At 37.9% G+C, this 144,179-nt stretch overlaps 1 protein-coding gene across 7 annotated transcripts; it reads right to left on the bottom strand.

Moving 5' to 3' along the window:
* Positions 1-34,774: 34,774 nt before the first annotated feature.
* On the bottom strand, positions 34,775-119,542 carry OTOL1 (otolin 1). Of its 7 annotated transcripts, none has more exons than XM_064378882.1 (10): positions 119,253-119,542; positions 105,267-106,074; positions 101,567-101,619; positions 100,820-100,980; positions 91,108-91,199; positions 51,182-51,233; positions 43,038-43,409; positions 40,947-41,036; positions 37,746-37,808; positions 34,775-37,097 (listed from the first exon to the last, which is right to left on the bottom strand). In XM_064378882.1, exons 7-10 carry the CDS (start codon positions 43,399-43,401, stop codon positions 36,199-36,201), a joined length of 1,416 nt encoding a protein of 471 aa, XP_064234952.1. In that variant the 5' UTR covers positions 43,402-43,409; positions 51,182-51,233; positions 91,108-91,199; positions 100,820-100,980; positions 101,567-101,619; positions 105,267-106,074; positions 119,253-119,542; the 3' UTR covers positions 34,775-36,198. The 7 variants fall into 7 exon arrangements, with proteins under 7 accessions (XP_064234952.1, XP_012302823.2, XP_064234950.1 ...); XM_012447400.3 differs by lacking the exon at positions 51,182-51,233 and having other exon boundaries at positions 105,267-105,331; positions 106,050-106,074; XM_064378880.1 differs by lacking the exon at positions 51,182-51,233.
* Positions 119,543-144,179: the final 24,637 nt, after the last annotated feature.

The raw sequence follows: 144,179 nt of genomic DNA, 5'->3' as shown, positions 1-144,179 counted from the left end.
TGCTTAGTACCAGGGATAGTGAGAAAGAATAGCAGTCCACCAACCTAGGTGTGTGAGAAATGTAATTTTATTTTTCTATAACTGAGCTCAATTTCTATTAAAATTTCTGATCCCCCAAAGGAAGAGAGAAGAGAATTCAGAGATCATCCCCATTTTCCTTGTGATTGCATTTTATTAGCAGATTGCATATATTGTTTGCAACAAGGTACTGGAATAGTCACTGTGTTTGAGTCATCATCTATACTCTTTGGCATCCCCTAAGACATTGTCCTCCCTATTGTGTGTCATGGCGGTCACTGTTGAGTTGTCTCTTGTTCCCTCAGGCATTGCTCTGTGCATCAGGTATTGCCATTCCCTCTCTGAAGTATGAAAATTACGTTACTATTACAGGCATTTCAATTGGGCTGTCTGAGGCCATTCACCTCTTCCGGGCTTCTTTTAGGAAGAAGAAAATTATTCTATGCTTCTCCGTCACTGAGGCATGAGGGAAAACTCTTCTCAGGATTCCCCAATCCTACCTGAGTTGCTGTTCTCTACTCTACCCTGGGTTTAAGGAGGGATGGCAAAGAGCACAGATCTCATCTTTCATAAATACACTGAATCTAACCTCTTTTTACTTACTCTCCACTTCTCTGACTCTCTCTTTAATTCAGGAAAATGTCCTCTGGGTTTAGGAAGAAGAAAACTTTCAACCGGATTTCTTTTCACACTCAGAGCCCCTTCAGAGCCTGAAGTCCTTTTATTTCTGTCATAATGTTTCTAACAGAGGTTATGGGTGGTTCCTAGTTCAGATAAGAAGAAACAAGGACCCCCAGAAACCATATGAGTTAATATTTAAACACCCTCATTTAGGTGTCAAGTTTATTGGTTTTACCCTGAGTGTACTCAAGGAGCGTTTGTGTATTTCTTTCCTTTCTCAATCCTGCCAAGTGAAAAGATTCACATTAATATCTGCCTGATTTCCATCCATCCAACCACTGGAAAGGCTCACTCATTATGTAAATATTCACACTGTTCGGTACTGGTTAGTAAACGGTGGTTATTCAAGAGCACAAGTATTAGCATTGCTATTCTGTCAGCCCCTGAACCTCCTAATGAATAAAACCTGGCGCACTGCGAGGCTACAGGATTCTTCCCTCAAACTACATCCAGCATCCACTCTTATTGGCCAGTCTCTGTGCCTTACTAGTTGTTGAACATTCTGAATGTCACTCCTGGCTGCGTTCCTGAGACTTAGAGGGAGCCAAGTCTAGGTGAGTGCTGCTGAGGTGGTCCTGGCACTTGAAAGTGCGTATTCACCCTTCAGGAAGGGTTGCCTGGGCTGGTGAGCTACTGCTGAGCTTCCTGATAGGAACCACTAATGATAAAACTGGAGGATCTTGTTTAGATATTGTGGTTAATCCTAACTTAAAAGACACTGGAGGTGATAGCTAGAACAACCTAAGTTTATCTTGAGCTCCCACTGACTACTGGTTCTACAGATTTGAGCAAAGGCTTAATCTCTATGAGAGGTGGTAATAACTCCTGTATCTTAGGAATCAAATATATAAATATCAAAAGGATGTAATAGCTGCCTGTGTGCCTGCTTGCCTTCCTGCCTTCCTGCCTGCCTTCCTTCTTTCCTTCCTTCCTTCCTTCCTGAAAATTTTAATTCAAAAACAACTAGATGGGGCAGAACAGGGGTGCAGTGGGAGACAAGAATGGTGGAGTGGGGATAGGCACAGCTCTACTCATCTACTAAGAGGGTCATAGACTGTGTGGTTAGGTAGGCAATCATGTGCCCTGGTAGAGGGTGGGTGAATGCCCCAGTAGGTGAATGCAGAGTTCCACTAAGAGATTTGAAGTCTGAATGGAGTTAGAAATATATTTATGCAGTGGCAGTGAGTCAGGGGAGCAATTATATACAGGAGGATTGACCAAATAAAAAACATACATTGAGAATAATGGAAACCAAGTTTTTCACTGTTGGAGAAAAGAGTTACAAATATAGAAAGAGGCAAAACTAGAATATACGTTGTAAAGTGAGATTAGAATTGTAAAGGTTAGTATAACTCATAGTTTTCAATTCTATTGATAAATACCAAAGTAAATATACATGTACATATGTCTGTATGTATTCTCTGTCACACACAAATACACATCCCATAGCTCTACACATTGAGAAGGTCTGTGAGCAGGAACACCTCAAAAGCAATGAGTGTACCTGGCACCAGATCTTGGTTTCTAAATACCATTCTCCTCTAAAAGGAAACAGCATCCCTTGGAGAAATAGCTGAAGCAGTGAAAGTACAAGATAATTCTGAAATCCTATGCCAAGAAATGAAAAAGGGCTAAAAATGACAGAGACGTTAAAGGAAGAGAGAAGCCAACTTGAAGGAGTTTCACTGGCCAATCTGAGTCAGGGTGCACATCATAATACATAATGATAGAAATAGATTATAACCCATTAAATAACAGGAATCCAGGAGTCCATACTAATGTAAGTAAATAAATAATTTAATTAATTAATAAGGGAACACTTTTTATTACAATAGAATATCAACTAATAAACAGAAGAAATAATAGAATTAGAAAAATCATCATTTAGCAACTATCATACTAATCAGGTTAATGATTAAACATCAGTGAATGCTAAACTAGTGGGTGAAATTTAATAAGGAATGGGATATTTACGAAGTCTCAAAGTACCACAAAATACATAGTAATTATAAAGAAAAAAAGAGCAACTCTTCAGTGGATAAACTGGACAATTAACGTCATCAATATAGGAGCAAACATAAGTTTTGTCACTTCTGACAGGATGCAATAAAAATAACACAGAAGCACTTCTACAATATTTCTACCAAAAATGCATAAACTGAATCATTTCATAAATATCAGAAAAGTCTAAATGAGGGATAGTCTAAAAGACAACCTACATGTAATCTTGCAAAGTGTCAAGGTCAGGGAAGGACTGAGGATTCCAGATGAAAGGAGGCAAAAATCATGACAACTAAATGCAATATAGGATTCTAAACTAAATCCTCTGTCATAAAGGACATTATTAGGACAATTGGCAAAAGCTTGAATGGGGTCAGAGGATCAGATGGGAGTAATATATCAATGTCAATTTCCTGACTTTGATGATTATATTATGGTCATGTTGCAGAATATCCTTTTTGTAGGGAATACAAACTAAAGTGTATTAGAATGGTGAAGCATTGTGTCAGCAACTTACTCTAAAAGGGTTCAGGAAAAAAGTTATTTTATTATTGCAGTTTTTATTATGAGTTTAAAATTGTTTTAAAAGATTTTAAGTAAAAGAGAAGAGAAAGAGGAAAATACAACACACGTAGCTAAGAGAAATTCCCTTTGCATAGAAAAAGGAATGGAAGAAACTACAACTGGCTGAAGCATGTATGAAAGCAGCATGTATGGCCAAGCACGTGTGTGATGAGTCATGTGTCTCATTGCTCTGTCAGGATGAAAGAGCTGCTTGAGAATATTGCCTTACCCAAACACACATTTTAAAGAGAAAGAGATCTGAAGAACCAAGGACCAAAAACATAGGTTATTTGTAGCACTTATAGGATGTATAGGATTATTTTAAATGGTTCTAATGGAATTGAGCAGCATTGTGTAATAGAAACGTAAAGCATGGGAAAGTATCTTCATGCCGGGTACGGTGGCTCACACCTGTAATTTCAGCACTTTGGGAGGCCGAGGTGGGTGGATCACTGGAGGTCAGGAGTTCGAGACCAGCCTGGCCAACACTGTGAAACCCTATCTTGACTAAAAATAAAAAATAAATTAGCCAGGCATGGTGATGCATACCTGTAATCCCAGCTACTTGGGAGGCTGAGGCAGGAGAATCGCTTGAACTGGGGAGGCGGAGGTTGCAGTGAGCTGAGATTATGCCACTGCACTCCGGCCTGGGCAACAGAATGAGATTCCTTTTTTTTTAAAGTATATTTAATAGAATATTAAAATGTGCTCCAATAATGGCTCAAAATGTTATCACTGTTAGTTCTTGACCAGAAACAAAATCAATTAAAATTGTTTTAATATCTCGCATTCTTCTAGCAAAATAAAAGCGGCAAAACTAGTTATAATGGAGTTCATTGTGTTTTCACTGAAGTACTGGCAATGGCAATCTGAATTCTACTTACTTGTAGAGCCCCTATATCTGAACGATTCCTTAATTACACACGTAGCTTATACAAGGCAAAATCCAGCCGAATCTTCACATCTATTGCCATAGAAAGAACTTCAAATTACTTTCCATGGCTGAATAGGAAAACTGCCTGAAAATGCTGACCAAAAAGTTTCTTCGCTAATGGTAAACAAATTGAAACAGATCCGGTAAAGTTGTCAAGGAGACAGGAAAATAAATTAACAAAAAAAAGTATAGTGTAGTGGTTAAGAGCACAAAGCCTAGAGCCAGACTCCCTGCCTACAAATCCTAGTTCTACTGCTGTAGAGCTGTGTGGTCTTCAGGACATTACTTAACCTCTCTGTGCTTCAGGTTTCCCAGCTGTAAAATGAGGATAAGAATTGTATCTACTCCATAAAGCTGTTGCAAGATTTAATGGGTTGTTTTACAGCAAGTGTTTTAAATAGTAATTAATTATGATAAGTGATCAATGAGTGCCAGCTATTATTTAAATTTTTATTATTTATCACTTTTGCATATGGTAGAGCTGTTGCTCCCAAAACAGTCCTAAAGCTGTTTCTCTAGGGAGAGCACATAAACCACCACCCTACATTCTAATGTATTTTTGTTAGTCTTTTGAAATGCTAAGTCCTGATAACCTCAAATGTATTATTTTACGTAAAAAATGTTAAAAATGAATTATAATTTGGGATAAATGCAAGAGGAACTAAAGCCAACATATTTTAAATATTTGTGCAGAAAATGCACTTAAATAATTCAGAAAACTCAAATAAGATTCTTGTAAATATTCTTTATAAAGAAATCTTGTATTTCATTTTCCATTGTGTATTTATATCAACTCTATAAGACAGGGTAGGCAGATCAAGTAATAACATTTTTAAAAAAGCTGAAGAAACTGAGGCAAAAAACAGTTAAGTGAATTTCCCACAACTACAAGGAACAGAATGTAATCCAGTATTGTCTGTAATTTGAATCAGAATCTAAATCCAAAGCAAAGCACTGTAAAGTGGAAAATGTATGTCTTAAAGATTTGATGTTTAACACACAACTTAGCATAGTTTAAGTCTCTCTCTAGACCACTGTTTATTCAAGAGACATTTTTATCTTAACAGAGGCATCATCCAATCCGAGAGATAGTACCCTCTTTAGAAAGACACCAACCAGCCAGACAGGGTGGCTCACGCCTGTAATCCCAGCACTGTAGGAGGCTGAGGTGGGCAGATCATGAGGTCAGGAGTTCAAGACCAGCCTGGCCAATATGGTGAAACCCCATCTCTACTAAAAATACAAAAAATTAGCCCGGTGTGGTGATGCATACCTGTAGTCCCAGCTACTCTGGAGCTTGAGGCAGGAGAATCGCGTGAACCCAGGAAGCAGAGGTTGCAGTGAGCCAAGACGGCACCACTGCACTCCAACCTGGGCAAGAGTGAGATTCCATCTCACCAAAAGAAAAGAGAGAAAGACACCAACCAAGGTTTTCATTAAAGAGTTATCCAGATTCGTATCCCAACAGATATAGTAAAACCAAATTTGACTCAAAGCAAGTCAATTTCATTGCTCCAAATGATTTGACTAGTTGTGTCAAAGCAAAGAAACCAAGTTAGTTTAGTGAAAAAGTTATACCAATAGTTAGACTGAACTGATCAATTTATGTTGTGTGTTTGTAGCTAGTCTGACTAGCATCTGACTAGTTTGACTAATAAAGCCACTAAAAATGGATGATTCTATTTGTACATAAAGAAAAATAGCAATAGTCATAAGTTTCCCAGAATACTTTAACATTGATCTCAGACACTTGTGGGAACAACCATTTAAAATCAGATGTACTCTCTCACAACTATAAAACCTGAATAGAACATTGAGAGAGACTGAAAATAATTAAAGAAGCTTTACTGTTCATATTAACAAAAGATTTCTCTAATAGCAATGTTGTCCCTACTTTTTTATAACTAAGAATGATCCTTAATATAAATAAAGTTGTGTGTGGTGGCTCATGCCTGTAATTCCAGTGCTTTGGAAGGCTGAAGTGGGAGAATCACTTGAGACCAGGAGTTTGAAACCAGCTTGGACATCACAGTAAGACCCCATTTCTACAAAAAAAAAAAAACTTTGTCAAGCATGATGATGAGAGCCTATAATCCTAGCTACTTTGGAGGCTGAGGCAGGAGGATAACTTCAACCCAAGAGTTAGAGGTTCCGGTGTGTTAGGATCATGCCACTGCACTAATGTGGGCAACAGAGCAAGATCCTCTCTGGGAAAAAAGAAAAAGATAGATGGATTTCTTCTACATCAAAATAAAAATGAAGCAGGAGACCAAAAATTTGTAAAGAAAAAATATGCATTTTTGATTATATAAAAATTTAAATAATTTCTAGAAAAACCATCAAAAATGGTATTAGGAGAAATATTCAGAAAAAAAATTTGCAACCCATATAATACATTAAGGGTTATCTATGAGGTTCAAAGAATTTCTACCAGTTTATAAGAAAAGGATAACTTAGCAAAAAAATGCAAATGGGCAAACATTAGGAATAGTCAAATAGAGAAAATTCATATGAACTTTAAACATTGGAAAATATGCTCAATTTCACTAGCCATCAAAGATATATTCAAATTAAAACTAAGTTGAGGTACTACTTTTCATCTGTCAGACCAGAAAAATTTAAGAAAATATTAATATTTAATGCCTGTGCATGGCATTTTAGTGGAAGTACGAATTGCTGTATCAATTTTGGAAAGTGATTTGGAAATATTAATTAACATTATAAATATACACTTTCTTTGCTCCAGAGATTTTACCTCTATAAAAATAAAAGCACCAATGAGTAGATAAATAGATAGATAAGGCATTCGTTTTTTCTTCCTGTAACAAATTACCAAAAACCTAGTTGCTTAGAACAATACAAATTTATTAGAAAAACACAAATACAATTCTGGAGATCAAAAGTCCTAAAATCAAGATGTCAGCAAAGGCGCATTCCTTCCGGAGGGTCCCTTCCGACTTCCAGAGTCAGTTTCTTTATCTTTCTTAGCTTCTGGAGACCACCTGCATTTCCTGGCTCATGACCAGTTCCCTCTGTCAATATGACCTCTGCTTCTGTCCTGACAGCTACCTTCTACGTTCCTCTTATGAGAACCCCTGTGATTACCCTTAGCCTACCTGGATAGTATCTCCATCTCAAGGCCCTTAACTTAATCATGTCTGCAAAGTTCATTTTGCCATATAAGATAAAATAAGGTTTAAAGGTTCCAAGCGTTAGGATATGAATTCTCCCTACTATAATTATATGCCCACACCCACATACACACACGCACATTTACTATTGAAAAAGCATATTGGAGCATTCAGCTTTCCATGACAAAGATATTAAAGTTAGATCCCCACCATACACTATCACTTAAATTCTGAAGACATTGACTGCTGGAATGAGAAAACAAAACTCTAAATCTGTTAGGGAAAAAAGAAGAAATGTCTTAACAAAAACTTTAACCCGAGTGTATTGACACATGCCTACAGTCCCAGCTACTTGAGGTGAGAGGATTGCTTGAGCCCAGGAGTTCAAGGACAGCCAAGGCAACGTAGTGGGACCCTGTCTCTTAAAAAATATGTGTACATTTTAAAAATTTATATCCTTCACCCACTTTTTGATGGGATTGTTTGTTTTTTCTTGTAAATTTGTTTTAGTTCTTTGTAGATTCTGGATATTAGCCCTTTGTCACATGGGTAGATTGCAAAAATTTTTTCCTATTCTGTTGGTTACTGGCTCACTCTAATGATTGTTTCTTTTGCTGTGCAGAAGCTCTTAAGTTAAATTAGATCCCATTTGTCTATTTTGGCTTTTGTTTCCATTGCTTTTGGTGTTTTAGTCATGAAGTTCTTGCCTATGCCTATGTCCTGAATGGTATTGCCTAGATTTTCTTCTAGGGTTTTTACAGTGTTAGGTATCATGTTTAAATCTTTAGTCCATCTTGAGTTAATTTTTGTATAACGTATAAGGAGGGGGTCCAGTTTCAGTTTTCTGCACATGGCTATCCAGTTTTCCCAACATTTATGCAGCCAACAACTGTATGAAATAATGCTCGTCATCACTGGTCATTAGATAAATGCAAATCAAAACCACATTGAGATACCATCCCACACCAGTTAGAATGGTGATCATTAAAAAATCTGGAGACAACAGATGCTGGAGAGGATATGGAGAAATAGGAATGCTTTTACACTGTTGGTGGGAGTGTAAGTTAGTTCAACCATTGTGGAAGACAGTGTGTTGATTCCTCAAGGATCTAGAAATAGAAATACCATTTGACTTAGCAATCCCATTACTGGGTATATACCAAAAGGATTATAAATTGTCCTATTATAAAGACAGAGGCACATGTATGTTCATTGTGGCACTGTTTACAATAGCAAAGACTTGGAACCAACCCAAATGCCCATCGATGATAGACTGGATAAAGAAAATGTGACATATAGACACCATGGAATACTATGCAGCCATAAAAAAGGTTGAGTTCATGTTCTTTGCAGGCCATGGATGAATCTGGAAACCATCATTCTCAGCAAACTGACATAAGAACAGAAAACCGAACACCACATGTTCTCACTCATAGTGGGTGTTGAACAATGAAAACTCATGGACACAGGGAGGGGAACATCACACACTGGGGCCTGTTGAGGGGTGGGTGGGGGGACTGGGGAGGGATAACATTAGGAGAAATACCTAATATAGGTAGCAGGGGGAATGGATGCAGCAAACCAGCATCGCATGTGTAAACCTATGTAAAATCCTGCACGACCTACACATGTACCCCTAGAGCTTAAAGTATAATAAAAAAAATAAATTTAGAAAAGTGATCCTTAAAACAGATACAAAATGACCCAGCATTTGCACTTTTGAGACTATATCTTAGAGGAACTCTGACATGTTTGTGAGGAGATATGTACCATTGTTTTATCAGCAAGATCCATAGTGGCCAAAAATTAAAAAGTATAAATATCCATTAGGGCTGTAGATGAACCAAATGTGATATATTATATTATGAAATATTCTGCAGCAATTAAATAGAAAAAACTTTTTATAACTAGTTCTTTATAACAGTTTTGAATAAAAAAACATTATTCTTGTGTTTAAAACCCAGAAAATCCTGTTTTACTCGAAACAGCAAAAGACCCTGAACGGCCTGGAGTCCCTGTGTGAATGGATATCATTACTTCTCTGACTTTACTCATTACGCAGTATGCACCAGCCACACTGTCCTCCTGCATGCCCCTAATACACCAGGCACACTTCCACCTGGCAGCTTTTGCATTGGCTGTTCCCTCTGCCTGGAATGCTCTTCCCAGCAAGTTCCCTCATCTTCCTCAAATCTTTACTCAAATTCCTCCTAATCAATAAGGCCTGTCCTAACCACTCAAATTAAAATTGCAACTCAATCCAATCTCTGAGCATCTCAAATTCCGTTCCTTATTTCATTTTTTTTCATAGTACTTATTTCAAACGCATTCTATAATCCCATTTTTTGGTTGTGTTTACTGTTTGCTGGCCGTTTCCTCTGGCTACAGCATAAACCTCACGAGGTCTAGGATTTCGTTTCATCCACAGATGTTTCCTAAAAGCTAAAATAGTAGCTGACACATAGTAGGTCATGGAACATACAGAGCATATAGGAGAGAAACAGTGAATGTCAACACTAGGGAAGTGATAGAATACATTCCTCATTACAGAATATCGTGAAGGTATTTTAAAAGCATGAATAAAATCTGTATCCGGTGATTTCCAGAGGTTCATGATGGAGAAAGGATAAAATGATATGTATCAGGCTGCTAACACTAGTTGCCTTGAGGAAGAGAAGAAAAAGTAAAAATAATAAAAGACTATAAATTGGAAAAAACTTATAGTACAATATCAAGTAAAAATTATGGACTACAAAATATATATATATTTATACATATATTTTATTACTATAGTATGTAAAAGTTTTAAATGGATATCACCAATGATTAGTAAAACAACTTGGACATAAAAATACTGATCAGGGTTCCGTGGGCAAGTTTTGCCTCAGATTTCTTATTGTTCTAATGGGCTTTGTAATAAAGTAACATTTATAAAAGAAAGAAAATAGAGAAACTTGACCTTTTATATTTTCACAAATGTCTTCTAAAAGGAGTAATTTTATTAATTTTTGAAGTAAAAAAGACTTACTGTTTAATGAATCTTTTTACACAACAAACACACTCATTTCTAGAACATATCTCCTTGTCCTTCCTGAGCATTATTAAAGAAATGAGTATTTCCCAAAATAAACTTCTAATGTACAGTACACATCTGCCACTTGAGCTTATTAAGCATTGGTAACAGTAAAGGCAGATTCACTGAGTTTTCCTCTCAATGATATTATTCTACTATATTTTATATAAGTAAGATACTTTATAATTAATTTTCAAGTAAATTTCTATAGCTTTTTTTAAAAAAAATTATTTCAGTGGGTTTTGGGGGAACAGGTAGTGTTTGGTTGCCTGAATACATTCTTTGTGGTGATCTCTGAGTGCAGCTTTTTCTTATGATTTTTTTGTAAAACAAAATCTTAAGACACTAGTAAAGCAAGTATTTTTAGCCTCATCTTATAGATGAAAAAGAGAGAAAGTTTGAATGACTACCCAAGGTCACTCAGCTAGTTAAATAGGAACTATGCCTAGTTACTCTGACTTCTACTTCACTTCTTCCATTTTTGTCTGTCAAAATCTGGCAGTCACATTCTTATAGCAGCTTTAAAAAGTACTAATGAAATATTTTATCAAGACTCTCCTGTCTTCAGCTGAAGAGATCATTCATCAATTGCTTTTCCTCTGGGTTAGAAGAAAAATTGGAGTTTATAACCATCAGATTATAGTCACCTCTAACAGTCATCAATGATACTAAATACCAGTGCTACAGACTATGCTCTTCCAAAATTCATTTGTCAAAATCCTAACCCCCAATATGATGGTATTAGGAGATAGGGACTTTAGGAGATGATTAGGTGATAAGAGTAGAGCCCTCATGAATGAGATTAGTGCCCTTCTAATAAAAAGGTCCAAGAAAGCATTTTTGCCCCTTTACTAGGGGAAGTTATATCCAAAAGACAGCAGTCTATGAACCAGGAAGTGGGCCCCCACCACTGAAAATGCTGGCATCTTGATCTTGGACTTCCCAAATTCCAGAACAGTGAGAATTAAATATTTGTTGCTTAAGCAACTCAATCTATGGAATTCTTGTTATAGTAGCCTGAACTAGGACAATCAGGTTATTTTAAAGGCATCTACATCACTGGTTATAATTCATAACCACCAGTAGAATAAAGGTTGATAGCAAACTAAGTTGATAACACAATAAATGTTATCAGTAAGTGGACCAAAATTGTTCTTACGGTATTCAGTAAAAGTTTTCACCAATTTATGTCAAAGATACCCAATTGCTTTTTCATTTATTTTCTGTTTAAATTAATAAATATAAACATAAAATTTTCTTTTTTTTTTTTTTTCAGAAGAAACTTACAGAGAGAACAGGTCACTGTGAAAGGTTAGAAATAAAAGAACAAGAAAACACAAAACGAATGAGAACGTGTGATTAGAAAAGTTGTACTCATGGTGTTGTGTTGTCTTTAGTAAGAAACTGATCCATCTAACCTAGTCATTTTGTTACTTTTCCCTTTAGATGTGCTGGACTTGTGCTAATTCTTTATATTCTCATTTTCTACCGGTGAGAGCAGCCTACATTTTTCAGATGCATGACGTGTCATAGTCACTATCTGTGGCCATGTAAAGAATGAAGAAGTTTCTTCCTTCAGTGATAAAACTGTCACTACCAATTGACTGCATTACTACCATATGCACCTGTGCTCCACAAACTAAAAAGGAGAACAGAGATAGAGAAGCAATGGATTAAAGGTAAGATGAGAGCCATGGAATGCAGTTTTATGACATAGTCAACAAACGGTACCCAGGATTTCTCTTATAATCTAACACCAGAGAGAAATGTAACACATTTCCCAATGTATCTAACTGACTTTTTATGCTTTGACAGCTAGATCACATTTCCAGGAGTTACCTACAGCACCACACTCTCACCAAAAAACAGAAAACTTTTCTTTCTGGGTAGTTAGGTTAAGGGAGTTTGTGCTAATCCTATGAAATAAAAGACGTGAAAGCAAGAGGCCTGAGGGCTCCTGCAAATCAAGAACGATGAAGTGTCAGCTTTTAGCCCCAAGAAAATGTCATAGAAAGAACTTCTACCAAACTTAGACTTTCCAAAATGGCTGTAAAATTGCACTTTCTTGCCTACTTAACAACTCCCCTTGTACCACCCCCAGATGCATGCATTCTGAAAAGTTGGCAGCTGCTGTGGGTGGTGGTGGTGATCCTAGTGGTTGTTTTAGTGGAGTTGGTTTGTCCTGGTTTTGCTTTCATTTTATATCAAAAGCCGGACCTTTAAAATACTTTGACATTGCCCCTTACATTTTTAGGAACAAGATATGTAAGTATATATGTTATAAAATTATACATTTAGTGGCCCTTAAAAATGAAATCTGTGGATTATTGGGATGTACACTGATAGCAATAAATAATTTAACATTAACTATTTTATGCATGACACATGGACACAGGGAGGAGAAAATCACACAGCGAGTCCTGCCGAGGCATTGGGGAAAGGGAAAGGAAAGCATTAGGACAAATGCCTACTGCATGTGGGGCTTAAAACCTAGTGAGGTGTTGATAGGTGCAGCGAACCACCATGGCACATGTATATATGTGCAACAAACCTGCATATTCTACACATGTATCCAATAACTTAAATTAAAATTAAAAAATCATTCTGCATGAAGAAAACAAATCTCAAAATGACTCTTATGGCAAGATTCCATCTCTGTAACAATCATGAAATAGCACAATTACAGAAATGGAGAACAGATGAATGGCTGTCAGTGGTTAGAAATAGGAAAGGAGATGGGTATGGCCATAAAGAGGGGACACGACACAAGGGAGTCATGTAGTGATGGCTCTGCTGAGTATCTTGATTGTGGTGATGGTTACACAAAGTTATACATGTGACAAAACTGCATAGAGCTACACACACACCTTCAGCGATGATGCATGTATAACTGGTGAACTCTGAATAAACTCTGGATTGTGCCAATGTCCTGTTCTTAATGTTGATATTGCCCTTTGGTTGTGTGGAATGTTGGCAGGATGTCTTTATACATTTCTTTGTAACTGACTATGAATCCATAATTATTTCAAATTAAAACTTTTTAAAAACTAATAAAACACCTTTGTTTCTAAATTATTAATATGAACTAGACTATTCAGAATAAATTCTTCATTCTACAGTTTTCTCAATAAATACATATTTTTCTTGATCCATTTTATGACCAATTCTTTGTCCATTTAATTTGCCAACAATTCATTTCTCAAACAGTAAATGCCTGTGTAGTGAAATAAAATTATCAGGAGGAAAATTTACATCCATAATGACTGTTTACAGGTTTCTGAAATGTAGCTACACAAAAGTTATCAAGCCTAATGAACATAATAGTCATTCCACTCATACAAATAATGCGATTCTATTATTTTAACAGTTTATAGCCCCCTTAAAGGAACCAAGCATTGAGATTAAGAATGCCACAGACCATTCCACCGGCAGACATTTTTATCGACTAGGTTGGTGCCCTTTCAATATCAAATTGATGAGCAATCATGGTAGACAATCTTATTAAGCTAGTTTGCATATTTATGAAGACTCTGTAGCTTAATAAACTGTTATAGGGCAATCAAAGTTTATGGAGATCACTAGAAATGTCCGAATAGTACTCCAAAGACACAATAAAACAGTAATTCTCATTTAAATCCCAACCCATCTAAGATAAAAAACCAGGGGATTTTTTTTAGTATCCTTGGCTCACTCATAACAAAATCGAATTTTCTAATGTAGCATCCTGTTTACCTAATATTGAGTTGACTATATTGAAGTCTTGCTATGGGCAAGGTATAGATAACAGGTTTAAGGGATTTAAGTTTAATTTCATGAAAGTTGACTTCTACTCTCTTTAACTATAACATATAAAAGTCGATGAATAGCTAGGCATAGAGAGAAAGGGGAAATAGTAGCTAAGATTATAAGCAATACACTATACCAATAAAACTGTAACAATACTACTCCTAAAACTAAAATATTATCACACTGTGGTTTGGAACTAGATAATAAATCAGATCCTCTTGTTTTAAGTAGATCATTTGTCAGCTTACAGTTTATCTCTACAGTAATGACTATTATCGCTCCAACAAAAATTATAGTAAAACTTTTAAATATATATCAACTAAAAGCAACTGATACATTTATAATGGTAATAGCCTTTAAAAGCAAAATTCTGTGAGGTACTTATGGGGCTCCAGTTACAGGCTAAACTGGAGTTTCAGCTTCCAGTGATGGCATCCACCAACTTTTCCCCATTTCTGATTATGTTAGTCTCCTCCCTCTGCGAAGCATGGAATGCTGGGGCAACCTGGGCACGTTTTTATAGCAGAGAAATGATGGAAAAGATAAATACCTAAAGCTATACTGTAATTTCAGCCCATCACAGCATATACAGTTATTAAAATGATTTCTGCTAAAAGCAAATTTTAAAATGTTTCCAAAATGTATTTTTTGTCCTTTTAAGTAACTAACAGAGGTTGCCTTTAAGAAAATTACAGTGCAATTAAAATCCTTGACTAGCCAACAAGTTTAGATAAATAAATTTTCTATGTTTTTTTAAATTTAGCTACTGTTTTTAATTTTATTATTTTTATTTATTTATTTATTTTGAGATGGAGTCACTCTGCTGCTCAGGCTGGAGTCCAGTGGTGCGATCTCGGCTCACTGCAACCTCTGCCTCCTAGGCTCAAGGGATACTCCTGCCTCAGCCTCCCGAGTAGCTGGGACTACAGGCACGTGCCACCACACCCGGCTAATTTTTTTATGTTTTTAGTAGAGACAGGGTTTCACCATGTTGGCCAGGATGATCTCGGTCTCCTGAGATCTCCTGACTTAGAGATCCACCTGCCTGGGCCTCCCATAGTGCTGGGATTACAGGCGTAAGCCAAAGTGCCTGGCCTTAGTCTATTTTTTTTTTTTTTTTTTTTTTTTTTTGAGATGAAGTCTTACTCTTGTCGCCCAGGTTGGAGTGCAGTGGCGCAATCTTGGCTCACTGCAACCTCCGCCTCAGTTCAAGCAATTCTCCTGCCTCAGCCTCTTGGGTAGCTGGGACTACAGGTGTATGCCACCACACCCAGCTAATTTTTTGTATTTTTTTTTTTGTCTTAGTAGTAGAGACGGGGTCTCACCATGTTGGCCAGGCTGGTCTCCAACTCCTGACATTGTGATCCACCCACCTTGGCCTCCCAAACTGTTGGGATTACAGGCGTGAGCCACTGCACCCGGCCTAAGTGTTTTTTAAAGAGTATTTTCTGTATAGACCCAGACAAAACTATTTACACTTAAAATTCAAGGGGAGGGATAGCAGGGGGTCGGGGGATTGGGGAGAGATAACATTAGGATAAATACCTAACGCAGATAGCAGGGGGAGTGGATGCAGTAAACCAGCATGGCACGTGTATACCTATGTAACGATCCTGCACGTTCTGCACATGTACCCCAGAATTTAAAGTCTTATAAAAAAAAATTCAAGCTGCCTCAATCATATCTTTTTTTTTACATATTTGTATCTACCAATCAATGAGTAATGTCTGAGATAGCTAAAGACAGAAAGAGAAAATTGGAGGTCTAAACCAGACAGAAAATAGGCTGTAGATTTTATGTCCTTTACCTTAGTGCCAAATAATTTTTGAAATTAAATATTTTTTGAAATGACTCGGCTTACAGTTACTATTAGAGAAGAACCTTTTCTCTTCTATAACAAGCTTTCTTCACCAAATCATGCCATCATGCCGTATTGACCTTTCAATGTATCAGCTACAGAAGGATCTATACTTCACTTTACATTCTTGTTTTTTAACTTGAATCAAAGTATTTATTTCTTCTTTAATCATTTAAAATCAAGTAAGCAAATTTAACACCTATAAAGTTAAATGTATTGTAACAATAATGCTTTCCATTTGGAGCCTATTTAAAATATTTAGGCCCTTTGGACTTCATTAAATCCCTTAAAAATTATTATTATAACACCCTTATAAGCTATACAATCCCAATATTATTGTCTCCATTTTACATAGGAAGAAACAGAGGCTCATAGAAATTAAGTTGTTTCCCAAAATAACACAACTTATTAGTGAACACTCACAACAAAAGCTTAGTATACAGATTTTTACATCTTCAGAGTGCTTATTGAGACATACAGTTTATAAATGCAATGGTAAATAAAGGCTACCCTAATTTGAAAAAAGCTTTTAAATTAAAACACAAAAGTCAATGGCATACATTACTTGTTTCCCTTTAAAACTCAGTTTGATAACCCTATATGCTGTTATTAATGTCAGTAACTGCAGTATACTCTTAAATTTATCTTTAGTTAATTCAAAGTAGGAAATCTTTGAACAGACACCTTTTTAATGACTCTAATTGATTCGGAAGCCAATTATGTCTTATTTTTAGTCTCCCACAGAACCCAATTCTTAATAATCTTTTTGTGCAACTTAATCATTTGCATGAGTCTTCTCTGACTTTTTAGAAACCAAATGTGTATGCTCTGTGAAGGAAGTTTACACAGATAAACTCAGAGGACACATCTACAGAGATACCATCCATATACAAAAATTGTAGAGTTGTGAATTTATTAGGAAATATTTCTAAAAGATGGTAGTCAAGTGGTTTGCTCTAACAAAATCATTAAGATTTGACAATTTTCTAACATATGGAAATATAATGTCTCATGGAAGAGATGGCTTTTTCTGTTCCATACAAAGGAGTCTTACGGACTAGCAGCAGTTCTCTAGAAACCAACTCTCTGTGGAATAACTAGCCAAACAAGGAAACTGTATACAAAATTTTAAATATCTCTAAGATGAGAACTTCCAAAACTAAAAGGAAAAAGTGAAACAGGCAACAGATGTGACAAAGAGTTAATATCTTTTTAAAGAACTTTTTTCAAGTGCAGAAGAACATAATTTAAAAAGAAAAAGAATATAAATGGAAATATTTCAGGAAAAATTATTAAGGAGCATGTGGAAAATGTTCAACCTCATTGATAGTCAAAGAATTCTGTTGAATCTGTGGTAAAGTATGATAAAGGTGTACTGCTAATGGCATTATGAACTGGAAAAATCCTTTTGAAAAAGAACATGTACCTGGACCTGATCAGCTCACTCTTGGACTGTATCTTAGATGTGGCAGACCTGTGAGGTCATTGGCTTATCCCCCAGCCCAACCCTTTCCTCCAGTGCTATCTTCTGGTCAGGTGTGGTTATATGTCATAGTCTGGTCAAGAAATGAAAGAGTAAGTCTGCTAGGTGTATCTTTCATTCTTCCTTTTTCCTGCTTTGAATGGAAAAATGAACATAAGAGAAAACAGAAAAACATTGTAGAGATATTGGTCTTGAAATCAGCGAACCACCAAATCAATGCCAATGGCCACCACGTAACCTCCAAACTTGCTATGTATGAAAAACAGTCTCTGGCAGGTTTGAGCCATGTACTGAAATGAGAAAGAATACGAGAAGAAAAGTGATGTGCTTAGGGCTACTTATAGCAGAAATAATTTTTCAAAATGAAAAAAGTAAAGTAATCCTACTAATTGGAAAATGTTTAGGAAATAATAGTGGACACAAATCTGGGGGGTGTGTTGGCTCACACCTGTAATCCCAGCACTTTGGGAGGTCGACGTGGGTGGATAGTTTGAGGCCAGGAGTTCGAGACCACCCTGACCAACATGGCAAATATCCGTCTCCATTAAAAATACAAAAATTAGCCACAGGTGGTGGCAAGCACCATTCCAGCTACTCAAGAGGCTGAGGCATGAGAATCACTTGAACCCAGGAGGTAGGAGGCAGAAGTTGCAGTGAGCTGAGATTGTGCACTCCATCCTGGGTGACAGAGCAAGACTCTGTCTCAAAAACAAACAAAAACAAACAAACAAAAAAGAAATAATAATGGACACAAATCAGATTTAAATGATCAATCTGAAGATCATGTGTATAGTAACTCGATTGTATTCATGATCCTAATATTTTTAATCCTTTCCTGTATTCACTTTTGTTTCCATAAGACTTTGCAGTTACTCTCAACAGAGAGGCAAGTCGATTTCCCTGCCCCTTGATTCTGAGTTCAGACATGGGCCTCATCTTGGACTATGAGATGTCAGTTAGCATGATGCAAGAAGTCCTGAAAAGTATTTTCCCAATTGCACTTTTTTTCTCATTAACATCTTGGCCAATCCTTGAGAATTATTCCAGGCCAGCCTGCTGGAGCTAAGACATGCAGAGTGGAGTCAAGTCTTCCCAGTTGTTTGAGCTGAGGTCATTCTAAACCACCTGACAACCAGGCAATCCCCAGATGCATGAAGCAGCCCAGGCAAGATCAGCAGAGCTGCCTAGGTGGCCCAAGGCTAACACCAGAGAAAACCCAGATGAGACCAATTGAGCCCACTTCAGGGTAGCTCCTCTATGGACTTGTAAGGTTTACTGTTGCATGTCCCAGAGGTTTTATCGTTGTTTGCTGCACAGTACTTATGTGGCTATAGATAGCTGGTATAATGCAAAAAAAAATTTTTTAACATATGCATTTATCTATTTAATATTCACTGAGTACTCACAATGTACTAGGTATTACAGTCAGTGAAAAAAGGCAGGATACAAAATCACTGAGTGCAAGTTGTAAATAATATACGTGTATATAGGGAAAGGCTTGGAAGGGTGCAAAGGCCATTGGTTATTGTTATTTGTTTGGTTTTGCTTTCCTTTAAAATAAACTCTCAAATGCACGTTTGTAGGTTGGTGGTATGCAAAGGAAGGAAAGGTCAATATGAACTGGAGTGAAAAGACTGAATTACAAGAATGGTGTCAAAGTGGGTAGGGAGATGTGACGATGACTCCTTTTTTGTATGAAGAATACAAGGCCATGTTTTTAGGCTGCAGCAAAAACAGAGGAAAACATGGAGCATTCAGGAATTTGAGAGGTGGGAAAAGTGAGGTGTGAAGTCGGCAAGGAGAAGCAGGAGGAGGCAGCATGCCAAGAACAAGTGAACTGGAAGGCAAAGAGGCCACCTCCCCACCAAAACAGGGGGAAAGGATCGGGACAGCTTTTGCGTTTTTAACTGTAGAAGGGAAGAAAGGTAATAAAGCAGCTTCCGGAAGGTTTCTATTCCCTTAAGCCCCATTGTAGCAAAATTATCTACTAAGAGTGACGAAAACGAAGTGAGGAGGGGGCAAACGAGTTTGAAAGAAATAATAAAGGTCTGTGAAAGGAAACAGTATGGCTAACCCAAAGGATTACTGGGTTGTGCTGAAACTTGCTTTATCAAAGGAGAAGTTATGTTTGAGGAGAATTTTGAATAGCACTTTGAAGTAACAGCCAGCACAGAAAGACCTACATGAAAGTAATTCCTTCATTATTATCTTGATTATGGTATTTCTAAAAAGCTTCATTTTTAAAACTCCTTGTTAATTTATTTAGGGTTTGGCATAGATTCATCAAGGCATGGAAATTTAAGCATCAGGTACAATGAAATAAAATACAGATCAAAAAATGCCTAGATGAGAAAAATTTTAAGTTATCTTCATGCACTCAATTTACAATTATAACTTTAATTAGAATATCTTAACTGCTCCATTACTTGATTTGGGCTTTTTTTTTCCTAATTCCATTTTTGCTGCCTTAACAGTTTCTGCTCCAAACTGCATTAAAAGATTCTATAGTTGTAAATTCTTTAGTGGCACTTTGGGAACAAAATAACCAAAAGAAGAGAGCTAACCAGTTTTATAGAAAGAGAGAGAGAGAAGAGATTATGGCACTTTGGATCAAAAATATGATTTAACTCCCTTACCTACCAGTAACGTCTTGTCTGTGGAACTACACAGGATTTGTTCTAAGTGTACTGAGAATGAAGCTTATATAAATAATTTAAGAACTAGTTTAACTTTGACAATCAGAGAATTAAGTCTTAAGTTTTGAGAAAAACAACGGGTAAGGTCCAAATTTATGAAATCCACAGTTTCCCTGACTTGTTTTTATGCTCATGCATGGCTGTATCCTCAACATTTTAGAGGCTGCAAACTCTCGTCATGCATGTCTGATAGGGCTGGGAGATAAGTTTGTTTAGCTGCCAAATGGTTTTTGTTTATTTAATTTGAATAATTTTAGGCAAAATATGCATCCTCTAGTTCAACCTCTATATGACTTATATTCTGTGCTACCTACCTCTGAAAGTCATGCATTGACATTGCTGCCTAGTTGTGAAGGTATCTGAGGTTGAGGAGGGAAGGCCTCCACCTCACAGTAACAGAGATGGATTCTATTGTATTCAAGAAACTCTAAGCCAAAATCCTCGCTCCAGTGTATACCTGCTTAGTGCCCATGGACAAGATATGTAATATTTCTGAACCTCAGAAAGGTATTATCTCTAAAATATATTAAATGTCTATCACACCAGGTTACTTAGAAGTTAAATGAGATTCTGTGTACAGGACACCTAGCACAGAGTGATGGTCCAGTGAATATTAGCTTCCTTCCTCCCTTTTATTTTTTATTGCTTAGCTCATTAGATGAGAAAATAAAGTTGTATAAATAACTATTCATTGCATATAGTGCTTGCTTTTCTTTTAGGTGTTTTGGAGGCTCTAGCAAAATTACATTAAGGGAAAATTCTACCTAATTATAAATAATAACTAATTAGTGAGTTGGCCTCAATTAAAACAATTTCATCCAAGACTCTTCAAAACATTAAAGTTAAAATATGTGGCAACAGTATAATTAAAAAGTCAGAAATATTGTAATTGCCTTGTTTTTGCAGTGAGTAAAGGTAAATGCATGAATTTTTTAAATTCTCTCCAAAGGACTGTGTTTACCTTTCACTCGGCCTCATCAATTTTTATTTGCTTTTTGTTTTGTTTTGTTTTGTTTTTTATGGCCATGTTAGGGTTCTTTTCAATGATTTCTTCAATAACTGTAGTTTGAGAGCAATTAAGCTTTGTCCTTGAATGGGTAGTTCTAATGACTGGCCTTTCCAAGGAACCACACATTCTGACTGGCATTGACAATTCACCAAGTGAAGAGTTACAATGCTTTATTATGGTTTATTAATAGATCAAATATCAAATGAAGGTCCTGTTTATGTTGACAAGAGTAGGAATAGTAGTTAAAGACACAGTCAAAACATCTCAGAAGTAGACGTAAGATAAGCAATATAATAAACCTCCATGACCTGTGTAACACACCTTTACCTAGGTAACAAACCTGAACATCCTGCACATGTACCCCCAAACTTAAAATAAAATTTGAAAAAAGAAGAAAGCCTGAAATGTAGGCTGGCTTTATTTTACTCCCATTAGCAAGGATACAGGTTTAGGAATCTTACAAAAATTTGAAATTAAAACGTAGTTTATTACTCTCTTGTATAAATTCAAGCTGGCAAGGTAGTTCTGCTGTCCCAGCTCCTTTCACATTATTGCTCATGCTTTTCCTTACCAGATTTCCATCTCAAGGACTATTTCAACAACATCCATTGAAAAGGGAAAAGTGGAAGACATTCTCCTTCCATTTCAGGATATAACCAAAATTTGAACCCACTGAGTCTCCTGGCTATAACCAAATAGAACAGAGGCTGGAAAATTGCCACCTTCAGTTGGAAAGCCATGCTTCCAGCTAAATCTTCTATTAGTATGTAACAAAGAAGAATGAATATGGAGTAACAACTAACATCTCTGAAACACTGGGGAAGAATTATCTTCTGGACAGGATCAAGGAAGCATCTTTCCTTGGCTATTGCTAGCAGCCATCTTAATACAATGAGATAAGTCAGCCTGAGAATAAAGAGAAAACAGATATAAGCAGAGAACCAAGAGAACAGCAGAGAACTAGAGCTAGACCCTTTCTATCTTCATGACAGGCCCCTCCATCCCACCTCTTGACCACCTGTTACAGGAGATAATAAATTTTCCTCCTGGCTGAATTAGGTTTCTCACTAATTGCAGCTGAAAGGACTCAACTACTACAAAAAGCCAAAACCCAAACGAGGATGGAAAAAGAAATGCAGCTGGATCCCAAAGACTTCTTAATAACTTCTTAATGAGGGCTTTAATTTCCCTCATTAGATAGAAGATCAAACTTATTCTCTTTTTTATTCGATCCCCTCACCAACTTCATGGTCACTCCAAGAAAACTGAAAAGTGGTTTTCTCCAGGAATGTTTTACATCATCTGTATTTAAAAACAGAATTAATCTAACCCCATAACAGGATGAGCTGCCTTGTGCTGAACTGCAGGTCTGTCTAAGCATGGTACACAGTAATACTTCTTAATTAGAGAAGTATATTGTGATCTCGAAGTCTATTGAAATTGCTCAATGGCTTGGTTTTAAGTAGTGCTCACTGAAGCTGCAGAAGTGTGAATAATAATATGAAATAATCATCATTGCACACTACAAGCAACATCTAATATCAGCATAAAGCATAAAAGTACAAAAAGGAACAGAAAACGTGATGCTTTCATCATGCCATGTAATGTCCTACAGCCACTTAAATATCCACACAAAATACACTGCCTTTAAATTGTTCTCAGTTTAACTCATAATTCTATAACCAAGTTTAACTTAGATGTTCATGTATCAGACAGTCCCATTGCAAGGACTGATTTATGCTTTTCACACACACAGGGAAAATGACTACTTCTGTCATTTGTTGGAGTATAAATCACAGCAATATACCACCTGAATTTGCAGGGGAAAGCACTTGTAAGAAACACACACTGTTCAATCAAACAAACATAAAGATTGTGTCAGTAACATAGCAATTAGATGTATCTACATTATAAAACATTCGCCATCTCTCCCACACCATCCCAGCTCCCCCCGCCCCGAAAAACTTGTATTTCCATGTGTAAAGATCCATGGGTCACTCTAATACCTGAGTGACTAATATTGTCACATCATTTCTAAATTAATGAATAACTGCAAAAATAGTTCTTATAAATAGATATCCCTAAATTTTCATAGCCCGAATTTGACTTTCATCCCATAGCAATCTTACCCCAAGTCAAGTATTTTATATCGTTATTAGGTATCAACTTCTATCAATTCTTCTAGTGTAACATGAAAAACAATCTTAGAACATTTTCTTTGAAATGTAGTGTTCTCTAATAGCTTTTGATCACAACATTTCTGAGAGATATTTTAGTTTATTTGTAGAAGTTATTTTACAAACAAGTGCATAAATACACACTTCATGGTAGATTGTACTGATTGGCAAACATTTATGCTACTTTCTCTTGCCCTTGACCCATGAAAAGAGACATACTTTTCAGCTCAGTTATGGATTTGGTCACAAGACTTGTTTTAGAAATGGAATATGAGTGAATATGGCTTATATTATGACCAAGCAGAAACTTTCAGAGGCTTTGCAAGTTTCTGCTATTTGCTTAAGCTTCAGCCCTCTGCCACCTAGATCTTCCACCTAGGTCCCAGAATTAAAGGATACATGGAACAGACCTGACCCCACTTCACATCCCAGAGCCCAGTCCAGGAGAGCCAAGCAGAGCTGAGCAAAACTATAACCAACTTGTAAGCAAATGAGTGAGAATGTCTCTCATTGTCAGCCATTGCAATTTGAAGGTTGTTTGTTACTACAGAAAGAGTTAGTATATACCCAATGCTTCTGAAAGGCATTTAAGAGGGTATAATAAATGTAACCCTACATTGGCCCTTTTGAACCTAACACATAAAGGTTATTTGACCAAAAAACAGTCCATTGGAAACCCAAAGAGCCATTTTGTTCTTGACATCTTACCAGGCTTGTCTTTTTTTCTGTTCTGACACTTCTTGGTAGAGCTGAACAGCCCAAAACTGTTGAACACCTGAGAGTTAACGGAAGGGAAATCTCTATTAAAAGTCCAAAATCCTATTTCATAATGTCATAGAGCCAAATTGAACCCTGAACCTAGCTCCTTTCATTTTAATCCATCTCTCAGCTTCTCTCACCCTAATGATACCATTTGAGTATGAGGTTTCTATATTCTACTATATGTACTTTTAAGGATAGAGGCCCTGCCACATTCCTCTCTCTATGAATTCCCCCAGTGCTTTTCAGTATCATGCACAGAACAGGTGAGACAGATGACAGATAGATGATAGATAGATAGGTAGGTAGGCAGGCAGGCAGGCAGGCAGGCAGGCAGGCAGGCAGGCAGGCAGGCAGGCAGGCAGGCAGATAGATAGATAGATAGATAGATAGATAGATAGATAGATAGATAGATAGATAGATAGATAAGCAGGCAGGCAGGCAGGCAGGCAGACAGATAGACAGACAGATAGCTCTAGTTAGCTAGCCAGTGGTATATTTTAAATGCAACATTTTGGGAAGAATCTACTCTACTTGTTCTTTGTCGTGATTCCAGCCATATCCCACCGTTTGTAGTTTCTTTAAAAGTATCAACCTCTTCCCAAATTCCGTAATTTTTCCTATAGGAACCTCTACTGGCAATGACACTCCTTGCTTTTTCACATGATAAGGACTTAATGGATCCTTCAAGATCTCCTTTAATGTCATCTCCTCTCTTTCTCACTGAAACTGTAGCTCCATTAAGGCAAAGACATATCTGTCTTGTTCAAAGCAGTGTCTTCAGCATCTGGCATGATTGGCATGAGGTAGGCACTCAATAAATATTTAATATATGGATAAATAAATACAAAAGCTCCCCTAATACTCCTAGACTGACTTCAACCTCTCTTATGTTCTCATATTATAATTAACAAATACCTCAATTGATGATTTTACAAAATTGTATGACCTTTCATAACACCTGCCAGAAATTGACCAATAAATATTGGAGAAGTAAAATATTTGTGGCAAAAACAGACTGAGATTAACAAATTTGAGAGCTGCTTTTAGAGTGAGGACTAATACCCTGTTTGCTTAGGCTGGACTCAGAACCATGTTTTATTTTCAAGCATAGTCTCAGCTTGAAGATGAGCAGAAACTACTTGGATTTGGCCAATCCATGTGACCAATTAGATGTCCAACATCTTAAGTACTGAGGATCTACACAACGACATGGAAGTTCTCTCAAACAGAATGTTAAGGAAAGAGGCCAGACATGAAAGCAACTGCATGATTCCATTTACAAAAAATTCAAGAATGTCGAAAATTAATCTATGGTAATAGAAATCAGAGTGGTGGCTATGTTTGTGGGGTGAAGTAATTTAACCAGAAGTGAGCACAAGAAGCCTTCCAGGTACTTACGGAAGCACCTGGAAGGTACTGGAAATTTTCCCTTTTTTTCCCCACTAATTTAACTCTCTCTTATCACATAAATTGCTTCACTGATGTTTTTTCTTATTCTTTCCGGGGTTTTTTACCCTCATTTTCAAGGGCATCTTAAATAATTTTCCTGCCCAAAAGATATTAGGCTCCACTTCCCAATTTAATATTATTTGCTAACTTCTTAGGCATGCTTTGTAATTTTCCAGAAAATCATTATTGCAATATTAGAACCTGTTTCTAAGATAACAAATCTTCCTAGAATATTGCACCATGAGATTCTCAGACTGGTGGTAAGACACTAATGGTCAGTCATTTGAAATAGTCCTGAAACCAGTGATGCAGGAACAGCTATAGAAGCCTTAATCTTTTCTTTTTTACTGAAGCAATCTTTCATTGATGAATAAATTTTTTTTCTTTGTTCAACATCCCATCTCTTATAGCTAATTATCCAAAATTTAAAAAAAAATTAAGAAATGACAGTATAGTTGGATTTCAGAGGCACAAAAATGTACCTTTGATTGGCCATTCTTGTTTCCTGATCTCCCTAAAAAAAAAAAAATCCACCAGTTTTCTAACTCCTGAAATTCCATCATCAGATATTCTATCTATTGCCTTTATTTCTTTTTAAAAGATAAATATTAGAGGATAAAATTTAAAAAGAATTTTCAGTCAATTACATCTAATTCACTTTTTTGGATCCAAATTTGGGGTCTACAAAGGTAGAAAGCCAGCAGAGAAGCTTAAGTTCGAAAGTTTTGGAAACTTAAGGAGAATGAATGAAAGGGAGAAGATGATTCAGGGAAAAAACTTAAGCTATTTGGAGAAAACAAGAGAAGTAAATTAAAACACAAGAGTCTTGTATGGAGGTAATCTAAAGAACTCCTATACGTCAAAAAGAAAGGGACTGACAATCCAATAAAATTGGGCCAAAATGTTGAGCTGCCACTTCATAAAAGAAGATACACAAATGGCCAGTCAGCATGACCAATCAGATGTTCAACATCTTAAATACTATTGATCTACATACACAATACCATGGATGATCTCCCAGACAGAATGTTGAAGAAAGAAGCCGGATGTGAAAGAGCATGATTTCATTTATAAAAAGTTCAGAAACATGCAAGATTGACCTATGGTAATAGAAATCAGAGTAGTGGCTATGTTTCTAGGGTGGGAAATTTAACTGGAAATGGGCACAAGAAGCCTTCTAGGTACTGGAAAATTGCCATATAATGATATGGTCATGGTTTAATGGGCATAGTCATATGCTTAGACTCATCGAGCTGTACATTTAATACTTGTGTTTTTTCTGTTGATATATCACGTTCCCAAAAATTTATTTCATTTTTAAAATCAGAAGTCTTTGGTGGAAATGTGAATGGTATAGTCTGTGGGTCCTTGGGCCACATACTTTGAGTTACAGAATACAAACTTTAGATTCTCTTCCCTCAAAAGGAGCTGGTGAGGTAATTATTGAGATTTTTCTAGGCTCAGGTGAGAGCTACAATAATGCCTCTGCCTACTTTGGTCCTTGACTCTGCCAGGTTTCAACTTCTAATTTCCCCATAGAGTTCTTTAGTCTTCTCTCTCCTTATCAATCCTAGGTCTTAGAAACAAGATTTAGAGTCCCACATGGTAGCACCCAGTTGTGAAAATGTTGTTCTTAGAATTTTTATTCAACATTTTTCTTCTGCTGAGGCAGAACATTTTGAAATAAATTCTTGCTTAATACTCCTTGGAGTTGTTAAAATAAGAACATCCATCAACCAACTTGCTAGATCAAGTGTTTTCTCAATTTCTCCTCTAATTGCCTGGCATTTAGGTCCTCGTACATCCATGAGACAAAAAAGATGGAACAACCATTGCTGTTACTTAGTTGCCTCTTTCATTCAACTGTGACTTCCTTGAAGACAAGAAATTATCTCATTTATCTTCGTATCCCTGGCATTAAGCCTAGTGCCTGGTACATAGTAGGTGCTCATTAATTTTTCTTGAATTAAAATGAATGAGGAAGGCCTTCACGAAACCTTTTGCCAGAGGCAATTTTAACTTGCATTCAATATCTGAGGAGAGTAGGCGTGCTGCTTTGGCAATAGCTCTGACATTGAATAATCTGGATGTTCCAAATTTCTTGTTGCTCATTTATTTAAAAAAAAAAAAAGGTTGGGGGAAGCAGGGGAAGATTGTGTTTGCAGGCCAGGCAGACACATCTCAGACTCATCACCCTGTGAGATGGATCAGATGAGACAGCAGCAAGACCAAGGCCACCTGCCCTGCTGCTGTCTTCTGACTGCTGATGTTGCCTTGATCACTGAGCCAATGCAATTTCCTGCTGCTAACCCTCGCTATGGTCCACTGGGAGGTCTCATTTGTCACTGTCATTACCTTTAAGAACAGCAGAATATCCATCTTTAGGTGGGCCCTCTCTCAGTGTCTTGTTTAGGTGTCTAAAAAGCATGTGGTCAGCGTGACAATTCAAGACAGTGACCCTGGGTGCCTAAATATGAAGGCAAATCTATGCACTTTGGTATATAAACTCTACAAATAGTGATTCTGAAGAGCAAGTAAATATCAATTTCATTTTGAGTATGAGGTTTCTACATTCTACTATATGTACTTTTAAGGATAGAAGCCCTGCCACATTCCTCTCTATATGAATTCCCCCAGTGCTTTTACATATACATAGTCCTTCTTTCAAAAAAGTGACACTTTATTTTAATGTATCCTTTATAAACCACACTAGTTTTATGTCTATATAATTTACATGTTCTATGGGAAGGTCTTGATTAAATGAAAAGCTACAATTCAATCAACACTATCACCTTTGATCCTACACTGAGCCCAAACCAGTCCTGATTTTGCCTCCCCCGACAATCAGAAATCCATCAGCTGAAAAACTCATACATATCTGCCTCTGAAAAGGAGTTCAACAAATGCCATATACAAAATGCCTCCTTTCTGACATTTGACTTGAATAAAGCTAGCTTTCTTATTTATTAAACAAATACCTGTCTTGCACTTACTATGTGCCAGACATATTCTAAGAGTTTTGTAATCATGAACTCCTTTATTGTATTAAAATCTTATTTTATAGGTGAAGAAACTGAGGTGCAGAAACTCAGTGTCTTGCCCAACTTGTATCACCAGTAAATGAAATTCTAGCTAGGTACATCTTGTTCTTGAGTCTGTGGTGTCAACCACTACAGTCAGACAACAGAGGTTCTTTGGAACCAAACATCAGGCCAAAATTTTCCAACAGGATTCCAACAAAATGAATGTGTTCATTTATTCTTTCAGCTCTGGTGCAGAGCAAAGGAGAGGTCAGGGAGAAGGGAACAAACAAGCAGTCCACAAAATTGTACCTTCGACCACTTTCTCTTACATTTTACATCTCATCGTCACCAGTTGCATCTCCAGAAGCAGATGTGGAGATAGCGTTTGAAGTTCAAGATGTTCACAGATTCCCTGTGAAAGGAAAGAAGAGGAAGCAGAATTGGGTAGTATCAGGCAGGGAAGAAGTTGAGCTGCAGTAAGGCCCAGCAGAGCATTGGCCAACCAGCAGAGAGCAAATATGGCCTGTAAAAGTGACCGTGAAGAGCCGAACTGGCCAGACCTTATATACCCAACTTGCCGAGTTACCAGGTTTGGACTGTCCTGGGAAGGGCATAACTTCAAATGAGGCAGCTCTGCAGCTGAGACAGCTCTTAAAGGCACTAACTCCTGGAGCCTGCTGCCAACCACATTCCCACAATGGGGCATTTAGTCTTTCCTTGAGAGGGATCTGGTCATCTCCACATCTACCAAACTCAGAGTAACAGCCCAAGTCCTTATAGTTACCTAAAAGTCCTACACAGTCTGATCCCATTACCCCTTGGACCTCACCCTCACGTCCTGTGCCTTTGCTCACACTGACAATAACGCACTGGCCTCCTTGCCAGGCAACCTCCTACCTTGGTCTTCTGTTCTCTTTTTTCAGATATTCATTTGACTTGATCTTTGCTTTCTTCATATCTTGGCTCAAATATTACATTCTCAATGAGGCTTGTGGTGATCCTCATTTTAAACTTTCTCACTTCCCCCTACTCTCAATGCTCCACCACCACCTCCTCCACTTCATATTTTTTCATTGTATTTTTTCATCTTCTGATCTACTATATAATCAGTCCTACAAGCTCAGGACAAGGGAGATGCCACCCAGTCCATTTCCTACTGCAGAAAGAAGGACTATGTATATGTAAATATCTCATGCCATCTCTGTAAGACTCAACATGATTATTATACCTCAAACGAAAGAAATGTGCTTTCATTCTAGTTCTCAGAACAATCAAGTACTACTATTAAATTTTTCCACCAAATTCACAGGGATGGTACACTAGGCTGATGAAAGCATCCACCTAATGTCTTCCTTACTGGCAAAGCCCATTGGTTTCATCTGCAGTTTTACATGAGATGCACTCTGGCGTCTGGTGCTGAGATAATCAGTGGATTCTTTTCCCCTTTCTGATTCCTTTTCCCACTTGGAGGACTAGCCATGAAAAAGTAGGTGGTTATCATTTTGCCAGTCTTTCACCAGTCAAGCTTTTTAGTAAACTCTGCCCTACTACATTGGTTAAGAAGGTGATCACCAGATTCAGACTGTCTGGGCCCATGGTCCCACCACCTCCCAGATGGGTTTTCGTTGGCACATTGTGAACAGATCCATGCTTCAGTCTCCCCGTGTGCTACATATCACTTAGAGCATCTCAAACACATATTGCCCTGCCTGAAACAGGAAATAGCACTTATTACTGCTCCATAGTCTCCAATGTCTCTTTCTCCTACCTACCCCGCCCACCTCTGTCACTGAGAGCTGTATTGCTCTTAGTTTTCCTTCTCCTTGAGTCCTCTTTCCAAGCATTACAGCATTCTTAAACACTACTAGGTTTCTTGTCTCATTTAAAAACCCTTTTGTAAGTGGCTTACAATTACAGAATATATTCTATACCAGGACTCAGGATGACCCATTTTATACTGGGGAAGGAAAAAAATGGACTGGGACTCCATTCAAGAGCATCTTATCCAGATGACAGGAGACATGGTCTTCCAAAGTTGTAGGTTTCTCAGAGCAACTATATAAAACTGCCCAATAGCCCTATGTCCCAACAAGAAAAAAAAAGTGTAGCTCTCTGAAACACTGAAACATAAAACATGGTATTTTATGAAATCAGGTTCTTAATTTTGAAATCTAAGTCACCAAACTTTATTTACTTTGTAACAAATGAGGGCTTTAGGGCTTGTTTTTATTATTAACTAAAATGGAAACCAAAAGCAAAAATAATCTGTGAGCACCACCTTGTGGAGGTATCTACAACCTTCACATCTGTTTGGACCCTATCAATCTGGATTCATTGAACACATATTTAATATGCCAGCCCTGGGGATGGAAAAATAAACAGGCAAAACTCCCTGGCCTGGTGGAACTTACTTTCTAGTGAGAAGACAGAAAATTAACAAGAACAATACATGAAATACAAAACATAATAGACAGTGATGAGTGCTACAGAGAAATAATAAAGCAGGGACAAGGGTCAGGGAAGGGGAATTGCAATTTAAAATCAAATGGTCCAAGAAGGCCTCACCCTAAAAGGTATTTGAATAAAGGTTTGAAAGAGGAAAAGCCAGATACGCCATTGCCTGGAGTCAGAGTCATCTAGATAGAATGGCACATATGAAGTACCGAGTAGAAAAATGCCTGGTGAATTTGAAAAGGGTTGAGACCAATGTCCAGAGCAAGGGTGGAGGAGAAGGCAGGAGGCAAAGACAGAGAGGATGCATGGGGCCAGATCACACAGAGCCTTTCTGGCCACAATGAGGATTTAACATCTACTTTGGATGAGATGCGAGCTTCAGGAGGCTCTGCACAGAGGGGTAAGAGGAGCCACTTTTTTTTTTAACAGGATTGCTTTGATCAAAGGGGTCAAAAGCGGAAATAAACCTGGAGTGGTGGGAGGAATCTTTATTCCCAGCTACTCAGGAGGCTGAAGCAGAAGGATCATTTGAGCCTAGTGGGTGAGGCTGCAGTGAGCCGGGTGAGCGCCACTGCACTCCAGCCTGGTTGACAGAGCGGGAACCCACCTCAAAATAAAAATTAATAATTTTTTTTCAGGCATAAATGGGCAATACTGCCTTTAGATGTATGCCAGAGGGACCCTGCCGTACACCCATGTTTTAAAGAGTTCTTCGTAAAACAAGCGCACAATGTGTAAATTTATTATAGTACTCAGAGCACCTTGATTAGAGATAAGGGTTTATTTCTGGCTCAGTACAATCTGTAATCTTAAATATGTGTTCCTCTGACTAACACCCTTCAGGAACCCTGAGAAACTCATCTCCGTGCCTCTTACCCTCTGCACATCAGACAAAAGGTGACCGCCTCCAAACACCATCAGATTTACTGGGTTGTACTGCTGCAATCATGTACCCATGACATGGGAAGAATTGAGCAATGGGTAGGCTTGATTAAGAGAAATGCATCTTAACTTATCAAGTCCTTCCTTTTGGGGACCACAGATACCATAGATAACAGTGACAAGGGTCGCTGTTATATATCAGTTGTGCTGGGCATTTATTTTCTTGCTTTCTCTTTGTGTCTCATTTTACTATTTTGAGATACTCGTGAATTACATGGCATCTGCAAAAGTTGCACATTTAATGGCTAAAAGATAAGAATTCATATCACCCAAATTTGTTTTAATGCAAGTCTAGACGGAAAATTTATAATGAATATAGGTTCTAAAACAGTGTTTTAAGAGATGATGAAATGGCAATATAAGTGATCGTTGGTTTATATAATAAAATTTTAGTATTTTGCAATATTGTCTTCAATAATAATAATGCATCTTATGCAACCCACCTTACACTTTGAACCAAACTGAATCATAAAGTTACTACTGCATTTTCAAGTCTTATTGCCAATGCAGCTGAGAAAACTCTCTAAACAGAAATTAACTAAGAAATACAATGACTCAACAAAGGTGCTCAAATTTGACAAAACTGTCAACAGAACATGTATGGTATGGAAAGCTTGATTACAAAACATATCATATTCTTTTCTGAAATTAAGTTTTAAAAATAACATCTATGGGATAAATATAGAGTAATTTATGAATGAATGTTTTTGTCTTATTACTCACTCAAATATTACCTGCCTATCACTAGGACACCTAGACATACACCAGAGTAATTAAGACACCTTTGATATTTTGTTTACTGTAAGTCAAAAAAAAGCCATAATTTTATTTTTTATTTTTTTCAATACAAAGGCTTATATTTCAAAGTAGAAGGATAGAAGATATTTTAAATAAACGTTTGTTAGCTTCATTTATAAGCTTTAAATATTTCATATTTCAACATGTGGTATGTTGGGCTCCACTTGCATTTGAGCCTTGAATCTCTTGTATGTTAGAGGAATGCAGTTACAAAGTTATTGTTACAGTTGGCCGTAGTTTGACCCAGGACGTGGCAGTGAAGCAGTACTATTCCTCAAACTCTGTGCACATTCTGAAGAAAGCTCCAAAAGGATTACCTGACAGATTAAATTTAAGCATAAAAGAGACAAATAAAATGTCACAAGGTTTTTGGCCTGAGCAGATGAACAGAACTTGTATTATGTGAGTTAAGGTAGGATGCGGGAGGAGCAGCTTGACTTTGCCATGTTAAGCTTGGAATGTCCATTTCACTCTCAGCAGTTTAAGCAGTTTAGTACTCAGGGCTGGCATTCAGGTGTGTTTATTTGGTAGTCATGAGGGTAGAAAAAGGGTAGGGAGTGTGTTCAAATCCTTGCGATAGGATTTGAATTTTCTGCTTTTCTTCTACTTTTCTTGATTTTTCTACTTTTGACAAGATGGGAGATATGTTATTGTTGAAAGAAGGGAACACTCAGTTGTCCAGTTCTCCACCTTCATAGCAGAAATGGCATGAAGAACCTTGAACCTCCCTCCCAAAGCCACTACCAGAGAATAACAACTTTCAGGATGCCCTGAAAAGAACTCATAATCAACTACTACTCCTGGATCCTAACCCTGAGCTCTTAACTCCAGATTTCCTATAAAATGTCTACCACAAACACTGGTGTAAGATGCTAACAGATACCCTAAATCTTACACACGAATTGTTGTACTCCTACTGGTGCTCTGCCTGGTTCTCTTTTGTATCACATCCTGTGGTATGGTTTTTTCTTCTCTCTTCCTAGGCTGCTTGTCTCTCAGCTTCCCCAAATTGCTCCAATCCACTCATAGAGATGACATAAAGAAAAAAATAAACATAAGAACATATGAATAAGAGACAAAACTGTTCCCGAATTTCATTATTATTCAATGCTAATTGGAAAAACAAAAAATTTTAAGTGTAAGCATCACTTTTTAAATCACTCGCAAATTATTTTATTCTCCCTCTGACAAATATAAGCACAGCCACAACTAAAGCAATATTTCATTCTAAACAGGGAAGAACTGGTGAAGAAAGGGAGAAATGTCAGGAGTTAACTTTATCCCCACTGGATCCTTAAATGAGAAACGAATGCAACATTTCCAAAGTGCATATACTACAAAATGCCCCTTCACAGGATGTTACTTGATCAGTTCTAGATCCAAAATAAACAGAATCATTGGATAAACAAAATTAAACAAACTTATTTTCCGCGGGAACATCCGAGACTACACTAACGTGCTTTATAAATCTTCAACAGGAAGATAGAATATAGTACTTCCAATATTTGTTTGATGCAGAAACCACTCTTTTCCAACACTTTATAACAACTTTCAGAAATGCTATTCCTCCGAATTTGAGAAACATATATATAAACATCATTCACTTTTGAGGCTATCACTCATATATACATATACATACATACATCTATGTATATATGAGTGATACATGTATGTATCATACATGTATATATTTATACTCATGCATACATATGTACTCATATATACATACATGTATGTGTGTGTGATACATATATGTCTATGTGTGTATGTATATATGAGTACATTTATACATGCATGTATGTATAAATATATACCTATATGTATCATACATATATCATATACACATATTATGTATCATATATATATCATACACATGGTATCATATACATTATATATGTATGATACATATAGGTATATATTTATATATATACATATGTATAATGTGTGTGTGTGTATTTATATGAGTGAGAGCCTCAAAAGTGAATGGTGTTTGCCAAAGTAGGCAGTGCAACAAAGTAGGCAAAGACTAGAAAGTTTTCTATCACCCACTCCCTGTCTTGATGCACCAAGATTTGCAAATCTGCATAACTATGCCTTCATGGAACCAAATTCAATTTGGATTCAATAAATTTGCTTTTTAAAAAATGAAACCAGCCAGGTGCAGTGGCTCACACCTATAATCCCAACACTTTTGGAGAACGAGGCAGAAGGATTGCTTGACACCAGGAGTTTAAGACCAGCCTGGGTAACATAGGGAGATTCCATCTATATAAAAACAAAATAATAAAAATAAATTAGCCAAGCACGGTGACAAAGGCCTGTGGTCCCAGGTACTTGAGAGGCTAATGTGGGAGGAATGCTTGGACATAGGAGGTTGAGGATGCAGTAAGCAAGAATCACTCCACTGCACTCTAGCTTGGGTGACAGAGCAAGATCACATCTCAAAAAAAAAGAAAAGAAACAACAAAAATGAAACCACTGAATTATCAAAAAATATTCACACAATTATTATACATTTGCATTGCAAATTAACTCCCAAATCCCCACCTGCTCCAGCAATGTTATCACTGAATAACTAGACTTAATTATTACAGAGATGATAATAATGATGCCAAAGAATTTATCCTAATTAAATGTTCTATCTTGAAGAAAAGGCAAAAATTCAGATCAATAATGATTTCGTTTTATTCTTGATTCTTTTGGGGACATTCAGTTCTTCTAAGCACAATAATTTGATTAATGATTTCATCTTCACTATGATTATCAACTTTTTCTTACATTTTACCCAACACACAAGTCCATATAATACAAGTTTTGTGAGCAAACCTTTACACACTGATAAATTTTAAATATCCTTTAGCTAGTCTTTGCCACTCTTTCTGTGTCATCTCCATGAATTAAACTAACATGAGAAGAGTTCCATTTTGTCAGAAGGCAACCCACCCAAGAGAGTCAAAAACCTGCTGTCATACTATGCAATTTACACAAAAAGAAGTGACATACATTTATCTGAGATATAGAAGATATTTAGTAGGAACACATTTATTAACTATAAATCTCATTCATATTTTGTATACAAATATTATTATACTTAAATGGCATGAATAATGCTAATATTATAATGCTAAATTTTAAAGCCTAGCTACAAAGTTAATAGACATATGTTCTGAAATGCATATAAATATTTTTAAAGGTGGTACCTTAAAATAGAAATAACAATTGACTCTAAGTGACATTTAAAAAAAATTTCTGTATTATTTTTATAGTCTTGAAAAAATTGAAGTTATTTTTTAATAGCACTGGTCTATGTTAATTGACTTATTCCACTAAATCTAAACTACGGGATTCAAGACACAAACTTATGGTGAAATTCCAGAAGTTTCCTTTGGGTACAAAAGGAACCCAGTAAAAATGCTGTCATCCTCAGCACTGACATACACCCCATTCCAATCTTTTGACACTTCAAGCCAGACTTGGTCTCCTGCACTTAATTTCAAGATAATGAGGAGAGATGCCTGATCTATTTCCTGACCATACAAAGTTTCTCTGGACTTGAACTGCTTCTTATTCTGGGCCACCAGACTGATTCGAGCAGGTCGGCCTCTTACAGTAACATGGTAGGAAAAAACATATGTCCCAGGAATAGAGCAGTTAAACTTCCCAGTGACAGGACTATAACTCCCTTGGTCATTATAGAGAACCTTGTCAAATTTGATGGGGATGTTTGGAGGAGGGAAAGGCTTTGACAAAGCAGCACTGAAAGCTGACTGGGGCACTCTAGCCACCTCACCCTTGGAGCCTTTAAAGCCCCGAGAGCCCTTCTTCCCAATGGGACCTCGGACCCCTTTACTGCCAGTGTCACCCTTTGCCCCAGTAGGTCCCAGGAGACCAGGAGGACCTAACTCTCCCTTTTCTCCTTTAACCCCTGGATCACCTTTGGCCCCAGGCAGACCACTGTGACCACTTTTGCCTTCCATTCCACTGTCCCCTTTGCTACCTTTTTCTCCTTTTATACCTGCCACACCTTTCTGTCCTTTTCCTCCTCTCTCCTCAGAATCTCCACAGCAGCCTTTCTCCCCCATCTCCCCCTTCTCTCCCTTGGCGCCGGGCCCTCCGTGCAGGCCCGGTGAGCCCATAGCCCCTTGGTCTCCTTTTTCTCCTTTGGTACAATTCCCACATGTGTCTCCCTTGGAGCCTTTTTGTCCTTTCACTCCTGCCAAACCAATGTCTCCTTTATCTCCCTTAGGGCCAAGTTCACCTGAAATGGAAAATTAAAATAATGTTTAAGGATCACATAGGCTATAAACAGCATGCTATTACCACAGAGCTCAAAAAAGTAGAAACAAGACTACTAATTAGGACCTGGAAACCTGGTTCTTGCCTCAGTAATACCTGTGCCTAGGAGGCTGTGACAATGAACAGTTATATCATGCTCTTAGAAGGGGAATCGTTAATGCTTCTAAGAAATAGTAGCTTGTATTCAGATGACATATATCTAGTTCTTTTTGTTTTTCACTTTTAAGATAATAAAGAATATTAGGACTGTAGTTGTTCATTGTATTCCATTATCCTTTGCATTTTGGCCTAACCCAGGTATTCTCCTAAATCCCCACACTGTCCATTCAAGCCTAAATTCTTATTGGCAAGCAAACAGACCCAGAACGAGTCAGGGATTTTTATTTTCCATTGGCAGCTAGAGAAAGAAGCAGAGCACAGATACTATTACCTGGTCTCCAAATTCCTAGACCAGTGCTCCTTCATCGAGTCAGTACACTGAATTCTTAGAAGGATAACAGCAATTTGTATTTTCAGCTTACCTCTCTGATAATTTTAAATACAAACAGCAGAGAATGAAGGGCTACACTGCACATATGACTGTTCACAGTAGGTATATTTCATGCTCTACCTTGTGCTCCGGGTTTTCCTGGGTATCCTGGAATTCCCTGGTCCCCACGCTCTCCTTTGAGCCCTAAAATGATACCAAGATTAACTTATCAACTACATCATTTATGATATATCTAATATTCTTCTCACAATCGTGTCACATTCCAGTGTTTTCCTTAACCAAAATGGGTTAAACGTAAAATAGTGTGGAAAAAGAACTTAGGCTGGGTGCAGGGGCTTATGCCTGTAATCCCAACACTGTGAGAGGCCGAGGCAGGTGGATCACCTGAGGCCAGAAGTTCGAGACCAGCCTGACCAACATGATGAAATCCCATCTCTACTAAAAATACAAAAAATTAGCAGGGTGTGGTGGCGTGCACCTGTAATCCCAGCTATTTGGGAGGCTGAGGCATAAGAATCACTTGAGCTCGGGAGTTGGAGGTTGCAGTGAGCCAAGATCATGCCACTGCACTTCAGCCTGGATGATGGAGACTCTGTCTTAGAAAGAAAGAAAAAGAAAGAAAGAGAGAGAGAGAAAGAAAGGAAAAGAAAGAAGGAAGGAAGGAGAAAGAAAGAAAAAATTGAGCGTCATCAGGAATAATTAATTTCAACTGATGGTGAACTATTTAAAAGAGATCTGGAGGCAGTGATCCCTTCAAATGGAATTCATCTTTGCCCTCAGCATTTCCATGGCTCTTCAAACCTCTCATAAAACTCATGACATTCTGCTTGTATTATATTTGTATGTATTTGTGTTTTTCCCAATATGAATTTTGAATAACAGTTAGAATACCTTCTTTATAAGGCCACAATGCCTGAGAAATAATGTCATGCTCCCTACAAGTTTAAACACAGGGCACACAGGGCACTACATCCTGCTAAAACTAATGATAACCAAAAAAAAAGTCCAGGAAAAAAATGTTCTTTATACAGAGCATCAAGAAAAAGTCAATTTCCATTTTGTGTTGAAATATTTTTATATACATTTTGGACAAAGTATAGAAATGTAGGAATTCATAGGTGAAAAAAATGGAAAATATCTGGGTTTTCAGATATTTGTCATATTAACATAAAATATATTTTTATATTGGGCCTTACTAAAAGCCCATCCTATTATAGTTCAGTCACACTGAATTGATTTCAACTGTAAATGATTGTAACAATAATAATAGTATTAATAATATCTCACTTTTATTAGACATTTACTTTGCACGGATATTGTTGGAAGCTCTTACCTTTTTTTTAATTCAACCCAATCTTTAATTTAATATAATTTTACTTGACATTAACACATTAACACTCTTCTGTAACACAGGTTCATATAGCATAACACATTCAATCAATTGAAAAATTCCAAATTTACAAAAATTTATAGCACCTGCCCTTCAAGAAAAGGAAGGCAGATACTTTAATAATTATTTTATCAATAAAAGAAATTGAGATATGAAAAAAATTAAAAATTTGGACAGAGTCAAATACAATTACATATGACACTGGTTGGTATCAATTTGCAATCTCTATTGCTTATGATATAACTAACATCTTTTGTTTTATTTTTGTCAGGGAAAAAAATAAATCTTAAGCCAAATTAAAAGTCATGAGAATAGACTCCTCCCAGTTTCACAAGACCAACTAGAGAAATCCCACCATAGGTCATTCAGCAGAGTTTTCTAAGTTCCTACTCTGCATAAAATACAAAATTTGGAAATAAAACCATAGGCCATCAAGAAAATAACTGAATGCATTTTGAGAGAACCCAGCCCTAAATGGAAGTGAAGAGCCAATTCTACTCCTAGTTTTTGCCAATAACTCAAATACCAACCTTCGCCACACAGAGCCGTACCGGGTCTAGAGTTCCTTTAAAGAGCTTAATTGCTTCCCCTAATTTACTCGACCAGGTAGTGATTAACTAGAATGCAACTGTTCAACTCATTTTTTTTTTCTAACTTTCTATCTTAACCAAGAGTGCAAGCTAAGTCTGGAAGTGAAAGGAAAGCAGAGTTGCTACTTTATAAAGACCGGCCAAAGAATTTCTACTTTTGATCCTTCATCAAAGTATATTCTTAAGAAACTTATTTTATTGCACTTCCCTATTTTTTCTTCTATTTCCAGAAGTCTAGCTTCCCAATGTATGAATCACTGGGGAGATTCATCACTCATCTTTATTTCACAAGGTTTTCTGCTAACATAATTCAGGCACAAAAGGATTAAATGTTTCCAAGAATGAAAATCACGTAACTGACAAGTGTGAAGTAGCTCTCTCTTTCCTTAGCATCTTTTTTGAGTAATTACTTCACTGAATGTTCTACCAGAAATGAGTTAGGCAGTTCCTGAGCCATGTGGAGGGTGATGTATAGACGGCATTAGGTCTTTTGACATGTGACACTAAGGTTAAAACATTTAACTTGATGGATAGATGGTATTTCTACAGGCTGCTGGTATTCACCGAGGAATTTCTAAATATCCCAGTGAATCTGTAGCCTTCCTTCGGTACCTTTAAGCACTTGCAGAACCAGGGATTTCCTGGGACAGAAAGCCTTCTTTATGGATACACCCATGGAATTACAGAATTTCTGAGCTGGAAAAGAACTATAAAGGCACTTATAACTGCAAATCTTCTTTGCTAGTAAACAAGGTATAAATAAATATCTAGTTCATCTCCCTCAAGTTCCAAGTGAAAGAAAATGACTGACCCAATGTCACCATTGTAAGCTTGATTACTTCTGTTTTAATTAAGTTGTCTTTCCACCACTGACAGTGCCTCTAATTTCAGAGTGAGCCAAGGGATATGTTAAATTCTCCTGCACAGGCATACTATCCACCTAACCTGAATATTTAGGGAGCTGCCTGCTTTAGTTTGTTCCATCTAATACAAAATTATTTGCATCCAGAGGAAGTAGGCTCACATGCACATGTACAGGAAGGGTATCTCTGTAGCCTTCCCCAGAGACTGTACTCTGTGGCTGCTGGTCACTAGGTCGGCCAGGTGGTGAATGAGAGATGGAAAAGCTGTATGACAATCTGTGTGTGTGCATGCATGTGTGCAATGTTCCCAGGTAAGTTTAAAATATCTCAATAGGCTATTTACAAAGTTAACATGTTTATATCAAATATAATGTGCTTTATCAAGTATTTACGTTTTTAAAAATTACTCACCTTCAAGAATCTAGTATTTACTTAGCAAGTTGCTCTCCCGATAAATGACGCAGAATGAATTACCTACCTTTCTCTCCTTTGTAGCCTTTAGGGCCTTGGGGCCCAACAACTCCTGGTGGCCCTGGGATCCCCAAATTCCCAGCCTCTCCTTTAGGACCTAGAAATGGGATTTTAAACACATCAGAACATAAAATTCCTCTTTTGAAGTTTATTAGTTCCGGGGGGAAAAAACGCATTTTATTGCAATCAATAAGTGGCAATGACCTAATGATAAAATCTGAGTGAGAATAAACCATCACAGAGTTCTAAGGGCAATATTTTGTCTCATTTGCAATTTTGTACTACCTGAATAGCACATTAGTACTTGTCACTGTATTCATGGCAGTGATCAAATGATTCAGGGAAGCAGCATTATATCAAACAAGAACAAAATGATAATCTGACACTTAACCTCATGTGGACCACACTTTCAGATTGGAAGTAAAAACACACCTAGAACATTTGGATTTCCCTTTCATTCACTTACTCATTCATTCATTAACTATTTCTGAGGACTTCTATACACCAAACACCCTGCAAGATGTTAGGAATGTAGCCATCAACATTCCAGCAGTCCCTACTCTCATGAAACTGAGAGTCTATGAAACATAAACACTGAATCAATAGCCACACGAATAAATAGAAATTGTCACATTGTAGTTAATAACAGAAAGAAAAATAGGAAGGTCTTATTGTAGGTTATGGTAAAAGGACTTAATTGATGAGATCAGAGACTTCCTTGAGAAAATGGCATTAAGCTAAGACCCAAAGAATGGACTAAGATTTCCCAAAGCAGAAGAGCTTCCTTAAGTAGGACTAAGATAGCCTCTGCATTCTGAGCTCTTAAGCACTATGCTCTGTGGCAGAACCAGTCAGACTAAGACATATTAGCTCCCCAGGCAGGGTAATAACTTGGCACACCTCGAAATTATTTGTCAAATATATTTAGAGGAGAGAACAAACCCTGAGAACAGCCCAGCTAAATCCACCACTGGGTAAAACAAAAGCCCTAATGTTACAGAACTCACAGCCTTAGCAAATAGTTTAGCAACCAGCTGTGTCTACTTGACCATGCCCTTGGGATTTTCACCCCCAAGCAGCTTGCCAACCAAATAGAATACTAAGACTTCTGTTAAATATAATTTTCTCAGTCTCGTTAAATTTTCAATAATGTTTTAGCAATCTTGACATCTTGGTGTCCAAGCTACAGCCCATCTCGTTTACTCCTTAATGCAGCTCTACATAAATACTAACCACATTTCCTGAAACATCCCTACAATGGGATGAAATGAATGAAAAGATTGGAAGATGTATAATTGCTAAGTTTATAACATTAAATTCTTCAGGGAATGATGAACTTGAAATTGACAATCTGACCTTAACTTTACCTTGAATTCTCTTTTATATGACATGGAAAAGCTGAAATGTATTAGAATAAAGCTGAGAGTATATTCATTATGTATATATTATAGACATCTGAAATCTTGACATACATAACCATGGCGTTCAATGGAGAAAATTGCTGGGCAAGGACACAGTACTGCCTCAGAAATTCAATGAGAAGCAAACAGAATCCTAAGCCTTATTCTCTACCTCACAGCCATTCCATTTCTAATCCTAACTACAAATAGCACTCAGAAAATCCATCAGTCAGCACACGTTCTTACCAGGCAACAGAAGCTTCATTTACTCTTTTCAAATCAGCCACTAATGAAACAATGGTGCTGGTAATGAACCTGTGCATCTTGAAGAACCACAGCGCGCCACGCTGGGGTCGGTAATCCCTGACTTTGCTCTCGCCAGCACTGTCCAGTAGAATGGTTTGCAATAATGGAGATGCTATCTATGCTGCCCAATACAGCGGCTGTTGAGCACCTGAACTGTGGCTAATGTGATTGATGAACCGAAATTTTTACCTCATTCAATTTTAATTTTAATATTTATTAATTACTGCATTGGGCAACCCAGCACCCAGTTGCATTTGTAACAATGTGATACCTACACCTGTCTCCATTTGCATGACAAAGCAGAAACTCTTGGGGCAATTTCACCCCACAACCTACCTCTCAACTCTACCAATGTACAAGTGAGAAACATGACTTCCTGTATTTTCAAATACCTGGCTTTCCAGTATCTCCAGGTTCTCCTTTCTGCCCGGGTACAGGTGAACAACAATCACAACAATTCAAAAAGAAATCAGCTGTGTCAAGAGTGAAGTTTTCAAAGGGAAAGAGAGTGGCAGTGCCAAAGACAGAATCCAAGGCTGAGGGTTTGGTGATTGGTTCTGCCATTTCAGCCATTTCTGTGAAGAGGGTTTCTTCTTCTTGTGGAGGTGGGCCACTGGATGGCTTTAGACCCTTTGGCATCTCTCTTTCCTCAGATTTCTTCGTAAATTTGGTATATGGTGTGGTCTTTGCTATTGTGTTCATACCAGCAATAGCCAAAATAATTAAAATAGCACAAAGCCAAGAAAACATCCACATATTTGAGGCTGGAAGAAAGATATAATAGGAAAACATATACATATTACATGAGGTCCAAATTAAAAGACTAAGTAATATAAATATTACTTATATAAAAGAAATATATATGTTTATGAACCATACAAATGAACAGAATGCATAATACAGAATGATATATTTTCAATATATTTTATATGTAAATGTGTGCTTGAATCACAACAGAATATTTTATGTACTTATTTATCATAAAGAACACTTTACTTCAATTTGTCTTTCTGGTTGTTTTCTTAGTATTATATATTGTTCTCAACAATTCAAACTATCCTGCCAAATAGCAAACATGATCTATAATAAATACAACATGACTCAATAGTTCATATACCCTGTGGAAGATAAATGCATGTAATTTCCTGACTGATCTCACTCAGATTTATAGAAATCAAATACATTTGTATTAGAGGGAGATGAAAAATATTGAGCTGAATAGTTTATTCCAGCAAACTCAATTATTTCAAGAAAACATACTGGTGAAACAGTCCTTAAATCTACTAAGGAGAATGGTCCTGTTGTGAGAGCAATTTTTTAAAATCTACTTTAATAAGTAAAGATAGAGACAATTAAATATAATAAATTTGAATATATGCTGCATCCTTAGATTCTTCATATGGCATTTATCTCTCCACCTCTTTGCTTTGGGGAGTTTTTCTAGAAACTCACATTTATTCTTGTATTATTTTAATGGGGCAAAATGTGGTTATTCTTAAAAGGTCTTTGTCAGTGTCCAAAGTGATATGATGTAGGGTTTCTAATGAGGTGAAATTTTGATAGTTCAGAATATTCTATTCCCCATCGGCTCCCAGCAGTCTAGTGGGGAGACTAGACTAACAGATAGCCAGGGTTATAAATGCACATTTCCTGATAGGAGAAGGAGGGCATAATTAGGATAAATAGTAACAGCGTAAAGAGAATGGAAACAGAGACAGTTAAAATGCCTTCTGTTTATACAGCCCCTATTCTGAGTAGATGCCTTACATTATTCAATTTAATCAGGTCTCACAAAGCTCTCCATTCCCCTTAAGAACTGGAACAAGACAAGGATTGCTCTCTCTCACCACTCCTATTTAACATAGTATTGGAAGTGCTAGCCAGAGCAATCAGGCAAGAGAAAGAAATAAATGTCATTCAAATAGGAAAAGAAGAAGTCAAATTATCTCTTTTTGCAGAAATATGATTCTACATCTAGAAAACCCTAAAAAAAAAGGCTTCTGTGACCAATATATGACTTCAGCAAAGTTTCAAGATACAAGATCAATGTACAAAAATCAGCAGCATTTCTATACACCAATAACATTCAGGCTGAGAGTCAAATCAAGAATGTAATTCAATTTATAATGGCCATAAAAAAAAATACCTAAGAGTACATCTAAGCAAGGAAGTAAAAGATCTGGAGAACTACAAGGAGAACTACAAAATACTGCTCAAAGAAATCAGACATGACACAAATAAATGAAAAAACATTCCATTCTCATGGATTAGAAGAATCAATATTGTTAAAGTGGTCATACTTCCCAAAGGAATCTACATATTTAACACTATTCCTATCAATCTATCAATGCCACTTCTCACATAACTAGAAAAAACTACTATAAAATTCACATGGGACCAAAAAAAGAAGCCTTATAGCCAAAGTAATTCTAAGCAAAAAGAACAATGCCAAAGGCATCACATTACCTGGTTTCAAACTATACTGTAAGGCTACAATAACCAAAGCAGCATGGTACTGGTACAAAAACAGACACATAGACCAATAGAACAGGATAGAGTATCCAGAAATAAAGCCACACACCTATGGCCATCTGACCTTTGATAAAGTCAACAAATATAAGCAATGCAGAAGGACTCCCTATTCAGTGAATTGTGCTGCAATAGCTGGCTGGCTATATGAAGTTAATAAAACTGGACCCCTACCTTGCACTCTATGAAAAAGTTAACTCATGATGGATTACAGAATTAAATGTAAGACCTCAAACTATAAGAATCCACCCCCCAACACACACAAAAAAAAACCTAGAAAATGTCATTTGAACAACAGCCTTGGGGAAAAAAAATTATGACTAAGTCCTTAAAAGCAACTGCAACAAAAAGAAAAATTGACAAGTGGGACCTAATTAAACTAAAGAGCTTCAGCACAGCAAAAGAAACTTCCAACAGAGTAAACAGACAACCTACAGAATGGAAGAAAATATTCTCAAACTATCATCTGAAAAGATCTAATAGTCAATCTATAAGGAACTTAAACAGTTCGACAAGCAAAAAAAATAATAATTCCGTTAAAAATGGGCAAGTGACATTAGCAGACACTTCTCAAAAGAAGACATGCAAGCAGACAACAAACATAAAAAAATGCACAGCATCACTAATCAAAAGACAAATGCAAATCAAAACCACAATGAGATACTATTTCACAGCAGTCAAAATGACTACTATTAAAAAGTCAACAAATTACAGATTTCAGTGAGGATGAGGAGTAAAGGGAATGCTTTACACTGTCGATGGGAGTGTAAATTAATTCAGCCACTATAGAAAGCAGTTTGAAGATTTCGCAAAGAACTTAAACCAGAACTATTATTTGACCCAGCAACCCTATTACTGGATATATATCCAAAAGAAAACAAATTGTTCTTGCAAAAAGACACATGCACTAGCATGTCTGTTGCAGCATTATTCACAATAGCAAAGACATGGAATCAGTCTAGGTACCTATCAACAGTGGACTGGATGAAGAATATGTGGTATATACACACCATGGAATACTATGCAGCCATAAAAAAGAATGGGATTATGTCCTTTGAAGTAACATAGATGCAGGTGGAGGACATTATCCCATGCAAATTAATGCAGGAACAGAAAACCAAATACCACATGTTCTCACTTATAAGTAGAAGATAAACATTGGGTAGTCGTGGACGTAAAGATGGCAACAGTAAAAACTGGAGACCACTAGAGGGGTTAGAGAGAGATGGAGGCAAGTTTTTAATAACTAACTATTGGGTACTATGCTCAGTACCTGGGGATGGGATGATTTGTACCTCAGACCTCAGCATCACACAATATACCAGGTAAAAAATCTGCACACATACCCCCTGAACCTAAAATAAAAGTCGGAAAATATCCTTAACTTAAGGGGAAACAAAACCAGCTCCAGCAGGTAGGTGACACTATTGTTCACCTTCACAGATGAGGTAACAGGCACCAAGAAGTTATGTGCCTTGCCCAGAGTCACACAACCTGTAAGTTATAGATACAGGTCTGTTTAATTTCAGAGTCTAAACTTTTTTCCACAAATCATGTGGCATTTATAAGGATGAGGTGAAAGAACAATAAATCCAAAGGTTAACCAGACAGTGTTAACCAGCCCTAAAATATTATATATGGTAACAACAAATATAAGGCATGGTCACTGTCCTCAAAGACTTCACAGTCTAGTAATGAGAGATAAAACACAACAAAGGAAATGGAAGAAAATGTGAAAAGCAGCTTATTACATTGCATGTCCCCAAATATAGGCCTTTCTGTCCCCAAATGCAGACCCCCACACATACATATGCACTCTCTATTCCACAAGAGTGAGGACATCAAACACAGATACAATGCATCAGCCAGCCAAATCCAGCCCCAGCAAAAATTAAAACACAGAAATATTCTGTCTGGATATAAAATAATTAAATTTTCATTAGTTTACACAATTACATTCAATAAAATATTCATTTGTTCAAAAAACATTTATTTGAGCATCTGTGAAGTCTGTGTGGGATCGTGGAATATAAAGAAAAGTAAAACCTAGCCCCAGCCCTAGGGATCCTTTTTGCCATAAATATTCAAATACAAGAAGGCCCACATATTTGGGCAACAGAGAAATCACAGATTTGACAGAAGGCTAGAAGGGAAATATTGGTGACTTTTAATTCTCTCACCATTTTAAGAAGAATTAAGGTTTGCAAAATGCTGAGCGCTAATACTCTAAGATATTTCTTATATTGTCTTAGACAAGTGAGGTCATGTGAGAAAATAACCTTTCTTTTTCCCTGATAAATGTATCTGTGCCCATATAATAGATTATAAAACTGAGGCGCAGAGAGATTAAGTAGCCTACACAAAATCTTAGGGGGCTGGGATTGAAATCTAGGTCTTGACCCCAAAGTCATCCCATGTGCTTCCCACTGTGCCAGGGGATTAATGAGTGACCAAAGATGTTGCAGAAGTGAACTGAGTTGGACCCTTTGTGAAGCTCAACTCTGGGTCTTTCAGTAGAAGAAAGTGACTTTCTGCAGACAGGAAATGGGAACTTAATAAGAGCAATGAGGAAGGAGAGAGATGAGAAGTCTGACTCTGAAAGTAGAACCTATTGGTGTGAGGCAAACATAGTTACAGACCGTATATCTGCGAAGAGGCCAAAGAGCTACAGAAAGTAATGAACAGAGCTCATCAGTACGAGGAAGGTGCTCAGTTTCCCTATTGAAGGACATGGATTGTCTTCATATATGTTTCCTTTGCATTGAGGGTTCCTGCTTCCCAATTTAGATACAGATATTAAATGATAATGCTAGCAACACTTTGACTGTGATAAGGCTCCCTAAGAATTTGAAGATGAGGAAAACATAAAGTTCTTTGAAAGACAGTGGAGCAAGTGTTGGTAGTAACTTGACTGATGATGCAGATATGTCATTTGTTGTAACCAGAATTTTTCGTGATTGTGTAAAAACATAAAATTCCAGCCAAACAAAATTTCCACAATGAGTGAAGCAAGTAAGGACTCCTGACCAAATTTTAAGTCACTAAAACAATAAAGCATAACTTAAATGCTAAATCTAAAGTAAGTGTAAATCTTAACAGAAGGGTTACAAGTAAAAGTCAAAATAGGAGGTTGGGATCCTTAATTAGAAAACTGAAGTACAGGAAACCCTCTTATTTATCCTGAAGAATGCCTAGACTGGCAACATTTCTCGTGCCAAAAGTTAAGTCTCTTGTTTCCATGTTCCCAAAAACTAGTACAATGTTTGGCAAATAATAGGTGTTCCGTAGATGTTTCTCTGAACTGAAATGAAGTAAACATTGTAGATTGCATTATTGTCCCCAATCTTTTACCCCTCCTTGTACTCACACCCTTTGCTAAATGGATTTTGCACTGCTCCACACAAAAGAAATGGCTCCAATCCCTTGACTCTGAGTTCAGCCACGTGACTTCAGCCAACAGAATGAAGTCGAAATGACAGGGTATTAGGTCTCAAGGGCCCTTAGGTGTTTCCACTTGCTCTCTTGCACTTTTGCCATTGCCATCAAAAGGATATGAATGACCCAGCTTGCTAGTCACAGGAGGAAAATGAGAAAAACACAGAGTGGAGCTGTCCCAGATAGGATGTCCTAGCCAAATATGACCTAGAGCACAGTCTCCAACTGACCTGAAGACACGTGAGTGACCCCAGGTAAGACCAGCTGAGGCCAGTCAGTATCAGACAACCCTCACCAATCCCACAGTTATGTTCCAGTTATCTACTGTTGTGTTGCAAAGTACTTCAAACTTGGTGGTCTAAAAACAACCATTTTATTCTAGCTAACAATTTTGTGGGTCAGAAATTCAGGTCTGGATCAACTAGGTGATTCCTCTGCTCTATAGGGAATGAACTCAGGGCACTCAGAGTGTCCAGCTAGTGGGTTGGCTGGTCTCTCTAGACTTAATTACAAGTCTGATACCTTGTTAGAAATGGAAGATACTGGGGCCCAGTTAGGACTTTCAATCACATAATCTCTTTGGCATGCCAATCTCAAGATATTTAAATTTCCACCATAGCTCAGGGCTCCCAAACATATTTTTCCAGGAACATGGAAGCTGCTAATTTATTAAGGCCAGGTGACACAGTGACACTAGCACTAAGTTTTTAGTTAAACCAATCTCAGAAGCCAGCCATACTCAAATGAAAGGGGCATGGACCTCATTTCTTAATGTGAAGCATGTCAATTTTGACCATCTTGAATCTACCATAGATACACAAGCTATACTTTGTAAGCCATGGAGTTTTAGCAAGATTTGGCCACAAAAGCTAACTGACACCAAGAGTTCCAGCCTCTAGCCTAACATTATTTTTATCATTGAAATCAAACTGACTAAGCAGACTCCAGACAACGTCATCTTACCTTTCCCTGACAGAAGACATCCTTTGAGCTCCTCACTCTTATCAATCAGCCCCCATAACCCTGGAAGCTTCTCCCATTGAAAGTGTTCAAGCAGAATTTGGGCCACCTCTTGTTGAGATGCTTGCTATTAGAAGGGCTCTTGCAGATGCTATGATCTTGAATTTACCTTCCCTGAGATTCTGTGACGAGGTTTTATAACAGTGACCACTCTATTAATGCATAAAATTTAGCTGATTCTATAAAGTTTTATTCTAAATGTAGGAGGCATTATGTTTCTTCTAATGGTGTACTCTTCACTCCCATTAAAAAGATGGTGCCCAAGATTGGGAGAACATTCTTTGAAGATTCGTTAGTTTTTTCCCCAGTAGAAGTAAGATGTTCACACTGACCTAATAGTGCACATTTGGAAGATGATTGACAAGTTTTATGTTACGGCTAAAGCCACAGATTATAAATAAATTTTAATAACTATTAAGTAGTATAGTATAAGGACTAAAAGCCATTCACTTTGTAGAAAATCAGTCCTGAGATCAAGTTTCAAATCTTCCACTTTTTAAGTGATTTGGAGCAAGATACTGTACCCCTCTAAGTCTTGGCTCTTCCTTTCTAAAATGAGATAATAATAGTAGTTTCATCTTGTAAGGTTGTGAAACTTAATGAGATCATACATGAAAAGCTCCTATCATAGTGCCCTCAGTAATTATTGACTATTTTTTAAATGAAGATTAGATCTAATGAAATCAGCCAGAAATATTTTAAAGCAGTGACAAGTTTTTCTTATTCTCAAATTGTGCCAGACTGAGATTGCATTTGGGCATTTGATGTTATTCCCATCCTGCTTTATCTGCTCCCCCAGATCTCAGGGCCTCAAAGTCTGGGAACTAAATTTTCCAGAATCTCTGGACATGAGGGTTCCAGTTTAGTATTTTCCAGTGAGAGACACCTACATGGACTGGGAGAGACAGAAAGAAAATAGAAGCCCTCATTCTTCTGCAGACAGCAGACAGCAAATGCATGGCAGATGTGATGTTTTAGAATGGCTTCTGGCGCACCAATGTAAATACCTGCCTTGGTTCTTATAGGCGTATGTGACTAACGGTAACTGTATCTGCAATTCCTGCCATGGACAGCAGTAGCAATTTCCTGATTCTCTGAAGGCTCAAGGCAAACCTGACAGCTAGTGACAGCCATCCTTGCCTTTTGCTTCTTCCCCCTTCAATGATTAAATAAGCACCTAGTTATCTATATTAAATTCCTTTCTGCCTAACATGCCTATAGTGGCCTGAGAGCAAATCTTGTTATCATATCTTCTTCTCCATTTAATTTTTTTGTTTGTTTTTTTTCCATTTAATTTTATGTCCATTTCTTTTACTATAAAATCCCATCCTGCCTCCCTTGTTCTGTCCTATATTGAATTCTACATTCTCTTTCTTCTTACCACAATCATTCCTCATCAATCCACAATATCTTTATCTATTAGAAGCTGCCTGGATCAAATTATGTCCCAAAAGTTTTTCAAACAATTCTTCCTGTTTTAGTCTATTTTGTGTTGCTATAATAGAATGTTACAAACTGGGTAATTTATAAAGAAAAGAAATATATTTCTCACAGTTCTGGAAGCTGGGAAGTCCAATATCAGGGAATCAGAATCTGGTCCAGGCCTTCTTCCCATGGAGAAAGAAAGAAAGGCAAGACAGCTCAAGAGAGGACTGAACTCACTTTTACAACAACCACCCCAAAAATAGTGACATTAATGTTGACAAGTGATTACCTAGTCACTTCTCAACACTGTTGCATTGAGAATTAAGTTTTTATCACATGAACCTTGGGGGATACATTCAAACCATAGCACTCCCACAGTGTTCTGAGCCTTCAAATGTATTGCCCATGCTAATACTGTATTCCAGTTGCATTCTTAAATGCTAATTCTAATATAAATATAAATACTGTTGAAATAGTTTTAGGCAAACGGATATGTATGCATATATTGTTTGTGCTACAAAACTGGTGACCTTTTCTTCTTAACCTTATATAAAGCATTCTTCCCCTCTGACCCTGTATATTCTATGGAATTATAAAATGAGCCATTATGTCTATAGCATTTCTTTACTATTTGAATAGCTACTTTTAATTTCTCACATTCTTTTATTTGCAGCAATATTTTATGCTGTGTTTCTTCTCATACTCATGCTTCTCTTTCTTCTTTTCACTATTCCTTAAATTCAGTCAACAAATGTTTATTAAAACCTACTCTGTGTCAAGCACCAAATTATATTCAGGAGTTATAGGATAAAATATATACTCTCATAGAGATTACCTTTCAATGAGAGTCATAAATATCTTGTGGTAAACAAATAAACATTTCAGACTATAATTAGGTGCTACACAGAAAATAAATAGGAGTATTCGATAAAGAGTGACAAGGAAAGGTTATTTCAGACAAGAGAATATTACACAAGAATATCAGGAAAAGGAAAATGGGTAGAGGCAGTTGCTGCCACTATTTACATCTCCTTCCTCAGAGCTTCATTCATGGCACAATCCAATTTTCCTTTTTAAGATGCCTAGCATTGCACCTTCCATGCTATGCAGCCATGAAGATAAATTAGGGAGAATTTCTGATAAGTTATATCCTCTTGCCCCAGTTCTTCTAGTAAACTCATACAGGTAGGTCTTTAGAGCTCAAATCTTGAGTTCATTCACAAATTGCCGTATCAAAAGGAAGAAGGAGAAACTTAATGACTACAGCTTTCTATTTCCCACTTTATTTTTTAAGAGCAATTCCAGAGTGATTGTAGTCAGCTCTGATAGACCCATCCCTTTGTGTTGATAGAGGCAACAAGAGCATCATAATTTCTATTGTGCAGTACAAGGTTGTTTCTTCCCGAGTGTCTAAATAAGTGAATCCATTACAATTTTATCAAGGACATTGAATATAACATTACATCCTACCAAGCTAAATGCTTCTTGTATTTAACAAGTATGAAGAAAAGTAAGATATTCTCAGCATTTTTCTGTCAGATGGAAAGGGTTTGGCTTTGGTCCAGAATATAATACCATAAAAAGAGTCCAGCCGCAAATGTGGAAACTCTTGCCTCTATGGATGCCACCACTTTTTCAGTTCCTCCTCTTCTCCTCTCATCCTGCCTTAAATAAAAGCTGTAGGACAGGGAGCAGAACATTACAAGTGACAGTTGAGATTTGTGTATGCCATAACCAACCCTATATGGGTTGGTTATGGAGAAGGAACTCCACTTCCCAGAGCAATCAAGCTAGGGCAGGACCAAGTAATAACTCAGTGACTAGTTGATAGAAAAGTGAAGTCACCTGCATGGGTGAGAAGACAGGTAAAAATGTAGCCTAAATTTGGGCACAACAAAGCTCCATGTCTCCATAACCTTTAAAAAAACGTTTAAGGATTGGATTAGGCAAAAGTAAGAACAAAATTATTACTACTCAGTTTCACCGTTTTTATTTCCCTCACAGTGATTCTGACTATATCTGCTATAGTAGTTTTCTTATTTTATGAAAAAAGAGAACTAAAGGAGGTGAGGGAAGGGGACAGTGTGCATCTGTGGGTGTGTGACTGGATAACGGGCCTGAATTAAATTTTGCAAGATGATGTATTCCACTGATTAAAAAAGCAATGGGGAGCTGGGTGTTAAGAGTGAGGGAGGGCGGTATATGGGAACTCTCTGCTCTTTCTGCTTAATTTTTTAGTAAACCTAAAACTGCTTAAAAAATAAAGTCCATTAATTTTTTAAAAGATAAAGCAATGGGGTCCAAACATGTTGATTGATTTGTTCACTTGCCAGTTAATAAACTGGTCCTGGCAGCAGTTAATAATCTATCAAAGTTGTTATGCACTCCTGAATTGAAAACTTATGTATGTCCATAATACATTTTCATTAAATTGTGTTATGTGAACAAAAACCCATGATGGAGACAAACTGGTTCCATGTTAGAAACTCTCCATGAAGTAAAATTTCACTGAGACTTTTCTATTTATTTGATATGAAGAATTTATCTATCCATTAAAATAAGTAAGCAAACCTCTTCACCTCTTCACCTTTTTAGAGACCAAGCAGAATGCCTGTGGTGGGGTGTTCCTCAGGAGGGAATTATTATGTAAAACAAATGGAAGCTCATTCCTGCTCCATCCAGTCTATCCAGAAGTAACCAGAGTTGTCCTAAAGGGGAGGCTCTGAGGAAGCTTCAGAATACAGAACCTATCAGATGAGTGGGCTTTACATAAAAGGAATCTGTCTTTGAAGCAAAAGATGTTTTTCAGATACGGTGATAGATATGGAATTTTCATTACTAACAGCTTACTTTCTGTTGACAGCCTGGCTTCTCAGTGTTGAAAGCCTGTGTTGATCCTTTTATAAGTTCACTTGAATGCTCGAATGTAAGGCACTCAAATATGAAATATAAAAATATAACTACTAAAGATATAGCGTTAAATAAATGCTTTATTATGAAACTAGTTTCAATTACCCAACTCCCATATGTCTTTCATTTCCACAATGTCTAAGATCTTTTTTTTTTCAATCCAGAGAGTTCTAAACCTATTCTAGGGCTCAGAAATATCTTATAAACAAACTTCAGAAAAATCAGAAGTTCAAAGATGTCAACAGACATTACATATTCCAAAAGATATTCATTTTTCTCCTGTCATTGAAATCTGAACTAGTTTCAGAACCATTTAGCATCCTGGGTCAAGGAAAGGGCAGGCTCTGTTATATTTTAATTAGAAATTTCCAAGAATAGTCATTTTAGAGTCAATCTAGCTTATAGGTACAAAAGTTGGTTCTTACTGTGTCTCTAGTTCTCAAAAAGTCCTAGAAAATTCCCTTAATTACCCTTCACTACTCATAATGCCATTGTCACTGACTGGTATCAACATCGAAGATAGGTAGAAAACATGAGAGGATTATAGGCTACACAGCAGTTTTTTGGGGTGTGTTGGCACGGTGACCCTAGCACTTTCCTGCTTTGTTCAAACTCCATAATTTGGCATCAGGCTTCAAGACTTCATCTTGGATCTGGGCTCATAAAAAGGAGCCCTAAGCCTTGGTCACTAACACCTTGCTGAGGATAAGGTAAGTCCCTTTATCAGGAGGAAAGTAGTGTCCTTACATCAAAAACAATGAATTCAGACTACAAGAGCCAGCTCTAACCCCTTTTCTACTTCTAATGTATTAAGATTCTTTTTCCAACAAATTCTGCCTAATCATAGTCAGTGCTGAAGAATTAAATACCATTACATTCTCATTTTGTCACTTGGTCCAGGGTCCATTCCATGCTGGGAGTCAGCTCATGGAAAACTCTGCCTGTGGCAGTGGCTCTGTTAGACCCTTGAGAAGTCAAGGGCTCTCCTGGAGAGTTGAAAATAAGACATCTCTGATAAGCATTAGGATTGGGATCCACCCAGAGAAGAACAGAAGGGAGTCTGTCCCTGACAAAGCTACCAAGAGGTTAATGCATCACATGAAAAACAGCAGTAACTTCCTCTTTCAGGACAGCCTTGCTATTTAATACCCCAAAAGACCAAGGACAAAGAATGGCATTGTATAAGCACTGTAACTCAAGCAATTAGCCAGGTAATGGTGTGTGGGGTTCATCATAGCAGAATGTTAATTAAAACACTTGGAAGGAGATTACACAAAGCACTTAGATTTCAAATCTTATAAGCTACCAGTAGGACTAAATTATAGTAAAAGTCATATTACTACAGTAGGTATCACATAAATGAAAATAAAGCTTCTTTTCTAATACAGACTCTTGCTTGATATCTCATAAATCCCAGAAATTGAAAAAAGCAGCCAAGTATCTAGTCTTTATTCAACAATAAAGGAAATGGGATAAAGGATGTCATGTTTTAATTAAATATCTTCTTTGTTACCTTTGGCCTAATTGATACCTTGTATATCTGTACTTAATTGGTTTCTAAAGATTCAAAATTATACCTCTTAGTTTTAGTTTGGGATTCTGCCAATGAACTTAAGGGGAGAGAAGAGAATAGGAATTGATAAAATGTGAATTTCAGGAGAAAAATTGTTTTTTAGGGAGATCTTTGGATGAAATTCTTCTGTTTAATGACTTGTCTGACTTCATTCTCATAGAAGCATAGCATTTTCTTCTTTTTTCCTTTTAGTGCAGATATATCATTAGAAAAACTGACTTTTCAAAATGGAAAATAAATGACAGAGTTCTTTATGAAATTTAAATGCAAATAGCATTTAGCATCTAAATAGATGGCCATAATGATTTTCCCTGAATACCGGTAGAAAAAACATAATATATAAGCCTTAGTTTCTTTCCTAAAAATCTACAAGTCAGGTTTAAGCCAGCAGTTAATTTTTATTCATGAATTATAAATCTTTTACAAGAGGGAGTGAAAATAAAATGAAAATAAAATATATGTAGAAATGTAACATTCCATTAATTCTATCACAGAAAACTAAATGCATATTAAATTTTTATTATTATAATTGTTCTGTAAAATACCAGAGGCATAATATGTCTTTAAAAGCAAAATATATTTTTCTCTTACTAGATCATTGTTATGAGAGGAAATATATTTTTATGCAACTACCTATATTATCTTAATAGAAGATACACCACACTGTTAAAATCTAAACAAAATCTGATTTTTAAGATGTTTGTTGTACATTATCTCCGAAAGATATTAATTATTGCATAATACCAAAAATATGTCGTTCTACCTCAGTAATGCCAATATGTCATATTATCTCTTCGGCATTTGTTTATTCTACTTATCTCGCAGATATTCACAAATTTAGTAACTTTAAAATTAAGAATGATTCTATGCTCCACACCACAACTTCCATACTCCAAAAATCAATACAAAAAAATAGATTTAATACCAGAGAGGAAAAACTACCCGTTATCAATTGCATAGTTTTATCATTTCTATTCATATTCTTATTTCCTAGAGGCAAATTATATCAACATGACCTTTTTCAGCCTGGGATCTTATTGCAAAAAGTGCGGAAGATAAATCAATGTTTGTAATCATCTCCTACCTTATGGATGTTTCCTTGTCAGCAATTCCTCTCCCAGATGGCACATTGGAAAATTCAATCTCATTTACCATTAGACAGTAGTCTGTTTTATTTCTTTCAAGGTTTGCCCCTACCCAATGAGAAGTGAGTGCCTTGTGATAAAGGGAGTGGCAACCTTTTCAAAGTCTAAAGAAAAGCTCTGAAATCTGATGAAATGCAAATGCCTTGGGAATACTGAAGCCTTAGCTCTTCAATGGCCTGACTTTATCCACCATCGCCATTGGTTTATAGGACTTTCGTCCCAATACATTAAATTCATAGCACCATAATGTCAAACAACTCTCCTGTTTAGTAAATACTATAGCTTTCTGAAGTGTGTCCACTGTAATCTGTGATCTGGGCAGCATGTAGGCATTCAGAAGCATCTGCTTCCATTGCTGAGTAAGCCCTCACTGCAGAATAGACACCTAGGTGACTTTTCTGAACCACACACTCTTCCCCTCCATTCACAGTCTTTACTGAATTAGCTGCCACCCATTGAGAACTGACCAAGATATATAGATTCTTGGCCAGGTTTATTTTTAAAAAGATATCTTTGTCTTTATTGGAGGATACAATGTACAAACTTGTAAATTACAAAAGGGCTATGGGCTTCCTGATTTATTCATTCAACAGTTGTCATGAAAACCTTCCAAGTGCCACATTCTGTTCTAGGTGCTGAGCAAAGAGCAGGAGAAAGATTGACAAAGACCTGCTTTCATGAAGGTTATATCCTGCTGGGAAATACAACCAAAAATTAAGACACACACGTGTAAACAGTAAATATCAGATATTAACAAGCGAATAAACATCACATACAAACTAAAATAAAGTAATAGGATGAATGAGTGGTTTTTTTAGATTGGGTGCTGAGAAAAGCTGTTCTAACAAGCTGACCTTTAAACTGCTACAATGACAAAGGAATCTGAATGACAAAGGAATCATCTAGATAGAGGAAATCAGAGGGATAAGAGCACCCCAATTGCGGAGATGCAGAGATGGCAAGTACATTGAACTGTAAGAACACAAAGAGCAGAGATACAAAGATAACCCAATTAAATCCTGGAGCAGAAAAATGGTGATATGATTTAATATATTAACATATATAATATACAACTATCAAAATATAGAGAAAAGAGGGTATATGGCATAAACAGAATTACCATCCACCCAGACAGTCCCAAGGAACATAAGCCAATGAGACTTAAATATTTCACTCCCATTAATAAGTAGATATCCATTATGAGCTGAATGCGGCTGATTAATTTAGCCAGATGCCATGAAATATTTTGATTACTATCAATCCTCTCCTTCAGATTCTACACTCACCAAGTGCTCTCTGATTTTTTCCTCTGAGAGAATGCATTGATCATAAGACTTCAAATAATTTTATATAGTGATTGCTCATGTAAGTTACGAAGTGGATTTCTAATTATCACTTGGCTTTCTCCTTAGCGGTCCACTTCAATAGAATGTTATGGTCTTGCTGATATAACTACAGTAGCCCATGCAGTTATATTTCTCACTGTAAATTGATGGGCATGGTGGAAGCTATCTATCCCCTCCTCATTTTAGTGTTTCTGGGGAACTGATCACTGCTGGACACTGACAAGCTCAAGTTTATTCAAGCCACTACCTAGCATATCCCTATCCAGCCCCAGCTGCCCTTTTCTTAACATTCATTGCCTCCTCCTGATGCTGAGGATATGGCTATGGCTACTGCATCCTCATCTAAAATGCCTAATTAGCTCAACTGAGCATGCTGAAGAAAGCTACTGCACTGGCTACAAGCAATTATAAGCAATCAAGCACAAGAAGTGTATCTTTGAGTTTACCACATTGTCCAAGACATTTGGCAGACAAATATCAGTTTCTTCGTTTTAATAAAATGAAAGAGTTGACCTAGGTCTTTATTCATAGAATTTTTAAATTACACAAGTAATATATGAATACATTTTTCCTGTAAACATATAGAACATTACAGAGAACAACACCTCAATTGCTGTCTCCTGCTTCTGCTGTCTTAAGATGAACAGTTATTATGTATCAACCCTTTCAAACCCTTTCAAGTATTTATATCATATATCCATAAGTGTATGTGTATATCTATATATACACACACACACACAAAATCGGTAGTATTGTTCACTCTGTGTTTAATAGTTTCACATTGTACATCTTGTTCTGTAACTTGCTTTAACTAAGCAATATATGTCTTACAGACTTTTCCACATCAGAAAATACACATCTCCCTTAGTCTCTTTTAATTATTGCATAGCATTGCATTATATGAATGCAGTACACTTTTGTTAACTGTCCATCAGTTGAGGGCTAGTTAGACTCTTTCCAGTTTTTAACCCCTAAAAATGTTGAAGTAACTATTCTTATGTATGTTTTATTGTGCCTACAAAGAGAGTTTCTCTAGAAAAGCTCCAGGAAGGGAAATTAAAAATAGAAGCATCTGAATCTAGGCTCAAGCTATAGTTCACAGACCACCTGAATCAGAATCATAGAAGTGTTTATTAAGAATAAAGCAATAAATAAATAAAAAAAAAGAAAAGGGAAGCTTCTGTCTCACCTCAGACCAAAACCAGAACCCATGGATGTGGGAGCCAGAAGCCATGATATATACAAGCATCTTCAGTGGTTTTCACAGTGAAAGTTGGAGCACCACTGGCTAGGTGGCTCTAAGATGCTTACCGTCTCTAAACATGTACTAAAATGCCCGTCTACCAACCACTTCCATGTGCAAGACACTGCCTTAAGACTGTACACATGTTTTCTGTTAAATTATAACTTTCATAGTCCAGAACATGGGGTGGTTTGCAATTAAATCCAGATTCCAATCCAGACCTATATCTACTAAAATATATGAGGGCTCATGGACACAGTGCTTCCCTTCTAACTGAGCTGTGCCCCAGAAGAGTCTTTTTTCACCCCCCAGCCACATCCCACCCCTGTGATCATCCTCCCAATGAGTTCTGTCCCCCTAATGAATGCTGCCTCCTGCAGGGGCATGATCACCATGCTGCTCTGACACTGATTTTTCTCTTATTTTTCCTCTGTTATTACCAAAGCAGCCTGAAAAACCTTTGTCTTTTAGACATGGGGAAAGGAAGGCAAACTAAATGAGCAAAGGCTCATGTCTATTGCAGACCAGGAAGGTTACAGAGAATGCTGTAAATATGAACACATTAATAATTGTATTTAATTAATAATTTACTACTAAATGAAACCTACTGAGGTATTATTCCCATTTTATAGATGAGAAAAACAAGCATACAGAAGTTTAAAAATTGGCCCATTGTTGGATGCAGTGGCTCACACCTGTAATCCCAGCACTTTGTGAGGCCAAGACAGGCAGATCACCTGAGGTCAAGAGGTGAGACTAGCCTGGCCAACATGGTAAAACCCTGTCTCTAATAAAAATACAAAAATTAGCCAGAAGTAGTGTCAGGTACCTGTAATCCCAGTTGCCTGGAGGGCAAGGCAGAAGAATCCATTAAACCCAGGATGGGGAGGTTGTAGTGAGCTGAGACTGCACCATTGCACTCCAGCCAGGACAACAAGAGCAAAACTCTATCTAAAAAAAAAAAAAAGCTGCCAAAGATAACTAGGAAAGGAAGGATAGACCTAGATAGACCCAGCATTAAAACCCAGTTCCATCTGGTGCCAAAGTCCAGCTCAGAAGTTTGTTCTACGCTATTTTACCTTTCTAAACCACACATGTCTGTGATTTCTTTTCCTTCCTCCTTTCTGGGTATTTATTCAGGTCTTTATTGCTAACGTACAAGAAACAACCTTGAGCATGAAGTTTAAAGGAGTGTGGCCCATGGAAATCTTCATCAATTCATTTGAAAGTGTTCAGCAGGCAACACACATTATGCTGAGTCACATTAGGAATTCATGCCAGCCTATAATTCTCTACACTTCCTAGCATGCTGGCACTGGATGGATTTATGTGCCACTAAACTTAGATAGCTTAAAACACTTCATTGCCTGAGCCCTCGGTAATGCTGATAAAATATATGTGGCTGCACTTATAAATCATTATCTTTACTTACATTTAATAAAATTGAAAATAATGTTTTCCAAGAAGTTGTTGGACAGTTTCAACTCACTATGGGTTGGCTGTGGTTGTTTTTTATACACCATGTCCCTACGCTATTATTACCTTTTCTATAGTAGTAGATTACCTTGTTTCGATCATTTTTATGCATTTCTTTTAAGATAAAATTAAGATAATTTCTAATCATTTATAAACTACATTAAGTTGAACTAATGAAAAGTAAAGAACACTATGCTGTGGACTCAATCTTTGTGTTCTCTCAAAATTCTTATGTCCAAACTCTAATTCCCGTGGTAATTGTATTAAGCTAGTGTCTTTGAGGGGTAATTAGGTCCTTCATAAGGGCATTAGTGCCCTTATAAAAATAGATACAAGAAAGATGACACCTCTCTCTCTCCACCATGTGAGGAACAGGGCCCTCACCAGGAACCAAATTGGCCATCACCTTGATCTTGGACTTCTCAGCCTTCAGAACTGGAAGAAATAAATTTCTGTTGTCTAAACCACCACTCTATGGTATTTTTATTATAGCCGACTATACTGTCTAAGACAGTTCTTATTCTTAGACATTCTATAAATTAAAGTATTTCTATGAAAGTATCAGATGCCTACAATTTTTCAGTGGTCTCCCAAAAATAAGAGATAGATGGAATAAAAATGACACAATGTTAACAACGGTTGAATTAAGTAAAGAGCATAGAGATACTCATTCTATTATTCTTTCATTTGTCTATGGAGTGCAGATTTTGAAGAAGTAAAAGTTGAGGACATATTAGTCAGATTCTCCTCTGATATTGCTGCATAACAAACGTGTCTAAAATCTTAGTGGCTTGCAACAAAAAGCATTCATTTATTTCCCAAAATTTTACAAGGTGGCCAGGTAATTCTACTTCAAGCTGTAGATCTTTTTATTTCCGATCTATATGTCTATCATATTGGAACTAAAAGCTTTGCAGTGCATACACAACTTGTAGCAGATGGCAGAATGCAAGAGGGTGAGAGAATATACAATGTCTCTTAGAGTAGAATTTGTATAGTCATTTTTTCCATATTCCATTAGCCCAAGCAAGACATGTGGTCAATCCCAAGATCAATAGTATACCCACAGTGAACCATAGCAAGTGTGGGAGAAAAAGAATGATTGACAAATACAATCCGTGTCAGGGAAAACATTTCTTAAATATCAAAAAGATGAAAGAGGACATATTCCAGAGTAAAAGAAAGAAAGTATTTACACTAAATACAACACAAAGGTTTTTTTGAAAAAAAATCAGTTTTAAAAAATCAAAGGAAGCCACACTGAAGAAATCATGTAACAAAGCACAATCTAATGGAGGTATAAAGGTGTGAAAACGCTCTTAATTACTTTGCTTGATGAAAGGGTGTGTGTTGTCAGGTAAGTGATTTAAACAAAGAGATGCTTCTTTGAATACCACCAGGTTTCCAGTCATTCAAGATCCTAGAAAACTTGGAACCAATTGCAGCTGCCCTAATTTATCATTCCTGCTGGGAGATACAGATCAGGAACTCTGGAATAAAATTCAACCCTAAGCTGTGCCTCTGATTTCTGATTTATTTTGCAATAAACTGCACTATCCCTATGACTGGGCATCTTAACCTGAAAATTGGTATTTTTGCACTAATACAGCCTCTAAATACTACCTTTTATTCAATGGCCATCATTTCATGTATTAAAATTGAGAAAACAAAGTGTGTCAAGGTTAAATTCAAATTATTAGTACTGGAATATCATTCATGTATATACATATGCGTATATATATCATATGTGTGTGTGTGTGTGTATATATATATACATACACAAATATCCTCCAAAATGACTTCGTAAAGTGTTTTGTGCTCTTCAAGATAGCATTTGTACTCAAAGTAATTTATTAGGAAGATAACAATGAAGGCCCAGAATAAAGCTCCTTTCATAAAACAGCTGCATCACCAAGTAGATCATGTTCCTGACTCCTCTGAATTGAAGAAGCTTGTCGGCTTTCATTCTTTCCAAGTAAATCAGTCCTGTTGGGCTTCAGTCCAGAAAGCCTCTCTACCTTAGCTCACTTTATCTTTCACTGACCTTTACTCCCCAGATGTGTATCTCATGTAACAGTTCTGTACACTTGACCCTGACTACTTTGATCAAACACAATAAATAAAGGAATTAAAGGAGAAAGCTTCCATTACAACAGACAATCTTGCTCTTTTAGAGCCTTTTGTTTTTAAGAATATAATTTTTTCCTTAAAGTTACCTATTTAAAAATTAAAGTTTCATTGGTAACATGGAGTTCTGAAAGTTCCAAGCAGTTTGAAATTAATTTTATTCTTTATAAGAGTTTAATTGCTGTGAAGTTTTTGCTTCATCCTCTCCCTTATTGAAAATCTTATTTCAAAAATATTCATTTGTTTTCAGCTCTGGTAAAGTTATAAACCTCACAGTGGAAAATTTAAATGGCAAAGAGCTTCCTTCTATTTTTATAATTTAATGTGTAAATAAAGTCAAAATTTAACAACTAGTCATTTCACTATACTTGTTCGTCATTTAAGTTGACTGCCAGAAGAAAAGAAAGATTATCTTTTTGGTTGCTTCAAACCTTTTTTAAAACCATTTAGCTTTTTCCCCATTGATTCAAGCAATAAGAGACCTAATGTTCCTTGAACAACTTATATTTGAAAATGCCTTTTGCTTCCTGAAAATATTCAAGTTTTATAACATTGAGGGTTTTTTTCCAATAAAGTAAAGTTCCAGAATATAAGCAAATCTCCCACAAGGGACCTTTGAAATATTGCAATATGCCAGCAATTCAATTTAATCACTAAAAATAGTTCCTTTTATATCATATATTTGCTTTAAGTCTTACAGATGTATACTTTTCCTCTATAAAACCAATTAATATCTGCTAATATGCATCCATCACTAATATACATTAATATCTAAGTGTTTATTTTAAATACATGGTAAGGTTCCATTTAAAATGAAAACCTTTTGCAGTTATTTGAATTCAATCTGAATAGTGACTTTGAGTATCTGAAAATAGTCCTATTTAGCAGCAAAACAATCCCAAGAAAATAGTCATAGATCAAAAATAAAATACACGTATAAACTGATTTTTCTCCAGGTTCTAAGTCACCTTAAGAGTGATTTTGTAAAATTTTCCTTGCTTTTATATGCATGTCCTAAGACCACCCCCAATTATGTCTAGGATTCCTGGTGGCTGTCTTGTCAGGTGACTGCATGGGCCCCACATGGCTACCACATCTCATCCTTCCCTGAGTCTGTCTTGGACACCATCTGTGCTCCTACAGCAATGGAGGATGATGGTGCATTGTGAAGCTGGAAATGTACTTTCCTCCCTTGTGTTAGGCCCTTTTGGAGAAGCCTGAGAGTAAAGTGCTTGTTTGCTTGATGTCTTCAAAAGATTTAAGTTGTTAAATTAAGTTTGACCTAAAGCTGCCTCCTTACTTATTTAAGTTCAGCCTAAAGGTTATTCTGTACATAATGAACTATAACCTAACTTGATGTGTAAACAGACTGTAACCTACTCCTTAGATATTTACATATTTATTTAAGTTCATATTTACATATTTAAGTTCAGCCTAAAGGTTTACATATTTAGATTCAGACTAAAGGTTTCCCCATAATGAACTGTAATGTAATTTGATGTGTAAATAGACTGTAACCTACTCCTAATAAAAAGTAGCTGAGTCTCAGCCAATCACAGCAAGTTCAAGTAAGGCAAAGACCCAGCTGCACCCAATCCAGCTGTTTCTGTATCTCACTTTTGTTTTCTATACCTCACTTCCCTTTTCCTGTCCATAAACGTTATCTGGTCATGTGACAGCCTTGGAATTTCTCTGAACCTATTCTGGTTCTGCAAGCTGCCTGATTGATTAATCAGTCTTTGCTCAAACTCTGTTAAATTTAATGTTTCTAAAGGTTTTCTTTTAACAAAGTAAAAAACATTTTCCATTTCTCTCTCTTGTACCACATATAAGTCCAATGAGACTAGCCTGGGGGATGAATTTAAATAACATGAACATATTAAAATTACCCTTTCTAAGGGGCAATTTACACCCTAAGAATGAATTCCTCTCTCAGGAGGGTTCTTAGTCCTTATGCATGTTAGCTTCACTTTCCTCAATGTTAACCCATCAGTTTCTACATAAGGGAGCCCAGGACATGCCATCCCAAAATATGACTGTTGGAGATCAGAATATACCATCCCCAAATATGCCTTTCTAGAATATAATTATTCTGAGTTGGTTACTTTGAGGAACTGCAGACACAGGAATGGTTCTGAAAAGTTGCCCTTCTGTAAGAGAAATTTACATCTAATAGAAACCTCCATTTGTAAGGATATCTCCCCCTCTATACCCAGAAGAAAATGATGACTAAATCCCCAGAACTCTTAATCATTGGAGAAAGCATTGACTCAAATATGCAGAGCAACCTTTAGCTTTGTTCCTTTCTCAGCCTTCTCATCTTAACCAGGCCTTTCCATCCTTCTTTCTGTTTCAGAGAATGATGGTATTTAAGCCTGAAGCTTAAACCACCCCTTTGAGATCTACTTTAGAGATTCACTCCTTTCTCTGAGTTATCTCTCATATATATAGGATTTGTGCACGTGCTACGGTCTGAATCTGTGTTTCTACAAAATTCATCTTGAAACCTAATCTGCACTGTGATGGGTATTAAGTGGTGGACCCTGATGAATGATATTAGTTCCCTTACAAAAGAGATTGAAAGGAGGACACAGTATTCACCCTTTCCACCATGGGAGCACACAGAAGAAGGACCATCCACAGGAAACAGGCCCTCACCAGACACCAGATCTGCTGATGCCTTGATCTTGGGCTTCCTGGCCTCCAGAATTGTGAGAAATAAATTTCTGTTGTTTATAAATAGCCCAGTCTAAGGTATTTTTGTTGTATTCCCCCAGTCAGAATAAGACATGTTTTTAAAATTTGCTTGTTTTTCTCTTGTTAATTTGCTTTTTATTGCAGGAATCTGTTTCAGCTAAGAACTATGGAGGATATAGGCAAAATAATTTTTCCTCCCCTACACAGTAACACTATAAATGTCTGGATCCTACTTAGATGTAAGATTCCTGTTCTAGGTGATTATCCACAACAAAAGTAATAGGTACATACAACTAGTAACAGGTAGATATAACTAAGACATTTTCAAAACTATTTATATCTGCATATTAAATAGGAACTTCTGAGGAGAGAAAAGATCACCTGGTGACCATCAAGCGGGCCATCCAGAAGCAAAACTCCTTATCTGGGGAATTTAGAAGTAATTAGACTTCCTTATTATTTAAAGCCAGCATCTGGTACCAGCTTTCTTTCCTAAAAACGTTTAAGTAACTGGAATTTCTACACATCTCCAGAATGCATGCATGTTGAAACTCATTGTGCAATGCTTGCTGACATTAAGGCACCAAATGTCTACACATGCACACATGTAATCATTTATCATGACCTATGTGGCTAATGTGGTCCAAATGACCCTTAAGCTCCCTTTTTTTTTTTTTTTTTTTTTTAATATGGAGTCTCTCTCTGTTGCCAGGCTGGAGTGCAGTGGCACAATCTCAGCTCACTGCAACCTCTGCCTCCCAGTTTCAGGGGATTCTCCTGCCTCAGCCTCCCAAGTAGCTGGGACTACAGGCACACACCACCACACCCAGCTAATTTTCGTATTTTTAGTAGAGGCAGGGTTATGTTAAGGACCATAAATGTTCCCAAGAAAATATCCACTCCAGTGACCTCAGTCCTCTGTTGCTGAGGCACCCCGCTGCACTTTCCTTTTCAAACCTATACTGGTGTTGGTAAATTCTTACTAACCTATGACTCACAAGACACCCACATCCGAGGCTGGCTCTTTGATACCTCGCCCCACAACTTCAAACACTTGCAGCTTAACTTCAGAGGTACACGTTGTTGTAGACATTTGCAGATGTCCTGACTGACAAGTTTTCTCTTTTTGTTTGGTAAATGTTTAAGCTTAAGAGTCCTGCATCGTCAAGGCAGAACCCGGGAAACAGCCTCCCTTGCAGCTAGGACTCAGGCAAGTGACCCAGTCTCTACCAATAATGTGTACTCAATGAGGCTTCAGTGCGGAAGTGAGCATCTTTAGGAAGAAGTCTCTGCACTGATTTCATCATGTTGGTGATGCTTACAGTAGAACTGTCTGGCTTTCTCAGACTTAACCTACGCAAAGCAGAAGAGAAACGGTCTCCTCTTAGCGTTTGCTTTTGTTAGCAGGATTCCAAAGCTGCTGGAGTGACCTCAATATTTTACAAACTTTCCCTGAAACAGACCTTCCTGTTTCCTATAGCTTTTCTGAATGACATGGGACTCAAACAGGAGCCCAATAACAACTACACTCTATTCTGAGTATGCCACCTTTACTGATGACTAAGTCTTTTTCACTAAAGACTGTTGGCGTTTTCAGCAAACTGACTCATTCTTCCCTATATAATATTCCTTAAGCCTCCCCTGCAAATAGACATCTGTTGGCTCAACCCACACTTTTACTCTAGCCAGGTCCAAATCCCACTTAGATTCAAGCAGGAGTCCTGACTTTATCAATGTCTTTAGTGGTTAAATTACTAAAGGATGAGAATGTTTAAACAAATCTAAACATGTTTAAATAAACAGTCATAATGTTCAATTTTAACACTGTAGAGTACCAAAAAAGGTCTTCTCACTATCAGTGTAATTCCAAGTCCCTTTCTACAATACAAAAAGACTCCATCTTTTTCTCATGGCTCTTCCCCTGAGATATTCCTAAGGACCTCCAGCATAGTTTAATTAATTTAAAATGTTAATTCCTGGTGACTACTATCTGAGCCTCCTCAGACAGCCAACCACCCCTTTGGTTTCTGCCCATGGTCATCAGAGCTATTCAGACCAATTTGCTATTGCAATTCTCCTCCTGGGGCTGGGCCAGGGAACTCAAGCAAGAGGCACACTCTGTGCCCAAAACCAGCCTTCCTTATGAATGACTCTAAGCCTGTCTAAACTATACCTCTTTGACTTCCCAAAGCACAACTACAAGCAAGCACTACACTCCTGACAAGACCATCTCAAATTCTTAATCATTCAGTCTTAAACAAACCCAGTACAGGGCACTAGTAGTCCCTATTGAATATCTTTGAGGGAAACTACTTCTGTTTCCTCTTTTAGAAGTAAAATATGTATATCCAGTTGACATCATTAAACAGAGCACAATGCATGCGTTCCAATTCAAGATAACCTTACACTTTTATCCAAGAGCTTTGGGTGGGTACTTACTTATCTCACATACTTAGAATGAAAGAGCCTATTCTGGAGAATTTTCTTAACAAAGGTAGTCAGTTTCAAAGGTAAAGATGTCTTTACCTCCATAAAACCAAACTGCCAGAAACTCTGAAAAGAAGTGTCCTCAGTAAATCTTTTAAAAAAGATATATTTCTGTTATATAATTTTTTAATCTAAAAATATTAGTGTTTCTTTACTTTAAAGGTCATTTAAAGGTTGTTTTAAATTAAATTATATATGTTTTTAAAATAAATCTAGCTGCAGATGGTACAAAATTTAAAATACTCAAAGTAGCGTTCTCTCTCCCACCCCATTCTCCTCCTTCTCAGAAACAACCACTCTCTGTAGTATTTTGTTAGTCCTTCCAGAGATTGATGAAGAAGCGATACCAGCATAATGGCACAATATTTCTTTGAAATCTTCCCAAATCAACTTCTCCTTAAGATTACAGTTAACTTCTCACATGTTTGAATTCTATTGTCTTCCAATGTCTATGTTTTCTTCTCATTTCTATAATTGCTTTGGCCTTCTACCTTTTTCACTTCTCTTATTCTTCCCAACTGCAAGATGGTTTCTATTTTTCCTCAGTAAAAGGTAAGACAGTAGCTTTGTTCTGCACAGTTAGGGAAGTAATTTTTGTTAGATTTTGATCAACTATTTTGCTACTTATTCTGACTTTTTAAGCTTTTCTGAGATTATGCAAACTAGTGCAAAAGCATGTATAAAGAATTAAAAACCGTGAAGGATCTGAGGCTTTAACCTACTTACAAATTAACACATTAGCCTTTCACAGTCTAATGGATCCAGGTAGGAAAAAATGAAACTTCTGGATCAGAGGCAGATAGTTTACTGCTCAGAGCAATGCCTATAACAGAATATCAACATTCATGCCACTTCCTCAAGGCTTAAATTCTACAATGTAAAATCAAGAGGGCCAAATGATACCTTCTGTGTAGTATAGTACATTACAGGTGAGAAACCCTCAGCATAACATCCCAAATCTTCTATAATGAGGTAAACTTGTCTGACTTTTGCTCCTAAAGAAGATGTATTTGTTATATTTGGAAGTAAGCAAGTCTTCCCCCTGCTCTGGAGAAGACACTATCACTACCTTCCAAGCCAGTTTACTACACATTTTTGAAGAAATAGTTCATAACAAGGAAGTCAGTTCCTCTGCTCACTATGCAGAAATGTAAGACACAAATGGAGAATTGTCTCCAAACATAGAGTGACTACCATGTGCTGGACACTGGTAAGAATTCTAATTCCTCCATTCAGCAAGCTTTTATTGCATACCTATTTTTTTTCAGGGACTATAACAAGTATCCATTAAAGGAGATAATGTATGTGAAGAAATTATTTAAACTATGGAAAAACAAGTGTTAGCTATTTTTTCTACTACCATAGTTCATTTATCTTTTTGGTATTTTCCTATTTTGGTAGTTATTGCATTCATTTCCAGTCCTGGTTATCTTCCAGTATTGATCTTTTACATCTACAATTAAAATTTAGTTGAAGAGTCAGAATACTAAAGCTTCAGAACCTGGTTTCCTTTGCACAAAACAGGCTGATTTCTCTGTGCCCATAGCCAGCCATCCTGGGCCTTCAATCCTTTCCTTTCAGAAAGGGATGAAGTCTGGAACATAAAAATGCCAAATTCTCAGTTGTGAAATTAAACAATACTTAAACACATTAAAAAATGTTTCCCATGCGAAGCAGTAGTAGGATCATGCCTGTGAATAGTCACTGCACTATAGCCTGGGCACCATCGCGAGACCCCCATCTCTAGAAAATGAAAAATTCCGCAATCAAAAGAAATGGACCAGCTGAAAGAATAAAAATAACAAGATTCAACTATAGTTGAATAAAAGTTAAGAACTTCAATATCCTACTCCCAGCATTGAACAGGTCATCTAGAGAAAAAATCAACATGGAAACATCAACGTAAAGAGCACTATACTCCAGTATGACCTAATAGACGTCCACAGGACATTCCATCAAACAGTTGCAGAATGGACATTCTTCTAATCAGCACATGGAATACTGGAAAGGCCATACATTAAAGCAAAAAAAATGAGTCTTAAAGAATTTTTTAATCAAAATCATACCATTTATCTTCTCAGACCAAAATGGGAACGATCTAGAAATCAATAAAAAGAGGAATTTCGGAAACTGTATAAATATATGTAAATTTAAAACAGTCTCCTGGATGACTATTAAGTTAATAAATAAAAAGGAAATGTAAGAATTTCTTGAAACAAATGAAAATTAAAACACAACATACCAAAACCTATGGGATATAGCAAAAGCAGTGCCAAGAGGAAAGGTTATACCAATAAACACCTACATTAAAGGAGTAGACAGATTTCAAACAAACAACCAAATCATGTAGCTCAAGGAACTAGAAAAGCAAGAACAAACCAAAATTAGAGCAGAATTTTTTTTTTGTTTTTTGAGACAGAAACTTACTCTGTCCCAAGGCTGGAATGCAGTAGCACGATCCTGGTTAACTGCAAGCCTGGCCTCCTGGGTTCAAGCGATTCTCCTGCCTTGGCCTCCTAAGTAGCTCGGACTACTAGCACCCATCACCACACCCAGCTAATTTTTTGTACTTTTAATAGAGATGGAGTTTTGCCATGTTGGCTAGGATGGTCTCAATCTCTTGACCTTGTGATCTACCTGCCTCAGCCTCCCAAAGTGCTGGGATTACAGGTGTGAGCCACTGCACCCAGCCTAGAGCAGAATTTTTTTAATTGAAACTAAAAAACAGTACAAAACATCAATGAAAAAGTTGGTTTTTATGTAAAGATAAACAAAATTGACAAATAATGAGCTACACTAAGAAAATCAGAGAGCAGAACCAAATAGATAAAATCAAAAATTAAAAAGAAGAAGAAAGAACAACTTATGCCACAGAAATGCAAAGAATCATTACAGATGTTTATGAAAAAACTATCAACAAGTTGAAAAACATAGAGGAAATAGATAAATTTCCGGACACATATAACCTACAAAGATTGAACCAGTAAAATACAGAAAATCTGAGTTTACCAATAATAACAAGATTAAATTAGTGATAAAAGTCTCCCAATTTCTTTTTTTGAAAAAGCCCAGAACCAAATGAATTTACTACTGATTCTGCAAAACTTTGAAAGAAATAAAACAAATTCCTCTCAAATTATTCCAAAAAGTTGAAGGGGGAATTCTTTCTAACTCATTCTATGAGGTCAGCATTATCCTAATACCAAAAACAGACAAGGACACACACAAAAAAAGAAAACTGCAGACCAATGGCCCTAATGAAAACAGACTCAAAAAATTCCAAAAACATTTTAGCAAACTGACTCCAGCAGCACAACAGAAAGATTGTACATCACGGTCAAATGGGATTTATCCCAGGGATACAAAGATGATTTAACATACACAAATCAATAAATGTGATCTATCACATCAACAAAATGAAGAACAAAAACTATGTAATCATCTCAATAGATGCAGAAGAAACATTTTATAAAATTTAACATCTCTTCATCATAAAAATTGTCAAAGAGTAGTTATAGAAGGAACATACCTCAACACAATAAAGGTCATATATGACAAACTCACAATATGGTTTGTCTTCCCATAACTTTTGCAAATCAAATTATGCTCACATGAAGCAAAAAATGAAAACATATCCTTAGGATACTTTTTAAAATTAATTTTATGCATAAGTACAAATAAGGAAATATCTATTATTGAGGTGACAAATATTTATTTAATTATAATGTTTCCTGAGAATTAGAAAACTAGCATTACCAGGTAGGAAAGCAGGGAAGATAGGAAAAGGTTGTTCTATTTGCACAAAGTTACAACTAGAAAGGAAGAATAAGTTCTGGTGTTCTATTTCATAGTAGGGTGACCATAATCAACAATAAGGTATTGTGTATCTCCAAATACTTAGAAGAGAGGATTTTGAATGTTTCCACCACAAAGAAATAAATGTTTGAGGTGACAGGTATACTAATTACCCTGATTTTGTCATTACATATTGTTTACATGTATCAAAACATCACATTGTCCCCCATAAATGTGTTCAATTTTATGTCAACTAAAAGTAAACATAATGTTTTTAAAATGTCATCTTATTCACAGTAAAATTTTAAAGAGTTTTTTTAATTAGCTTTAACTATAAAGAGAAAGCTATAGGCTATACCTTACCTAGATATTATAACTAGAATATATTTGCTTTAAAACTTTTTAATGTGGGTCTGGCACCAAATTTGGTAACTAACTAAGCATTATATTTAGAACAGCAATAGATATTTTAGTGTTCTAGGCAATTTGTTTTTTAGAAAAAAATAGAATAATTTCATTTACTTATTTAAAAACTAGAACAGTAATTTTAGTATTATATATTTAAAGCCATTAAATGTATAAAGTAAATAAATTCAACTTGTATAGATCTTTTAAAAACCATCAACTAATTGCTTTAAATACCTCTAATGACTTCTTTCAGACTTTGTTTAAAATGCCAATTATTCCAAATGACATGTTCACTATAATTTTAAGTCTTCCTGTATTTTAAAATGATTTCAACTTGTGGTGATATTGCTTTCCAGCAATTAAGCTAAAAATATGCCTCAAATATTCAACATTAGAGTCTAAATTGCATGCACAATAACTTTTCATTCATGAACTTCTAAGAAAAAGTTTCTTCAGAATTTAACAATATTTCTTCCATTAAATGTAAAAATAATAATAATACTTCTAAAAAACTCTTCAATTAAAATGTCACTTCTAACTTGTGATAAATTCAAAGAGTCTATTTTCATTAGGAGATATAAAGGTCATTCTGCTGCTAATCAAATAATACAACTTCATATTCTTATATATCAACATAGAGCATCTTTTTCACAGAATTTAATTTAGCTTACATTAAATACTGTGGAAAACAAGGAAGTATAGAATGTGTTTTCCACCTACATGGAGCTGGCAGTCTACTTGTAAAACCAGGCACATAAACATGAAAAACTAATTAATAGAGGAGACGGAGTAAGCAATTTGTGATTTAGTACACGTGATGCCAGGAATTTTACACATATTACTTTTTATCCTCTCAAAAAATGTTTAGAAGTGAACAATTAAATAGAACTCTTTAGTTGTCAATAATGTCCCCCCACTTCTCATTCTCTCTCTCTCTCTCTCTGCCTGTCTCTGCCTTTCTCTGCCTCAGTCTGTCTCTGTCTCTGTCTCTCCCACATAAACATAAACACAAACACAAACACATACACACATACACCTCTCTCCTCTTTTCAGGTTAGCTTTATTTTCTCAAGATCAGTGGCCACTCAAACCTGAAACTCTGATGAGAGTCATCTTGGGCCTTGTATACTCTCATATGCTCTCACAACCAGAGCACTTCACTTGAAAAAAAAAAAAAGTGCTAAGGGAAAAACTCTGATTGGTCTACCTTAGAGCAAATGTTCACATCTGTGAGTGATTACTGTACCAATAGGGATGGAGAACTATAATTGGCCCAGATAGAGGGACCCTTTATCACCAGGAGAAGGGGCAGCACAGTGAGGCCACTAAAAGATATATTGGAAGTCAGTATGTGCTTTCCAATACACTCAGGTTTCCTCTTCATTTCCCAATCAAGAAACATGTTGCATGAGAACAAAAGGGGAGCACTTATGGAAGAAGTGGAATGTAAGCTTTTTCATGCCATTGACCATTGTTTGGAGAAACCAAGTCACCAGTTTCCTACAAATGGTTATGAGATTTCAAATCTGTCGGCACACCATGGTCCATAGGCCAAATCTGACTTGCTGTGGGCTTTGTAAATAAAGTTTTACTGGGCCAAAGCCATTCGTGCCATTTATTTACATATTGTCTATAACTCCTTTCATGCTACACTAGCTGAGTTGAGACGATACGATGCAGATTGTATGGTTTACAAAACCTAAAATATTTACTGCCTGACACTTTACAGAAAAAAGCTTGCAGATCCCTGATCTAAATGCTTTATTATACTCAGTTCAATTGTTTTGGCCAGAATAACTTGTATGTATGCTGTGCAATTTTTTGCATCTCATTCTAATGTACATAATACTGGATTTTCTGACTGTGAGCTTAGCAATGTTCCAGGCTTGACATCAGTGACTCCATCTTGGGCTACTGCCTCCACACTGAATTGCTGATGAACTTTGAAACTGACAAAGAAACTGTAAAAACATTTCCTTCACAAACATCTATGCCCCAACAATGAAATTGATCTTCAATCTTTAAGGACATACTGTATGTAGCTTTCCCTGACTAAATGATGTAAATGCACTGTTTCACTAATGATTAAAGACTTCTTTGTTTAATCAACTGGTGAAATAATCTGACAGGTAATCTAAAAGCCCTATTGACTCTCACTGGTGCTGCAGTCTCTGATGGCTACCTCAGTGAGTTACAACCCCCATTTCTGACTAAGTGCTTATTTGCCTTCTTTTTAGGGTTAACACCACTTTTAGTAATACTAAGATGAAACCTCTTTTTAAAGTTAGACATAAATTATCATATGACCCAGCAATTCCACCCTTAGGTATAGAACCAAGAGAACAGAAAACACATGTCCACACAAAAAATATGTACATAAATGCTCTTAGAGGTATTTTTCACAAGAGTCAAAAATTGAAACAACCTAAATGTCCATCAACTAATGAATGAATAAACAAAATGTGGCACATCCATACAATGGAATGCTATTTAACCATTAAAAGGAATGAAGTACATATACATGCTACAGCATGAACAAACATGAAAACATTATAGTAACTGGAAGAAAACATAGTTCAAGATTCTGTTTATACGGATTTCCAGAATAAACAAATCCACAGAGAGAAAAAGGAGATTTGTGATTGCCAAAAACTGGTAGGAGGGAGGAATGGTGAATTACTGCTAATAACTATGGAGCTAATAACTCTTTTTTGGAGTGATGAAAATGTTTAGAAATTAAGCAGTTGTTAAATAACATTTATACAAGACCATTGGTTTGGACTGAGCTCCTGCACGAGGTCCAACAGACCTAACCAAAATGGAATCACTTGTATTGAAGTTCCATGTTACCGTGCTGAAACTAAGTTGTTCATCTGACCTTCAAGAAATCAGAAGAGAGGGATAACAGTCAAATCCCCACACAGGCCACTTTTAGCTGGCATGGTAAGAAAGTCCTCTCTGCTTTAACCTTTACAGAGAAAGTGACTTTGAAATGACCAATTCATGTTTTGTTCCCTGGTCTTACTTTCTTCAGACCTTTTCTGTCTGTGAGGTCAACTTTCTCTGCTCAGCCCCTCAGAACGAGGTTGTGTTCAAGTCTGAAACTGCAAATAAAAGCCAATTGATATCTTTCAACTAAATTTGTCGTAATTTTGTCTTTTGACAGAGAAGTGATGGTTGCACAACTCTGTGACTACACTAACAACCACTGAATTTTGTAATTTAAAGGGTGAATTTTATTGCATGTGAATTATTAGTCAATAAAACTTCTTTTCCAAAAGAAGATAAGCCAGGAGAGAGATCCAAGATGGCCAGTTAGGAGCAGCTCAGGATTCCAGGTCCGAGTGAAAGCGCAGAGGGTGAGTGGATGCCGCATTTCCAGATGGATTTTTACTGTCCACAGACCAGGAGATTCCCAGGCAGAGGAGCCCCAAGGGTCACCAGGGCGGCTGTTTTGGCCGGCGTGGCTGTTTTGCCTGCACCCCAGCACAGCAGTTCCCAGTGCAAAGTAAACGAGACTGTGTCCCCTCTTAGCCAGCAAGGGGAGCTGAAACAGGGAGCCAGGCCAGGAGATTCCCGGGCAAAAAAGTGCCACGAATCTCAGAGCCGCAATTTCAGCCAGTGCAGTGGGTCGCCGCATGGGAAATCACACAGATCCCAGAGCCTATTCAACAGGCGACCAGGTCACCTGGTAGAGAGCCGACGGTTCAACTGAAAAACAAAAGGCTCTGAGGCAGGGAGCCAGGTGATCAGGCCCGGCCCACAAAAACAAAAACAAAAAAACAGCAATTGGAAACGCTCTGGGTTGAGATTTTCACAGCAAGCACAGATGAGACTTTCACAGCAAGCACAGCAAGCAGAGGTCCAGCTCTGTGGGGGAGGGGTGTCTGCCATTACGGAGGCACTCTACCACTACAGAGACAGTCCGCCATTCCTGGGGCAGCCTGCAGTGGCCGAGGCAACCCACCATTGCCAAGGCAACCCACCATTACAGAGAGAGTCCATCAGTACAGAGGCGGGTGACTGTTCCTGAGGCAGTTCTAACTACACCCATATAAACAGGACTGCAGGGAAGTTCACATGGCAGCTGGGCGGAGCCCACAGCAGCTCAGCAAAGCCTCTGCAGGCTGAGAGTGACTAGGCTGCCTCCTTGTGGGCAGGGCAGCCCTGAAGAAAAAAAAAAGGCAGCAGCACAGTGGAAACTCATAAAGCCCTAACTCCCTGGGACAGAACACCTGGGGGGAAAAAAGGGGGGTTTATGAGTCCTGCTGCTGCAGACTTAAATTTACCGGCCCAGCAGCTCTGAATGAACAACAGGGCTCACAGCTCAGCACCTGATACAATATAAAGGACAGACTGTTTTCTCAACCAGCTCCCAGACCCCTGTATATCCAAAGAGTCACCTCATAAAGGAGAGCTCAGATTGACATTTGGGAGGTATCCTTCTGGGACAAAGCAGAAGAAGAAACTGGAAGCAACCTTTACTGTTCAGCAGCTGCTGCAAGTGATCTCCAGGCAAGCAGGGCCTGGAGTGGACCTCAGCAGTCCTACAGAAGAAAGCCCAGACAGTTAAAAGGAAAACTAAGAAACAGAAATAACTTCATCAACAACAAACAGGACGTCCACTCAGAGACCCAATCAGAAAGTCAACAACTACAAAGCCGACAGGTGAATAAATCCACAAAGATGGGAAAAAAACAGCGCAAAAAGGATGAAAACACCCGAAACCAGAACACCTCTCCTCCTACAAGGGATCACAACTCCTCACCAGCAAGGGAACAAGACTGGACGGAGAATAAGTGTGATGAAATGACAGAATCAGCCTTCAGAAAGTGGGTAATAAGAAACTTCAGTGAGCTAAAAGAACATGTTCTAACCCAATGCAAAGAAACTAAGAACCTTGAAAAAATATTTGACGAAATGCTAACAAGAATGGACAACTTAGAGAGGAATATAGGTGAATTGATGGAGCTAAAAAACACAACACAAGAACTTCATGAAGCATGCACAAGTTTCAACAGCCTAATTGACCAAGCAGAAGAAAGGATATCAGAGGTCGAAGATCAACTCAATGAAATAAAACGAGAAGGCAAGATTAGAGAAAACAGGGTAAAAAGGAATGAACAGAGTCAACAAGAAATATGGGACTATGTGAAAAGACCTAATCTACGTTTGATAGGTGTACCTGAAGGTGACGAAGAGAATGCATCCAAGCTGTAAAATACTCTTCAGGATATTATCCAGGAAAACTTCTCCAACCTAGCAAGGCAGGCCAATATTCAAGTCCAAGAAATACAGAGAACACCACAAAGATATTCCTCTAGAAGAGCAACCCCAAGGCACATAATCGTCAGATTCACCATGGTTGAAATGAAGGAGAAAATACTAAGGGCAGCCAGAGAGAAAAGTCAGGTTACCCACAAAGGGAAGCCCATCAGACTTACAGCCGATCTCTCAGCAGAAACCCTACAAGCCAGAAGAGAGTGGGGGCTGATATTCAACATCCTTAAAGAAAAGAACTTTCAACACAGAATTTCATATCCAGCCAAACTAAGCTTCATAAATGAAGGAAAAATAAAATCCTTTGTGAACAAGCAAGTACTCAGAGATTTCATCACCACCAGACCTGCTTTACAAGAGCTTCTGAAAGAGGCACTATACATAGAAAAGAACAACCAGTACCAGCCACTCCAAAAACACACCAAATGGTAAAGAGCATCAACACAATGAAGAATCTGCATCAACCAACGGGCAAAACAGCCGGCTAGCATCAAAATGGCAGGATCAAATTCACACATAACAATATTAACCCTAAACGTAAATGGACTAAATGCCCCAACCAAAAGACACAGACTGGCAAATTGGATAAAAAGCCAAAACCCATCAGTGTGCTGTATCCAGGAAACCCAACTCACATGCAAGGATACACAAAGGCTCAAAATAAAGGGATGGAGGAAGATTTACCAAGTAAATGGAGAGCAAAAAAAAGCAGGAGTTGCAATTCTCATCTTTCATAAAATAGACTTTAAAGCAACAAAGATCAAAAGAGACAAAGAAGGACATTACATAATGGTAAAAGGATCAATGCAGCAAGAAGAACTAACGATCCTAAATATATATGCACCTAATACAGGAGCACTCAGATACATAAGGCAAGTTCTTAATGACTTACAAAGAGACTTAGACTCCCACACAATAATACTGGGAGATTTCAACACACAATTGTCAATATTAGACAGATTAATGAGACAGAAAATTAACAAGGATATCCAGGACTTGAACTCAGACCTGGACCAAGAAAACCTAATAGACATTTACAGAACTCTTCACCCCAAATCCACAGAATATACATTCTTCTCAGCACCATATCACACCTATTCTAAAATTGACCACATTATTGGAAGTAAATCACTCCTCAGCAAATGCAAAAGAACAGAAACCATAACAAACAGTCTCTCAGACCACAGTGCAATCAAGTTAGAACTCAGAATTCAGAAACCAACCCAGAACCGCACAGCTTCATGGAAACTGAACAACTTTCTCTTGAATGTTGACTGGATAAATAATGAAATGAGGGCAGAAATAAAGATATTCTTTGAAACCAACGAGAACGAAGACACCACATACCAGAATCTCTGGGACACATTTAAAGCTGTCTCTAGAGGAAAATATATAGCAATAAGTGCCCACATGAGAAGCAAGGAGAGATCTAAAATTGACACTCTATCATCAAAATTGAAAGAGCTAGAGGAGCAAGATCAAAAAAAAACCTCAAAACCTAGCAGAAGACAAGAAATAACTAAGATCAGAGCAGAACTGAAGGAGATAGAGACACGAAAAACCCTTCAAAAAATCAATAAATCCAGGAGCTGGTTTTTTGAAAAGATCAACAAAATAGACAGACCACTAGCCAGATTAATAAAAAAAAGAGAGAGAGAATAACCAAATAGATGCAATAAAAAATGATAAAGAGGATATCACCACAGATGCCACAAAAATTCAAACCATCATCAGAGATTATTACAAACAACTCTATGTACATAAATTAGAAAACCTGGAAGAAATGGATAAATTCCTGGACAGTTGCCTCCTCCCAAGCCTAAACCAGGAAGAAGTCGAAACCCTGAATAGACCAATAACAAGGGCTGAAGTCAAGGCAGCAATTAAGAGCCTACCACCCAAAAAAAGCCCAGGTCCAGATGGGTTCACAGCCAAATTCTACCAGACATACAAAAAGGAACTGGTACCATTCCTTCTGAAACTATTTCAAATAATCCAAAAAGAGGGAATCCTTCCCAAAACATTTTATGAGACCAACATCATCCTGATACCAAAACCCGGCAAAGACTCAACAAGAAAAGAAAACTTCAGGCCAATATCCATGATGAACATAGATGCAAAAATCTTCAATAAAATACTGGCAAGCCGATTGCAACAGCACATCAAAAAGCTTGTCCACCAAGATCAAGTAGGATTCATCCCGGGGATGCAAGGCTGGTTCAACATATGCAAGTCTACAAATATAATTCACCACATAAACAGAACCAAAGACAAAAACCACATGATTATCTCAATTGATGCAGAGAAGGCCTTTGACAAAATTCAACAGACCTTTATGCTAAAAACCCTCAATAAACTAGGTATTGACAGAATGTACCTCAAAATAATAAAAGCTATTTACGACAAACCAACAGCCAATATCATACTGAATGGGCAAAAACTGGAAGCATTCCCTTTGAAATCTGGCACCAGACAAGGATGCCCTCTCTCACCACTCCTATTCAATATAGTACTGGAAGTGCTAGCCAGAGCAATCAGGCAAGAAAAAGAAATCAAGGGTATTCACTTAGGAAAGGAGGAAGTCAAATTGTCTCTATTTGCAGACGACATGATTGTATATCTAGAAGACCCCATCGTCTCAGCCCCAAATCTCCTGAAACTGATAAGCAACTTCAGCAAAGTCTCAGGATACAAAATCAATGTGCAAAAATCACAAGCATTCCTATACACCAATAACAGACTTAAAGAGAGCCAAATCAAGAACGAACTGCCATTCACAATTGCTACAAAGAGAATAAAATACCTAGGAATACAACTAACAAGGAACATAAAGGACCTCTTCAAGGAGAACTACAAACCACTGCTCAACGAAATAAGAGAGGACACAAACAGATGGAGAAACATTTCATGTTCATGGTTAGGAAGAATCAATATCGTGAAAATGGCCATACTGCCCAAAGTAATTTACAGATTCAACGCTATCCCCATCAAGCTACCAATGACCTTCTTCACAGAACTGGAAAAAACCACCTTAAACTTCATATGGAACCAAAAGAGAGCCCGCATAGCCAAGTCAATTCTAAGCAAAAAGAACAAAGTGGGAGGCATCACACTACTGGACATCAAACTATACTACAAGGCTACAGTAATCAAAACAGCATGGTACTGGTACCAAAACAGAGATATAGACCAATGGAACAGAACAGAGGCCTCGGAGGCAACACAACATATCTACAACCATCCGATCTCTGACAAACCTGATAAAAACAAGCAATCGGGAAAGGATTCCCTGTTTAATAAATGGTGTTGGGAAAACTGGCTAGCCATATGCAGAAAGCAGAAACTGGACCCCTTCCTGACACCTTACACTAAAATTAACTCCAGATGGATTAAAACTTAAACATAAGAACTAACACCATAAAACCCTAGAAGAAAACCTAGGCAAAACCATTCCGGGCATGGGCATAGGAAAGGACTTCATGGCCAAAACACCAAAAGCATTGGCAACAAAAGCCAAAATAGACAAATGGGACCTAATCAAACTCCACAGCTTCTGCACAGCAAAAGAAACAGTCCTTAGAGTGAATCGGCAACCAACAGAATGGGAAAAAATTTTTGCAATCTACCCATCTGACAAAGGGCTGATATCCAGAATTTACAATGAACTAAAACAGATTTACAAGAAAAAAACAAACAAGCCCATTCAAAAGTGGGCAAAGGATATGAACAGATACTTTACAAAAGAAGACATATATGAGGAAAACAAGCATATGAAAAAATGCTCATCATCACTGGTCATTAGAGAAATGCAAATCAAAATTACATTGAGATACCATCGCACACCAGTTAGAATGGTGATCATTAAAAAATCTGGAGACAACAGATGCCGGAGAGGATGTGGAGAAATAGGAACACTTTTACACTGTTGGTGGGAGTGTAAATTAGTTCAACCATTGTAGAAGACAGTGTGGCGATTCCTCAAGGACCTAGAAATAGAAATTCCATTTGACCCAGCAATCCCATTACTGGGTATATATCCAAAAAATTATAAATCGTTCTACTATAAGGACACATGCACACAAATGTTCATTGCAGCACAGTTTACAATAGCAAAGACCTGGAACCAACCCAAATGCCCATCGATGATAGACTGGACAGGGAAAATGTGGCACATATACACCATGGAATATTATGCAGCCATCAAAAACGATGAGTTCGTGTCCTTTGTAGGGACATGGATGAACCTGAAAACCATCATTCTCAGCAAACTGACACAAGAACACAAAATCAAACACCACATGTTCTCACTCATAGACGGATGTTGAACAATGGGAACACACGAACACAGGGAGGGGAGCACTATACACTGGGGTCTGTTGGGGGGGCATTGAGGGGACAGCGGGGGGTGGGGAGTTGGGGAGAGATAGCATGGGGAGAAATGCCACATATAGGTGAAGGGGAGGAAGGCAGAAAATCACACTGCCACGTATGCACCTATGCAACAATCTTGCATGTTTTTCACATGTACCCCAAAACCTAAAATGCAATTTAAAAAAAAAAAACTACTTTTCCAAATATGAAATCAGAGGGTTCAGGTTGCACCAGCCTGGCCTCCCCCCTGTAAAATTATTTCATCCACATTGTACCTCATGCTTTCATCATTTATACATGAATGCTGCCTGGAAGCATTATTTCATTAGGACTTGCAAAATAAGTAAATTTCTAATACTGCTATTCTGTTTGTATCTATTAGCTATAAGTCTTCTGTAAAGAAGAATTTTCCCTCATAAGCTATTTGATTACATACATATACTATTCATACAGGTAAGGCAAATGAGCTTGATTATTTTCCTTGCTCACTTTTTCAGAGAAATAACTGATGCTCTGGCAACCTCCAGTGGTGAATAGTGAGATATTTTGTTAGTTTTGGTTTGGTATCATTACAAACTCACTGATTTTTATATATGTGTTGTGTTTCAATGTGATGCAGTCATTCCTTTCAATGCTTACATCGTCCCATCCACGAGGGAGCTCCCTTCTAGTTGGCTCCTATGCCCTTTCATCATGACTTTGTTAAAGTCACATATCATACACTTCACCCACTTAAAGCATACAATTCAATGTTTTTTAGTATATTCACAGAAGACTGTGACCATCACATAATGAATTTTAAAACTCTCCTCACCCCAAAGGGAAACCTCATATCCACCGACAGAATCTCCCCACTTCTCCCACATAATTACTAATCTATTTTCTGACTCTAGAGATGTTTCCACAGTAGACATTTTATATAAATAGACCCATACAATATGGACCTTTCCATCTGCCTCCTTTCATTGAACATGTTTTTCTGGTTCATCTTTATTGTAGTGTATATCAGTACTTCATTCCTCTTAATGGATGAATAATATGCCATTGTGTAAATTGTCATATTTTGTTTGTTCATTTATCATTGTTGGACATTTGGATTGATTCCAAAGTTTGGCTAATATGAATAATGCTGCTATGAACATTTGTATACAAGTGTTTACGTGGGCCTGTTTTTAATTCTTTTGCATATATAACTAGGAGGAGAGTTGTTGGGTCATATTGTAGTTTCATGCTAATCTGTTGAGAAACTGCAAGATTGTTTCCAAGGAGGCTGCATTATTTTACACTCTGTACATACACTAGCAGTTTATGAAGGTTCCAGTTTCTACAATCTTTGATTATGTTTTGTGTGAAGTGTTATCTGATAGCAGTTTTGATTTGCATTTTTCTGTTGGCTGATGGTATTGGGTATTTATGTGCTTATGAACCATTTTTATATCTTCTTAAGAAAAACATCTATTCAGGTTATATTCCAATTTTTAATTGGGAATCATCTTTTTATTACTGAGTTATATGAGTTTATTATATATTCTGGATAAAAATTTTTCTCATTCTTTTGGTTGTCTTTTTATTTTCTTGATTGTGTCCTTTGAAGCGTCATATCTGAAAAACCATTACCTAGTCCAAGTTCATAGACTTATGCCTGTGTTTTCTTCCAGGAGTTTTACACTTTAGCTCTTACATTTCTATTCTGAATTATTTTTTGTAAATGGTGTGACATACAGGTCCAGATTCTGTTTTTTATGTGTAAAAAAGTCCAGTTGCTTCACCACCATTTGTTAAATGATTCTTTCCCTAATTGTCTTGAAATTCTTGTCAAAAATCAATTATCTATAAATATAAAGGTTTATTTCTGAACTCTCAATTCTATTCCACTGATCTGTATAGCTAACCTTCTTCCAGTACCATACTGTCTTCATTATTGTAATTTTGTAGTAAGTTTTGAAATCAAGAAGAGTAAGTCCTACTACTTTTTCTTTTTCAAGATCATTTTGGCTTTACTTGCATTTCCATATCAACTTCTATATGAATTTTAGAGTCAGCTTGTCAATTTATGGAAAATTTCCACTGGGATTTTGATATAGATTGCCCTAAAATTGTAAGCTTTTCACTTCTCTCTTCTTTAATTTTTTTCAGAATGCTTTATATTTTTCAGAGTAGAAGTTTTCACTTGTTTGTTAAATTTATTCCTAAATTTTTTTGGTACTACTTGTCCGACCTGCCCGGACCCTCGTTGCTTGAACCCCAGAGAGCGACCGAATTATATCAGGCAAATAGGCAGTTTAGGAGTTCAGGCTTTATTGGAGAGTCTCCGGGCGGACTGGACTCGTGCCGGGGGAAGAGTCAGCAGTCTCGCGCCGACTTTTTTGTTTGGCGGTTTTTATAGGGGTAAAAGGATTGGGGGAGTGGGAGAGCTGATTTGGCAGGTGGTAATGAGTCAGGTTGGCTGTCGGGGGCGGGGGTGTCTGCCGGGCGGGGAGCTTGTCGGGCCGGAAGTTACTGGAGAGCTGGTGGAGTGGATGGTGATTGGTTTAGTTGGTTGCCCGGCCGGAAGGCTGCTGGAATCGGGCCGAACCAAGGCCGTAGACAGAGTGAGATAAGGGACCCTCCTTGCGAGGGAGGAGGGGGCTTTCGTCATCCGGAAGGCTGCTGGAATCGGGCCAAGCCAAGGCCGTAGACAGAGTGAGATAAGGGACCCTCCTTGCGAGGGAGGAGGGGGCTTTCGTCATCCGGAAGTTAGGCACTTTCCATGTGGCTGGGGGGGGGGGGTGCCCAAAGGTCCTCCACCAGACACTACTATAAATGGAATTATTTTCTTAATTTCATTTTAGGTTTAATCATTGCCATTATATAAAATACAACCGATCAACTGATTTTTTTATGTTAACCTTATATCCTGCAACCTTGACTCATTAGGTCTAATGGTTTTTTAGTGGGTCTATTTTTAAATACTATCTTTAGTATTTTCTATATATAACATCATATAGTCTCTAAATACACATTTTTTGACTTATTCTTTCACAATCTGGATGCCTTTGTTATTCTCTTTTTCTTGCCCAATTTCCCTGGCTAAAAACTCCAGTACAACATTGAATGGAAGTGGCAAAAGTGGACAATCATGTATTGTTCCTCATCTTGGAGGAAAGTATTTAGTCTCTTAGCCTTTTTGTAACCTACGGGTTTTTCATAAGTGCCCTTTATCAAGTTAAAGAAGTTTCCCTCTATTCCTAGTTTGTTGAATATTTTTATCATGAAGAGATGTTTGATTTTGTCTAATGTTTTTCCTGCATCTATTGAGACAATGGTCTAGTTTTGTTTTTTTATTCTGTGAATATTGTAAATTATTAATACACAACGGAATTTTAGATATGAAAACAACTGGGTATTCCAGGGATAAATCTTATTTGATTATAACATATCACTGTTTTCATATGTTGATGTGTTCAGTTTTCTAGTAATTCGTTTATGATTTTTGCATCATATTTATGAGATAGTGTCCTGTAGTTTTCTTTTTTTGTGATATTTTTGCCTGGTTTTGGTATTAAGATATTCCTAACCTCACAGACTAAGTTGGTAGTTTTCCTTCTGCTTCAATGTTCTCAGACACTTTGTGACGAATTGACATAATTCTTCTTTAAGTGTCCCATGAAATTTACCAGTGAAGACATATGTCTCTGGGCTTTTTTTTAATGAACAGGTTTTTTATTACTAATTTCCTGCCATTATTTGTTAAAGGTCTATACAGATTTTATATTTTCTCTTGTGCCAGCTTTAGCAGTTTGTATCTAAAAATTTATTCATTCATCTAGATTTTTGTTAAAGATCTTTTTTCCCCCAGGCTGAAATTAAATAGAATGTTAAAGATCTTTATTTGTTAAAGATCTATACAGATTTGGTATCTTCTCTTATGCAGTTTCAGTAATTTGTGTTGAAGAATTTATCCATTTCATTTATCATCTTATTTGTTGATCCATTTCATTTATCACCTTACTATACAGTTGTTCATAGTCTTCCTTTATAACTCTTTTTATTTATTTTTTTATTATCGTACTTTAAGTTCTGGGGTACATGTGCAGAACATGCATGTTCATTACATAGGTATACACGTGCCATGATGGTTGGCTGCATCCATCACCCCATCATCTATTAGGTATTTCTTCTAATGCTATCCCTCCCCTAGTCTCCCATCCCCCTAACAGTCCCCAATGTGTGATGTTCCCCTCCCTGTGTTCCTGTGTTCTCATTGTTCAACTCCCACTTATGTGAGAGAACATGTGATGTTTGGTTTTCTGTTCTTGTGTTAGTTTGCTGAGAATGATGGTTTCCAGCTTCACCCATGTCCCTGCAAAGGACATGAACTCATCCTTTTTATGGCTGCATAGTATTCCATGGTATATATGTGCCATATTTTCTTTATCCAGTCTATCATTGATGGGCAGTTGGGCTGGTTCCAAGTCTTTGCTATTGTGAATAGTATTGCAATAAACATATGTGTACATGTGTCTTTATGATAGAATGATTTATAATTCTTTGGGTATATACCCAGTAATAGGATTGCTGGGTCAAATGGTATTTCAAAAATGATTATTTACTTCTCCAAAGCCATTAGGAGATGCTCTCTTTTCTGACTAGGTCAGGTCTACCTAGTGTGCTCTCCCTTTTGGTTAATTCTAAGTTAGTTGATTAGGGATCTGAATTACATCTGAAAAATGTTTTTACCTTCACCCTATAAGGCAACCTAATCATGACAGTAATAGCCTACCATATTTGTAGATTGTGCTTTCATTCAAGAGGAAGAGTTTAAACTAGGCATACATCTTTGGGACAGATTCCTATAGGAAATATGCATGAGTAACTTTGCTATGTAATATTGCCAAATTTCCTCCACAGGGATCAGACAACTTTACCTTCCCATTGGCAATGTAAGACTCTGTTTCCCAACGTCCTCACTAACAGAGTATGGCCCCTGAAATCTCAAATCCTAACCCCCCCCCCCATATCTCATAATGTGACTGTATTTGAAGATAGTAGGTTTAAAAAGATAGTTAAGTTAAAATGAAGCTGTTTAGAATGGGCTCTAATGGAATATGACTATCGTCCTTATAAGAAAAGAATATTAGGACACATAGATTATATATAGAGGAAAGACCATGTGAAGGCACAGCAGGAGGATGATCTCTGTGAGCCAAGGAGAGAGGCCCTCAGGAGAAACCAACCTGTCTGACACATTGATTTAGGACTTCTAGCCTCCAGAACTGTGAGACACTAAATTTTGGTTATTCAAGCCACTCAGGGTGTGGTGTTTTGTTTTGGGACTCTAGTAAACTAATATACTTATGGACCTGCTCTCACCTCCCAAAAGAGTCTTAAAATACCCGTATTAATTTTAATATACTGCTCATATTATTGCCTTGGATATTTATTGCTTTCACATAAGCAACATAAAAGAAAAAATGCTCTTTATAAAAAATGATTTCTCCCAATATTGTAGATGATTGCAATTTCTTTCTTTTTTTTTTTTTTTTACTTCCTGCTATATTATTCCTTTATTAACTCCATTCACTGCTTATGCCCACTTCCCAGCATGGGAGCCCCAAAACTCTGATGCTTATTCCCCAGCACCCCTGGCAGTTTAAGTCATGGAGGACTGACACAGACCTGGCCAATTAAGTGCAGCAGGCTGGCATTGTGAATTTGGACAGAGAAGCAGGCCCAGTAGAGAATCTATTACAGTGGTGAGGGCAGCAGCAGCTGGGTCAAGTGCTCAGTGGCTTCGGTGGTAGTAATGAAACTGAGGTGTCTGGGTCCCTGTAGAGGCAGCAATATGCTTCCCCAAGGTTGATCTGTGGTGCAGTCTTGGCCACGGCTCTGGCTGCCCGGCCTGCCACTGTTTCTGCTGGCTTTGCAAGGTTTGTTCACCAGCCTCCTGGGAACTCTAGGAGCAATCCTATATTATTTTAATAAAAGCCTTTTCTGCTTTATCAACTCCGACTGGTACAGTTTCATTCTTTCTTGCAGAAATTTTCTTGTTTCATTTTTTTTTCTTGTAGAAATTAATGGCAAATTCTTAAAAAACTTGAAATGAATCAAAATTATTTACATGAAATGAAAATGAACTTGATGACTACTCAGAAATAAGAAATCCAAAACTGTTTAATGAGGATAAGAAGTTAAAATTGTAGTGATCATTGACATAACACACTTTATTTCTATCTCTTGTTTCTAATTAAAGTGCTTAATCACAAAGATGTGCATTGTTATAACTCTCTAGACAGGTGGAGGCTACATTACCTCCTTGATCTTTAGGTAAAATCACTTATACTAGGTAATTTCATTGCCAATGGAAAGCCAAAGCTCTACCTAAAGGTTTCTGCTAGGTCTGCAGCAACTAGCATCTGCCTGCCTCCTCCACCTGTAAGCTCTGATATCCTTACATTGTGCCCCATACCAGCCAACACTCACCCCATTTTAGCCCCTTCCCACATATCAAGCTTTTGTACCATTGATAGATTTGACTGTATCTTTGGAAGGATTCTCATGGAGAAGTCACACCAAGCAATGTTTTTGATCATCAACAAAACCTCTACCATTTTGCTGGCTCTTAATTTTTTTCTTTTTACTAAACAAAGCAGTTATGACCAATCTTTAAAGCTTTAGGATCCAGACGCCTCTAAGCTGCCTCTTTACCCAACAGTCATTGTTGTGCCTTGTTTTTGTTGCTCTTGTACCACTTCTTTGTACTGACCCTCCCCAGAATACCTGAGACATCCATATTGCCTTGAAAAGTATTAGAATTAGAAAGGTAGACATGCAAAAAGAAAAAACATAATGCAGGGTTTTCATTTTATGTTCACCTTTTGATTTCTGTTTTATATGCAAAATAGGTTATTAGGTGTCAAAGCTGGAAGGCCTTAAGGGAAACGGAACATGGAGTTTGATCCATAATAATTTATTTGAAAGAAAATTGAAGGAGATGCAGAAAATTTACCCTTGAATCTCCATGGTTATTAGATGAAAGTTCCTGGGATAGGGAGGCGACAGGAAAGGGAGAGTGTTCTGGAGCATCACCTGAGAGGAGGTAGGAGGAAGGGCTGAATCATGGTGGGAGAGGAAAGGAGAGGAAGTGAAAGACCAGAGTCACCATTAAGGAAAGCCAAGCTGCCAAAACATCTCCCATAGGAAGCCTGATGGAAGCTGAGCCAATGCCATCACCCACAGCCACTCCAGTGGGAGTCACAGGAAACACAATGACTACACTGAGGCAGTATGTCAGTTTCTTCCCATTGCTGATGGATGATGGCTTGTCATCCATGGATCAGCAGGACATTTAGCTGGCATATACCATCCAAAATGTGCTGTATAAACATTGCCTTTTCCCCCCAAAAGTCCAGGATTTTCCAGTTTTCCAGAAAGCGAGATTCTTAAAACCAGGCAACGGTTGGAAGTCTTGGAGGGGAAAGTCACCAATTCTCACATTTGAGAGAAACTGAGCAGCAACAAAATCCATCCCAGTTACATATTTATCAAAGAACGATTCTAGACAAATTTTTCTCTAAAAGGGATTTGGGGGTCAGCTTTTAATATTATAGCATTTTTTTCTTCAGTAAATGGAATCAGAGTTACCCATCACTCATTTTCCCAGGTTGGAATAATTTTGTGCATAACAACACCAGAATTCTCCAGGACTTTGAACTGAATATGAGTCGAGTCTTCTCTTTTGTCCTCATATCAATGAGGGTATCTTTAGCAAAGTCTGAATTACTGGTGCTATTTTTGTTAGCAAGTAAAAAAATTGCAAATGTAGATTCCTATTTTAAGGTTGTTTGAATAAAATAACTTTCAAAAGAACTCTGCCACATTGCCAGGAATCTATATATCACTATCTCCTTGGCTTTCCCATTTCCAGAGTACAAAAGTATATCTTCATCCAGTATCAAAAAGTTCACATATTTGGCCACCTCTAGCAAACAACAACTTAGTCAAAGAGCCTGTAATTTTTCAGTAGTGCCATTGTCACTGCAGAACCTTGAATCAAAAGATTTACCTCTAGTATATAACCAAAAACATTTGCTATGTAAGTCAAACCATAAATGAGCTATTCTCATGCCAAAATTATTTTTAAAATAGATTTACTTTCTTTTTCTCTCAAGAAAGGGAAACTTCCATTTGAGATTCAAACACTTATTACAGATTTGCTCTTGGGAATGCCAGTAAGCTGTGGAATAGAGAAGAACTTTGTATCTGGCTCCCATCTCTTGACAAAACATCTTGAAATGATGCCATTATAAATGTAACACTTTTCATAGCAGTAAGCAAAACTTCCTTCAAAAATTTTGAAAAGGCTTTTGATGCCAACACATGCCCATGTCAAAACCAGTGAATCACCCTGACATCACAAAGCAGTAAAGCCCAGAGTGGTGCCAGGCATCACAGGGGTCCTATCTGCATATGAGAAATCGAGATTTTTCTTTCAGGCAAATTTTGTTTGGCTAAGAAGCACTGCATCATTTTGAAGCTGTTGACAACCTTTACAGTTTCCAAAAGAGGTTCACGAAATGGGACTTCTTGGATAGCCTCAGTATGCACACAATAGACAATAAACAGAAGCTGGCTACACCGAAAAACACTGGAAGAAACTATTGGTGACTTTAGGACCAGTCATGAAACACTAGGAGAAATGTCAACAGCTACATAGAAAATGACGTAGTTTAGGAAAGACACTGCTTCAATTATCCCCACTGCTCCATCCTACTCTAGCTTGACTACTCCCAGGGCACATGGTTTCATCAAGATCTCTCTGAGTAGTTTCTTTCTTTCCTGGTGCCCAGTTAGCATTCTAACAGTCAAGTCAAGGCTTTTATTTAGGGTCAAATACAAGTGTGTATAAAATCCTGGCTATTTGCTATCAAGTCTTTGTTTCAAGAAAAAGATTCATACTTTCCAATGAATTTCAGAATGGTCAGAATGGTCTCCTTGGTTTTGTTTGGGATTTGGGATCCCACTGGCAAGAACTCAGTCACACAGAAATCATGCCAGCTTTTGTATTGGTGATAAAAGAGAAAGCCAATTAAATACATGTTTCATCCTTTTAACCATGTGAGTATCTCAATTACAAAGCATAAGCCTCTTCTCATTCCTGCTAGACTGATAGAATGAGTTCAGTTTTCTGTTATACGTAGAAACAGTTTCTCCTACCTTCTCAGGTTTCCAACACAGCTCAGGGGCAGATGTTTCCAGCTCTCCCCATGCATGTTGGGTACTTTCACCCATTCCCCTTACTCTTCCTCCTGTAAGAAGGAGAAGATGATCAATGGATTGGTCATTGTCTTGCATTTTATGAGCAGATAAGGCTGCTTTTTCTTAAGGGTTTGTAGCCATGTTCTGGTGTTTCTCTCCTATTCTGTTTTTCAGTCTAATTAGCACGTATATGTGGCTCTGGTTCTTTGGAACAAGTTCATAATATTTTCTCTATTCCAGCAGCTCCTCCCTAGACTGGGAAGGTAAGTCTGCTCAAAATCTTCTCTTCAGTTCCAGTCATCCTAGTTTTGAAAAAGCCTATTCAAGCCTCTGGCCTTATAGCTCTCCTGTCCTCTAACTTAGCTTGCCAGAACAGCCATATTATAGGGGGATAACAGTCAAGAATTCAATCAGCAAAATAGAAAGCACTCTAATTATTTAAAACAGAAAATAATCTAATCCAGAGAGTTAAGCTACAACACTGTTGGAGACACGAGGAGAAGGCCTAGAGGAGACACGAGGGGAAAGTAATGTCTCTCAGGGACCAGGACCTGCGGGAGGCCACACTGGTCTTCCCTAAGCAATGGGCATCCATCACAGAGCACACATTCACTGCTGCTGCCACTGGCACCTTGCAAGCATTCACAGGTGCATGTCAGCTCTGCAGCTGGGACCAGAAGTCTAGGGCCTTCAAGTTACTTCTGCCATCTCCCTCTCATTACACAGGAGTCCAGCCCATTTGAAGAACCAAGCAGGAAACCAGCTGTCAAGGGGATCTTGGGAAGGTAGTTCTCAGGAGTTCTACCCCATTGGTACAAGACAGGTATAGGCCTGAGTACTCCCAGACAATAACTGGGACATTGGTAATTATAATCATTTAATAAACAGGCATGTTGTTTTCTTTCTAGCTCCCAATCTTTGCGTATTGTCCTCTGCCCGAACTCTATAATAAAGGAGGAATGGAAGTGAAATTTCAGCACCAAACTGTATCTGAACCCTAATATTTTTATGTATTTGCCAAAAGCATGTATAGCAATTTTAATGACTTATCAGTCAAATAAGAGGAGTTTATTAATTTTGTAATAAACACATACATGCAAACACAAATATTTTGTGAAGCAGTAAAAGCATATCCTATAACCCAAACCTAAGAAAGTAATTTTGTGAACCTTTAACAATGGGGTGATTTCTGAGTTTCTGCTGAGTCCTGTGCTAAAGGGAGGCCAGAAGAGAATGACAACTGACAGAAAGGAGTGAAGATCTGGAGGATGATTTGGGGGGAGATTGTTTTATTTTATACTGAGAGAACAGGATGGAGGAGAAAGGGAGGAGTAGAAGAAGTATGAGAGAGTGGCTAAAACCATTTTAAGAGCAGGGATGCCTAATATCCAGCTTTACTTTGTTTGAAATTTTGTGATAATGTTTCCTTTTACATCCATACACATCTAGTGGAGTTTTAAAAGAAAACAAAGAGCTGATTTCACACTCAGATTGATGCCAGAGAGGAGGGGAAAAAAGTCACAAAGCATAGAATGGAGAACCAGAACTCAAGAAAGAAGAAATCAGACTCAGAGATGTCCCAAGGGTGTGTCCCTAGAGAGTCCACGGAAATCTTGGGAACAGCACTGGACTTTTCTACCGAATGTGGAATAGAGGCTAAGTCAAACCTTTCTAGATCGTAGGGACCATGAATTCCTTTTGATACTTAGGTTATACTTTTGTACACTTGACTCATAGGAAGTTTGGTACAATGGGAGTTTCACTGCTACCAGCCTCAAGTCTCTGCTATGGTACATTGGTAGACTGGGCTATCCTGAGCCAGCCCTTTAATATCACCATTGCACTATATCCATGGGCCTGGCATCTAACTTCAGATCACAATAAAGAAAGAGAACCCAGAAGTTTGAGCCAATTGTTCCTTTATAAAAGTCAGTTTTGCAGTGTTATGTAGGTCTAACATTCAAAACGGCCTTTGGCCACTTAATTGGAATTCCACGGCTGGTTAGTGTAAGGCCGGTTGCCTGGCCAGGAGCTCGGATGCACACCCTCGCCCCTCTTTTTTTCTGAAAGCTCGGACATACTCGGGCATGTTCCCTTCTCCCCTTCTCGCACAGCCTGGCCTTCCCTTAAAGAACCCAGTATGCAAGCGGGGTCTTGTGATTCTAGCCAATAGCAGCCGAGTCTTTCTAGCCAATAGCAGCCGTGTAATTCTGACCAATAGCAGCCAAGTCCTGTATGCAAACAAAGGCTTGTAACCTTATCCAATAGTAGTCCTGCTCTCCACAACCAATCGAGCTCCTTCACTCCCTATAAAACTCCACATCTGAGAGGAGTCCGTGCGACTTCTTCGGCCCCTCCTGTCGGACCGCAGAACCTCGCCCGGGAGCCTGAATAAACCCTTCACATTGGATCTTCTTGTGTTGGCCTCAGTTTCTTCCTTTTAAACTCGGCAGGAACCCAAGAACAAACCTTACAGTTAGCAGTGGCTGGTTTGGGGAGTTAAGGTTAGCCTGGTATTGTTTCATTTTCTCCAAATATTATTGTGACATAGACAGGCATGAGAAGTCAAAGTAAATTAAAATCACAAATGCCATCCAAACGTGGGGAAAGGGAGATAAAAATAATATTAGGTCCTTGTTTCTGTTTGTTTTTGGATACTTTCCATTCTTCTACATAGTTGGTAGGTTTTTTAAATATTTTGTTCAGATTTTATCAGTGTTATCTGTGGGAAGTTTCATATGATCAGTTCACTCTACTGTCATTACGCCTTCCTCTCAGTTGGGAGTAGGATGTTTGGGGCTCTTTCGATATAGCACATGTAAAGAAATGTATAGTGGATAAAGAAAAATACCTCTTTGCTAAATAGCTGCAGAAGGAAACATTGTCAACACAGAAAACCTTTCTTGAATTAATACTAAATGTTTATTTTTATATACAGTGGCCAGATTATTATTCTGATACTCTTTTCTTTCTCTCTATTTTACCAAAAATCTATCATACTAGCTAGGTGTTTGTCAGAACTCACCAGAAGTGAGGGAAAGGGAGTCTTTGGGATAAATGTTCTCCTGCCAAACAAGGATACAGGCAAAAAAATACACATATAAAAGAAAAAATAACAATAATCACAACATAGGTTTTCCTTGAGATTAAGTCTCAAGAACTGAGATGCATCTAAGACACAGTTTCATGGTTGCTGGCAAAAAAAAAAAAAAAAAACACCTCAAACTCATGGGTCAGAGAATAAGGACTTTATTCCTCAAGGCACAGCAGATAGCATGAGCTCATATTCACCTCAGTTCCCTTTCCCATCTCCCAATGCACACAAGTTCTACCAGAATCTGTCCATTGGCCAGCATGGATGCTACCTACACCTATGTTTTTGTATCCCAATTGATGACCATTGATCTTAGGAAGCCCTCAGTCTCATAAAAGGGCTGCTACCAAACTTGCCCAATCTTTATTCCAGAAGGAGTCATTATCCTTCCATTCAGGAGAGCAAACAAATCTGTCCTCTGTTAGAGATAGACACTATGGCTATCTTCCAAGACTGTTTACCATACAAACATCCTTGGAGAAATATTTGGGAACAAAAATGGATACAACACATGCAGAAACACAAGAAACCCATGAAAAATTGTTTCCCAATGAAGTCATCCACTAGATTTTTGAAACAGAAGTAGGAAAAGTATCATGAACCCAGTACCTGTAACCAAAGAAAGGCTTTTCTCCACCTGCAAAACTTGCTCTGCTAATAAATGAGTGGCTCCTCTCCCATGCAGCCAAATCAAGAGATCAATACTAATAATCACTGGGGTAGCAGACATTAAAACAGACTACCAGCCGGGCGCGTTGGCTCACACCTTTAATCCCAGCACTTTGGGAGACCGAGGTGGGCAGATTGCTTGAGGTCAGGAGTTTGAGACCAGTCTGGCCAACAGGGTAAAACCCTGCCTCTACTAAAAATACAAAAATTAGCTGGGTGCAGTGGTACATGCCTGTAATCCCAGCTGCTCAGGAGGCTGAGGCAGGGGAATCGCTTGAACCAGGGAGATGGAGGTTGCAGTGAGCCGAGATCACGCCACTGCACTCCAGCCTAGGCAACAGAGTGAGACTCCATCAAAAAACAAAACAAAACAAAACAAAAAACAGACTACCATCTCTTTCAATGCAATTACCACACAGTGCACCAACTTAAAAAAAAAACTTAGCAAATAATCAAGGAGGAAGAGCAATTTTTAAATGTTTGAATATAAATGAGATTTCTTTTGTTGATTAATTAATTCATTCAGAAAGGAATTATAACCTGTTGCAATGGCTTTAGAATATCTCTAACAATTTTGTGTTAAGGGTTGGGTTTCTTGAAACCACTGAGACAAAGGTAACTTTTTGAGACTTTGCTGCTAACATTTATAAGGCAAATATATAAATATACCACATTTATATTTGATCATCAATTACCAAAAGGAAAAAATTTTTTGAGACAGAGTTTCACTCTTGTTGCCCAGGCTGGAGTGCAATGGCGTGATCTACGCTCACTGCAACCTCCGCCTTCCAGGTTCAAGTGATTCTCCTGACTCAGCCTCCCAAGTATCTGGGATCACAGGTGTGTGCCACCACGTGCAGCTAATTTTTTGTATTGTTAGTAGACACGGGGTTTCTCCTTGTTGGTCAGGCTGGCCTCAAACTCCCGACCTCAGGTGATTTGCCTGCCTCAGACCCCCAAAGTGCTGGGATTACAGGCATGAGCCATCACGCCCAGCTATATTTTCCTATGGCAGCCTGGACTAAGACAAGGTTCAAGGCTGCCAAGCATAGCTTTCATCATCAGAAACAGGACATTTAAAAACAGCTCATAGAATTGACTGAATAATTTTTAAACCAGTTTTTATTTGTATTGAAAAATTTAATAACAGTAACCTGCTTTAGTTAAAAAAAAAAAAAACTGGGAAATGATTTAGGCAGTGAATGACAACTAGCTAAAAAAGAAAAGGATCTTAATGCTGGTTTTCTCCTGGTGTCTTTGTGTTTGTTTTAAGGCACCATAGGGTTTGGTGGGATTTCTAAAACACAAGCAAGTTGATTGCCCAATGCAATGCCTTTTGTGGACGCAATAGAAAATAGATTTCTTCTGTTCTAGGTCATTCTTCTATAAAATGGCACCCAGTTTGTGGTGGTAAACTGTTTTAAAATGATTGGGGACCAAATAATGCATGAATTCTGCTTTTGAAGATTAATAGTATTTTCCACTCCATCTATCTCACTGTGGAAAATGGCAGTGGTAGTGGATGTCGCACAGGCTGGGAACACTGGTCAAACCTGGCCATCTGCGCCTGGATCGGTTTCAAAGCTCTTTCATACAGAGGGTCTGGATGAACGGAGGAGGCTTGTCTAAAATCCTTTGTTGTGCTGCAAGACCAATAACTATTTGGGCAGTGCGGAAGATAGGAACGGGATTATAGGCCTCTAGGCAGCTAATCAGAGAACGTATATGAGTAAATTGGAAATCACACACCTGAAAGAAACAGGGCAATAAATGCTATTGTAAAAGTGGTTTAAAGAAACTCTGTATTCCCCAAAGAGAAGACTTTTAATGGCTTCTCATAGTTATTCACATACGCTGTTGTGTAACAGAAAAAAAGGAAAAAAAAATACTACTTTGCAAGGCCGAGGCAGATAGATCACCTGAGGTCAGGATTTTGAGACCAGCCTGGCCAACATGGTGAGACCCTTGTCTCTACTAAAAATACAAAAAATTAGCCAAGCATGGTGACGTGTGCCTGTAGTCCCAACTATTTAGGAGGCCGAGACATGAGAATCACTTGAACCTGGGAAGCGGAAGTTGCAGTGAGCCGAGATCCCTCCACTGCTCTCCAGCCTGGGCAATAAACTATCTCAAAATAAAAAAAGTACTCAGAGCCTATGTCCTTAGAGCAAAAATACAAATCTCTCAAATTACATGAGAGAAGATTGTGAGAAAATATACCACTGCTATGGAGTGTTAAATACAACAATTTTCTAGACTTTATGTAGATGTGAGAAAATTTTAAATGAAACATCTATATGTCTTTTTGTTGTTTTACTAATTTCCCATGAATAAGGGGAAAGAGCCAATAGATTACAAAATTAAATTAGAATGCATAAGGGAAGATAAAAGCAAATGACATTTTATTTGATATTTACAATAACAATGTTTTGCATTTAAATAAAAATCTACCTTAAAACACAGCATATGTTCAAGTTAGAAGAAAAACAAGTTTTCTCTTACCTTGTGGAGGGCACAGATGTGCCCAGAAGAACTATTTAGTCCACTCTGCAAAACATTCACTAAGTATCATAATTTACATATCATTTTCTTATGGCCAAATGTCATCTATGGAGTGGATTAAATTATAAATTTTAGCATTATAGAACAATCTATGGGAAGTTATGGAGTTTAAAATTGATTGCTATTAAAAAACTGAGTAGAAATTGCAAATAACTTGAAGGCTCTGTTCCTCTGTTCAACAAGTGAATGAAAAAGAAAATAGTATTTCCTACCCAGGAAAATCTGCTTGACCTGATAAATTGAGTTCAGGTTACAAAATCAGCAGATGTAACTAAGGCTATCCTAGAGTAGAACTTTCCTCCATTCTTAAAATGATAATGAACAGGCTAAAAGATTATTGCGATGTTCTTTAGAGTCTCATAGCAAAACAACAATTTTATTAGGAAAACTTTTATCATTTACTACAAGTTTAGACTGCCATCGTCCACTACACATACACACACACTTACACACAGACACACACACATCAATAAGCCCCTTTTTTTGAGGTTCTAAAGACTGTACCACCATTCAACCTGTTGCCAGTGCCAGCTTTGCCACTCTAAATTTTATCAAAAGTAGTAAATTCAGTCTGGGAATGGTGGCTCATGCCTGTAATCCTAGCACTGCGGAGGCTGAGGTGGAAGGATCACTTGAGCCCAGGAGTTTGAGGCTGCAGTGAGCTATGACTGCACTGCTGTGCTCCAGCCTGGGCAACAGAGTGAGAACCTACCTCTAAAAACAATTTAAATCCTGCATACTCAAAAAAAAATGGAGAAACATCTCAAAATTATAGTTGATGAATTTATAGTCTAGCAATTCTTAATTTGACAGTGCCCATCAAATTTGGGCCCAAATCTTGAGCTCATGACTTAACACCTGTGCAGCCCTGTGATTTGCCCTTATTTCTCTGAGGCTCAGTAAAATGGAGAGAATTGTATCAACCTTGCGCATTATTTGTGAGAAGGAAAGATAATCCAATCAAAGCACCGAGCACCAGGCACCAGGCCTGGCACCTGTGGTCAATGCTCAATCAATCACACCTGTTAAGGTTCTTGGCGATTTAGGAAGCAGAGCTTCTCGATTTTGCTATTTGCACACAGAGTGTTCTTTTACCATTAAAAAAAGATTATAAATTTCTAAAAGGAGGGGATAATTTGGCCACCCTATCATGGTCTGTCTTCTCTTTTCCAAGTTTATTCTGCTTCTTAATTCCATTTGGACTGGAATTCATAGTTGTTTGCTAGGGCAGCTGCAACAAACTACCACTAATGAAGCAGCTTCACCAATAGGAACTTACTGTCTCACAGTTCTAGAGCCCAGTGTTAGCAGGGGTCCTTCCTTCTGATGGCTGTGAGGAAGAATCTGTGCCAGAGATCCAGAGACCCAGTGTTAGCAGGGGTCCTTCCTTCTGATGGCTGTGAGGAAGAATCTGGGCCAGAGATCCAGAGATCCAGTGTTAGCAGGGGTCCTTCCTTCTGATGGCTGTGAGGAAGAATCTGGGCCAGAGATCCAGAGATCCAGTGTTAGCAGGGGTCCTTCTTTCTGATGGCTGTGAGGAAGAATCTGTGCCAGAGATCCAGAGACCCAGTGTTAGCAGGGGTCCTTCCTTCTGATGGCTGTGAGGAAGAATCTGTGCCAGAGATCCAGAGATCCAGTGTTAGCAGGGGTCCTTCTTTCTGATGGCTGTGAGGAAGAATCTGTGCCAGAGATTCAGAGACCCAGTGTTAGCAGGGGTCCTTCCTTCTGATGGCTGTGAGGAAGAATCTGTGCCAGAGATCTAGAGATCCAGTGTTAGCAGGGGTCCTTCCTTCTGATGGCTGTGAGGAAGAATCTGTGCCAGAGATCCAGAGACCCAGTGTTAGCAGGGGTCCTTCTTTCTGATGGCTGTGAGGAAGAATCTGTGCCACAGATCCAGAGATCCAGTGTTAGCAGGGGTCCTTCCTTCTGATGGCTGTGAGGAGGAATCTGTGCCGTTACCCTCTCCTAGCATCTGGTAGTTTGCTGCCAACCTTCAGCATTCCTTGTCTGGTAGAACCATTAGTCTGGTCTCTGTCTTCATCTTCACATGCTGTTCTCCCTGTGTGTGTGGCTGTGTAAATATTTCCCCTTTTTACAAGGACATGGTCATATTGGATTATAGCCCACCTTACTCCAGTGTGGCCTCATCTTTTCCTACATCTGTAATGAATGATCTTATTTCCAAATAAGGTCACATTCTAAAGTACTGGGGATTAGGACTTTAACAGATGAGTGTTGGAGTATACATTTCAACCCATAACAAAAAGCTATAAGACTCTCATTATTTCCATGAACTTCCTGGACTGTAAACTCTAACGGAAACAAGCAGGACCTAATTATAACTCTGGTTGTCAGCCTCTTTGCATTGCAAGCAGTCTGCACTGGAGCATGAATATGTAGCATTGAGTGTATAGGGAAAAGAATCTGACCTTCCTACTGAACAGCAAATCTTGTTCTAGAATTTTACATGATTGTTTTTAAAGTAGAAACACCACAATTAATGTCTTGCATTGTTTACTTTCATCAACTGCAATTAATAGTTCAATTAAAAACTACTTCATTGACAAGATGGGAGTTCGGAAACCCTATCAAAGAAAATAAAAAACATGGCACAGCTTGATCAAAAATCTAAGGATGAGCTTTGGCTGAATACATGAATACTTGATCCTGCTCAAAACAAGGGAGCCAAGCTCTGAGGCTTGGAACAATTTTTATTATGAAAAAATTTTCTTTGGGTAGTTTTTTTTTAATTTGGTTTCCTTTTTCTGTTGTTTGAAGAATGATCCATACATGGATCTTTTTTTTTTTTAAAGGCAGAATGCTGGATCCACAAAAGGTTTGCAGTGAAAAGAAAGTACACCTCTGTCTGTGCCTCCCAATTACCCAGACCCAGTCCCTGGAGGCAATGCCTACCTACTGCCAATTCCTTTAGTCTCTGCATTTACAAACGCCTAAAAACACCAATAGGTACAGACTCACACAAAAGACAGCAAGTGGACTACCCTGCGCCTGGCTTTCTTCTCTTTACCTTGTATCTTGAAGATCCTGCCAGATCAGTAGCTGTTTCACTTACCATAACAGCTGCACTCATTTTGTTCAAGAGTCCTCTTGGGTAGGAATTTTGCTTGTTTGTTTGTTTGTTTGTGTGTTTGTGTGTTTGTTTTGAGGCAGACTCTCACCCTGTCACCCAGGCCGGAGTGCAGTGGGGTGATCTCGGCTCACTGCAACCTCCACCTCCTGGGTTCAAGCAATTCTTGTGCCTCAGCCTTCTGAGTAACTGTGATTACAGGCACACGCCACCACACCTGGCTAACTTTTGTATTTTTAGTAGAGACAGGTTCTCACCATATAGGCCAGGCTGGTCTTGAACTCCTTTCCTCAAGTGATCCAGTGGGTAGGAATCTTAAGTATAAACAAGAGTGGTGTTCTCAGTCCTATAATGGGCCACCTCCCTGCCCCTGCTCCATATCACTTCGCCACTGCCAAGGGGAAGGCAGAGCTCATGCCTGCAATACAATATCAAATGGAAAGACAGACTTAAATCAGGGTTTTCAATGGCACCATTGTACTGTTGAAGTTCTGTTTGGTCACTTGTAGTTTGAAAAGAAAAAAAAATCCAGTTCAGGAATTGCTTCTCTACCAAGCTTGCCTGCCTGCCTGCCTTTCTTCCTTCCCTCCCTCTTACCTTCTTTCCTTCCTTCCTTCTCTTTCCCTCCTTCCTTCCTTCCCTCCTTCCTTCCTTCCCTCCTTCCTTCCTTCCCTCCTTCCTTCCTTTCCTCCTTCCCTCCTTTTTTTTAAATGGAGCTTGCTGTTGTTGCCCAGGCTGGAGTGCAGTGGCGTGATCTCGGCTCACTGCAGCCTCCACCTCCTGGGTTTGAGCTATTCTCTTGCCTCAACCACCTGAGTAGCTGGGATTACAGGTGTCTGCCACCATGCCTGGCTAATTTTTTGTATTTTTAGTAGAGACGGGGTTTAACTATGTTGGCCAGGCTGGTCTCAAACTCCTGATCTCAGGTGATCCACCCACCTCAGCATTCCAAAGTGCTGGGATTACAGGGGTGAGCCACCGTGCCCGGCCTAAGCCTTTCTTACCAGTTCCTTTGCTCCTTTCACTCCTAAAAGGTGATAGAAGTATAAACATTTTCCTAAAAATAACAAAAAATAAAAATTTTAGGAGTTTATATATTTGAAGTGGCTTACCTGCCTTTGCTAATGCTCTAATTTTTTAAATTATTTCATTTTAATTTATGCTATTTCACTCTGTCTTATTCTAGAAAAGACTTACTAAGGCTCTAGTGTCTTGTTAAAGTCCCGAATAGCTCAGATTTTTCTATTTGCTTAGAAATTTACAGATTTTTGAACTGCTTTTAAATATTAAGAAAGTCTTTCTGCATATAGAAACAATGTGTAGTATTACATGATTAATGTTCTAGTCCTCTAAAGTGCTTTTTCAAATTTGTACCTGTTCAGTTCGGTTGATTAATTAAGAGTTAACAATCTCCTATGTCAAATCTTTTAACATGTAGAAAAGTAATCATTCCTTTTTGTATTATATTTATCATGTGTTTTAATTACAAAAGCAATACATCCATTGTAAAGTTATTTAAAAATAAAGGCACATGCACTGCATTTAGTTACCCATAACTGGTATTGGCATTTTTCATGGACACTCCCAAATATTTTCCCATGCACATCATATATTTGCATTTCAATAAACTCAGGATCACATCACATGTACTAAATGGCAAACTGCTTTTGCTACCTTATCGTGTATAAGGAACATTTGTATATCATTAATCCTGCAGCACAATTGTTAATAACCACAGTGACTCTATCATAGGGCTGGAATGTGATTTATTTCAAATGCCCCACTGTTGAATGTTTAGGTGCTTTATAGTGATTATGCATTCAAAACAATATTGGAATACACATATGCATAACTTTCTTACACATCTTGCCAAATTATTCTCACAAATAATTTAAATGTTTGTTCTTAACATTTGAGAGAACAAATGTTTGAGAATCTGATGGATTTTGCATCTCTTCTCAGAAAAAAAAGGGCAAATATGTTCACATTTTTATATAATTTAGGAGCCCTCCGACCAAAACAACCCCAGATTAAGAACCCGGTGGCATTTTATGTCTCTACAAAGCATGTGAACGCCCTTTTGCTCACACTATCACTTTGTTTTCAAACTTTCTGCTGGTTTGAGAGATGAAACAGCACATCAGTCTTTTCTTACTCTGTGACTGATCATGTATTTTTTTGTACATTGTTTATTCAAGCCTTGTTACCTAATATAATTCCAATTTTAAATATTGAATTTAAAAAATCTAACACAACACTATAAGATCACATAGTAATGTGGAAACATTCAATTCCTGCCCATTCTCTGGGCTAAAGGAATGGATTCTTTAATAAATGATTCCAATTTGTCATGTCTCAATGATTCCACCAGAGGGCAATATTAGCCCATCTATTATTTCTCTGGCGTCTGCCGCTCTCAAGATTTCAATTTACTTTCACTAGAAGAATCTTCCTGAAAAACACATGCAAAGACTATAAAGTTAAATACTGCATTATGCATGTAACACATTATTATATAAAAATTACATTTTACAAATTTTCTATTTAATTTGTTTCAACACACGAAAATGTACAAATGGAATTTCAATGATTCTAATCATAATCAGCACTTCAAATGAAAACCATGCTTTTATTCACATTCTGTATTATATCTATTTACTTAAATCATCATTATTTGTAGGATGATGTTTGCAGTATGATTTATAATAGAATCTTCATAAACCATTAGCTTAAACAGGAAGAGCAACTGACTCTTGAAAAGTCGTTCTTTAAAGGCAGCCAAATTAATTCTTGATTCCAATTATTTTGTGCCTTTAGCTGACCACATAACAAGATAAAACCTAATTTATTTTTCTAGTCTAATAAAGATAGGCAGCGTATTCTTCTGAGTGCTAAGGATATTGTTGTGAAGAAAAACAGAAATCTTTGACCTCAGGGAGTTGACAGGTTATGAGGTTGGGACAGGAAGGAGAAACAAATCCATGCATCCTATATACACATTGGAGTGTGGCAGGGTCAGGGGTGTTAGGAAGAAACAAAGCCCAGAAGAGGGATACAGCACACTGGGATACACGTGGAGACCATTTTAAATTGAGTGGCCAAGGAGGCTTCACACTGGATGACACCTAAGCAGAGAACTTAGGGAGCTGAGGGTCATGTCGATCTGAAGAAAGACAAATCCAAGCAGGAAGGGGACATCAGCTGCAAGAACTGACTGGTGAGAAACAGCAAGGAAACCAGTGTGGCCGAGACAAGTGAGCTGGAGGAGCCGGAGTTGGGAGGAACAAGAGGAGGGAGGGTAGAAGGCCTTGGCAACCTCGGGCTTGGACTTTCACTTTGAATGAGATGGAGAAAAGTTGGGATTTTAAGCATAGGCAGGATGTGATCTACATGCACAAAAAGAATCATTCTGATGACTGTTTCCACAACAGACTGTACAGGGACAAAGGTAGAGACAGGGAGACCAGTTAGTAAGTTACTGCAATTAACCACATGAGAAACTATGGTGATTTGGACCAAGGTGATGGTGACAGAGAAAAGAGTTTGGGAGCAGATGACATGGGTGGCACTGATGAGCTACAGAATAGGGAGACTGGCATTCGGGGGAGAGGTCTGGGTTGAAAATACAAAATTTGGAAGACATCAGAGTCACTATAGAGATGGAATGAGAGCCCATCCCTGGAGCATTCAATGTTAGTTATTTTCATTTAGATGTTCCACAATGTATACATATTTCAGAACATCATATTGTACAACATAAACATACACAATTTTTATTTTTTAATTTAAAAGAGTAAATACAAAAAACAAAATCTATATTCTCACAAGTGCCTGCCTCAGCACATCATTACCAGTGTTAGATATTAAGATTTTAAAACATTTTTGCTCATTTGACAGATACAAAATGCTATTTATTGTTTGTTTTGTTTGCATTTATATCTATTTTTAAATAAAACAATGGGATAATGTTTTGAATACCAAAATGAAAAAGAAAAGAAAGTCACTGTTACTCCATGCCTCTTTATTCTGTATTTTATGGGGAAACATGCCTCATAGAAGCTGTGTATGTAAAAGCTAATATCCTATCTAATTGAGTTGAACTGTGTAGCAGCCTGACTGCGGGGCTCTCCATTGTTTAAAGGGTGGCACATCCCTCAGCTGCCTGACCTTACTTTTGCATGGGGAGCCCACTGGGTGATGAAACCTGCTTCAGAGGACACTGGCTCTTATCATCCAGTGGGGACTTTCACAGAAACATCTCCCACAAGAACAAGCAGAGCTTTGCCCCAAATATCTCCCTTTGCAGCAGACAAGGCCTGCTACCCAGTTCCCTGCGTTCCCTGCTGATTTGTTGCAGAAAATGGACAATGAAGAAATGATTGCCAGGTGGGGCCAAAAAAGACCACTTCTAAAAATTGGCAATACCTTTCAAATATTTCAAATTTTATTAGATTCAGGATTTACTTGATATTCCCTCTGACCAGGTAGACACACTTGCCCAGAGTTCCATGTGATTTGCATTTTACATAATTCCAGTTTCTGATGAAAGGTCAGCATCTCATCACAGACATCTCCGCAACTGAACTATGCGTCCCTCACTTTGCTTCCGCCATCCCCTCATTCTCTTTCCTTTGTTTGCTTTTTCTTTGATGCCCTTTCCATTCCTGAAATTCTGAGGAGTGTGTGTTTGCTTGTTTTACTCACCTCCCCCTCCTCCTCCGCTGTGAGGGCAGGGAACTGCTAGTTTTGTTTACTCTTCTTCCCAGTACCTTGAACACAGCACGCAGAGAAGCCACTCAATAAATATTTGTTAAGCAAATGAACTGATGTGAATCGATTCTTACAGAAGAGGAAGAAAGGAATGTTGAAGCTGATGGGAGCCATGCGCATAATATTAGGAATATACTTATACCCCGAAAAATGTTGTTTACCCGAAATTCAAATTTAGCTAGGCATCCAGAATTTCATTTGGCAACTCTATTTTAAATGTTGGCAAAATACCCCAAACATAACACATCCATGTAGGTGCTTAATCAATGTAATCAAGAGGTGGCATGGTACAGTGGGAAGAGTTGGAATTAGGATCAGACAGCCCTCAAATCATGTGGCTGTTGAATGTGTATTTTATGAAACATATTCTCTTGCATGCTATAAAAAGGATTCAATTACTTGTTTAATAACCATGTGCCAAGCACAGGACTTGTATCCAGAAGGTAATCCACAATGGAACAAACTTTTCTATACTCACTTTTCCCTTATACTTTATTGACAACATCTTGCAAATTAATTACCTTCTCAAAAATGCTATCTCCTTATTCTTGTTCAGAATCATAAAAGAAGTCCGCTTTTACCTTTTGCTGAAGACAGATGAGTCTGTTGGCAGAATTTATGTTGGAAACGGGTTTATAATGTCGGGAAAAGTCCGTGCTGAGACAATGTATGACTCAGCAAGGCTAGTTTACTTCCTGCAGGAAGGATGCAACTCACCTGCAGTCTTGCCATGAGAGCACACCTGAACAAAGGAGACAAGGACATTTATAACTTTCATAACCTGACACAATTGCCCTACTGCTGGGTCCAGTTTCCATTGGCCGGAACAGGACCTCACATTCTTTGCTTGACCTGATTGGCCAAAAACTGGAAATTTCCTGAATAGATAAGGGGAAAGAAGACAAGGAAGAAGAGGAGGCTAGTCTGGAGGTCAGGAGGGTTTCCAAATAAGGAATTGTTAAAACGCATGCTCTGATTGAAGAGACCCCCAAACAGGCTTTGTGTGAGCAAAATGGCTGTTTATTCACCTGAGTACAGGTGGGCTGAGGCAGAAAAGGGTGTCGGCAGAGGGCAGTGGGTTTTATAGGTTTGGGGTGGGCAGTAGAAAGTAACAGAACTTACAGTTGGCTATTTTTTGCAAGCTGGAAGGGAGTTGTAGGGTGTGGCATCACGAGGTTGGCCAAGATTGGTTATAAAGTCCAATAGAGAATGTCTCAGAGTTAAGTAGGTGCCACAGGGGTTGATCATTTCTTCCTCTTTCTACGCTCTTACAGCCATTTCAGGTTTTCTAATTCCAGGCAGCCCTCCAGAGGTGTATGTGCAGTTCATGGGGGTGGCCATGCCATTCATGGCATGGTCAGACCTTACAGGAATGGCACACACCAGTGGGTTTGGAGCTTGCTCAGTTCTGTTCGGACATGCCGAGTGAGTTAAGGTAGCTGATTTAAGATGTAGCTGGCTTAGAGAATATATATATACATGGGCACATGTTTATGCTAATATTGGATAATGGCCATAGAGCAAGAGATTGTAACTCCTTATAATGTAGTCTAAGATAAACTTTGAAGAAGAACTTTCCCATCTCTCACAATTTACAAACATGTAAAATGGATCTTTCACTCCAACTGTTCCTGAATATATTTCTGTCCACCCTCTTTCTAATCCCCTGGAAATGCTTTAAGATCATAGACTCAGTGGGAGGGAAAAAATGGTGGCTAGGAGGCAGGACTAACTTGCAGCTCCCACTTGGATGAACAGAACAGCATGTGGAGACTCACATCATGCACATTTGCTTCAAGAACTACCATAGGAAAACCAAGAATTAACAGACCCTTTGAAAGAAGCAGCTTACTGCTGCAAACTCCATGAGACAGCTGAAAAACCATAAGTGCCCAAAGTATGAGAGAAAGAAAGTCCACCTCTGAACACACATCCTCATGGGGGAAATGCATCTGCTTAGTATTTTCTAAATTGTAATTCCCTTACATCTATTTTCTCATAAGCATAATTTTTGAACTCCTTTCAAAAATTTCTTTACCAGTTATTACTCCCTAAGTTGCCAGCACACCTTCAGCATTCCAACCAGGCCTTTTCATTATCTCATTTAAAAAGCAAACACACCACCAACAAAAAAAAACATGTAAACTAGCTTCTTGAAGTGTTGATGTGGACCCAAAAGCAACCCAGCAGTAAGTGACTAGAGGCTGTAGAAAAGCCATGGATGAGGGCCGGGTGCGGTGGCTCACGCCTGTAATCCTAGCACTTTGGGAGGCTGAGGTGGGTGGATCACCTGAGGTCAGGAGTTTGAGACCAGACTGGCCAACATGGTGAAACCCTGTCTCTACTAAAACACACACACACACACACACACACACACACACACACACAATTAACTGGGCGTGGTGGTGGGCACCTATAATCCCAACTACTTGGGAGGCTGAGGCAGGACAATTGCTTGAACAGAGGAGCCAGAGGTTGCAATGAGCCGAGATCGCGCCATTGCACTCTAGCCTGGGTGACAGAGTGAGACTATGTGTCAAAAAAAAAAAAAGAAAAGAAAAAGTGAAAGAAAAGCCATGGATGAGGAAGTGAGCACAGGGTTGAAACCAGAGAGGAGTACATTACTCCTAGAACTTGGGGAAAATAAAAGTATGTTTGGAAAATTTGAGGCCAGCACTATTAATGAAGTAGTCTTGTTTTATATAGTAGTGAACACACCTTCGTAACTACTTTAATGATCTTCAATATCACACAGTGAAAACCTTACAATTTCAAAAGGTGAGCCCTGCCCTATCAAACTTATCACATAAAACCAGTTCTATCTAGTTTTTTTTAATGAATCTTTCAATGCTATTTTCTAATTGAATAAAGCTTCAGTATGACTCAATTTAATTTGAATTTATTTAGGAATTCATCCAAATACTGATGTAATTTTTGGCACCAATAGTCATTTGCAAGGTCATAGGGTATGAGCAAAAGGACTAACCTTCCCATTACTTGTCATTTCCAGATCGCATATGTCCTTTTGCATACTGATTAGATCCCACGGAAAAGTTGAAGTTCATTTTTAGAGTGTTATTATTAAAGTCTCTAATAGATGCCAGGTGAAGAAATTTGCATAATAACTATTTTAGGCATTACATTTAAAAAGTCATTTCTAAGCAAGATAAATTTTATTCAGTTACGTTGATAAAAATACCCATTACATATGGTTTTCGGTGAGTCTTTTCAATGCTTACATAACGGTTTCATTGTCTTCAATGTATGACTTTAATCCACAATCAAAAAGAACAAATCTCTCTGCTTTGGTACCACTGTAGTTTTAAATGAGAAAAAGAAAAAGCTATGAAGATGTGATAAGATGGGTTTTAAAATATAAGTATAAAGAAATTTGGGGGAAAACAGGTATAAATAGCAGTGGTACTTTACTGAGAGTATCGGGCCTATTTGTGCTTCTGACTTAAACTTCCCTAAAACTTAAGGTAATTGTTAACCAGGTTGTAAAATGTCGCTGAGAAAACCACAGCTTTTTAGGAACTGGAACCTCTTCAGTCATTTCCTTTTTACTTCAAAATCTATTTTTTTATAACAAAGAAACACTAAGTATGAATATTCTTCCGTAAACTCCCATAGCTCTTTGTTGGTATGTGGGTTACTATACTTAACATGAGTAGACCCCAGCATATTCTACCATTCTAACACACACACACATACACACACAAAAACACACCAGCTTATGAACCAGGGCAAATTATATCTTAATCTTTTCTAATTTTCCACAATTTTTATTTCCAGCATTTTGTAAACAATAGGTGCTAAGTAAATATTTAGCAAGTTAAACTGAAGGTTGTTTTAATAATTTAAAATTTTAGCTTGTATTTTTACAGAGAAACATGGAACTAAAATTTATGTTACATTATATGGTATACAGACTAAATTTTATTTTTAATCAGTCCTATTATTATACCTAGGTTCAGCAGAAATGTTGCGGCTAAGTCAATATGGTAGATTTCCAGGGTTTTAGATTGCCTATTCAAAACCTAAAGCTGTGTTGACAAAAGGTATATCAAAGAGACTGATTGCACAGGCTTCTGATCAAATTAGTATCAGATGAGCTTTATTGCCTTCCTGTTTAATATCTTACCACTGAAGGGAGGGTAGAATTTAATTGTGTTATTACATTTCAGAAAGTATGACTGTCCTTCCAGATTCTACCCACCAGGACAATTTCCTTTAATTAAAGAGATAAGTATCTGCCTTTTCTTTTTTTTCCTTTTTGATATCACGAGTAACTCAAAATTAAGGACCTAGAAGAGCACTGCATACATACATGTGAGATGAAGATAAATAATGAAGCAGAGTAACTAGAAGAGAAAGGAAAGAAGACAGAAAAAAAGGAAGGAAGGAAAGAAGGACAAAATAGAGGAAACTTCAATGAAAATTTAAAAACACAAAACAAAACGGGAAAAAGTTAGGCTTTTTTTTTTTAATTTTTAAAGATGTTGCCTAAGTAGGGCCAGAACTGTCTCGTTGTGACTTGGCCATGCTGAAGCACTTGTCTCACTGCCTTGCCCTTGTAGTTCTCATAGAAGGTTATCAGTGCTTCTCAATATTAAAGATGCATATAAGTCACCTGGGGATCTTGTTAAAATGCAGATTCTGATCCAGTATCCTCAGTGGGGGAACTGAGAGTCTGTATTTCTTAGGAACTCCCAAGTGATGCTGGTGTCTAGAGACCACACTGATCAGTCAGGCGTTAGTCAGCACACTACACCAGGAGCTGGTTTTCCTGCCTTGAAATACATAATGAGGTTTCCCAACCTTGGCACAATTGACATATTGGACTGGATTCTTCTTTGTTGTGGCTGCTGCCCTGTGCATTGTAGGATGTTTAGTAGCATATCTGTCTCTTACCCACTAGATGCCAGTAGCAAACCTCCCCCAATTATGACAATGAAAAATGTCTCCAGATACTGCTAAATTCCTCCTGGGAGACAAAACTCACCCTGCTGAGAACTACAGAAATAGAATATATGTTGAGGATATTTTAGGGGAAAAGGCTGTTAGATAAAATGCATGCATCTTTGTAAAAGCAGCCCTATGTCTTACAGCTTCTGACATCAGTTCTGTGCCAACCCTGACCCTTACCCAACCTTGGCCTTCCTTTAGAAATCACTGTGGGAAAACAGCAGTGGAAGCAAGCCCTGATGCCAACACCTCAGGGGAAAGCATTACAACCGGGCTACCGCAGCCTGGCCTCCCTCCAGCAAAGTCTGACATCTAAGAACCACCACCTCCATTTGCTGCAGAGCTGGCAAGATCTGAGAATATTCCTTGCATCTAGAAAGAATAAAATTCTTTGAATCTATTCTTAGCCTTTGGGTACATGTTAAACCAGTAGAAATTCTGACTATTTTTAGCAATGTTAAATCAGACACACCAAAAAGCATAGTTTTAATATCACCTACATGATGTACCTCAGAGATTCATTCCTTCCTTACACTTAAGAAAGCAAATAGCAAATATTTTTCAGAATATTTCAAAAATACAGGAGATAGCATAACTTTTAGGGTAAGTTTTAGTTTCTTCTTCCTGTCAAAAAGGCCAGTGAGGATACAACTTCTTTAGGCATCAAATTCCCAGTCTCTGAAGTTCAGAGAGCAGTTCTGAAGTTTGAGTTGAATCACCTTCAATACTTTCTTCTCAGACCCCATCTTCTACACTGTAACTCTTCCAAGCTCACAGTTTTGGAGACCTCTTTTGACTTGCTCCTCTGAGTTCAAAGGATTTAGGGTCTAAGATAGGGAACATGTGTGTTCTGATTAGGCGCTGCCTGGAGCAACATGTCCCCTTTGGCTTAATCATCCTGTGTAATCATTTCTAAGCTCGTTGTTTGACTTCACCTCTCTTGACCTATGAAATTCATCAGTGGTCTTCAGACTTTTTAATAAGTGATTTTTTTTCAAACCAAATGTTCTGGAGACCACAAAAAAAGATATAAAAGTTGTGAAGGGGAAGTTAAATAATCTCTTTCATTACTTCAGTATTTTCTTTTTCTTTTTCTTCTCTACTCAACTCTCAAGTTACTTAAATTCTGTTTCAACGTGTTTTTCTTTATTTGTTGTATTGCTCAACTATATTTAATAAATTCAAGTGACTAATAGGCTCTTTTAAATTCCATACTGTATGAAAACAGAAGAATAAGATAGTGTCTCTGACCTCAAGGAATTTCACTATCTATTTAGTTACGGTGAGACTAATACAAGTAAAATAACTAGTGAACAGTGCAAACAATTCTAAGACTCTCTGGCTCTCGAACGGTGCCCAGCACGTAGAAAGCTCCCCACTAATATTTGTGGAATGAGTAGATAAACTACTCACTTTCTACATAAAAGTTGGCCCTGTGAGAAGTTAGATTTGCCATAGAAGACCCTGTGGTAAGAACTGCAGAACTTTCAGCATGTAACAACTTCATCCAAACCCCTGTACTAAAGAGAAGTGTCCCAAACTCTAGCCCGGCTTCTAGCAGCATAAGACCATGTCTGTAGGATGGCCCCAGCCCTGTATTAACATGCCTGCCTGAGACAGAACAGAGCTGCCGGGACAATTTTCTGTTTGTCCTAAAGAGAGGTCCCAGACCTCTGTTGGGGCTCAAAAACCAACACCCCAAAGTGCAACGCTTTGACATGCTGAACCAAGGAATCAGCCTCAACGTCTCTCTGACCTTCCCTCATTACTGTTTCTCAATCCTCTGTCTCTCCTAAAGCACCGGATGACATTGTTCTCTGAAGTTCCCACATCTGCCTAAATGCCAGACCCACCAGAGAAGAAAACAATTTTCTCTTACCTCTAGTTCTTTCCCTAACTTTTTATTAACTGAACTCACATTGCAGGAAGAAAGGCTGAAGTATGTCAACACACATTTACAGACTTTTCTCGCAAACCATTGTCTGCTCTGCAGGCCCAACAGACTTTGTTCTAAGCCATTGTATGTTCTTCAAGCCCAATGAGTTCCCCTGAAAATCATTTGCTATCTTCCTAAAATCATCGCACTTCCCCAACTCCCTTTCCCCTAAGAAGAGGAAGAAGGGGTATATAACCATCTTTGCCCCATTGCATGGTGGGATAATCACTCTAATTCTCCCCCATGCACATAAATTTGTACATCATTTCTAGTAGTAGTAGTAGTAGTTCTGAGACAGGATCTCACTTTGCCACCCAGGCTGTAGGGCAATATTATGATCTCAGCTCACTGCAGCCTCTGCCTCTCCAGATCAAATGATCTTCCCACCACAGCCTCTCAAGTAGCTGGGACTACAGGTATGTACTACCACATCCAGGTAATTTTAAAATTTTTATAGAGATAGGATCTCACTGTATTGCCCAGCCTGGTCTTGAACTTCCGGGCTCAAGCTATCCTCCTGCCTCAGCCTCCCGGAGTGTTGAGATTGCAGGTGTAAGCCACTGTGCCTGGTCTATGGATGTTATTCCTCTTATTAAATCTGCTTTTTGTCAATTGACTTTCAGTGACTCTTCAGAGGACAAAGAAGTTGTTTCCCCTGGGCCCCTATGCCTCCTCTTATTAGAGCATTTACTAAAAAGGTCTTACAATCATGAATCCTTCCTCTGTCCTTTTGAGATGTGTACATATCTCCTGCAATTTAGGATTGTCTTTTTAAAGGACCTGAAGACCATTCTTAGAAATGTAACTGTCAGGATAGAATCTTAATTTTGGGCCATCATTGCCGGCTAGCAGACACGGCTGACCTAGTCACATTTACACTGACCAACCCTTTGTAACTTTATTTGAACTCCAGTTCTCTCTTCCTCCTAAGCTCCCCCTCTGAGGTGATGAATGTGTTTTATGTGGTGATGGCATCATGCGTGTACCTATATGTCCAGATTCATCAAGATGCGTATATTAAATGTGTGCAACTTTTTGTATATCAATCGTACCTCAATAGAGCTAAAACTAGAGAGGGAAATGATGAAACAATGTATAAGTTTTATAGCTAATTTTCAGACATAAACAATAAAGTCTTATTGGAATAATAAAAATTACAATAAAACACACAGCCACCTCTGCATAAATTAGAATGGAGCTCATCTCTTTTCCTGACTGTCAGTAGTTACTGAATAAAGTGCTTTCATGACTTTAATGTCTGTGGTGTTTATCTAGGACGAGGGTGAAATTGAGACCCTGGGCCAATGGGAGGAATTTCCCTGCCAGCAATCCCTTCTTTGTGCCTCCTTCCAGTCCCGTTCTTAGGCCTTGACATGTCCCACTTTCCAGCCTCCCTACATCCACTTTCATTGCACACTCCCTGCTTCCATTTTTTTTTTTAAAGAAAGAAAGAAAGAAAGAAAAAGAATAAGGAAGAGGAAGAAAAAGGAAGAGAAAGAGAGAGAGAGAATGGTAGTATTGCTTTCTTGCCCAGGCTAGAATGCAGTTTAGTAATGGGTATTGAAAACCTCTTTTATACCAATAATTATACTTGATGTAAACAGGAAGGAATAAGGGAAGAAAATAACAAACGAGCAGCCAACCAATATTTCATTTAAACCTATGAAATACTATGCGATTACTGAGGAGTGATTTACTTCCAATTATATAGTCACTATGGAATAGGTGCGAGGTGGTAATGTATGTTTTATGTATTTGAAGTGGAGAGTTCTATAAATGTTTGTTAAGTTTACTTGCTCCGGGTCTGAGTTCAAGTCCTGGATGTCCTTGTTAATTTTCTGTCTCGTTGGTCTATAAAATCGTTAGCTCTTCTTGTTACATTGATCCTTTTGCCATTATATAATGTCCTTCTTTGCCTCTTTTGCTCTTTGTTGCTTTAAAGTCTACTTTATCAGAGGCGAGAATTGCATCTCCTGCTGTTTATTTATTTGTTTTTTTTTACTCTCTGATTGGTTGATAAATCTTCCTCCTTCTCTTTGTTTTGAGTCTTTGTGTATCGTTGCATGTGAGATGGGTCTGGATGCAGCATACCAATGGGTTTTGGCTTTTTATCCGATTAGAATATATATAACTTTAATACTGGCATTTGATGCTAGCTGGCTGTTTTGCCCATTAGTTAGTGTAAATTTTTCGTTGTGTTAATGTTCTTTTCTTTTTGATATATTTTTGGAAAGGCTGATATTGGTTGTTCCTTTATATGTATAGTGCTTCTTTCAGAAGCTCTTGTAAAGTAGGCCTGGTGGTGGTGAAGTCTCTAAGTACTTGTTTGTTTGCAAAAGATTTAATTTTTCCTTCACTTATAAAGCTTAGTTTGGCTGGATAGGAAATTCTGGGTTGAAAGTTCTTTTCTTTAAGGATGTTAAATATTGGTCCCCACTCTTTTCTGGCTTGTAGGGTTTCTGCTGAGAGATCTGCTGTAAGTCTGATAGGTTTCCCTTTATGGGTAACCTGACCTTTCTCTCTGGCTGCCCTTAGTATTTTCTCCTTCATTTCAACCCTAATAAATCTGGCAATTATGTGCCTTGGGATTGGTCTTCTTGAAGAATATCTTTGTGGTGTTCTCTGTATTACCTGGAGTTGAATATTACCCTGCCTTGCCAGGTTGGGAAAGTTTTCCTGAATGATATCCTGAAGAGTATTTTCCAATTTGGATTCATTCTCTTCATCACATTCAGGTGCACCTATCAAACGTAAATTAGGTCTTTTCACATAGTCCCATATTTCCTGGAGACTTTGCTCATTCCTTTTCATCCTTTTTTCTCCAATCTTGTCTTCTCGTTTCATTTCACTGAGCTGGTTCTCGACTTCTGATATCCTTTCTTCTACTTGATCAATTCGACTGTTTAAACTTGTGCATGCTTCGCGAAGTTCTCGTGTTGTGTTTTTCAGCTCCATCAATTCACTTATATTCCTCTCTAAATTGTCCATTCTCGTTAACATTTCGTCAAACCTTTTTTCAAGGTTCTTAGTTTCTTTGCATTGGGTTAGAACAAGTTCTTTTAATTCACAGAAGTTTCTTATCACCCACGTTTTGAAACCTGCTTCTGTTATTGGAACACACTCGTAATCTATTAAGCCTTGTTCCATTACTGATGAGGAATTGCGATCCCATGTAGAGGGAGAGGCATTCTGATTTTGAGTATTCTCTGCCTTTTTACGCTGATTTCTTCCCTTCATTATATATTTATCCGTCTGTTGTCTTTGTAATTACCGACTTTCTAACTAGGTCTCTGAGCGGACGTCCAACTTTTGATTCCCAGCGCCGAAATCTGAGCAATCCACTGTGCCGGCCAAAACAGGGGTGTTAAGATTGATGGTGCTTTTCTGCCCGGGAATCTCCAGACTCTGCACCAAAAACTGGCGCGCTAAGGCACCAGCAAAACCGCCGCGCCGGCCACAAGAGTCGCCCTGGCAACCCGTGGGGCTCCCCTGTTGGGAATCTCCTGGTCCGTGAGCAACAAATATTCATCTGAAAGTGTGGTGTCCTCTCGTTCTCTGCGCTTTCACTGGGAACTACGAGCCCGAGCTGCTAGTGATCAGCCATCTTGGATCTCTCTCCCCGTTTTTTTAATTTTAATTTTATTTTTAAATTTATTTATTATGCTTTAAATTCTGGCGTACATGTGCAGATCGTGCAGGTTTGTTACATAGGTATACACGTGCCATGGCAGTGGTTTGCTGCATCCACTGCCCCATCTCCTACCTTAGGTACCATTTCCATTTTTCTGTTGAGACTTTCTATGATCAGTGGCCCCATCAGGGGTGGGTGGGTGGGTTCCTAAAGGCAGAATGCTTTCACAACCCTGGAGAGGTTCTGGTATCTGATGTATCCCCTATTGCATCTGACTCCCCAAAGGACTCAGAAATTGTGGCCGAAACCAGCAGGCCCTGCCAGCAAATTACTCAGTACTAACTATCTGCTTCTTCCAGGTGCTGTGGAGAGGAGGGAAAGAGCTTCCCAGGAGAGCAGGGATGGAAACACTACTCATGGTGCCTCCTTCTTCCTCTGCTTTTCATGCATCCAGAGGATCAGAGATGTAAGAACTTGAGAGGACCTCAGAGCTCATTTAGTACAATCTCCTCATGTGATAATTGAGGAGTTAAGATCCGGGGATTACTACTGCTACAACCACCACCACTGCTTTCACTTTCACATGTATACTCGGCGCCAGGAGTTGTTTCAAATGCTTCACAAACAGCGCCATTCTCCCCATTTTACAGAGGAAGATGCTGAGACTCAGAAATTGAGTCTACCAGAGGTGATGTAGCTAAGTAGCAGAGCTGAAATTCAAACCCATTGAACAAGAAAAACTTAACCAAATCCCCAAATGCCTCACAAGCATGAAACTTAAAATGACCCACAATATTTAGTAAAATATTAAGAACACCCTCCCATTTCATTCGATACATTTTTTTTTTTTGAGATGGAGTTTCGCCCTTTTTGCCCAAGCTGGAGTGCAATGGCACAATTTCGGTTCATTGCAACCTCCACTTCCCAGGTTCAAGCAATTCTCCTGCCTCAGCCTCCTGAGTAGCTGGGATTACAAGCATGCACCACCACACCCGGCTAATTTTTTGTATTTTTAGTAGAGACAGGATTTCACCATGTTGGCCAGGGTGGTCTCAAACTCCTGACCTCAGGTTTTCCGCCTACCTTGGCCTCCCAAAATAATCAGCACTGAGGATATGGGCAAAGAAGCTGTGAGTATAATTAAAAACTAGTATAAACAAGCTTTCTGTAGACTTTCTCATAACCACATTTTCCTTCAATTTGGCTAAATTTCAGTAACAGTTGATTTAATATATGAAAATGGTAAGCTAAACATGTTATCCTGAGAAAGGCTAATGCTGTAAATCCTGTTTTATTTGTCACACTTCAGTGAAAGACTAATTCAGCAAAGAATTTTGCAAATATACGAAGTTCCATAAGGGGGCAACATGGGGCCGTTACATAGGCAGACATCCCTTCAAAAAACTGTAATTCCTCTCTTTAACCTCCAAATTTTCCAGAGATTGAGTTGTTCACTACAAAAATAATATTCCAGGAATTGATTTTAAGAATTACTGCCAGGAATTTCAAGCTGTGTGAAACCTTTTCATGGCAATCATAACTAAATAGCATAATAAATGAGAAATGTAGTAACTGAAATTTGACCTTGGGCAACTCTTCTAGCCTTTTTGGGTCATATTTGTGAAAGGACACTAGCCCACTTACATCTGTAAAACAGCACTAATCCCACCTGCACTGTTTACCATGGAGGGAAGGTGCTAATTCCCAGTGTAATGATATGTCTGCAGATGTAAGGTTTTTTTTGTTTTGTTTTGTTTTTTTGAGACAGGGTCTCATTCTGTCACTCAGGCTGGGGTGCAGTGGTATGATTTCGGCTCATTGCAACCTCCATTTCCCAGGCTGAAGCAATCCTCCCACCTCAGCCCCTGACGTAGCTGGGATTACAGGTGCACACCACCATGGCCCAGCTAATTTTTGTATTTTTTGTAGAGACATCATTTCACCATGTTGGCCAGGCTGGTCTCTAACTCCTGACCTCAAATGATTTACCTGCTTTGGCCTCCCAAAGTGCTGGGATTACAGGCGTGAACCACCACACCTGGCTTGCACATGTAAGATTTTAAGATTTGATTAAACATATAATTAATTCAAATAGATTGTTGGGTTACTTGTTTGGATCCACATTCTCAAGACAACATACGCTTAGAAGCATAAAGCGTGAGGTAATCAACAGCCTCCAGCTTGAGACCTTAAGACGGATATGTACAAGAAAATCAAGCTTCTGATAAAACCCTTGCTCAACTGCAGCTTCCCCCAGCAGAGATTAGGGACCACATGTTGGAATGTATGATGCTTTGAAACATCGCTCAAAACCAGTAGGGCCTGGGTGGGCAAGCTCCTTCAGTGTTGGAGTGTTGGATTTTCCTGTGGGTCTCCAGAAACTGAGAGTCTGTATACATACCTGGTGCCAATAACTATAGATACATTATAGATTAAAATTATGTACCTAAAAAATACCTCACGATGTAGTTAACTTTTCTAAGATGATATTATCAGTTTTTATGACAATCATGTTGTGCCAAGTTAAGTTACTTAATAATGTGCCTGCTGTTCACTTTAAAGGTAGAAACTTTAGGTGCTGTTAGATTGTAGCACTTCGTGATAACACCTGTTGATGTAAATGATTCAACCATGAGTCACTTGCTTTGTACATCATATTCTAGAACAACTAACTTCTAACACTGCCTTCAAATTAGAATTTGGAATTCTATGTACGTTTTCTCCTCATTTGTTTATCTTCAGAACTAATTCTGAAAGCATTTTGAAATTCCATTATTCAAGGTTCTTTGCCCTCTATGAAGGTAGTTTTTTATTAACCAGTCCCAAAATAAAAAATACTGAAAATCAAATGAATCAAACAACTTGGAGATTCCTAGCAAATCCCCTAGTGACTTGATATAAGTCATCAGCAAAGGTCACTAGCGAAATCTTAGGCGTATAAACAGGGATTTAGCCTAAACCATAAAAATGATAAAAATCTCGTTAGCATTTCACACAGATGTTATACATTCTAGAGAAAAGGGTGGGAAACCATTCCATTCTAAAAATTCATCAGTTATCAGTAACCCTTAGTCAGAGTCATGATAGGCCCAACCCTTGAGGAAAAAAAAAAATAGTATGTTAGACCTGGTTCATCCATCTGCTGAGTCAATATTTGCACATTCAAAACTTGCAGGTATCAAATGTATATATTTGCTTTGAAAAAAAATTTTGGAGCTGGGAAATATTCTATTCTTAGTAACAAACACTTAACATCTCCTGACATTTATTCTACTGTAAATGAAAATTTTTCAAGAGAAATTTGAAGTATTATCATTTTAAGGGTTCTTACTATTGTGCTGAGAACCCCACAGCTAGGAACAAGAGAATTCTTAAGGGTACTTACTATTGTGCTGAGAACCTCACAGCTAGGAACAAGAGAATTCTTATGCTTCTGGATCCCACACTCCTCCACAAAGTTTCACTTTTGATTTCATTCAGAAGGTTGATCCTCTGGCAAAGTGCAAAAGAAAGTTCTTAGGAAGCAACGGTTCTGTTTGTATTTAAAGAACATTCCATGAGAATGATGGTGTGATAGAAAAGGGCCATGTTGTAGGCAGCAAAAATAAAGACATAGATTATGATAAAGAATTCATGCTATTTTGGGAAGAATCGACAGCATGTTTGAAATCAGAGCTTTCCCAGACCCAGGCTGTGGCTCTGGAGCTAGCCCCTCTCCCAGCGCACTTTGGTGTGTGGCTACCTGAAGCGAGGAAGTGGTGGCATCATCCACAGCCTTCTTTTGTTAGGCTCCAGCTAAACACACACATACACACATGGGAACAATGGCCAAAATTCCTCAGACACTGGGAAATAGTAACTTAATGCATAATAAAATTTTGCACGAAAATGAGGCCTTAATCTTACGTAATCCCTCCTGCCAAGGCTATCTTTGCCGTTTGTTAGGCATCTTTCTTAGTCTATTTGTGCTGCTATTTTAAAATACCTGAAACTGGATAGTTTATAAAGAAAAAAATTTTATTGTCTCACAGTCTGCAGGCTAGGAAGTCCAAGATCAAGGTGCTGGTGGGTTCAGTTTCAGGTGAGGGCCTGTTCCTCATAGACGGCACTCTAGATGTCCTCAGCATGTTAGGAAAGATGGAAGGACAAAAAGAAGATGAATCCTATGTTCTCACATGGCAAAAGAGCAGAAGAACAAAAGGGGCCCAAGCTAGTTTCCTCCAGCTCTTAGTTCCCTAATCCATTGTGGTGGGGTGGAACCTTTATAACTTAATCACTTCACAAAGGGCCCCACCTCTAACCCAACCACGATGAGAATTAACTTTCAACTCGTGAATTTTGGGGAGCATTCAGAACACAGCAGCACCCTTGTCCCCAACCCAGAAAAGCTGGTTATCAGCCTGGTTCATCCCTCCCAGCTCTCAACCTAGTGACAGTGTACTGGTTTTCACTGGGTTCCACCCACCTGAGCCCTCTCCTTGACATTGGTTTAAACCCTGGTCAACATTTCTTTCCAGTCACATGTTAGTCTGCAAGCCTGCTGTTTCCCCAACCCAGCAAACATCAGGATTGCTCACAGTGACCTGACCCTTCCAGGAAGTTTAAACAGATCAAATGTGTCTTCAGCACCAGCTCTCCCAATTTTGTCCATCACTTTTAATCCCTTGCTCATTCTTTCACATTTCCTTGTCCCATGCCATCAGGAACCAACTTCTACATCTAAGCCCTGCATGCTGCCTCCCTCTTGCCACAGGAGTTCATGGAAGAGCTAAAATTGGCATCTCTAGTTGGCATCTCCACAGGGGTATCTGCTGTGTTGGGGAATAAATTCAAGAATGTACAAGATACATTCTCTGTCCTTGAGCTGATTACTATCAAATGGCAAAGGTAACTTCACAATTTAACAAAATTCTCTCATTACATTTCCTCATGCCTGAGGAAATGTAAAACAATAGATTGTCAAGTATGTAGGTTTTATGTCAGTGGTTATGTAGATAAGCCCAAACATGTAGGTCAGGCAAGATCAAGAAGGTTTTCAATGCCAAGGGGAAAAGTTTAACTGGATTCAATGGGTCACAGACAGTTGATAAAGGCTTTTGTACAAGGATAGCACAATTGATTAGTGAATTAGTAATACTGTCCTATAGACAACCTGCCAGAACATTTGGAGGGGAAAGTGTTTAAAAGCAGAAAGATCAACTGTGTCAAGAACAAAATTTAAACACATTGAGTTTAAAGATCTAATTGGCCTTTATTAGGCAGCATTTCATTTACAAAATAGAAAGGTGCTCCGATGGACTGAGCAGAAGGCATGGGTTTTATAGGCAGAAAAGTCTGGGGGAAAAAAAAGCAGAAAAAAGGAAGAAGAGAATTTGTCTTTTCAAAGTTACTTTCCTTATAAGGTTAAAGCATGGTTTCTCTGTAATGCTGGCTCAGGTTGACTAACCCCCTTTACAATGGTTGTTGCTGAATCTCTGGCTTTTTGGAAAATTGGCCTATTTCTGAGTTTCATTACATGGCATTTACCATGAGTGCCCCATTCTTATTTGGTCTGGTCTGCTGACACTTAGCGCAGAAGCTCAGTCCAAAACAATTACCTCCATAAATTTTATTTAAAGCTGGAAGGCTAGTATACTTCTCCAGAAAGGGCCCGAGCCAGAGAAGCAGAAGAAATTCAGACATATGAAAGACCTCACAACAGAAAAAGCCACAGGAACAGGACACATAATGGATAAATGCAGTTAGAGATGAGACTTCAAACCCTGGTTCCAGGTTCAGCAGTGGTATTGAGGGACTGTGTTAAAGAAAAATTTCTCTTCCCAGCTCAGCGAGGGGCATACTTTCAAAGGCAGAAGTTTCCCAGCTCCACCCCTCCATCTGGAAACCAGAGGGGTTTGAAATGTAAAGTTCTTTGTCTGGGTTTCCCACATGGGCTAGGTAGAGAAGTCCACGTGGGTTCCTTTGTCCAAAAAGTCCCTGAAGGCTCTGGGAGGAGGGGGCTCTGTAACTCAAGACTTGTAGACCAAGTAGCCAATCCAGTATTGGAGTCAAAGATCAATCACTCCAGAGGAAGTTTAAAAGAACTACTCTCACTGAGAGAGAACATGAAAGGGGAGGGGAATAACTCAATGGTTAAAATCCAGCTGCTCCCTCCCTATAAGGATTCATTCTCTATTTCTCTCTCTCTCTCTCTCTCTCTCTCTCTCCCCCTCCCCCCCACCATGATAGCCAATTATTCCCATGATAGCCCATTAATTCATTAATCCATTAACCCATTATTCCATGAGTGAATTAACCCAGAGCCCTCAATGCCCAATCACTTCTTAAAGGCCCTCTAATGAAGGGCCTTCGATTGTTTTCTTTCTCTCAATAGTGACAAATTGGAGATTAAATTTCAACATAAATTTTGGAGGGAAAAACATTCAAACCATACTAGTAACTATTATTACTATAAATGTATGTTGTGTCTGAGCTATCACTAGACACTGCTAAGGCATTAATAATTTATCACACACCCTTTTCTAGCTGCATGTCAAGGAGAACATAGAGATTAAAGAATATGATTTCAAATGGTGGGATTTCAGACATCACATAGGACCAGAGGCAATCGTCTTTCACAGCTCTGCTGAAGTATAATTTTCAGCTGTTCCTCAGATGGAGTTTTGTGCACCACTAGGCATATAAGGCAGCATGTTGTACTGTACTCAGAGCCACAGGTAACAGGACGTGTTATTCTGGTGCATCTATTTTACTAGAAAGTTTAAGATAACATTCATTTGAAGTAGTTTATATCAAAACATACCAATATATCATGCAGTAGAATGTAAATTTTACTCTAATTTTTCATTTTAAATAGGGGAATAAAAATAAATTTAGTTCTGGGGTGTTTGGGAGCTTATGAAAGGGACTTAGGGAGAAGAGAGAAGAAGATAAATATACCAACTCTTGGATGCACTTCAGAGAAATGTTTGGGAACCCTGATGTATCCAGCCCAATCTAATGCCTCATATGCCTTAGGATGAAGGGAACAGTTCAGGATCACTCAGTGAGATCCAAAACTCAGATTTTCTGGGCACCAATACATTTTAAAATTCATTTTCATTTTCCCTACATTTACTTTCAGTGGATTGACATGGGTTTTATAATTCTAAGCCTACTGGCCACAGGTTATAAACTCAACAGCTCTCTGAAATCAAAGAAAGAGACATGACTAGAATGGCAGTAGAGTAGCTAACAGTGGTGTGTACAAGGTTAATACAATTGTGAAGATGGGCACCGTCATATGCAGAACATAACCAACTCCCACTCCCTGACCCACTGTCCATGAATCACTGAGTCTCAACTAAAATGCCAGCAACTTTTGATATTTGCCCAAGCCCCCACCTCAGAGAGTCTTCAAAGCACTCAATAGCCCAAATTCTTTCGCTTTTGGGATGACAATGTAAATCCTCACACAAAGCGAGGCATCTCCATAGCAACCATAGATGAATCTGGACATAAGAATGGCTTGGATCTTTTAAACTGAAATGAGAAAATCTGGCTCACACTATGCAACTTTTAAATAATAAAGATGATAGGTTCAAAAGAGTAAACATAACATTATTCAAATCAATAGTCATTTTACTTTAGAGATTTAGCTTTGGTATTTTCACAATCTTCCTAAGAGCTTATCATGTTGTTGAACATTCTTATTTTGGATAAAGACTTAAAAATGGTTTACAGTGACCCACAGGGACAGGGCAAGACATTTTTCAAGTACTATTGATATTTTCTTATCATTATACCATGAGCTTCTACTTTTCCCATTCTCATTCCAACTTCTCAAATTTCAAATTTATAAATCAACTTATTTAAACTTGAATGAAAAAAGATCTTTCTAAGATCTAAAGACTTTTCAAGATATTTTAGCATAGAAACTGATGATAATCAAAGCTTACAATATCCACATGAAGTCTTCTCCCAAGGAGGTCGTGATGACACTGAAGGTAATACTTGAAGAGAATAACTATTACTCTTCAAAGATCTTGGAATATGAATGAAAAGTTGTTATACTTTAGTTTCTTCCTTTAATGGTAAAGAAACCATGATCCTAGTGAATTTGAAGAATTAATCATATAAATCAAGAGACGTCAAGAAGAGTATCTGGAACTCTTATATCCAAGATATCTAATTAGTTACTATAACAGGAAATTTTTTAAAACACCCATAAATCATACTAAATATTGTTAACATAGCTTATCTTTTCCCTACCCTCCATTTTGACACCTCCTTTAAATTTTGAAGCCTGTAAAATAAAATATTCTAATTATTGTCTTGAGACAGAAATAGTCTGTTGAACTCCCATTATTATAAATTACAGAAAGGGGGATTTTCATTAAACAATTCACCTCCTGACGAAATCTCTTATGCTCCTTCTTCTCTTTATTTGTGCTATTTTTCCGTTTAGTGTAATTTAGCTCGACTTTCTATAACTTCAGTAGCTCTGGAACTCCAATTCCAGAATGAATGTTAAGGACAGACATTGCATCCTCACTCCCAGAAAGCAACTGCATATACAAGCATTAAGATAGACCCTGTACAAAACAAGGGATTTCTTCGCTGTCAATATAAATGTGAGCTTGCTTTCCATAATTTCTTTGTAATAAGAAATAATGTTATCAACTCTATACCAGCATTTAGATCACCAAAGAATTGTCAGGTTTGGCCAGAATATCGGGAAAGCATCAAAGCTCCAGATGCAGGGGAAAAGACATTTTCACATGAAATTGGGCAGGAAATGAAGTACTATCAGGAGATTGCTTCTAACTAATTACATTTTTGTGGGCCAGCTTTCATGGAGAATACATGAGTTAGGCATTATAAGATGTGATGATAAGGAAATACTGAGAAATGGAGTCAACCCAAGATTTTCCACCTTTTTCTGCTGCTTTGGCAACTTACTGCTATCTCTTCAAAAGCCTAAGGGAGCTGACTTTCTGGTTGATTGATTGGTATCTCTTTTATTCTCATACTCCACTTTCATCCTTTTCTCTGGTCACTAGGCAGTCATTCTAACATATTTATTATGTATCTGTTCATGTTCTCACAAATGGGTATTTTTATTTTGTGTATATATGTTTTTCATATTAATTCACAGAAATTAAATTGTGTTTAGTTTTGTTTTTCATTCTATTTTGTTTTTATTTTTGTTTTTTTGAGATGGAGTCTCACTCTGTCACCCAGGCTGGAGTGCAGTGGCACGATCTCAGTCCACTGAAACCTCTGCCTTCTGGGTTTTCATATTAATTCACAGAAATTAAATTGAGTTTAGTTTTGTATTTCATTCTTTTTTTTTTTTTTAGATGGAGTCTCACTCTGTCACCTAGGCTGGAGTGCAGTGGCACGATCTCAGCTCACTACAACCTCTGCTGCCCTTAGCAATTTTTCTTTCATTTCAACCCTGGTGAATCTGACAATTATGTGCCTTGGGGTTCCTCTTCTTGAGGAATATCTTTGTGGTATTCTCTGTATTTCCTGGACTTAAATGGTGGCCTGGCTTGCTAGGTTGGTGAGGTTCTCCTGGAAAATATCCTGAAGAGTGTTTTCCAGCTTGGATTCATTCTCTCCGTCACATTCAGGTGCACCTATTAAACGTAGATTAGGTCTTTTCACATAATCCCATATTTCTTGGAGGCTTTGTTCATTTCTTTTCACTCTTTTTTCTCTATTCTTGTCTTCTCGTTTTATTTCATTGAGTTGATCTTCAATCTCTGATATCCTTTCTTCTGCTTGGTCAATTCGGCTATTGAAACTTGTGTATGCTTCTCAAAGTTCTCATGCTGTGTTTTTCAGTTCCATCAAGTCATTTATATTCTTCTCTAAGCTGTTTATTCTAGTTAGCATCTCATCTAACCTTTTTTCTAGGTTCTTAGGTTCTTTGCATTGGGTTAGCACATGTTATTTTAGCTCTGAGAAGATTACTACCCACCTTCTGAAGCCTGTTTCTGTCAATTCATCAGATTCATTCTCCATCTATCTTTGATCCCTAGCTGGTGAGGAGTTGTGATCCTTTGGAGCAGGAGAGGTATTCTGATTTTTGGTGTTTTCATCCTTTAGGCACTGGTTTCTTCCCATCTTAGTGGCTTTATCTATCTGTGGTCTTTGTAGTTGGGGAGTTTCAGATGGGGTCTCTGAGTGGACGTCACTTTTGTTGATGGTGAAGTTATTTCTTTCTGTTTCTTAGTTTTCTTTCTAACAGGCCCCTCTGCTGCAGGACTGCTAGAGGTCCACTCCAGACCTGCTTGCCTGGGGATCACCCGCAAGGGCTGCAGAACAGTAAGTGTTGCTGCCGGTTTCTTCTTCTGTTATCTTCATCCCAGAAGGGTACCTGCCAGATGTTGGCCTGAGCTCTCCTTTATGACGTGTCTCTTTGGGTATATAGGGGTTGGGAGCTGCTTGAGGAGATTATCTGTCCCTTTTAGGAGCTCAAGTGCTGTGCTGGGAGCTCCGCTGTTCCGTGCAGAGCTGCGGGGCAGGTACTTTTAAGTCTGCTGCAGCGGAACTCATAACTGCCTCTTTTCCCAGGTGCTCTGTCCCAGAAAGGTCGGCTTTATTTATAAGTTCCTGTCGTGCTGCTGCCTTTTTTCACAGATGCCCTGCCCCACACTGAGTAGTCACAGTCTGCCAGCAGGGGCATTGCTGAGCTGCTGCAAGTGCTACCCAGCTGCTGTGTGAACTGCCTTGGTAGTGGCAGACTGCCTCAGTAGTGGTGGTCGCCCTTCCCCGCACTGGGCTGGACCATCATGGGTCCAGCTGCACTTGCAAAACTCTCAATCCAGAGCATTTCAGATTGCTTGTTTTGTGGGGGTGTTACCCACCGAGCCAGGTCACCTGGTTCCCTGTCTCTGCCCCCTCCCTTTCAGTTGAATGGGCATCTCTGTCTCCCAGGCGTTCCAGGCACCAGTTGAAATGGCCTCTTGGATTTGTATGAGTTTCTGTGAGCCAACTAGGCACTGGCCGAAACCGCCATGCTGAAAACTCGTGGTGCTTTTCGGCCTGGGAATCTCCTGGTCTGTGGGCAGTGAAAATTTGTTTTGAAATGTGGTGGGCACTCACCCTCTGTGTTGTTCTTACTGGGAACTGCACTCCGGAGCTGTTCCCATTTGGCCATCTTGGGTCCTTCTCCCCCACTTTATCATTTTCTATTGTGTCTATTTGATTCTTTCTTTTCTTCTTTATTATTCTAGCTAGTGGTGTATCTATTTTATTAATTTTTTTCAAAAAGACAGCTCCTGGATTTATTTTTTTTTTGAAGACTTTTTTGTTTTTATCTCCTTCAGTTCCATTCTAATTTTGGTTATTTTTTGTCTTTTGCTAGTTTTAGGGTTTGTTTGCTCTTGGTTTTCAGTTCTTTTAGTCATGATGTTAGTGTTTAGTTATGTTTGGATGTGTTTATTTGATTTGAGATATTTCTAGCTTTTTGAGGAGGAGGTTTGTGCTATGAATTTCTCTCTTAACACTGTGTTAGCTGCATCCCAGAAATTCTGGTACATTGTCTCTTTGTTTTCATTGGTTTCAAATAATTCTTTGATTTCTCCCTTAATTTCATTATTTCCCAAAAGAGTCATTCAGGAGCAAGTTGTTCAGTTCCCTTGTAGTTGTGTGCTTTTGAGTGAGTTTCTTAATCTTGAGTTCTAATTTGATTGTGCTGTGGTCTGAGAGACTGTTAATTATGATTTCAGTTATTTTGCATTTGCTGAGGAGTGTTTTACTTCCAATTGTATGATTGATTTTAGAGTAAATGCCATGTGGCACTGAGGTGAATGTACATTCTGTTGTTCTTGGGTGGAGAGTTCTGTAGATATCTATCAGATCCACTTGATCAAAAGCTGAGTTCAAGTCCTGAATATCCTTGTTAATTTTCTGTCTCAATGATCTGTCTAATATTGAGAGTGGAGTGTTAAGTTCCCCCACTGTTACTGTGTGGGAGTCTAAGTCTCTTTATAGGCCTCTAGGAACTTTTTTCATGAATCTGGGTTCTCCTGTATTGGGTGCATATATGTTTAAGATAGTTAGCTCTTCTTGTTGAATTGTTCCCTTTACTATTATGTAATGCCCTTGTCTTTTTTTTTTTTTTTTTGGAGACGGAGTTTCACTCTCATTACCCAGGCTGGAGTGCAATGGCATGATCTTGGCTCACTGCAACCTCCGCCTCCTGGGTTCAGGCAATTCTCCTGCCTCAGCCTCCTGAGTAGCTGGGATTACAGGCACGCACCACCATGCCCAGCTAATTTTTTTTTTTTTTTTTTGTATTAGTAGAGACAGGGTTTCACAATGTTGACCAGGATGGTCTCGATCTCTCGACCTCGTGATCCACCCACCTCAGCCTCCCAAAGTGCTGGGATTACAGGCTTGAGCCACCACACCCAGCCGTCTTTTTTTATCTTTGTTGGCTTAAAGTCCATTTTGTCAGAAACTAGTCCCTGACTTCACCTTGTTGTGCCCCAGCAGATCTTGGTGACCATTGGGGCATTAATTCTTCACCAGAAGCACATGACTCTTTCAGCTCTGGGAATGGTCATGTGTCTGAACAGAGCTTTATAACTTTAAAATACTGAGCTGTATGGTATATGGGCCTGCTTTCATACTGCTGAATCTGATAAAGCATCAACAATTTTCAAGAAACACCATGTCAAAGAAACATGTTAAACCAAATGCACCATGATATAATCAGCAAAATCCAGAATATGAAAAGTCTACAGGACAAATAACAAATGAATTGCAAGATGGTGGAAAAACAAGGCTGCAGAAACTATAAATTAAGAGAGATTTCAGAAACTATTGAACCAGCTACACTGTGCAGCCTTTGCTTGGATTATAAAAACTATTCATGAAATATTTGGGATGATTTGAATACTGACTAAAGAATTATTGTTAATTTTCAAATATGTGGTAATTGTATTACAGTTATATCTCTAAAAATAATTTTTACCTTTTAGAAATACTAATGGGTGACATAATATGATCTTTGGGATTTGCTTCAAAAAAATCTAGTAGCAAGAGAGAGGAGGTGGGGACAGAGATGAAACAAGATTGGCCAGGAATTGATATTTGGTGACGCTGGAACATGAGATATGAGGACTTGTGATACTATTATTTTTAGTTTTACATGCATTTTTAAATTTCCACAATTAAACTTTAAAAAATAAAGATTAACTTGAGCACTGAACATGTGCCAGAGTGGTCAAGATCTACTGTCACTGTCTTCATAGAATTTAACATCCTTAACAGATAATTGTTTTATACAAATAGATAAATAATTTCAATTGTACAATCTGAGATTACATCACAGACTTGCTGATTACATGCGAGTAAATAGAGAGGTACCCAGCAGCATAGCAAGCCTGGCATGGGTGAATCTTGGCTTGTGCTCCTTGTTTTCTGGTTGTGAAATGTTGGGCTGGTAACTGCACAGTTCTAAGCTTCAGTTTTCTCTTATGAAGCATCTATCTCGCAAGTTTGTAGTGAGGATTAAATAAGGCAAAATACGTCACGTGCTTAGCACTGAGTGTAGCACATAGTAAATGCTCAACAAACACTAAGTACTGTACTAATATTAGAGGAATGAAGAAAGCGAGAGTTTGGGGAGGACTTCTCTGAGGAAATGACATTTAAGCTAAGGCATTAGAAATGAATAGTAATTATCTTAAGAAGTGGGCAAGAGAAACAGAGAGCACATGTAAGAAAGCATAACCTTTCCAGGGAGGGAGAAAAGACCCTTGTGAGAGTTAGTGATAGGGCAAAGAGTAAAAGGCACAAGAGAAGAGGGAGGAGCCACTCACATCAATTACCAGCCTTAGAAGGCCACATCAAAGATTTGAGATGTTACTACATTTTCTCACTCTAAGACACTGCCCCCCACCACCTCATTTCGACAGCTCTGAAATCAGGGTACCTGCTACAATCAAAGATGTGACATAGCAGCATTTTCTTTCCTGGTAGTTCACAAAATAACTGCCTTTCAAAAGATAGAACACTCTGTTCTATAAAATGCAATATTCTGAGAACAATGTTAAGACAATAAATTGTGGTCGTTAGGTGGCACAGGGTCAGACTTATATTCCTAAGAGGCTGTTCTGGCTTCATTATAGAAGAAAGTTTGAGGGGTACCTCTGGTGATGATCTTCTTTGGAAACAACAGTTTTTCAGAAGGACATTAGATCACTCACAAAATCATTAGAAGAGTGGGAACAGCAGGTTCAAGACTGAACTGCTAGGAAAAACACTCAAAACTACGCCACAGAACTGGCCTGATAAGGAAATTACCCCCACTGCCACCACCACACCATCAAAGCCATTTCTGTGCCAGGAGCCTTACATTGCAATCACTGCCACCCCTAAGAATAGGGAGTCTTGGTCACCACCCTTTCTAGCAACATGAACTCCTCATGGATCCAGACTCTATCAGTTGCCCACTTCTGATCCAGCTGTCATGAGACAGAGTGAGTAGCTGTAAAGAAAGCTGAAGAAAGTTTTCTGAATTCTGCCTTGCAAATGTGGGACCTATAAACTGGAAAGTCTCCAAACATAGCCAGGAAGGTCCGTGAGTGCTACACAGCCAGGAAATATGGTGGATATCCAGCAGGAAAAAGCTGTGGAAGAGGAAGCCCAGACAGGAGGCTTCTGGTGTGAAATGTGACTGAGCTCTCAGCTGCCAATGACCAGGTGAGGAGGTTGACCTTTTATAACCAAGGTAGTGGGGTGGGAAGCACTTAGGCTGGTATGCTTAGGCTGTGTTCACATCCCAAATCTCATCTTGAATTGTAATACAAATTGTAATCCCCACGTATTGGGGGAGAGACCTCATGGGAGGAGATTAGATCGCAGGATAGGGGGGTTCCCCATGCTGTTCTCATGATAGTGAGTGAGTTTCCACAAGATCTGATAGTTTTATAAGGGGCTTTACTGGCTCTGTTCTGCACATCTCTGTCCTGCTACCATGTGAAGAAGGATGTGTTTGCTTCCTCTTCCACCATGATTATAAGTTTCCTGAGGACTCCACAGCCATGCAGAACTGTGAGTCACTTAAACCTCCTTTTTTAATTTTTTTTTAATAAATTGCCCAGTCTCAGGCAGTTCTTTATAGCAGCATGAGAATGAGCTGATACACAGGCCCTGAGGCAGAGAAGCAGAAACACAGCTCAACAAATACTCATCTCACTAGTTGACAGAATACAGAAAACATACATGTTTTGACCACATTTTAAAATATAAAGATCCCACAAATGCTGTGAAATCACAACAATCAAAATAACTTAAAAATCAAGTCAGACTCGAAATAGAAAATAGATGGTAACCCTTTACATATATAATAGGGTGAAAAGACACACCAGTAGTCACTGACTTTGCTATCCCTATAAATCAGACAAATGACACTGTCTTAGCCTCCCTCTTCTCCTTCCCTCCTTTCTTCTCTCTTTCCTTCCTTCTTTCCTTCTAGCTGAATTTACACTAGACTAGAAAAAAAAAAGAATATTTTGTGCAAATAAATACAATTCTATACATATTTGAGCAACTTCATCTTTTTAAGCAAAAAATTTTTCACACATTAAATAGGGACATTATTTACATCACAACATTTATATATCACGATAGTGCATTTGGAAAAGCAATTCCGGATCTAGAATAAGTTTTAGTTTAAACATCACCTTACCAGCTGGGTGACTTTGAGCAAATCATTAAACCTTGCAGAACCTCACTGCCAGTTTTCTCACTTGTCAAACTGTAATAAAACTACTCCATTTGTTTTGCTGTGAAGATCAGCACGAATGTTTGAAAAGTACTGGGAACATGATAGGTTTTCAGTTCACAGAAGTTACAATTGATTATAGCCACCATTATTTCTATAATACCTATAAAGATTATTTCTATAATACCTATTTAATTTCTTTAAGTAAAAACAGACATAATGCCTGATTTAAAATTTTTCACATTTTGCCATTTTATTAAAGATTTTGTTACATTAGTTTTTATGGCAAATTTCTTCCTTTAACCTCAGATAGCAGCCATAGAAAGAGCAAGCTGTTTAAAGGTCAACCTAAAATGTTGGTCTGATCATAAAACTATTAAATTTTACCTAATTATTATATGCACTTTCAGACTGAATATTTTCACTGTACATATGTATTTATTCAAAGGAAGAAATGTATATCAGTTGTCATATGCAAAGTCCATCAACTCTTGCAAATTTAGTAATATGAATGTAAGGGAGGAATATTTCTCATCAGCATCACATATCTTGCCTTCTCTCCTGGACCAAGGGATGAAGTATCCCTTCTCCAATGGACCCTCTCCTCTGGCACCAAAGTCCTGCTCTGCTCACCTCTTTGCCTCCGAAAAGACAACATTCCAACAATTCTCCCCTCCCTTTCCTGCATCTTCAGTTTCTTTTGCACCACCAGATTATTCCCTTGAGCATAAATACGCCTTAATGTAATCTATTTTTAAAGAAGACAACTCTTTCTTGACCCCATGTCCCCATTCAGCTTTTGGCCCACCCATCATCTCTGCTTTACAGCAAAACTCTACGGAATTGACTAATCTTCACCTTCTGTACCCTCTCCAACCCACTCTGCTCCTCTCTCATCCCCACCATACCCATGAATCAACTCTTACCAAACCAAGCAGTCAATGCTTTGTCCTCATCTAACCTGACCTCTGACACCATTTTGACACAGCTGCCCACACTCATCTGCCCAAATCACCTTATTCTCTTAGCAGCAATGACTTTTCACTCTAGTTTTCCATTTCCAACTCACTTTTTTTCTTCTCTGCTCAGCTGCTAATGATAGCAGCCCAGGGCTAAGTCTTCAGCCCTCTTCACATTTCCAGCTTCCCCTCTCCCACTCATATGCCACAGTGCTCATCTCAGTCATGATTTTAAATGCTTCTATTCATTGATGACAACCATATTTATTTCTCCAGCTCTGATTTATCTCCTGAGCTCTGGCTTCATAAATATAATTATTGAACTAACATCCACATTTGAATGTCAAAGTTAACATGCCCAAAAAGGAAGTCCAAATTTTTCCTTAGTAATCTCCATCTCTTGATGATGTACATGGGGGTGGAGGAGGGGGAAGGATCTAAGGATACTAGTAGTTTTGCAAAAGGCCCTTTAAAAATGTTTAGATTCTGTAGATTATTCAACAACCGTTCTATTACAGACACTGAGTGAGTATCAAAAAAGTATGAGATGGAACCTCTACCATCAAGAGACTCAATATATAGCATACAACCATAGCTTTGACATGTGTTACTTACTATTTGTCTAAACTTGGCGACTTCTTGCCTTCGGTTTCCTCACCTGTAACACAGGGACAATAAAAATAATAATCATACTTTCATCATATGGTTGCTATGATTGTATGCTCCATTGTCACCTGAAATTCAAAGTGTCCTTCTTTATGTCTGGAAGGAGAGACAGACCCATAGTATAAATAAATATGGAAATTATGCAATACTTATGAGTGATACACAAAATAAATTCTGGAAAAGAGTTCTCCGACAAAAAGTCCAAACCAAGCAATTGCCACATAAATGTCAACTGCGTGAGATGCAGTTTTCTCTATTTTCTGCCTACTTCTTTTAACTTATTTCATCTTTGCCTATTGTCATCTCTTTTCTCTCAAGTTTCTTAATTAAAAGAGAGCACCCTACATTCAGAGACACATCTATTCTTCTTTCCTCCTACACACAAGGGATCTGATACATTAAAAAGCTGAGCCAGCAAAGCAGCGGTGTTTCAATGCCAATTATGAAAATTCATAAATAAAGTACATCCTTCAGTTTCCTGCATGAATACTTTCCACCACTCTGATGTCCTGACTGTTGAAATCGTTTTTACTCTCTAGGACAAGCATTAAGTCTTCACAAGTATGCCCTTTTCTTGGGAAATATTAAAGGCAAAGCTGTTTTGCAGAGCAGTAAATACTCCTTGAATCATTTCACACCAGCTTCTCTCAATATTGGTTGGAAAAGCTCAGTGATGTCATTAAGTCTTTGAAATTTCCTTTAGAAGCTTTTATGAACCAAGCTAATCATCCAACTCTAGGTTCTTCTAAGACTTCTGCCAGTTTTTGTTATTACAAGCATTTAATGTATTCTATTAAGTCATTCACATGTCAATCTTCTCATAAACTATAAGGTTTTCTTTGATGGCATACTTTGCTTTAAATTACATAAATACTATTCTTTATATGCAAAATTTTTGCAACTATATAAATTATGAGAAAATTGAACACATCAAATTTCACATCAAATCCTGAGATATGTGATTAAAAAGTGGTATTCAGGGATTACAGATGGAGAAACTGTGACCCAGAGACCTCATTAAATCCATAATAGGGCAGGAATGGGGTTCCTTTAAGACCCTTTTTCCTTTTGGTTCTCCTACAGACCTTGTTTAACCACGCAGCCTAATCAGCATCCTGAACAAGGAGTAACCTTCTAAATATGTTTGCCTTTTTCCTGAGAAGGAAGAGAGTGTCTTCAAAGGACCATTTACCTATATTCATTTTTCCAGCTGTCTTAAAGTAAATACATTCCTCTTTGCCCCTCCCTTCCTTTATTTTTATGAGGACTTTACTGACAAGTTAACTTTTCTATTTTTATTCAGATTTTATAAATAATGAATTGTTTTCAGAGATAAAGGGAAGAATTAGTTCTTCCATACAATGAAAATCCCACAGCAATATCAACATCATATTACAATGCTCCCTTAATTCCAACCTTGATCGAGCACAGAAAGGACAGGTTGTGTCAGGAACTTCCTTGCCGAGACTTGAGAGGGAAGCATTGTACTACCTCTTCTACAGACGGAAAAAGAGACCCAGAAAGGTTGAGTTACCCAACCTCACACAACTAATGGGTGGCAGAGCTAGGATTTAAGAGAGGTTTATCTTATTTCATGTTCATCCTATTTCCCCTTTGCCACTATGAAGACAAAGCTCTCCTAGAATATCTTCAGGCATTCTGTAATCTAAACTAGTGTCACCCAGATCCTCTACTTGTTCAACTTTTGAGCCAGCCTCAGAAGTCTGTTCACTGCACCTGAAAAAAACTAAGGCTTAGGCAAGGGTTAGCCCCAATTAGGGCTTCATTCCTAAATTTTGATATTCTAGTCTTTCTCCACCAAAGATAAGACAGGTCAGGTCAAATCCTGGTGTCAGACAGGGCAGAACTCCTGGTCAGGGCCAAAAATAACCTGGGCTCAAAAAATAGAAAGTAAAAGAAGCAGAGGATCTGGACCCAGAAAATCAGGTTCTCTTCTCAAGTTCCCCATTTACCTTGAGTTGTCTCACTTCTCTGAATCCCAGCTTCTTAATCTAGAGAATAAGATAGTAGAATCTTCTGACCATCCAACAACATTACAATAATGATCAAAAGAAGTAACAGAAATTTCCCAAATGTCTCTCAATCGGAAAATGGATAAACAAACTGTGGTATATCCATACAATGGAATACTACTCACCAACAATAAACAAATTGCTGATGCATATAACAATACAGCTGAATCTCAAAAGCATTATGGTAAGGAAAAAAGTACAGACACAAAAGGCTGCAGGATTCCATTTATGTGAAGTTCCATAGCAAGAAAAGCTGACCAAAGGCAAAAGGAATCAGAATAGTGGTTGCATGGGAGAAGAGAAAGAACTGACTGAGAAGGGACATGAGGCCACTTTCTGGAAATATTCTGTATCTTAATAGAAGTGTATGTATCTGTCAGGACTGAGGGAATGCACAATTAAGATCTACACATTTCACCATATGTAAATTGTACCTCAATACAAAAGATAATACAAATTTAAAACTTTTTTTAAGTAGAAGCACTCTGTACAAACATAAAATGCCAGAGCTGCTCACTGAAATACTATTAGTCCTCTTTACATCACTGCTTGGTCAGACAGCCTCATATGAGTGACTTGCAGTGACTTCAAAAAATCCACTTAATTGAAGTTGCTTTCATTTATGATCCAAAGTTTATGGTTGGATCTGACTTAGGGATTCTGAGAAAAGCAAGGGAACATACAAATAAAGCAATACTAAGTTTAGAAATAATGACTCATATTCTAATAGCAAAATGGCATATGGGCCATTCTACAGCATGTACTCACTTCCTCTAAATCAGACTCCCTAGATTTCCATAAAAAAGAGGAGTTGCTATTTAAAATTTAGTTCAAGAAAAGCAAGTAGCAATAAAAAGTATAATAGCCATTTGTATTGAGTACACCAGCCTCTTCCAAATGTTCTTGTTTCTGCTCACAACAGCCCTCCAAAGCAGAATTATCTCCATTTTGAAGATAAAACCAAGGCTCAGGAACAGCTAAGTTACCTGCCATATGACACATACCAAATTTTCAAACCTGTATCTGTCTGCCTTCATAGCTTTATTCTATCTTGACAGAATGTTTTTATATAGTACACAATAAATATATGTTTTTCAGTCTTGATTATTGTTTTAATTAGTTATCTTCACAGTTGTAAGTAATTTTATCTCATTGCACAGTAGTCACTAATAGTAATATCTAACATTTATTGAGTCCTGAGCAAGAGTCAGACACTTAACATTCAATAACTCACTAAATGCTTTAAACAGCTAAGAAGTAGCCATTATTGCTAGCCTGATTTTACAAATGAAGAAACTGACCAAGAAATGTAAAGGACGTTCCCAAGGTCATGTATACAGTTTAGCAGAGCCAAGATATATGCCCAGCGAACCTGGATTCAAAAGACATGTGACCATAACAATCATTCCACAGTCTTTTCTCAATGCCAGTGAATGGGTGGCTTACTTCAGATAAACCCAAACTGCAAAGCATTATACAATAAAACTAAAATTTTTATTTCATGAAAGAGTAAAAACATTTTCAAATTTCCTAGGAAAGATCTGCAACCAGAGGCTATTCCTAGATTGTAAAACAATACACTTCTCTTACTTCTATCTAACTCCTAAGAGATCATCAGTATACCCAGAATAGATGAAAAGACAAGCAAAATCTACAAATCTTTATTAACAAGTATCCTAAGAATGTCACAAGGTCAAGACATAATTCCATGATGATGGATCAGCTCTAAAATGTCACTCATTTAGTCCAGTCGCTTACTCCAACACCCCCAAAGGCTGTATCAGAGTCCCAGAGGAATGGCTACTGTGCAATAATGGGAATAGAAGGAGGAGCAGAGTGGAGGAAAGGGACTGTGAGTTTGGGAAAAGAAGAAACCCAGGTGCTGCTGACACTCCCCATCTTCTTCTTACCTCCTAGAGATTTACTGATTTTAGGCTCATGTTCCTATCACAGGGGTCTCAAACTTCAGCATGCATCAGAACCACCTGGAACAGGAGGAGTTCAATCAAGTTCCCAGGTGAGGCTAGTCCTGCTAGCCTGGAGCCCACATGTTAGGAACCACTGTTCCATAATATTAATCCCTACCAAGACTCTGCTCCAATATCTCCAACCACAAGGGACACTAAAGTGAAATTAACACTGCCCACTTAACAAAAACAGCAAATTACCATTTCATTCACTGACAATGAAAAATGCTGCCAAATGTTAAGTAAACACACACACAGACACACACACATAATTTTTAATAACACATTCTAAAAATGTTTACTTTTGAAATAAAAACAACGAAAGTGCTACAAATATTTTTAAAAATTAAAAGCAGGCTCTTTTCATATAACCACCAGAAAGCTCAATTCAAAACTGTGCATGTACAATGTTTATGCCTCATCAGAAGACAACCCCTGCAGACCCAGAAGCTAATGTACAGGTTCTGCACAAATGTTGACAGCCTGAGTCTCAGTTGAGCTCATTTAGCTTAACAAGTCTCTAGCTACAGTTCACAGTCAGAAGCAGAGATCAATAAAAGCTCCATAATGTTTTTCCATTAGTCTCCAGGCTTTCTTTGTACAAAAATGATAAAGGATGAACAAGGGTCAATAGTGTGATAGACATAACCCATGCCTGTCTGCTCATTAGAGCTCACTACAGTTAACCAAGTCAGACAACACTTTTTTAGGGGGTTTCTGTTTTTCTGAGGTTGTTTTAAAAGAGATTTTTTTCCTCCCTTGGTTTGTTACCAACTCTTTAGTATGAAAGAGTCCTTTGAAATCTCTTGGCTTAACCTCTCGTCAGCATATGTTACAAGAACTTTTCCCACAAAGTTCTTAGGAGATGTAAATATAACAATCTTCTAGACAGAGATGAAGACAAACCTTCAAGACCTCTCTCTGTCAGGGTAACATTACCTGGCTATTCTTCATGTGACATGACCATTGTTTCAGATGAATCCCTTCAAATGATGGGATCTAAAACAGCTTTGAAGGGAGCCAAGACTGCATAACTAATTAATTTACCACCACAAAAATAAAAGCTCCATGAAGGAAGGAAGTCGGCCTGTGTTTGCCACCACTATATGCCACAGCCAGCACAGCTGGACATAACTGCTCACTAAAGGCCCCTGATAAATTAGTCAATGAGTGAGACTCAATTTGTAGCTATAATAGCATTTTTGTAACTTTCCAGAATTACCCTAAATAATATGTTCTACTGCTGAGCATCCCATGAGGCTGCAAAGACGCAAGTTTTGGCTTCAGATCATAAGCAACTGTGTGTTATACCTAAAATACTTGATAGCAATACCAAGGGAACACTTCAAAAATAGCAGGAGAAACTAAAAGTATGTTAAGCCATAGATGCAAATATGATACATTAATTATTGGTATTGTGAAATTCTTTAAATTTTTACTTTTAGTTGAATCTTAACAAAGCTCTCTCTATATTTTAAATTTTTTACTTTTAGTTGAATTCTAACAAAGCTCCTTCTATATACAAACATGAAATACACTCAGAAAGCAAATTGGAACTTTAGCTAACTCATTTAACCTTGGATTGAAATTTTACTACTTAAAATCTTTCAATATCAACTTCACTATTAAAGAAGAAAACTAGTAATGACTGAGCACCTGTGATGTGCAAGGCAATTGAGAAGGCTCCTTTGCAAGCATCAACCTTATTAATCACATTGAAGAGGTGCTATATCCAGATAACCTGGATATCTATTGAAACCAAAAGTAAGTCTATCTGGTAATCTGTGCATTAAATTTAAATTAAATAAAGTAATAGCTATGAAGTTAAAAGTAAATCTCTAACACCTAGCACAAGCCTTTATACATGTGTTAAATACTAAAATTGGAGAATATAAACATTGACTTTAGTAGATAGGAGTGGGAAGGGCATTTCCACATCTAGTCAGGAATACTGTTTGATATAACTGAAGACTGACATTTCAAAGGACAATGAGTATTTCCTCGTGAACACAAGTCAACCAAAAGGACTGCAAGTGACTTTTTAGTAGGTTACAGGGAGGGTAAGGATAGTCATGCCACACTTTGCAGAAGGTCAGGAAGTCTAAACCCTACCCCAAAGCATAAAGAGGGCTCAAATAAGAATGTAATGTTTACCAGCATGGTTGAAAAGCAGAGTATCACGTGACCTCATTTGTCACTAAATACTCACTCCCATCTCCTATTCTCTAGCCTGTCTCTCTCCCTAGCTAAGCAAATTCTTGTTCCTCTTTTCATTCTGTAAAAGAAAGATCTGTTTTCATCTCTTCTGGTCTTTTGATGTCCCATATTCTTTTTTCTCCTTCCTTTTCCTTCCTCCCTCTCCCTCTTAGTGACTATAATGAAGAATTCACATTCTCACTTTTATTTAGTTGTTGATTAGAAAATTTAATAGTTCTCTCTCAAGATTGCCTCAGCTTTTTTATATGCTTCAGTCTAGTATAAAACTTCAAAATGTTATAATAAATAAAATTGTCTTGCAATCTGCTATGTCCAATAAATCTTGCTCTACCCCTTCCTGAAAGATCACAGTAAGAAAGAATCATGAAAAGCATGCTTTTCACACACCTGTGGAAGGAGCACACACTGCAAGAGGGATATATCCAGGAATGGGTGGCCACCTGTAAAGCCATTAACTGAATTTTTAAAAGGACAGTATAAAAGAAAAATCTCCAGAAAAAATGGTGCAAATAAAGTATACTGCCATTGAGATATAACATGACTCTTTCCTCAGGCTGTTACCTTGTTTCAGCATAAAGAACAAAAACCTAAAGAAGAAAAAAATGTTTAAATTTTAAAAAGATGTTTGTCTTAATATAGAACATGTTTCGAAGGTAAACAGAAATTCCATCCTGAGTGCTCATTTTGTTTCAGCTATTGATCCATCTCTTAATTACTCCTTCCTTTGTTATTATTGATTTCAAAATCAGAAGGAAAGCTTACCATTTCTTAGTTTGTTTATCCCTCAAATGTTGGTGGGAAAACAGAAAACTAAATATCGCATGTTCTCACTTATAATTGGGAACAAAATCTTGGGTTCACATGGACGTAAAGATGGGAAACAAGCACTGGAGACTCCAACAGGAGAGAAGGAGGGGGACAAGGGCTGAAAAACTGCCTATTGGGTATCATGTTCACTATTTGGGTGAACATGGTACCCAGTAGAAGCCCAAATCTAAACCCCATGCAATATACCCCTGTAGCAAATCTGCACGTGTACCCTGGAATCTAAAAACAAATGGAAATTTAAAAATAAATAAATAAAATGCAAATTTATTTTTAAAATTTCCTGTGGGGAGTAGGGACTGATGGGGGAGAAGGAAAGTGTAGTATCTGCTTGTCTCTGCAGCTTCTAAACTGAAAGACAGCCAAATGCCTCAAAAGGGAGGACCTAAATGTTGATGTACTGTACTTGCTCTGCTTATAACCATCAAAGAACAGAACCTGTACTCCAAGGTTCCTTCCAGCTTCAGGGTCACTAGCAGATCCTGCCATGGGTACAAATTCACAACTTTTGTTAACTGAGCCTCAGAATCAAGTCCTTTATTGCTAAATCCCGTGAGAACAATTGTGGCTCTGTTCTCCTGAAACTTGAAATATTCTTAGTCCTCAGAAGGACTTAAATTTGTCTTGTCACTCTTACAGCCTCCAAAGACCTCTCAAAGAGACTTCTTAGCATGCCCTCCACTAAATTGTGTTGCATCCAAACAGCCACTGCAGAAAGATACCTTCCACCTTGAAAACTGAAAGCCACAAACTTGGAATTGATCAAACATTATTCACTAATGATTTGAGAAAAATGCCTAGGTAATTTATTCCTCAAAATTGTATCTCAATTTTCTTAACAACATGATCTAATTCCTTTCAAGAATCTATGTGCCTACTTGAAACTAAGATAAAAAATTAAGCCCTTCCAATTTATATTTAATTTTCTCCTAAATTAAATTTGCATACCTACTATGGAAATGCAGCTTCATAACAAAACCCTTGCTTTCTACTATTTGCCACCTCTCAGAAATTTCTAAATAAAATTGTGAAATCACTCTATTTCCTTCAAATAAATTGAATTATCAATGTTAATGGGAGACAGTGTTAAGGTGAAATAAAGCTCAAGTAATTGAACTGCTTTACTGTAAATATTCATGTTACCTCCTAGCTAATTTTCACTAGAGCTGCTGGCAAATTCAAAACAAATGAAAAGGCCGGGCGTGGTGGCTCACGCAGGTAATCCCAGCACTTTGGGAGGCCGAGGGGTGGATCACAAGGTCTGGAGATTGAGACCACCCTGGCCAACATGGTGAAACCCTGTCTCTACTAAAATACAAAAAATTAGCCGGGCGTGGTGGTGCATGCCTGTAGTCCCAGTTACTCGGGAGGCTGAGGCAGGGAAATCGCTTGAACCCTGGAAGCGGAGGTTGCAGTGAGCCGAGATCGCTCCACTGCACTCCAACCTGGCGACAGAGCAAGACTCCATAAAAAAAAAAAAAGAAAGAAAGAAAAAGAAAAATAAGTTTCAGTTTACTTCCTACTCACTAGGTAGGTGACTTCCTAACTAATCAACTTGCTTACTCTCGCATCAAATTCAGAAATCAAACTTGTGTCTCAGCAAAATTACAAATTTAAATTTAATGGACCTCTAGAATGCTTTAAGTATAGTGGAACCACAAATGTTACATCCACATGTGCCAAGAGTTTATTTCAAGGCCCTCATCATTTAATGATGAAGTCGTTGGTTTGACTCTCAGACAACTGATAAGAAAATAAACACGTAGTTAACACCAGTTCAACTCACACCGCATCTGAAAGATTTTTTTGTTTTGCTCCCATTTTAGAAGTCCTCTGCCCTTCTACCTACATTTCCCACAGGTTTAACCTGGCTCCCTTAAGGAACACTTCTGGGAGCATTCAGTTATTTCTTTTTTAACCATTTATAATTGAAAATTTCTTCATCTTGAGTCCAGGCAGTCATCATCATTCACCCAGTTCAGACCTGAAAGGTATCAGTCAACCACAGCAGTTCCTGTAGGCACAATGTCTATACCCTTGATAATAAGCATCTCTATTCTTGTATCTCCTGTTGTCATCATCAAGAATTTCTCAACAGGTCTCATTTCTCCCTGTTAATGAAAGTTGTATAATCAGTAATATCTAGCCAGTATAGCACCCTCCTCTTCGTCCAGATTGCCTCATTTTCACAATGTCTTTCTTGTTGGTAAGTGTTCTCAGTAAGTGCTAGATACCCATACCCTGCCCTCCTTTCAATCATGGTAATTTAACACCTGTTTCATCCCCTCAGGAGTTTCTCTATTAAGCACCCTGCCAGATGCTTAACTAGACGCTCAATCTAAATCCTGAAGCAAAGACCACATCCTAGGAGTGTTAACTCATTAAAGAGATTCCTACCTTTGAAGCACAAGTGGAAAAGTAAGTTAAGAAAGTTTGCTACATCGTTAGCTTCATCTTTGGGAGTCTGACCTTAATTTTCACTAAGTCAAGATTCTGGTATATTCATGTCAATATCATTGATATGTGGCATGGAGATCATTCTTAAGTCTCCTTTTCAAACAGTTAGCTAATTTAGAAGTTCAAGAAAAAAATACATTTCCTAACTGAAACCCCTTTTTAACCCTAAATATGGTAGATGATATGACAATACACATTTTTATATGAGCCAATAAAAATCGCTTAGTTCCACCCCCACCCCCTGCTTTTCTTTCCCTTATCTTTCTCAAGTCTTTCTTGGCTTAAAGGCTTTTAGAATTAGTGCATCACTGGGGGAAATGTTGAATTGTGCTCTAATTTTATATTTGACATTGACTGTATATCTTTGGCCATGACTGTTAACCTTCTTGGCCTTAATATATTATCCATAAGTTACCATTCTTATTAAATGGTGTTAACACATGTTCTGTTTTCTCAATGGAATGCTGTAATAAAGAGAAAATGATACTTTCAACTTTCTGTAGATATGAAAGATATTTTTTGAACTCATTTTGATAAGTACAAAAATTGCCAACCGCAATTCAAGACACTAACCCAGAAACTAAGCTAGGTAGGAGGGAGGTAGGGTTGACCAAGAAGTAGTTCCTGGACATCACTAAGCTTCATTTACATTTTGGGTTTAAAAAAACTTTTAACAAAAGAAATGTAAGACTTGTACACTGAAAACAACAAAATACTGTTGAAAAAGATAATAAAGAAGGTCCCAACAAATGGAAAGACATCCCATGTTCATGGATCAGAACACCTAATATTGTTAAGGTGTTAACCTATACAATCTATTTTATAGATTATATAGGTTTTGCCTAATTTATAGGTTAATCCTCCAATTAATCTATAAATTAAATCTGTATTAAAGGATAGCAATACCTATCAAAATTCCTGCTACCTTTTTCACAGAAATTGACTAGCTGATCCTAAAATTCACATGAAAATGCAAAAAATCAAGAATAGCCAAGACCATCTTTAAAAAGAAGAACAAAATGGAGAACCAACACTTCCAAATTTCAAAACTTATTAGAATAAAGCTATAGAAATCAAAACAGTGTGGTACTGGAATAAAGCTAGATATATAGATCAATGGACTATAATTGAGTAGCCAGGAATAATTCCCTACATTTATTGTCAATTGATTTTGGTAAGGGTACTATGACAATTCAATGGAGAAAGAACACTGTTTACAACGAACAGTGTTGAACAATTTGATATCCACATCCAAAAAAATGAATTTGGATACCTACCTGACACCATGCACAAGCCAACTGAAAATGCATCACACATCTAAATGTTAAGAGCTAAAACCCTAAAATCCCTAGGAGGAAACTAGAAGTAAATAATTATAATTTTGGGTTAGGCAATAGTGTTTTACATTAACACCAGATTAATAAGAGACTAAAGGTAAAAAGAGATGTTAGACTTCAAAAT

The sequence above is a fragment of the Aotus nancymaae genome, unplaced genomic scaffold (genome assembly GCF_030222135.1).
Source record: "Aotus nancymaae isolate 86718 unplaced genomic scaffold, 86718_ANA_hifiasm-v0.15.2.pri h1tg000019l, whole genome shotgun sequence".
Lineage (NCBI taxonomy): Eukaryota > Metazoa > Chordata > Mammalia > Primates > Aotidae > Aotus > Aotus nancymaae.
The sequence above is the reverse complement of the archived record's forward strand: the minus strand, read 5'-3'. Positions and strand labels throughout refer to the sequence as shown.

Bases quoted from the DNA above. Each gene is read 5' to 3' on its own strand.
- OTOL1 (XM_064378882.1), bottom strand. From the start codon at position 43,401: ATGTGGATGTTTTCTTGGCTTTGTGCTATTTTAATTATTTTGGCTATT. The intron at 41,037-43,037 runs GTATTTGAAAAT...TCCCATTTCTAG, and splicing joins TGGAGATACTGGAAAGCCAG to GTCCTAAAGGAGAGGCTGGG. The intron at 37,098-37,745 runs GTAGAGCATGAA...TTTCCATTTCAG, and splicing joins AGGAAAACCCGGAGCACAAG to GTGAACTTGGCCCTAAGGGA.